Source organism: Melopsittacus undulatus, chromosome 7, assembly GCF_012275295.1.
Source record: "Melopsittacus undulatus isolate bMelUnd1 chromosome 7, bMelUnd1.mat.Z, whole genome shotgun sequence".
Lineage (NCBI taxonomy): Eukaryota > Metazoa > Chordata > Aves > Psittaciformes > Psittaculidae > Melopsittacus > Melopsittacus undulatus.
The window spans coordinates 9,974,100-10,118,278 of NC_047533.1; the positions used below are offsets into that span (position 1 = coordinate 9,974,100).

At 39.6% G+C, this 144,179-nt stretch overlaps 3 protein-coding genes across 3 annotated transcripts; 2 read left to right on the forward strand and 1 right to left on the reverse strand.

Moving 5' to 3' along the window:
* Positions 1-1,244: 1,244 nt before the first annotated feature.
* HGFAC (HGF activator) lies at positions 1,245-43,443 on the forward strand. The gene is made up of 14 exons (XM_005148571.3): positions 1,245-1,310; positions 2,830-2,884; positions 4,882-4,978; positions 11,498-11,571; positions 16,410-16,523; positions 17,655-17,786; positions 19,178-19,288; positions 30,883-31,057; positions 33,349-33,434; positions 34,360-34,600; positions 37,192-37,331; positions 39,434-39,574; positions 40,637-40,785; positions 42,972-43,443. Exons 1-14 carry the CDS (start codon positions 1,245-1,247, stop codon positions 43,140-43,142), a joined length of 1,752 nt encoding a protein of 583 aa, XP_005148628.2. The 3' UTR covers positions 43,143-43,443.
* A 3,228-nt stretch (positions 43,444-46,671) lies between these two features.
* DOK7 (docking protein 7) lies at positions 46,672-110,848 on the forward strand. The gene is made up of 12 exons (XM_005148513.3): positions 46,672-46,725; positions 46,875-46,920; positions 49,171-49,401; positions 53,175-53,375; positions 59,923-60,042; positions 67,748-67,855; positions 70,578-71,452; positions 93,807-93,849; positions 103,759-103,824; positions 104,873-104,944; positions 108,515-108,667; positions 110,354-110,848. Exons 1-12 carry the CDS (start codon positions 46,672-46,674, stop codon positions 110,488-110,490), a joined length of 2,106 nt encoding a protein of 701 aa, XP_005148570.2. The 3' UTR covers positions 110,491-110,848.
* An 11,957-nt stretch (positions 110,849-122,805) lies between these two features.
* On the reverse strand, positions 122,806-133,444 carry LRPAP1 (LDL receptor related protein associated protein 1). Its single transcript, XM_005148512.4, has 8 exons — positions 133,226-133,444; positions 128,056-128,200; positions 127,592-127,716; positions 126,141-126,261; positions 125,065-125,220; positions 124,455-124,537; positions 123,831-124,007; positions 122,806-123,518 (listed from the first exon to the last, which is right to left on the reverse strand). Exons 1-8 carry the CDS (start codon positions 133,403-133,405, stop codon positions 123,453-123,455), a joined length of 1,053 nt encoding a protein of 350 aa, XP_005148569.1. The 5' UTR covers positions 133,406-133,444; the 3' UTR covers positions 122,806-123,452.
* Positions 133,445-144,179: the final 10,735 nt, after the last annotated feature.

Here is a 144,179-nt window from a genome sequence, read left to right on the forward strand (position 1 = left end):
TTCTACACTTGCCTGGTTCCTGCTGTTCCAAACCTTGCTGACAGTAGGAAAGATTTGTCCATAAATCTATATATGCATAATTATAGTAACAAGAGCTGTTACTGTGACGACAGACTCAGCAGTGGGGTAACACAGCCAGTGGAAATCCCCTCCAACATTATAAAACATCATAGCAAAATCAGTGTTGGTGTAGCTCAACTGCACTTATGGACCCTACTGCCAAGGTCTTGTTGGGTTAAAAAGAAATAGAACAGAAATCAACAGCATCTGTTCCATAGCTGTGTTGGGTAAACTTCAAAGGGTAGAGCACAGCTTAAGCAAGGAGCATCGTATCCTTTCTGTTGTTGTGGCTCTGGGGATTGTGGGTGTGAAGAGGTGTGGTCCCTGATTGACAGGACATGGCTGGCAAAAGCCTCAAGCATAGACAGAGATGCACCAGCCAAACCCGCAGATTTTGGTTGTGGGGAAAGGTGGGGCTGAAACAGACTCCACTGGTGAAATCTCAGTTTTAACTATACCCTCCGCATCCCTATTAGAAATGCTTCTGCCATGCAGCTATCTCAGCCAGGCGCTTACAAGACAGAGGTGGCTTTGCTCAGGCAGCTGCAGAAGGGAGCTTTTTAGTACACAAAACATTTTGTCAGAGTAATGTCTGTTTTCTTTCCTTTTAGTTTTCCCAATCTGTTGCTGAGAGACTGCTGCTGTAAGTCACAGCTGGGCAGGTAACCATCTGTTAATGAGTAATTCTTGAGTCTGATATTGGCATTGATCTGGTTCGTGTTTTGCAATGTAATGTCATCTCCTGAGTGGGCTTGCTTGAAGTTTCTTGTTATTGCTATACCATGCTTTTAATTAGCTCCTGAAGGGAAAGAAGTGAGAAATGTCTGGATGGTAAATTGTCTGTGATTACGAGCAACATTGGATTGGCTCCTCTGGAGGTGTTCTTAAATGCTTACTGAATACATTGGTGATCATTTCCAAGGGTCAGGCACTTTGTAAACTCTTCACTCCCTGTGGTTTAGGAATATCTCGCTACATGGCATTCCCATCTACCCACAAAGACCCACAAAGACGTTAATAATTAACAACGATAACAGCTCTGCTTACTTTGAAAACTAAAATACCCTAAAGTCAAGTAAATCACAGTCTCTTGCAAAAGCTCATTGCTGATTCACCCTCCTGCCTCAGCCCAGCCTTGGAAGTTTCCCTCTGCCAGACAAAACCTTTGTGAGAGGACAGCAAAGATGAAAGTCTCTGCTCCTTTCACTGTTGTCTTGGCTCTGACTCTGAGCAGTGACTGTGCAAGGGTGGTAAGTCTGATTCTTCTGTTTTGGAGTGGTGGATCACTTACGTGCTGCCTGGCAAGGCAGTGTTGCCTTGGGGCTGGATGAGTGAAGCTGCTGACCAGACTGAAAGGAAGAATGCTTCAAATGAAAACCAAGGATTTGCTAGGTGAAGGCTCGCAGCAGTGCTGAGAGGGGAGCCTGTAGGAGAGCTGGTCCCATGCTTATCTGCAGTGAAAGAGGTAGCTTACATCCATGCCCTGCTAGGGAGGAAAAACTAGATGGGAGGAGGACCACAAAAATTGAAACACTTTGAAAAAGCATCTCAGAAGTGTGCTGACAGCAGCACATACCTGCAGTAGCATGGAAGGAGAGGTGCTACCCCACCACACTCTGCTTCTACCTGGTAACTGAAGATGCCAGCTTAGGTAAAAATCTCCTTCTTTCCAAACCTCTCTGTTTTCATGCCATGGCCTCCAGTGTTTCCATTGTGAGATTCGTGTCTCTTTTTGGGTATGTCTGTGAAGCACTGCTGAGCATGGCTGTGATGGTTTGGCTTTGCTAGCCTGCTTAAATGCCACCATGGCCTGGCATCCACTGTGGACTCTCAACGCAGTAATAGTCTGGACCGCCAGTTGTGTGGCTTTATGATTAGCTTTATTTCACTAGTTAGGTTGAAATTAGCTCACATATAATTAAATGATGTTATAATCCTAATCATCCCAGTGAAGTAAAGAAGTATCTCCTTCTATATTGTGGGTGGGAGCAGAGAGGAATATTCACAGTGCCTAGGAAGAGATCGGTCCTGGCTAAAACTGCTGCAGTCTGCTCAGTGCTGGCATAATCAGCAAAGAGTGCAAAACCCATTTCTTCCTCAGAACTGTTCAAGCCCTCCCTATATTTATTAGCAACAGATTTGTCTTACCCCTTACATGTTATGTCCCCAATTCAGTTCTAGGTTCACGATGTGCTGCTTCCTTGACTCTTTTTGTGATATTTCTATTTTGCTATGGCTCAGCTGTCAGCACCTTTGCTGGCAGCAGCACTTTGTATATATTACCATTTCTTATTATTTCCTGTGGTTTAAAATCAGCTCAGCCCAGTGCTCTGCGCTTGATGATCAGCAAACCCAAATAAAGCAGGGGTTGCTTTCTTAACTAATACCCTGGGGGTTACAGCTAAGTGGCAGGAAAAGTCAAATGCTGGGATGTAATTTGTAACTGTGAACTGGCTCCAGAATGCATGTAAGCTTCCTGCCGGGAGAAACAAGACGTGTCCCTCGGCAATAGGAAGAAGGAGAGCTTTGGCTTTTTTTTGTGCTGTGCTGGGTTTTACTGGTTTCACAGAGATGTTTCACAAGCCAGTGTTTATCTACGCTCTTTCACCAGACTGTGCCCCAGCGAAAATCACACACAAATAATGAGATTTATGGAACCATTGGGAGAAACACAATTTCAGGGCACCCTGGAAAGCATGTGTGTCCCTAGAGGATGGTTCCCAGAGTGAATTTGTGTTTACAATCCACATTCTCTTTTTCTCTTTGTAGCACTACAAATCTGGGGCAGGAAGAGGCTCAAAACATGAGTTCACTCACCCACAAGGTACAAAGTCAAATCCAATAGGTTTCATGACGGTAAGAATGATCTGCCTGTCTGTATCCATGCTGTGCAAGTCAGTAGTAAGCCTGTCTTTGTTTCAACATGAATAAGGATTATGGAATGGTTATGCCAATATTAATTTCTGTGTAGAGGGGAATTTGGGATTAGTTTAGGAATCTCAGGTAATTTTCCTTCAGGTACAGATTACTGGGAAGGTGCTGATGGGATTTAAATTTGTCTGAGCTGGCATGGTTTACAATCACTCATAACACGGTGTGGCTGTAGATGTGCAACTCCCTCTATTTTAATCAGAGCTGCATCTGCCCTGTGACTTTAAAGCACATAAACTCTGTACATGTAGGTTCAATTTCTACAACAGCTCTGATCTTTTGGTGAGAGAAGGTTTTGAGTCCTGTGCAATTTGCTGGGTTGCATCTGTTTTGATGGCACCAAACAATCAGGCATTCTGCCTGATTAAGCTGTATGTGGGCACTGCAGACTTCCAGTTTTAAAGCTTTTATTGTCCTGAGTTTTTGCTCTTAAAGATTACATGAATTGGGCTGCTAGTGGTGCCTTTATAACTTAGAACAATCTTTAATAGCCTTTGGGATGCAGTATGTTTTCTGGATGATGATGTATTTTCACAGCTCTCCTAACTCATTATAATGAGCAGTATTAGAGAAGGTAGATCTGAACCTTCACTTAATTAGTTCAGAGAATGAACACTAGGTTTGACAAACGGATAGCTGAGGGGCTGGCAGTAGCTGTTTCTCATTGACAGATAAGGGGATAGTTAGGGCAGATGGAGTGATCATATTTCCAACTGATTAGGAAGAGTTTGGATAAAGGAATAGGTTAATTTTTCCATAATGCTAATAGCTGTCTCAGAAGCTCTTTGAGATGATGAGTCTGATCTCATGAGGGTTAACAAATATCTCAAAGGTTTGCAGGAGACCCAGCCATCATGGAAGGGGTAAGCTCAGGACAAGGAGCAGTCATACATCATCACTGAGAAATGGAAATGCACTGTGCTGCCAGCTCACTTGTAAGCCCCATTTCTCTCCTGTGGCAGTGGTTGGCTTCCCATTCACACTCCTGGCTCTCAAAACTGATTGCTTTTAGTTTAACAGTTAAATAAGCTCTGACAGTTTTTCATTGTCTCTTTTATCTTCAGTCTGTCTCATTCTCCAGACTCATGTTGAGGGATTTTTTCCTGCTAGACTCCCACCACCCTTCCTTAGACTGCCATCACTGATGCAGTGAACATGAAACTTGTCCCTTTTGGACACTGGTCCCATTGATTTCTCACCAATTGTAAGGGATCACCTTATCCCAAAGGGCTGGAATGGGTTACCCAGGGAGGTTGTGAATGCTCCATCCCTGTCAGTGTTCAAGGCCAGGTTGGATGAATCCTTGGGTGATATGGTTTAGTGTGAGGTGTCCCTGTCCATGGCAGGGGGGTTGGAACTAGATGATCTTAGGGTCCTTTCCAACCCTAACTATTCTATGATTCTATGATTCTATGATCAAAACTCTCTGTCTTCACCCAGCCTTTAAACCCTTCTTTCTCCCTACTGTTCCTATTTCAGTTTGTACTGTCTGGTTCCTTAATTGTCTTAAACAGATGTTATATGGAGCCTGAAAGGATGCTACTTCAGAAATCGATTTAATATGCTGTTATGATACTACATAATTAGAAATGATAATTGCAATTAATGAATATAATTGGCATTTGCTGTACCAGCAATTGCAATATATTTTCAGCTGAATCGATCTGATATCTTTATTCTACTGCAGAGCACATTAATCTTTCTTGCTTCGGTCATTATGTGGGATTTTAAGCCTCTTCTTTTGCACTAGAAATTGCAGAGACAGGAGTCCAAAGTACAGCTGGAAAACATGAAGATTTCTAACTTCATAATTTGAAGTAATAACATGTAATGGATGTACCTGTGGGTTGGTGTTTGACTGCATGATGAGTTTTTATTCTTGTATTTCAGTGTTTACAGAGGATGGAAATTTATGCAAATTTCCTTTCCGGTACGGTGGAAGGTTTTATCACTCGTGTTTATCAAATCTACTTTCCCAAAAGAAATGGTGAGTTAACATTGTTCATAAATGAAGACAGCATTCAAAGGAAAATGTCATCCTTTTATTGCATTAATCTTGCTTTTAGAATAATTAACTTGAGCTTAATGTTGTGCCCAAGGAGAACTGTGCTGTTCTCTTGCTTATAGTCATGGCCTTCAGGTCAAGTTCATGCTCAGAGGGGAGGGAGCCCAGTGATGGGATCACCAGGGCCACAGAAAGCTCAAGAACCCTGGAAATGTTTCCTTCTTGGCCTTCATACTGGAATTGCAAATTACATGAGTGGGAAGAGCTTGTACAGAAAGGGCAGCACTGATGAAATGACCTGATAGAAGTTCTCTGCTGAAGGAGAGATACAGACATCTGTAAGAGATGAACTTGGTTAAGGAATTGTTTGATTTGTGAGGGTCATACTTGTACTGCAGCAGACACCATCTGATTTTTGAGGAAAGGTGTGGATTTTTTGAGCTCCGTGTCTCTAATTTCTATCCAGATTGGCACTAGGCCCCTTTTGGACAGTGCAGTACTAAGAACTAACTCCTGTTTGTTGGGTAATGATTTATTCTAGTAGTGTGTTTAAGGTCAGACCTCCTTACATTGGGCAAAGGTTATTCTTTTATGTACTCAGAAGTTGTTAAAAGCATTCATTATTCAGTTGGGGGTAGAGGTGTTCAAGTGTAAACCCTACTGAAGCAAGCACTGAATAAACAAGCCTAACTTTGCAGATTAATCTATCTAATGGGCATATATTAAGAGAATTCAAAGGCAACAAAGCAGGGAATATATAGGTACCAGTAATGTGAAAATATATGCACAGCTGAACTACGTGAAAGGCATATGATTGGATGTTTCCAGCGTGGAAATATTTTATAGGATTAATTTTACCTATCCATGCAGGGCAGAAATCTCATTTTTTTATACTGGGATATCTAATTTTTTCCTGATCTGTGTCATCTTTCTGATGGCGAATCTGTTTCAAGTTTAAGTGTTGGTGTAATGTTAACAACACAGCACATACCTTCTTACACAAATAGACATAGGGCTTCAGTCTAGGAGACCACTTCTGATTTTCCCCAACATCTATAGGTACAATCCAGACACGAAAACCCTCCAGGAAAGAACTCAAGAATATCTCAGCTAAGGGAAGAGAACAGGGATAATTTTACAGTGTGAATCCTGTCTTGGATGAACTGTAGTCACAGAGTTTGACTTTTGGATCCACTAAATTTCATGCAATGTTTAAGGTGATCTTGTTAATACATAATGCTGTGGATTTGTTTTTAGCCAGCTGGGTCACAAAAAATGTTAAAAGGAAGAGGAAAACCTGTGACTGGCTGGATCCAAGGTCAGAGTACATACATTTTAGAGCTGATCTTGGACAACTTGCTCCCATGCTTCCAGTTTTTTAAAAGCCATTTACAAGTGGAGATTTGAGGAGGAGAACAGCTGGAGCTGTTTGGTTTTGACAGACCACTTCACCCCATAGCCGACCTGCCCAGTGTTTACTCTTTCATAAACTAAAAGCAGCCCAAATGTGTGACTTCAGGCACAGAGATGCCAGGAAAAGAGCCCTGAATAGTGGTTGGGAAACTGCTCCATGCATTTTTGTGTGACTTGGAACTAGCCCGTGCTGGACTGATGCTGAATAACTGATCCCAGGGCACCTGGCAGGCAGCAGGCAGGGCAAAGCTTGTGTCCTTCCTGCTCCTGCCTACTACTAGCTGCTAGTAGGGATGGAGATGATGGAAGGGTGGTTGTAACCTTCCTCTTTGGGAGCAAATGAAAGGGGACCAGAGCAGAGTGCTAGATCCACTTAATGGGTCCATGTCCTTGGCCCTCAGGTTGTATTTTAAGACAAGGCTACAGTCAGGACTTTATAGTGTAAGCCTAAGCCTGCTCCAATAGCTTTCTTTCTTTCTTCCTTTCTTCCTTCCTTCCTTCCTTCCTTCCTTCCTTCCTTCCTTCCTTCCTTCCTTCCTTCCTTCCTTCCTTCCTTCCTTCCTTCCTTCCTTCCTTCCTTCCTTCCTTCCTTCCTTCCTTCCTTCCTTCCTTCCTTCCTTCCTTCCTTCCTTCCTTCCTTCCTTCCTTCCTTCCTTCCTTCCTTCCTTCCTTCCTTCCTTCCTTCCTTCCTTCCTTCCTTCCTTCCTCCCTCCCTCCCTCCCTCCCTCCCTCCCTCCCTCCCTCCCTCCCTCCCTCCCTCCCTCCCTCCCTCCCTCCCTCCCTCCCTCCCTCCCTCCCTCCCTCCCTCCCTCCCTCCCTCCCTCCCTCCCTCCCTCCCTCCCTCCCTCCCTCCCTCCCTCCCTCCCTCCCTCCCTCCCTTCCTTCCTTCCTTCCTTCCTTCCTTCCTTCCTTTTCTCCCTTCCCCTTCTTCCCCTTCATTTATGTATTTTATTTTCTTATATATTTTCTTATACTGCATATTACACTTATAGTGTGTGCTAGTCCATAATATTCAGTTCAATAAAAAGAGAGTCCTTCAGCAGAAAGCATATCAGGGCAGTGTCTGTCTTAATGCAAAGCTGGATAACATTAATGAAAGCCTCTCTGTTGATTCAAAAGGCTAAATGTGAAAGACAATCAGATGCGACCTTGTCTATTTGTAACATTAAATGTTTCAATATAAGTCTATTCTGACTGCAGAAACCTCTCCCTACTTTCTCTGAGAGCAATAAACAAGTTGTATATTTATAAATATTTTTGAAAATATAGGAAAGAAGAGTAAATAATTGCAGTATTCAAATAACAAACTTCCTTTAACAGCATCCTCTATTGCATTTCCCTGTAATTGCAATCTGTCTTCACAGATAAATTCCTATTTAGTGGCCTCTTAACAGGTAATAAAGATGTCATGTAAACTCACCTGTTGTGTTGAAGAGAAAAAATTAGCTGTAACAGTAGCTAAAGTTCAGGGTATCTCCAGAAACTCAAAGCAGCTTAGGGACAGACAAAATGGGAATGTGTTTAACACCAATGAGAGCAAATGGGGAGGATGGTCTGTGTTGCAGCCAAACAGTGGCTGAAGCAATGCTGCCAGTGCCCTGCCCCTGTGTCCTATGATGGGATGTGTTCCCTGAGATCCTGCACAAGAGGAATAGCGGGAGCAGACTTTGGCTCAGATTTTGGCTGTGAAGGTGTTGACTGACACCTTGGAGATGCTTTATCCTGCACTTGAGTGGATGTGAAGGTCCCTGTTGTGCCAGGCTGTTTTGAGTGGGCTTGGGTGTGTATGGGAATGGCATGATCTTACCATCTTCTCTAGGATTAAGAAGATTAGTTATTTTGGCACAGACTGAAAACAGTGCAAAGGAGAGCTTTTTGGCCAGCTGGATTACAAGATAGAAAGTTTATACAAGTCCTAGGAAGGAGAAGGACATGTGGGTTGAGCCAGGAGATACCAAGCATCAGGCTCTAGATTCTTCATGGTCATTGCTCTGGTGCTCTCAGACAAAGTCTGGTCATCTCCTGGTCAGGACAACAACTTAAAGGGATCTGAGGGAACCTCCAGAACTTGAGCACTGTGAGAGCACCAGGTATGATCTCGGAGCTCTTTCCTTCCACCAGTTTGCCTCTGGCCTGAGGCTTTGCTTGCTCTACCAGCTAGTCCTCATCTATAATATACCATTTATCTCTCAATTCTCATATTGTTTGTCATACATGGATTTAAAATGTTGTTTAAATCAATCCTTAGTAGTGGACTTCTATATCAGGAAGAAGTTCATCACTGTGAGGGAGGTGAGGCGCAGGAAGAGGTTGCCCAAAGAAGCTGTGGATACCCCATTCCAGGCAGTGTTCAAGGCCAGGTTGCATGGGGCTTTGAGCAACCTGGTCTAGAGGAAAGTGTTCCTTGGAACTGGATGAGCTTTTAGGTCATTTCCAACCTGAACTGGTCTGTGATTCTATGCCTTTTCTGGTGTCATAAATTCAGTGCCCATAAGTTCAAGTTTTCACTTCTTTATTAACAATTTTATGTAATGGACTGATGTAAAGACTTTTGTTATCTCATAAATTTAGAAAGTGGGCCCATTTACAAGTAACACAAAGAAATACTAAACCCATTTGGTTGATCTGGCTGCTGGGGGTAACCTCCCATGAAACTGAAATATCATCACGTTTCTGATAAGCCTTCCAGCAAAGAAGACATTTTAAAAAGAAGGGGAGGGAGACCAGAGAAGTAGCTTTGAGGATGTGCTGAGCTTTTCCCAGACAGTGAGAAATATGTATTGGAAAATGCAAAAGGATTATGTGAATATACAAGAAGGCTGGCACTGAGGAGGCAGTCTGGCATCACAGGGGAGGACCAATTCTTTATAGTCACTGCAAGACGAGGGGAAGAAGGGGACTGGTTGTGAAGAACCCTGGCGTAGGAGATCCAGTGGGTTGTGGAAAGCTAGTGGAAGAAGCCTTAGTCAGAATCTCTAACAGCAGAAAACATCTAAAAGGGGAAAAAATGACTTCTCCATTTGCTTAGAACTTGGCTGTTGCTGGAAAGACTCCAGAGAGTATTAATTTGCATATAAATAGTTTTTTAATCCCTAATGATCAGAGTTCGCTTGCATTCTTTAGGTATATACAAGACCTTTTTCATTTGCCTCTTCCATGCTGCCCAGTGTAACACTGCTTTTCCAGATCAATAATTACATCAACTAGAAAAGCTGGAAAAGTTTGGATTCTCCTTCCCCTTCATTGCTGACACAGATGAAGGGTTCAGTCAGAGAGCATTTTGGCACCAATGACACAGCAATGCTGAGTAAAGTACACTTTTAGTGTACTCCTCACCTTAATCCTTGTGCATAATAGATAGTCCTTTAAAAAAGCACAATCCACTTCCCAATGAAGGAACACAGAGAAATTTCCATCAACTCCTGAAAGAGTCATGAAGGCCTTAGTGCCTGTGAGAAAACAGCCTCTTTAAGTACATGCCAAGTTAATCTGCACTAGACAAACAAGCACCTTTCTTTTTCTGCACCGTCTATAATTGAGGTCACCAAACTTAATATATGTGGCCTATTCAGATGTTCCATTGTAATGAAAGCTTTTTTAATGCCACATAGCATCTAATTAAGAAGCAAAATAGGGCAGGTAAAATGGTAGACGTGCTCTGCAATAAAATTTCAATCTAGCTTGTGACATCCTAGGGGGAAAAAATATTTGATAACACAACTGTTCAATGTATGATAAAAACACACATAATGAGAATGGATTATCAGGCACATTAAATAAAGCAAACTCCCATTTCTTAAATGTCTTGTAGGTGATATTTATTATAGAACTATAGACTAGTTTGGGTTGAAAAGACCTTAAGATCACCCAGTTCCAAACCCCCTGCCATGGACAGGGACACCTCACACTAAACCATGTCACCCAAGGCTCTGTCCAATCTGGCCTTGAACACTGCCAGGGATGGAGCATTCATAGCTCCCCTGGGCAACCCATTCCAGTGCCTCACCACCCTTATGGTAAAGAACTTCCTTCTTATATCCAATCTAAACTTCCCCTGTTTAAGTTTGAATCCGTTACCCCTTGTCCTATCACTACAGTTCCTAATGAAGAGTCCCTCACCAGCATCCCTGTAGGCCCCCTTCAGATACTGGAAGGCTGCTATGAGGTTTCCACGCATCCTTCTCTTCTCCAGGCTGAGTTATTTTGCTGCATTAGAACTTTTTAGGGAGGATGTTTTGGTGGATAGCGCATTAAGACAGGATGTGGACCTCCAAGGTTCTGCCTTGGTTCACTCACACACTCCCTGTGTGGCCTCAGGGAAGCCTGTGAGTCTGCTTCTGCAAATGGAGAATTAAACTTAATGCTCCTTGGAGTCTTTGGAGCTTTGGAGATCACAGACCGATGAGGGCAAGGAATGTGCGCAGATAAAGAGTTGTCAAAGTTTGTCTCAGCAGGATTCCCATGGGCAGTGTGGTGTGCAGGATTCAGTTCACTGCTCTGCAAAAAGGAGAGGTTTTGTCTGTGTGTTTGGAAATCACCACAGTGTCAGTTATTTCCTCATTTCATCTGGCAAGTTAAAACATAGGAATACTTTAGAGGAACTGAGTGCAAAATATGTTTGTTGCTGAAAGCCACAGAAAAGTCTCTCTATGGACAGTCTCTTGCCTCCATAGATTATTAAAATAATAGACTGGCATCAAAAATAAGTTGGTTCCTGTTTTGCTTGTTTTCTAATGAATAAAGGAGACATAATTTATTTACTTTGGTTTTGTTTTTCATTTCTGTCTTTCATTTTCTAATTTTAGAAATGGGAAGAAGGTTGGGTTTTTCTGGAGGGTTCATTGGAGCTCTCAGATCCTGCTTCTACATCTCAATCTGTATTTAATTTGAGAGAAATGGGGCAGAGCATCTTTAACAAAAGGAACCTTATTTTCCCTCTGATATTAAAAGAGCTTTAATGAAATAGATGCTAATTAGAAAAAAAAAGTATGAGCTTCCAGGTTGCCAAAGTTTGAAGGCCATATAGTTTCAGAGCAAACATCCAGGTTGTTGAAAGCTGCACTAAACTGCACCTTTTCTTCTTTTCAGGTGTTCAACAACGCATAACTATGACCGGGACAGGAGATGGGGACACTGTGCTTTGTTGCCCAAAGACCATAGAGGTAAGGCAAGCCTTTGATGAGTTGCTCCAGGTACCTGGCTCCTCCTTTGCCACCTGCAGTAAACAGGGACAGGGGACAGTGCCTTCAGTGCTACTTTTATTTGGTGTACACAGAACAAGCCTTCACACTGAATGTTTCCAGGATCTCTCTGTGACTGCACATAACCATGACATGAGATTCTGAATACCACACGGTCTTAAATTCACTTTCTGTTGACTAGTATGAAATCATGGGGAGAAATTATGGTAACATCAACACAGAAATCTGAACTCTTGCTGGAGCTGAGCACAGAGGTGATCATCTTCTCCTTCACAGGTTGGATGTATGTATTAGTTTTCCCTTCATTTAATCAGCTGCATTTTCTGTCTGACCAGTTAGTTTTTTAGAAGGTATAGGAACACTTCACGGTTTGTATAGTCCACAGCCACCACTTCCAGCTATGCTTCCTTGAGATCTCATGCTAAAGAGCATACCTTCAAAACCAGACTTCCTTGGGCTTTGGGCTGTGTCAGAGAAGACAAGAGGACAGACACATTAATTGCAGGAGTAATGAGGGACCATGCAAGGGTTACTTTGCTGAACAGTGCTATAACTTCATGTGGTCACCACACTCCACTGCGACAATTACCTCATTGTGAAAGTCTGTCTAAAACAGGAAGCCAAGGTCTGTGGCAAGCTCTCTTTCTATGTGAGTCACTTTCATTGACACGCTGGGTGAAAGCACCATGTCCCAGGCAGTTCAGTGGGGATCATGCATCCGTTTCCTCAGGAGTGCCTTGATGGCTGGTCCTTGCTTGTCTCTGTCTCCCCAGCTCCATGTTTCATGAGCTGGATGCTGGGGAATCTCATTTTATAAAGAACATACGTATCTAACTCCTAGTTTATACAGTGACCGATCAGAAATGAAAAATCTGGTGTTGTACTGATCAGACTTCATGCCCCTGAGGTTTTTTTTTTGATCTTTGTCTAAATGCTGATCCTGTTCCTCTTTTCTTCACCTAACCACTTTCAAATGTGACCTATCTTCTCTCGTCTGTGGGATATAGAATCATAGAATAGTTAGAGTTGGAAAGGACCTTAAGATCATTTAGTTCCAACCCCCCTGCCATGGGCAGGGATATATGACTAGATATCCTTAGATGTTCACTTCCCACTTTCAAACGAAGGACATTTTCCAGCATCTGTTTGAAGGGAGTTTGCTGCCTGTCAGGAGTATCACCACCAAGCTGACTGTAATCTACTACGCTTGAAAAGCCAGCGTTAGCTGAATCATGCTGACAGTCTAAAATTAAGCAGTGCACAGCATCATTACTTTAAACTTAACAACTTCAAATTATTTTCCAGCTTGGCTTTAAAGCAGATTAACAGTAGATCAGAGACAAATGACCTAACCCCGAACCAAGCAGCAATGTATGTGCCTTTGTAACACAAGTATGTCAGACATAAACCTAGACTTTATAGACAGTTATGCTTGCAAGAGTCAGGCTCATGAATGCCCTCCCAGAGCTTAAAACGTTGGAAGCTTTAACTAATGTCTGCTTTAATCTTCCAATACAACACTGTCATGGTGGTGGCTAGCTTTTCCGTGAACTCTCCAAGCCTAGCGTTGCATTTCTGGGGTGCATTGTGTCACCTCTGTCCCTCAATCTGCCCATCACCATTGCACTGCCAGCCCCATGTGCAGCCACCTCCAGCCTTGCTTGCTGCCTCATTTTTGCCTATTACTCATCACAGTGTTGGATAGGGTGGCTTGCAACAAGAAAGGCACTGTGTCAGCCTGCCCCTTGCTGAGGCAAACAGTGTCAGTATGCTCTGTCAATACATTTTAATGTCAGCGAGTGTTACTGTTTTTTCTCCAGGAAAAAAAGGTTTTATGAGTTATACGAGTGAGAGAGGAAAGGAAAGAGAAAAAAGGATGGGGTAGCTGAAAGAGATCCCTGCTTGCTGATTCGGAAGCTTTAATAATTTTGTAAAATTAAATTAAAGTTCTTTAGCTGTTAATTTATTTAGAAGCAAAAGTCTGCTTATATTTTTAAGGAGCAAGTATGGTATTTGGTCTTGTAAAACGTTTAACAGATCACCATCCAAGAGAAAAGATTTACAGTGATGCTGAAAAGAAGGAACGGCATAACAGCTGAAGGGAATTTCAAGCAAATGGGAGGAAAGTTTGCCTGCTGGGGAAGATAGCTGGGAAAAAGAAGCAGTCAAACTGAATAATGCTGATCTTTAAAATGTGGATAATATATGATTTTGTTTTGTAAAATAGAAAATCTTTGGGGCAATCTCAATCACTTTAGAGATTCTTAAAAAACAAGAAAAAAATTAAATTTTGGGGGAGAGAGTATCCTTTGGTCATGAGAGATTGGTGAGGAGCATGTGAACTGGGGTGGGGAAGGAGCTGCTTGAATGCAAAGGTTGAAGCACAAATTCTCTCCAGGCCAAGAACACCATGTGTACGTGGGGAGTCAACTTGAAACTGTTGGATCTGCTTACAAATCAATGCTAGGCAAGTGTTGGAGGCATTGATCCAGAAAATGCATCTGCCAAATTCAAGAGAAAGTTTAACCAAAAAGCCTTTAGCTTCAGGATGAAGTGAAGTTCAGGTAGGAAGGCTTTGCTGGAAGGAGATCTTACTCTGCAGTCAGAACTTGCTGTATTGGCATTTGCAGCCCTTGTTCAACCCACACCTAAAATCAGTGGGAGTTTTATCACTGCCTTCAGGAGGTGTTTGTTTAGATTTCCAGCTGATCCTCCACTCCTGCCCAAGAGATGCCTGTGGAGACTGTGTAGTAGCTGCCCATGCACTAGCATGGACCAACTGGGCTGTGCATGTATGTACGTATATGTTTAAATGTGCAATGTTCCTATGTGTGGGACTTCCAGATTTTGGACACTCTGTTAGGATTACTGCTCTGAATGTCTGGAAATCTTGGACAAATGGCCAAAACCCCAGGGAGGCCCAGAGTGGGCAGGAAAGTGCCAGACAGTGGGTATTTTAAGAGACATTTGGACTCATATGGAAAGAAGAAGTAGAGCAGTGTGGGCTGCACAGGCAAGAGGAAGAGGCATCATCCCAGAAGGGGCTCTGGGGAAGAGCAGTCCTGGTTCTGGGGAGAAGAGTGGCAGAAACAGAAAGGTTTTGTGGGAATATAGGGGTAGGAAGGGGAGACAAGAGTAGTGCTCGTTCAGCATGGCCTCAGAGACGTGAAGCTGAAGTCAAGGTGATTGCTAGCAAGCATGGAGTGCTTCACTCATGCGGGTGGGGAGATAATGCTGGGTGGCTTTAGGCACTGGCAGAGCAGGCAGGGACTTGGCACTCCCCAGTTAATGGATAGTTACAAGTGCTTATAAGATGCTCCTGGACTTCAGGAAAGGTGGAAGAGATGCAGAGCTTCCCAGGGATGTCAGAGCAGAGAGGTGGGTGGGATGTAGTAGGGACCTGACTGGGAAAGAAATAGAGGACTAGAAGTGCTTTTTGCAGATTTAGCGGGGGTACAAAAAACTGCTAGAGCACCACTGTACCAGAATATAGTTTTGGAGACCAAGTCATGGTTTGCATGTGATGGGAATAGGAAATATAGGATTTTCCTTTGAGGAAACATTACACCGCTGAAAGTTTCATAACTATATAACAGCAGGAACAGCAGGAATGTCACTGCCTTTACTTGTTTACCCTTGATATTATCCCACAGTGAAACTACCAGTGAATACACCCAGACCTGCTATCAGATAACAATTACACCACTCTGTTCTGAAGTAAATATTTTGATCCATGCGGGGGAGCCTCACATTTACACCACTGCAGCAAACTTCAGGCTGTACCTTCCATGCTTTGTTTCAACCCCATATATGTGTGCCTGTTCCTCTATGTTGTATCCCATGCTTAAGTCCCACGCTCTACTAAAGGAGCACCTGGATTGAGTAACTCTAGAGTTGCCTTTGCAGAGTTTGACTAGCATTAAAAAAGCATTTGAATGCAGGCAAGCTGCTGGGCCAGCTCTGCAGCAGGTGTAAAACATGATGTTGGTTAACTTCAGGGCTGATCCATCCCTCAACACTGCCTGAAATCAGGAACATTGCCTGGCCAGCAAGACTCTTACGACTTTTACATTGCATCTTGCCAAGTAAAGCTTCTATCACAGGAGTTAGAGAGTTTCCTGGCACATCCCTTCCTCTCCCACTATATTTTCCCATGAGTTAGAAATCCCTTAGAAAACAGAGATATACTAGGCTGATCCAGTTTAATCTTGCTTGGCCTGATTTACTTGGACATGCCCTTGTCTTGCTTTATTTTATTTCCCTTTGTTCCAGCTGTCCATTAGTTTTGGCATAATCCAAAAATCCATAGCAAATTCTTCTGTCGAGGGTTGTCCTTTGTGTAATTTCAAAGGGAGTTGCATGGCCCTGGTCATTGATGTTGAAGCGAGAAGCATGCAGGGCAGTAATCCGGGCAGAGGCAGAGCTGCAGCCTTCCCTCCCCAGTGTAAAGACACAGCTCCATCTTGTGGGCATTTGTCCCATCTTCTTCCTCACCACGGTGGCAGCTCTGGCAACTTCGTGCGTGCCTCGACCTGCCACCTTCGGACAAGTTACTTTGAGGAGAAGGTTCAATTCAGTGATTTACTGCATGTTTTTTGAAAGCTGAATAAATACAGCTGCTATACAGCTGGAAACGAACCCATTGTGAGTTGGCTGGGTAAGCTTTGTTCTAAGTTAATGATATTAAACCCACTGCGCATTGAACCGAAATGGTTCATGGAACCAAGCTGATACCTCCTACAACACAGCATGGCTTATCTGGTGCCTCCTGAAAACAACTTCTTATGTGGCCTGTCTAGATCACTGTGCAAACAGCCCTTGCCAAAACGGAGGAACCTGCATTCCTGCACATGGCCATCGGAGGTACCACTGTACCTGTCCTGAGGAATTCACAGGAGTGGACTGTCAGATGAGTAAGTATCTTCTTCCGTGAGTGTTACGACACGAAATACAAGCAGTAAGTACTGCTTGTTAATGTTTGCTTAATGAAAAGGTAGTGCTGTTGTGATGGGAGAGACCACTGCAGCACGAATGTTTGTGTAGGTGGATTTCCAAATGGTTCTGACAGACAATCCCTTACTGACAGGACAGCTGAAAATAGCTTGATTATACAATCAAGAAAGACATTAAACTGTGGGAAACACAAAGAGCCTCTTCCTCACCCTTTGCTGGTTTTACGATTTAAATATCCCTAACATGCTTGGAAATTACTAACAATATCATCTAGTATGTAGGGCAGAGAAACATGAAAAAGCAGCAGAATTTCAGGTGATGCTTTTATCCTTTATGTATATGCACACATGGGTCGATCACGACTTTTCTTGTGATGTCAGCTTTGCACTTGGACAGCTTCAGGGTAGTTATTTTCAATGACAGTTAGGCCAAAAGGCTTTGTCTGGGTTATTTTTCCAGTTTTATGGTGATGCCATTCCCAATTTACTGTGTGTCAAGCAAGGAATTAGTCTTTTAAAACTGAGGAGTTTCAGCTGTGCTTGCTGTTGTTTATTGAATGCTTTTTATAAAATTGTTTAGGTTGGAAAAGGTCCTTCAGGTCATTGAGTCCAACTATTAATCTAACACAACCAAGTCCACTACTAAACCACATTCCCTGTAGCTCTAAACTTGTCTCCCAGTAATAAGCAATGAAGGCCTTTTCAGTCCTGGTGATCTACTGTCTGTAGAACAGCCCATGATCTCAGATGGTGCAGTAAAGTGGGACAGACACAGGTATATACCACTGATTTGAGCTTTTGTATTTGCTGAATGAACTTTCAGAAGGACTTAAGTAATGGTGATGCTGTCATGCTCGTAGCGCTTTAGGAGAAACCTACCTCTGCCTTAAGGTCCTGGAGCTGCTGCTACAATGTTTTAGCACCTTCACACTATGAAGGCTGGCTTTCTTAGCAGCCCTATCAACAAACATATATCTGCTCAACAGAAGAAAAAAGATTGAAGAATGAACAGGGAATGATAAGAGATTGTGGTGCCATTACTTGTAAGAAATAACCTCAGAATGCTTGTGTTGTTTTTAAACTGTGTTTCAGATAAATGTTTTGACAACAGTCTCTACGAGTTCTTTGATGTGGGCATGAGCTGGTCAAGAGTCCAACAAGGAGCTGTGGAGCAGTGCATGTGTGTGGATGGTCAGATCGAATGTATGAGTGCTGAACACAAAAGTAAGGCACTATTATCTGTTACAGCTATTGGCCTGCTTGGAGTGGGGATAAAGGACAAGAATACTGCTTTTGCAGTTCATGTACTCTCCCTGAAAGAGAATGTTTCAGCTTTTCTTTCCATGTGTGAGCAGTAATGCCAACCCAGGAAACCACTTCAGTGTGTCCATTTTTATTTGAGCAAGGAATTATATGCATTAATGCATTATATTTAGGGACATATGTCAGTGTTTTCTTTGAGAGGGATGCAATCCTGATCTGTCTTACGTAAAACTAGGCAATAGATTACATAGTTGAAGTGGTAAAATTTCTCCTCCAAACCTGTAACGTGCCTGGGAGGCACACCCTCCTCTACCCTTCCCTGCACACCTACAATTGCTTCATATTGCAGTTTCACCTCTGGGTTTTCTTCCCAATCCTATCCCACTCCAGAGTTGCCAGCATGTGAACTCTACCAGCCTCCAGGATCCCACGTGCCCTGCAACAGCCCCAGAGTTCCCATGAATTTTGTCCCAGCATCCCCATCACTGGCTGGGTGATGCTTATGTTGTGAAGCCTCCTCCTTGTTTTGGGGCTGTGAGGTGCCCAGCTTAGCTGGCCAGATAGCTGCAGGGCATGTGCTTTGGGTTGTCACTTTCCTGACGAAGCCAGCACAGCACCTCCCTTTTGGAAGGAGAGATTATGATAAGTAAACCACGTGTCTCACCTATATATGTGCTCTGGTATGGCTATTGTGCTGTTCAGTCTGGCTGACTGTTAACTTCTCAAGTAACTTACAGTACCAAGTAAGGTTCATAAAAGTCCTTTGAAATAGATAGATGCTTTTATTTCCACCTTACAGAACTGGAAATTAAAGCACGGAGAGCTGGTGGCTTTCTACAAGTCTTTACGAAGCTTTATTTTGGAGAGTACCTGGCTTTTTTAGGGAGTCCATGGGAGACTTGGGAAATCTAGTAGGACTTAATACGCCCCAGTCACAGATCCTAAATATTTAACTGAGCTCCCTACTAGATGCATTACTATGAATTTTAATGCAGCTCAATGGCAAAGTTGGAATTGGCAGAACCCTCTGTACAGAAAGAAGTGCTAATGCCATCACCATCACCACTAGTAATAATAATCACCACCCCCATTTTACCTATTGTTCATTGATAATATTTTTCAATAGCTAGGCTGACATTATCCAATAAGAGTGAAAACAATGAGACAGACCTCAGTGGGAAGAAATCAGCAGTTTCCTTTATTTTACATCAGGTATATGTCTGAGATGAGTAAAAAAGGAAAAACTTCCCCAAAATGCATGTCCATGGAGAAGGTGTACTAAAGTGAGTTAGAAGGGACTGATTCTCCTGAATAACTTGTACTTTGGTTTGACCTTTGGTTTCTGCTTGTAGGTTGCGTTCATGATCCTTGCCTGAATGGTGGAGAATGTAAAATGGTTATCCTCAGTGGGAAAACAGTATGTGATTGCAAAGGAAATTTTGCAGGAAAGTATTGTAATATTGGTAAGTATAACAACCCACTGTTGGGCAGAGAATGTGGAGGTTTCATCTGAGTGGGTTTGGCCTGTGTGTTGTATTCTGCCTTTGCAGACATTTCTTGTAGTAACTGAAGAGTCACACAGAACAAGTGATTAATGCAGTCCTCCAGTGTAAAACATAACACGCTCTTCACCACCAACACCCCGATTCTAAAAATACTTGTTCATATCCTTGGCTCCATGGAAAATTAAACACAGGATTCTTAATCCAATTACTCATGCCCATAAAATAAGCTCATAGTTCCATTTTGCAGTGTCAGTCTCAGAGCCGTACTCTACTGCAAACACTTCCCCACTCTATGCAACCCTTCACAAAGTAGGGATTTATACTCTGACAAAACCTGGCAGTTGACTATATTTGGTAGAACTAGATTATTGTGCAAAGTAGACTAAAAGTGTACCCCCTTTGTTTGAGTTATCTGCTGCTTTAAATTAACAGCATCTTTAGCCCAGTACAGTTTACCTAAATATTTTTAGTGGAACTGGTGGATCAAGGCAGAGAAATCTGGTTTTTGATGCCCACAGGTTAGTTCTGTGTTGTTTCTTGTTAGACGCAACATAGTTTTTGATATAGTTTTCCTCCAGAAGACTTAACATTTCTCACTGCAGAGGTTAAATCTGCTTGTAAAGCTTAATTGTATTCTAAATCCTCAAGTTATATCAGTGGCTGCTTTTCAAATACAGCAGGTTTTAGGCATAAATTACAATAAACTTTTAGTCATATCAGTCTTTGATCCTATCAACTTACTGGCAATGTCTTTCTGAGTGTATAAATCCCAGGGCTCAGCAAAATTGAAGACAAAGTTCCCAGTAGCTACGTGGTCACCTAGTTGTTCTGAGTGGATGGTGGGTTGAAAAATCATTGTAATGAACAATGGAATTGGCATCTGGTATTCTTTTTTCTTATTCTGATAGTTGACATGCTGTAGCCAGCTATTTAAACTGGGGATGGAAATTATTTGGAAGACCAGCAGTACACCTGGAATAACAAATAGCAGAACTGGCAAATTAAATGACATATGAACTGGTCTTGAACCTTCACTCACCAGGTATCAGATGAGTTGTGCAAAATGGGTTTGTGATTCTCGTAAGTCCTTTGTAAGGAGCAATATTGTAGTGATATCTGGATTTTTGTGCTCTAGTTGTCTTTGTCTCAGGCTTTGTGAATACTGCTGCATGGATGTGGGTGAGGGGCTGATCTCCCCAGACCTGGTGTCCTGGGGAGAACTGTGTGCTGCTCATCTTCACATGAAACTGCTTTTCCTACTCCTATTTCGTTATCAGCTTCCCATGCCCAAAATGTGCATAAACGTTCACCCAGCATGGCCTGGATTATAAATATCTGGATGACAGTGCTATAGCTGTAATACTGGTTTCTGTCTGACTAGCTGAGAACAAGAAATAAGCAGGTGCTCTTTGATTACTTGAAAATAATCAAGCACACATTTGATTTGCTAAACAAATGGCTCTAGATGCTTACAATCCATCTGCACTCAGCTGCCTAACACCCCCACACAAAACGGGAACTGGAGGATTGTGTGTATGTGTCAGGGCCTTGCAAATGAGTTTAAAAATGAAAAAAAGCCTCTTTGCCAGGATTTAGTAATTCTAAATTAACTCAAATGAATTGGTGCTGGAGCCTGTAGACATGATGGCATCTTCACACTAGGGCCATGGCTTTCTGGTGCAAGCATCCAGAACTTGTGCTCTGAGAGCACACAGAAATGATTTTTAAATATATATTGGATTAATTTTTTCTCCAAACCTTCAATCTGATGCTGTGAGCACAGCTGGCTTTTTTCTTTCTTTTCCTTTTTCACAGCCTTGTATAGTTTCCCTTGTCTAACAGGACTGAATTGTGAGGTTACCATTTAGTCTGAATAGTGTATGCTTATAGTGCTTAATACAGAGCAAGTTATAGTGCCTTCAAAATGTACTTTATTCTAAATTATTCATTTATGGAGGCAACCCAAATTGGGATGCAAAAAATGTCTTCTTTTCGGTTAAATAAAGAAAAAATCAATAAACAGTGAGTACCCTGAAATATTATTGGGCTGTGATATTTGAGGTCTCCCCAATGTCTCCTGCCCTTGACTTCTACAAAGAATAACCAGTATTCATGTGTTTCTATTGGAAAACTAGCTAATTTATCTTGATGTCACCCTCTCACCCCACCCCCAATATTAATAAATGAAGTGCCATCCTGGGTCAGTTCTAAGTATTATTGTGACTGGCACTGGCAAAGCAGAGGATGGCTTCTACTTTGTAGAGTCTACAGTAAGGTAACATAGTTAGCAGGAAATAACTAGGAAAACCTTTTCTGGGGTGAGAATTTTCTTAGCACGTGGCTGGACCATCCTATTTGATAGACCTTTACCTGTTTCCCATGAATTTGTATAAACTCTTTAGAACTCCTTCATACTTTTCCCTTTCACAGCATGCCATGTCAAGAAGTTCCAGAATTTAAATAGATGTGATGAGAAACAGTATTTTCTATTGTTAGCTGAAAACCTACTGCCTGATAATTTCATTTCCCCCCCTCTGAACAGTGAGTAACAGAGAATAATCATAACTTTTGTGATTTTACAGCTACCTATTTATCTGTCCATTGTTCCTTTTTTTTGGGCTACAGGGTCCCTGTCAGTACTCAAAAATCATCTTTTCAGTGATCTTCAAATTCTCTTGCAAACAATCATTATATATATATATATGTATATATATTGCCAAGCCATTATCATAATGGCCATGCAGCTACTGGCAAATGATGAGCTGACTTAAAAAAATATGGGAGGTGATAAAAGTAACATAGGAGATATCTATAAAAAGGAGATTGATATACAAAAGACAGTTTCTAATATAGATTTCTATTCTTTGTGGTAACACATTATTTTCTAGCCCTTAAAGAAGCAACCTTCAGTACTAAAGAAAGAACTGCCATTTTAAAAGTTCTAACACAGTTTATATGCATAAGATTTCAGTAAAGTACAGTTCCAAAGGAAATCAGATACACCACCAACAAATTTGTTCCCAAACAATGATATTTAAGATTGTTCAAAAATCCATTTCAAATTAAGTTTAATTCATAAAAATTGCCCTGAAATATACACTTATTTTCAGGAATAAGGATTTTTTATTAAGAGAGTAGTTGCATTGACTTCGGAGGCAGAGATCTTTCTGATTGACATCTGGATCCAGGCTTTAGGTGAAGATTGATCATTGATTATCCAATCATGAGTATCAATAGTGGTCTCATTGTACAGAGATGTTATAAAAATTGCCCAGACCCAGTCACTTCATCAGTGATAGATGTGGGGAAGAAGTGATACCTCAGAATGATGTGAGGGTGATATTTTATCTCTGGCACAAGCTGGTATAGGCAGGTGGAGTGAAGAGGGAATTTTCTGGGATATGTTTAACTTCAGAAGTATTTAGCTTCACTGGAGGTGATAACTTGTGAAAACCAGTTATAAACATGTAATTGTAAAATCACTCCAACATTTTATGTTTCATTGAATAGATAGGAGTCACGATAGAGATGCTGGGTGAATGTAGAGCACACACAGCTAAAGGAAGAGGAGGAGCTATTTGGCCAGAGGACAGATAATTCATTATAATATGAATTTATGGAGATGTTACAGGGAATTAGAGGGTGAAGGAAGGAGTTGTAGACTTTTTATTAAGGGATTGGTGCTTTAGGTTTCTGTGATTGAAACCCCAGCACTGCATCCACACTACTGGCCTTAGCTGATATGCAGGTAGAAGCAAATATATATTTTGCCCCATTTCCTGGGTAAAAGCACTTCCTTCTCCTTAACATTGCTTTGTTACAGGTTTTGTGTGTGGGGTAGCAGTAAATTTGGGAGTCTCATATATGTTTTTACGTTTATTCCTGATTTACTGAAGGGTATGTTAGTGGGGAATCTTCATTCTGTTTAATTATTTGCAAAGCTCTTCTGAAGTGTTTAGTCTCTGTAGGTGGCTTGGTTATGTTACTGTTGATCAGAGGAATAGTTTGTAGTCACATGTGGATAACTGAGGTGGGGTTTAACGCTACTTATTGCAATGGGTTTTTAACTTTCACCTGGGTTTTTAGGGTCTAGAATTACCTTAATCATTGAGTGGTACATTGTCTTTTATGGCTAGCTGGGATTTATTTCTGGCCCATTTGCTGTGTTAGGACTCAGCAACAGTTCAGGCTGTGTTCTTGTAGTACTATTTGTGAAAATAAGATAGCCATGTAATATTTTTTATATTACATGTGATATTTATTATATTTATTATATGAAATATTTAGGTAGCCATGTAACACACTAAATAAGTGGAATAGATGAGTTATGGCAAATTTTGATGCTTTGATGAATGAAAAGAAAGCGGTGCATGGAAAGCCTGTTTGGGTTTGTATCACTGTGGTTGTGCGTTCCAGTAAAGGATAGATTTGGGAGCATTGGGAGGACTACATGGAGGATAATATGTTTCTACTTTTCTTTGGATTAAAGTTTTGGTAACAATGATGTTTTTGCTAGTGTTTTGGTCATGATGAAGTCTGAAGTTGTTGAAGTAATTTTTAAAAGCTCTTTATGTTTTCTAGTGTTTGAATTAGAGGGGTACAATAGCTTTAAAGAAAGTATGAGTTGGAATGCTAATTGTGGAAGGCTTATGGTTACATAAGGAGATGTGGTGTTGTATGTCAGAAATAGGTTGAAGATTTTTAGAAAAGGAAGATGACAGAATAGCTGAATATATAACTACATACAGGGAAAAAACCCTCTAGGCCAAATCTTTGGGGGTTAAACTGGGGGAGTTTGAGGTAATAAAAGAAGAGAAAAAGACAGCAAACCCACTCTTTTAGTGGTTGTTTTACTGAAATAAGGTGTTTGCAGTTTTCTGCTAATGTAGGTACTTCAGTAAAGGAAATTCAGCTCTGGAGGCTGGAGGGAAAGCTTTAAGTTTTTTTCTTCTGAAGGAGACAAAAGAAGATAATGAGTCTTTGCTATTTGGTTTGTTTACCAAATTTATCTGTAATCTACTAGAATGCTTTTGGGTTAGTGTTTGATTCTTTATTTTCTAGGATCCCAGAGGAGAAAAAAAAGGAGAAACTGGGTGAGGTGTAATAACAAGGTCAGAGTCAGCAGGTAGAAAAACATCATTACACTTTGATGTGGCTTGGAGAGGTGATTATGTGTTTTGCTGGGGTAAAGTTTCACAGGTCCTCTGGGAGGTTGCATGAGGGGAGGGCAAGAGTTAATAAGGCAAAGATAATTTATAGAAGGCCTTGGGCACTGCTGCAGAAATAGTAGTGGTGGGTTGGATTTTCATCACACTTTGAATTATTTCGTAATAATTCAAATAGTGCTGAAGTTATATGGAGAAAAACTAGGTCTGGTAAACTATTGCCTACAATGATAAAAGGTAGGAGGGACTGGAAGATGAAGGAGTGAGGGAGCATGGCATTATCAACTAAGAACCCACCTCTGATTCATTGCACCAAGTGCCAATATAGCTGATGGTGAACAGGAAACTAGCAGTAAACGTGGCTTCACAAGAAGATAATTATAAGGTGTCATTTATGGAGGTGTGCAATAATGGAGAGGCTACTCTGATCCCCCAGGTTTCCTTATAGAGTTAGGATTCATAATAAAAACTTTGGCTGATACAAAGAAAAACGCAAACGTAGGAAGCACCATTTGAGTGGAGGATATGGATTAGTCATTTACATTTGATGTCTTGGCAAGTGTGGACTAGAGAAGAGAAAGCCACTGGGCTATACTGTTAGCAGTATGGCATAGAGCAAGGATTAGCTCTGTAAGGACTGAGTGACAAGGCAAATTCCAAGGAACTGTCAAAAATTTCTTTGGAAAGAGATAGCAGCAAGTGCAACACCAACAAAGGACTTCCTTATTTTTATAAGTAAATGTTTTTTCTTTCTAGATGTCTAGATGTTGGTGGACCCTAAGCTTTCTGTGTTGCCTTCTGTGTTTCTATAGTGGTGTGTTTTTTAGAAAACAAGTCTTTGTTTTAATCCTACTATAAACTAACACAATTAATATTAGCAGATACTCATATGAAGAAGCTGCTTAGTACTTACTGTAATGATAGAATGCCTGACTTGGCATCAGTGCTAGTCATTGGATGCTGGTTAATTCAAAACCATAAAAGTCTTTTTTTATTTGAGTCATGAAAGTGGTGTCAGTTAATTATATTTTATAGGGGGCACGTCACTTGAAATGTGAGGGCACTCACATCTCTTGATCCACACAACCCTAATCTGCTGTACAGTTGTCAGTTAGGAAGGTGGTTAAAAGTACAATGTGATAGAAATTGTTAAGCAGCTCACAGGCTTTTAGCTCACCCCTTGGATTAATGCTAAAGTCTCCATTACATTGTTTGTCTCTCCCATTGCCTTTCTCCCACCAGCCCATGCTGGGTGCTTCATGTGCTTCAGAGACTCTTCTCTTTACTGGCTCTCTATAGAGCAACTGCTCATCCTTCACCAAAATGAATTGCTATACAGCCTGTTTCTTTTCCTGTCTAGAGACTTATTGTGAGTCATACTCTTAACACATAAGGACCTACAAGTTTATTCAAAAGAACAAAAGCTTTCACTATGAATTACCCTGATACTCTTGGAATTCCTGTAAGGTAGTCCATGAAACAGGTTGTTTTTCTGTCAAAATAATATAGCACTGGGATTTGCTTGTTGCTGCCGGAATTTCTTTCTCCTACCAATTGGCAACTTATTTCCTAAATACATTACTCCTTTCAGCTCTATATACTTGCCTATTTGATTGCATATATGACTAGGCAATCATAACTATTGTGCAAGCATTGAAGATAATCAATAGAAAGATGAAATGGAAAAAGAGCCAGTTGTTCCTCTTATCTAAGATATTTCTTTTCTAAGATATAAGAAAATACTGGCGGATTTCATAGAGTTCCAGGTTTAAAACACTATATGGAGGAATTTAACTTACCCAAAAAGTAGATTTGTAGCTCAACTTTTGTAAGAAACATAAATCTCTTAATTTTTACCTCAGATGATTTAAGTACTTGCAAGAACAAGTGTAGAAAGTTACTTTGAAGAAGAAATATATTAAAAATATTCTAGTTTCAGTGAATGGAGTGTTCTATCCTTATATTAGGATGCAACTTAGGGAAAACTTTTGTGTTATATAAATCACTTTATTTTTACAGTCTGAAATCCAGTCATATTTTCTATGGCTAATTTCTATTAAATTTAATTCATTACAAATGGATCCCAATTTCTCCTCATTTCTGCCTGTTTTCTGTCTCTGACAGATTGTTTATGTGTTTCACAGTCAGGCCACAGTGTCAGCAGGGATTTGTTTCAGGGTTAGGTGCTGTCAGTCCAGAGGTTTAATTGTTATTCAAAAAACCAGGAGACAGCACAGCTATTTGAATAAATTATTTGTTGTAAATTAGTGACACACATTATCTCCTGTCGTAGTAAATCATAAGTCCAATCAGGAATATTGAAATCTAGATAAACATCACAGATGTATTACTGAATTATATAGAAACATAGGTAAATAGATCTATAGCCTCCTTTATTCTTCAGTTGTGGTTTATGTTCATTAATTTTCAGACCCTGAAAGCTAAGGTGCATGCCGTTATTCTTGCTTTCACAAACATGTATTAGTGTGTGAAAATTTGAAGGTATTTGTTTCAAGCCTGTAACAGTCCAGTCCTGGGGCTGCTGCCATGCAATCTCCTGGCTCTGCTCATTGAGACTACGTATTTCCATCATCAAAGACTGAAAGAGATGGCAACTGCTTTCTTCAGTGCGGTCAGTGCACACCTGGCCACCTTCCTAGATCTTTACAGAGATTTTCAGTGGCAAAGAGAGCCCATGAAAGTTAAATCAAATCTTCCTTGGGGTGCAGTGCTAGGTTAATGTGGATAGCCTTTAAAGCTCTCTGTGTGGTTCATTTCATTGTGCATAGGAATATTTACCTTATTGCTTTTGGAACACCTGTGTTTTTTTCAGTGTTTTATCTGATGGAGTGTGATGCCTGTAATAGCAATCTCTACGAATACTGGAGGGTACCTCTGTCATGCATTTATTGCCAGCTCAGACCAGTAGTTAGCTGCCCTTGCAGAAGAGGAAAGTGCATCGTTTTCTACAGAAAGGCTTCCAAAAGAAACTCCTAAAAATGTTCAAGTACATAACTACAGAACTTTGAAGCAAGATCTGCTGACAAAAAGTCTTGTGAAGTGTTCTCAGGAAGTTAGTAATTAGAACTGGTTGGATAACTGCTATTTCAGGTTGCTTTTAATTTTAAGACCTGAAACTGCTTTTTACTGAAAAATGAAAAAGGTAAAGAATTGGTGTGACATGCAGATAAAATATGCCATCCCAACACAACCAGAATGTTTTATGTGAACTATTTTAAACTTTTGGATTTAAAAATTATTTCCAGTTTTAAACATTTTTCTTTTTTTTTTTCTTTTTTGCCTGAGAAGAAATGTACAGTGGTGACAGTAACATAGGTCTGCAGATTAACTTGAATCTGTGTTTACATCAAAACTTCCATCACCTGAAAGTTTAGGTTATTTCTACTCAACATAGTGGTTGGCAGTACCAGAGGGAAGCGAATGAACAGGAAAAATGCTTATATTATGCTGTCCATTCCTTTCTTCCACATAGGAAAATAAATATGTTTCAGAGTTAGGAGAAGTTGCACAAGCTATAAAGGATTGGGAAAGAACAATTCCCAGTCAGAGCAATCCCTCAAGAACTGCTGAAAGCAGACCACCTACACATCATTTCTGACAAAGAAGGAAAAAGAGTTTTTTTTAGTGCTGCAGCAGAAAAGAGTATTAGAAGCAAAAGATCTGTATGGCTGAATTAGTTGCAGAGATTCTTTTGGAAAACTGTTTCTCCTGGTCTATAGGTGATTTTTTCAGCTTTGCACGTACTTCTCAATGGTCTTAGATGCATACAATGCCTTTTAATGAGTGGTGATGCGGGTACTGTGTTTTTACTGCAAACCAGTCAAATACAGCTTGCTGGAGTGGAGAACAGATCAATGGAAAGCTACTAATGAAACAACTGTGTTAACTTAGATGCTTCTCCACAAGATACGAGTTTAAGTCACTTTACTCCTGTGCCCCAAATTTTCCTTATAAAACTGTAAAGAAAAAAGAATTGTCTGAGAGATATTACCATTCCTCTCAACAAGGGCAACATGTAATCTAAACTTCTTAGTTACAGAAGGAGAACATGAGGGATGATTTAGAAAGTGGCCAAATTCTTCCAGCTAATATCTTTTGGCAGCTTTAGCAATGACTGGCAGACCTGATAAAGCAGAAATGTATTGGATTCTAAGCCTAACAAGGATGAGCACTTGTAAACACCATCTGCAAGATGTCCAAACCATGAGTATTGCGAAATATGGCCCTAGTTCTGCACCAAAACAGAATTTCTTGTTTCATCCTCATAAAAGTAGTCAACTCTAAATCATTTCTGAATGTAATAAATACAGTACAAATAAAAATAGCACCTGGCACTTTGAAGGATAATTGAAATAATTTAGCATACAGCATGATAATGGTATTTTTGTGACACTGTTTCAGGCAAACAAAGCAGCATAACTTGCAGCTTGCCCAAAAAATAAACGGTAGGGTTGCCAAGAAATGGTTACTATTGCTAGGGATACAAATGATAGACAATTTTCTGGGAGCTCCTAGGTTATGGTTGCTAAAATACGAGTTTGATTTAATGTTATATTCATAGTTACTGAAATAAAAAGAATTTGATTCCAGGTGCAAGTGGGAGAAAATGCTGTCTCATCATCTCGCAAGTGTCTGCCAGGACAAGCAAGAAAGCAAATTTTGCTATGTATTTGTATGCTAACTCACACGGAAGGACTTGCATCAAACTTCTTGACCTCTAGGTCCCAAATAGGACCTCCTCCTATGCTTTCTTGTGATTTTGAGGTCTGTTAATACACTAATAACTTCAAAAAATAATTGACATCAGCAATTCAGCACTGTGATTCACTATTTTAATGCTAGTTCTATGCCCAGTTCATGTGTCTCCTGTCAAAGTAAACAGATCTTTGGCAATAGCTGTCCACACTCTGTAGTGTGATAGATCATCCTCACAGAGTGTTTTTCAACAGTCAGGCAATATCATGATGTTATATATTTAAGCATGTTTATAAGTTTAGAAGAAGATTCCACCAGTCTTGCAGATGTCAAGGATAACTCACACTGACATGGCTGGGATAAGAAGCCCTCTGAAGCTCAAGTCACAATTAATCCTCTTTGCACATTAGATGGTTTTGTGTTTCCTTTGGGATACTTTGAGCTGTGTTTTGAGGTGTAGACTTTCTGCTTAGTGTAGCTATTGGTATAGAAATGCATCCTCATATGTTTTTCAGCCATAATGCTGGTATGTGCCATTGATAGACCTTGGCAGCTGGGTATACGGGTCATAGAATATGTATGTGTCAGACCTATTTGAAGAAATAACCCATGTGCAGGTAAAAAAATAAATGTGTTTTAAATAAGAAAATTCAATCTACTATTGAAGGGTTTTTTTACAAAATTGATGTATGTGCAATATGTAGTTACATGTATATAACATACATGGGCACAGTGTATATATATGTATGTATACGGGTATGTATGAGGCCATAAAAAGAAGTATTTTTCAAAATCAGGCTTTTTAAGCACTTGCTGGAAAGGCAGGATGATTTTAATTATTTTGCAACAGCTGGTGAGGGACTCTATTAGAGACTGTAGTGATAGGACAAGGGGTAATGGGTTCAAACTTAAACAGCAGAGGTTTAGATTGGATATAAGGAAGAAATTCTTTGCTGAAAGGCACTGGAATGGGTTGCCCAGGGAGGTTGTGAATGCTCTATACCTGGCAGTGTTCAAGGCCAGGTTGGATGAAGCCTTGGGTGACATGGTTTAGTGTGAGGTGTCCCTGCCCATGGCAGGGGGGTTGGAACTGGATGATCTTAAGGTCCTTTCCAGCCCTAACTATTCTATGATTCTATGACTCTATGTCTCTGAGCTAGTTGACTTAAGCTCCCTTTATTGTCAGTGGAGATTTCAGTCAATGTTCAAGACTGTATGGCACCATTCATCTCACCTTAAAAAAGTCACTTAAAGCAGGCTGGATCAGCTTGGTGCTAGAAATGCCTGTTTCTCTTAATTGACTAAAGAAGGAGTCTCCAGTGATGAGCTCAGTTGTGTCTAAAATTAGACAGGAGGAACCCCAGCCATATTGCTGACTGTGCTGCAGATTGCTGACTAAAATCTCCCATACGCAGTACAAATTTTAGGTTTAAATTTCTGCCTGTTGAATAGCTATTTGTGCATGTGTTAAACAAGGCTAACTCACTACCAGTTTTAAACAGGATTCTTTTTCAATTAAAAAAAAATGCTCATTTGTTGCATTCAGTTCCTGTGAAAGGTGAAAGGCACTGCAAAGAATTGGGCCCACTGGCTCTCATATGGGACTTCAGCTGTTAAATAATTATTTAACATGCAATTTGCATTGATTCCTGACGTCTTTTATTTTGCCAGTACCCAACCAGCGGTGCTATGTTGGCAATGGCACAGAGTACAGAGGTACAGCAAAGACAACCATTTCTGGACACAGCTGCTTGCCTTGGAATTCAGACTTGCTGTACCAAGAGCTTCATGTTGACAGTGTTGAGAAAGCAGTACAACTTGGCTTGGGGCCATTCTCTTATTGCAGGTGAGAAAAGTTCTTCTTTGCCCTGTGTTTGTAAATCAAGAGATGGATGCATTGTGGAAGAAAGAAGGGCAGGAATCCCAAAGCAGGTGTTATCCCTGTCTCAGAAAAGCTAGACTTAGCCTGACGCAAGGGATGCAATTGTACAGAATATAAGATCTGGTAGATAGGCTAAATCAAGGGTGTTTCAAGAGAAGCTCACATACAAAATAATGTTGGAAATTCCAGGTCTTTTATTTCTTTTTTCCCCTGGTATTTTTATTTTATTTTTCTCAAACAAGACCATAGTGCAAAACCTTTGAAATTGTTCATAAATGACTTTGCAAAAGGACAAGTAATGCGGTAGCCAAATTGAAACAGCTAACCTTTTATTTCTAATTCTGATATTGTGAAACAAGTAACATAAACGAAAACATTTTCAAAAGTTACAGTTATTTGAAAATGAAAAATCAAAGCACTTCATTTCAGTAATGTTGAAAGGGGATGTCAAAATTCTTTCCTGGTTTTCTTCCAAAACAAAACTATTGCCAAATAAGATTCGACAGTTTCAATTTTGATTGAACCACGTATCAATAAACTGCATTTCTGATGAAGTTTTCTGTTCAGCTGTAATGAAAATAGCTTGTGGTAGGTAGGTTTGTGCTTTCTCCTCAGTGACTTTATGTTCCCCCGTCTCTGAGGTCTTCAATGTGTATCCACAAATAAAGGAAATGCTCCAGTTTAGATAGAATCATGGACATGAGCAAATGCTGGGAACAGCAAACTTTGGATGATTCTCCTTAAATTACTGGTTCATGTCGATTTTGGTGTTGTGGGGTGGTATGTTTTTTTCTATTTATGTATTTTATTCTTTTTCCCCTGTTTTATTCTTTTTCCCCTGTGTGGAAGTTAGGCCAGTATTTCAGGAAAATCAGTACTGCACTTCCTAGTTTGTTTGATGAAAAAAAGCATGTATGCATGCTGAAAGTAGCTCTTCTACTCCTTCTAACACAAAATGAAAATAAGCAGTTCCTGCACCCTCCCTTAACCTAGGTCGGCTTCTTTTCCAAGGCTTGGTCCTGATCCAAGCACTTAGGCATGAGATTCATAGTGTCCCAGCACAGTATGGCAATTTACCAGGCACATATATTATGCTTTGATAAAACTTGATCCCTTTGATTTGCATCATTTAAGCACAATATTCACTTGCAGATTTGAAATGCAGAGAACAAAATGGTGTAGGAGCTGATGTGTTCATGTTCTGCAGAGCTGAGAAAAAAGCTTTTCACTTTTTTTGTCAGCTTGTTATAATTCCTGGGGATATCTCTGCTGCACTATATAATCCTGCAGATATCTTCTTCTTCAAACAGTCTAATTTAGAAACATTGTTGGCGGAAGATGACTCAACCTGTGGTGCTGCTTCAGTTCTGAGAATTTGAAAGGGCTTTAATCTTTTTCTGAAAAGCAGTTATATTAAAAAAAATATATATTGAAGAACCTTACAATAATAGACAGTGCTTCTGATAAATCCAGCTGAAATTAGAATTACTGTTTATCTGGAGCCCTGAAGCGCCTTGTCTATTTTTCTTGCTCCACTGAACATCTTTCTGCATCTTCAAAGTTTGCCTATATTCTTGGAGGAGTAAACTGGACAAATTTATGGTTACTTATACGGCATTGATAAAGACAATTAGGCTGTACCAGGGAGAAAGTATACTAAAATTAACCCAAAACTTGTTTAATACCAAGGCAACAAAGGGCTAAACTGATATTCCTTTTATTTCTTTTTCTTTTTGAGGAACACAATATTTTCATTTCCTCAGACTCTCCAGGGAATAGGAACCTGAGCTTCCCAAATTCGTTTGTGCTAGCTATTCTTGTGATAGATTTTCTATGAATCTACCTGTGTTGGAATTTCCTTGCTTAATAAAATCACCTAAAAAAGGAACCTCTCCCATGGGATTTAGTCCTGAAAATAGCTGAGCTGCTATCTGTTAAAACACTTCAGTGTGGGCTGTATTTAAACCATGTGAACATGTTCATGCATCCAAATACTTGTAGGCAAATTTTACAGGTGTTTAGTCATGTGTCTGTACTTCAGGTCCTAGAGAACTGTAGACTGGGTTGCCTGTAAGCATGATGAACTCTACTGAAAGGCTGCATCTGGGGGTTACCAGCTTCATCAGGTGGCTCAGAACCTGAGAGTCCTGTCAGTCCTCTGCATGGTGCAAGAGGAAAAAGCAGAAAGCCTCTGTGAAGCTTGGAACAATGCTGTGTTTAATGCTTGTAATTTACTTTCTCCCTGAATTAATTAGAAATCCAGATGATGATGAGAAGCCATGGTGCTACATCATGAAGGACAACAGTTTGTCTTGGGAGTATTGTGATATTCCATCTTGTGGTATGTAAAAGCTCTCTTAAAACCCATGCTATCAACGCATGAAGAAGGGTTAATTGGTACTAGAACAAGCTTCCACTGTATAATTTCGAACGTTCTACTGTTTCCAGGAGTGTTGAATATTTTATTGCTTGCATTAAATCAAATGGCAACAACAGGTTTCTTTCGCATTTTTTTGAGCTGTGATTTTTGTCCTGAAATAATGGTGGTGTCACACTATTGCCTTCAGTCACAATCATCACAGTATCACTAACCTTTCTGATAGAACATGCAAGACCACAGAAATAAATGATGCTTTGGTACAAATTGTCATCACTCAGGGAATTACAGGCCCAGAGAAGTTAATGGGCCTCTGTAAGAAAACTGAAGGACTGGAGCCTGAAGCCATAAAGAGGCATAGTGTTTAATTCCAAAACCTGAGGATTCTGCTCTTCCCTAAATTATTATTTAGTCATTGCTAATGTTGTAGCTGACTTTCAGAACATAGTTGTAATCTGAAACAGAAGTTTATAAAGTACATCCTTTTATTTTCCTTATTTGGTTCTAATGTATTCAGCAGATAATACTAACACAAGTGTCCTAGTCTTTGCTATTGCAATGGCAAAGCTCATTGCAGAATCGACAAATAAAGATGTGATGTACGATGCATTCTCTTGTGCCTCCTTGGGTAGTGAAGGTTGCATATCTACTGGTAAATGAAACAGTGTCTGGGAACATTCACAGCATTTGATTTACTCCAGTACATGCATAGCCAGTCTTGGGAATAGACATAGCTTTCAGTCTTGCAAGTTGCATGAATGAGATTCAGTTATATGTGAATGTTTAATGATAATTTAACAAACCTCCCATTTTAAGATGCTTATAGAATTTCCAGTCCTTAGAAATCACAAGGATTTATAGTCTGATGCCATATCCCTTTATATCTCAGCAAGCAGGGAAAGGAAGCCACTAGTTCCAGACAATGTAGATAGTTTTGCAGTTACCAGAAGACCATGCGGGAGAAGACACAAGAAAAGAAGTTTTGTGAGACCTAGGATTGTTGGAGGATCTTCTTCCCTGCCTGGATCTCATCCCTGGGCAGCAGCTATATATATTGGAGACAGTTTCTGCGGTGGAAGCCTTATTCAAACTTGCTGGGTTGTGTCAGCAGCACACTGCTTTGCTAACAGGTAAACTCACCCATTAGCACGACAGTAGGTCCTCTCCTCCTCAGGGTCTGCTTGTGACTCACAACAAACCCAAACAGAAACAAGTAAGAAAGAAGATGAGATTATAAAAGACCAATGCTTCAAAAAGAGTTTCTGACTATTTAGTTGCCATTTATGAGCTAGCAAATAGCTTGGAGTCCTATTATCTCATAAGCCCATGTCTTGCTCCTTAAGGAGTCTCAAAGTAACTAAATGACCTGGCTGATGGAACAAGGTAATGGAGAGCAGGACATAGAATTGGATCTTGCAAGTGCAGGAGTCTGCAGGGGAATATATCTAACTCTCTTCTCAGTTACTTTTTTGTGTCTTTATACCTGCTTTGAGATATAACAGAGATGACTGCTCACTGCTCTGGCTGTGATGGCCAAGCACTGATTTATTAGAGACAATAAATTACTGTTGGTTGACACAAATAGAGTGGGCTGAACTTTACAAAAAGCCAAAGGGAAGAACTGAACTGTTAAATCTTTGAGGCTGATTTCCTTGAGAGGCATTTTGTGGGGTTTTTTTTTTATTTATTTTCTCTTTGGTCTCATGTGAGACACTGGAGAGAGTATTGACCACAGGATGCTCTTACTTCGTTCTAAATATTGGACTTTATACAATTGCTGAACAGTTTTCCCGATTTCCGTATAATCACATAGATGAGAAAAAACATTACATCATTTCATACCCGTTGTTCCTTTGCATAGTAAAGAGCCAAGAGAAACAGAAAACCTTGTGCCAGAATTCATACGCTGATAGCTTGTAGAGCTAATAATACCATTGTGAATGCTGTACTGAAGCATTTGGATCTCGAGCCACAACGCATTTGTTTTTCAAATGTTGTGAAATAGCTACTAACTTTGGCAGCTATTCAGGACATTTCCACCCACTTCCAGCTGGTGGTTTGGTACATACAGATTTTCCATAATTGCTGCATTGTAATTTGCACTCTTTCTTACGTTTAGTACCTCTGTTAGCCACAGTTTCAACTGGTTTCCGCTAGGAGACAATAGATACCTGTGCAGATAACTTCTTTTTCGTTTTGTTTTGTTTCCTTTTCTGTACCCCCTCCTGTTTCATTTTTTATTTTCCCTGAATGAACCATCTGTAAGTCATAGTAGAAGCATTCAGTGCCTTGAAAATCTCTTCTAAGTAGTGTTCTGGGAAGCACTTCTACTCTGTTTTACAGGCCCCAAAATCTGATTTATGAGGGGGCTGGTTTGCCACTGCAAGAACACTGAGAAAATCCTGGCCTTTCATATAGACTGAAGAAAGTTTTATTGTCCTCTTGTTTTCCAGTTGTAAAATAATAAACTTTGTATTTTCCTTTTTTTTAAAGAATTATAGTGACTGTTGCAGGGTAGCTGGCAGCTGAATGTGCTGCAATTAGACAGAATCACTTTCCTCTAAGTACGTTATTGTTGACCATTGCTTTGTGCTCAGCACTGGAGGAAAGTCCACAGTTCTTTTGTACTTTTGTATCTGATGGACACTGCTGATGCACTGGAATACAACAAGGGCAGCTGCAATGATGTTAACCACTCTACATTTGTGTATGACGTATGACAGCAGGTATTTTCTACTCCTGCACTGGGGAACAAAACATATGAGAGCTCCAGTGTTCAAGACACTTGCCAACTAAATTCATTTCAGACTTATGCACACGCAAAGTAAATTCGTTCTAAAACAAGAGTGAAACTTTAATTCCGTTGCTTTCAAAGCTAGAGAATTTACTGTTTTCATCCTGATTATTCCCCAGTGTCCCTTGCTTCCCAACTGTTGTACTGGTTCTTACTAGTTTTCTGTCCTATGACACCAGATATGAAAGGACTGTGATCTTCTAAAGGTAAACAATCAATGGCTAAAAAAGATGGTGTGAATTGCAAAAACTGTATTCACCTTCAAGTGTGTTTTTCCTCATTAGATCAGTGTACTGTTGGAACCTTTATCCACCAAGATGAGTCTTATTCTAGACAGGAGATTTAACACAGATCAATCAAATCTCAGAGCAGAAGTGGTGATAGCTCTTAGGTGGAAGCTGCCCAGATATTCCTGAGTTGTCAGTTTGCAAGAGCTTTTGAAATCTTGACACATGCCTGTGATATTTTTAAGGGTTTGGTTTCCCAGAGGAATGAGGTATCCACCCTGCCTCATCTTCTGGTCCCCAATCCTTCCCCAGTAATTTTTGTACATATTGGCAATATCTGTCCAAAGTTGTCTCAGGAGGTTTCTAGAACAAGAAGTGTTTATAGCCCTCAAGGGTATTTTTTAGCCAGACAGCAGCTGACAGAACCTGTGATTGCTTTTTCCTTCTGTCATGAAGAAACAACCTTTAGTTAGGTTAATCTGGACCCACAGAGCTTGAGACTCACTGTAGCATTAGTCATCTTTTTCCTAGCCCCAACAGGTAGGAAGCCTGGGAAACAGGTCAAGGCATTATGAGAGGGCAAATACTGGATGTGATGGGGGACTGAGGTTATAACAGTTCAAGGGATATGCAGCCATTGGAAAATAGTTTTCATTTGTCTTGCTCATCACAGAACTGTTTCTTCTCTTTTCTATTACAGTCCACTAAAATCCACTATTACAGTAGTTCTGGGTCAGCATATATTTAATAAAACAACTGATGTAACACAAACATTTGAAATAGAGAAATACATCTTGCATCCTCAGTATTCTGTGTTCAACCCTACTGAACATGATATTGGTGAGTATTTTTGTCCCACAATTTTATTTTCTATTTACTTGACTTGTTTTAAGTTTAGTTGATTTGTCAAAAAACTGCCTTCACAGTGGAAAAATCATAGAATCATAGAGTAGTTTGGGTTGGAAGGGACCTTAAAGATCATTTAGTTCCAATCCCCACCCCCGGCTATGGGCAAGAACATATCATAGCTATTAGGAGAGGCTTTCAAGGGCAGGGGACTCTTAGTTCTACCAGAGTTATAACAGCATCTGGAAGCAAGACAAATTCAGATGAGAAATAAATTGCAATTTTTAACTAATTATGATAATTAGCTTTTGGAGCAATTTACCTAGATGCATGGCAGATTCATCATCACTTCAAGTCTTTGTGCGATTAGGCATTTTTTCAGCTGAACCAGAAACTGTGGGCTTGATGCAGGAATTACTTGGTAAAATTCTATTGTCTGTATTGTATAGAGGATCTGACTAGATGAATATAATAACCCCATCTGCTCTGAAAATCTGTGTTACTAAGAGTCATATTTTATACTGAGAGAGATTTAAACATCAGCTGTCTTATCAGTCAAAAGTTAAATGCCCTTCTGATTGACCTTATAATATTAGTCAGAATGAGAATAGATCAGCAACTTGCTTCTTATTTTCTGATCTGCTCTTGTGGAAGGTGGTACATCACCCCAGGGTGTCAAGCTGCGTGAGCACTTTGTCTATGAGACTATGGCATTGGGGATGTTTTAGGTGAAGCATGTACTGGCTTTTTTTGCTCCTGGGTGATGAATATTTTTTACTCTGTAGCAAAAAGGCATTCAGATTCTGTGTTGGTGGGAGCTCTGTCACAATGTACCACGAGGCGAACTGGATGTGAAGTATTACTCTGCTTGAGATCTCCTAACTTTTTAAATTACACTGAAATTTGGCATGCCTCACTAATGTGCAGTATCCACATCTAGGGTCAGCTGAATATGGAGTGCCTAAGATGAGCCCAATTGCAAAAACAAACAAGCCGGTAGAAAGTGGGGGAGTGTGAGTGGAAGATGTGGGGACATGTTCTGCCCTGTCAATGGTTTCTACTGATACAGCAGAAGAGTTATTTCCTGCTGAAAATGTTTTTCTAAAGGAAACAACTACCACATGAGTGTTTGCTGGGAATTTCAGGGAATTCGGGAGCAGGCAGAGTTGGTGGGGAAGAGGAGGTAGGTGAGGAAGAGAAAGCTATTGAGTATTTGAGCATGGTTTGTGTGGGCTTCTCAGCTTGTGAGATGCTCTTTACATGTTCCACAATGGCCAAAAATTGTAGTCAGTAGAGAAATAAGACTAATAGGTGTATTCATCTCATAGCTGTCCTCTTTCCCTAGTGTGCCTAAACCCAACATGCTGCTCTTGTTATACTAAATGCAATGACCCCTCTGTTGCTCTACAGCAAAACACGGGGAATTTGCTGCAGGGGAACCAACTTTTCTCCTATTTTTGATGTCTTTCAGTACCAAGCTCATGATGCTGCACAGCTCTGCATTTGCAGTTTTCAGCCCCATGGAGTGATAGTAAAAGTTGTGCAGGTTGCGTAACTCTTTGTAGCTTTCAGAAGCTTGGTTTTGAAATACCCTGATTTTTCTATTCCTTAATTTTCAAGAGGTTGAATTTTGCTGAACTTCTTGATAGCAGAGCATTAAACACACCAGCTCTTGCAGTAATTATTTTTCAAATCAAATCGGAATTAGGCAGGTGGCCAGACTTTTAGAAGCAGTGAGCACTTGCACATCCCACTTATTTCAGCTGAAAGTTGTGGATATGTCACTGTTATTTAACTTTAAGGTGGGAGGATACATATGTATTTTCTATCTTCTCTACAAAGGCAGTGAAGCAAAATCTGCTCAGTGAGCACAGCAGAAAATAAATATTCCCACAAGGGGAGTAGCTGAATCTTTCAGCCTTCAATTTGTGGTGAAATGAGGTGCTGTTGAGATGAGCCTGTCTGTCTTTGATTGAAATATCTTAATTAAGAGAGGCTTAGGGGATAATTAAAGTTGTAGCTGAGACCCATTGCTGCCAATCCCATTAAAGAAAGGGAACAATCACTTTATTCCTCCTATACTTTCTGTTCTGCAGCTTTGATTAAGCTTAAGAAGAATGGCCAACGTTGTGCTGTCAAGTCCCAGTTTGTTCAGCCCATCTGCTTGCCGGAAAGTAGCACTGTTTTCCCTGATCAGTTCAAATGTCAGATTTCTGGATGGGGACACAGGCATGAGAGTGAGTAAAATGAGAGTTGGTGTCTGTGTAAAAAAATCACAACTAAAAAATAATACTGAAGTATGCGTTATATAACTGATAGTTTTGTGAAATATTTTCCAAGAGACTTCTGGTGTGAATCTTCGTACATACCTTTAGATGTTTACAACATTTGCATTTGAAATAGTCATCCTGAACTTCCTTTGTAGTTCTTGGAATTTGGAGTGTGGTTCCCTCGACCAAATGTTTATGTCTATTTTAGGATGAGATGAGCTATGAGCTAGCTAGATCTCCATGGACTGGGAGGGGAGCAAGTGGCTTAGTTATAGGTCCAAAGATTTGACATGTTAGTTGAATGAATCGTACCTCTGGTTTCTCAAGGTAGATACCAAAACCTGCAAACCAAACACAATCAACATACTAGGTCTGTAATGGAGGAGGTCTTTACCTTCACTAGTAATGAACTTTGGAAACAAGAGAGGGACAGATAGACTTTGGACTAAGAAGTGCTTCCATTCAGCTTGAGAAAGGTGGAAAATTACATCCTATCCACCCAGGTGAGGAATTTCAGGATTATGAACCTCCTGCTTGGCTGTGTTGTTCGATGTGCAGATGGCAGAAACTGATGTAGACAGATGAGAAAGATGGGGGAGTTGGCTGCATAATTTTGGTTAGAGATTTAGTATGAGCAAATGTTGTCTTGATCTAAATGTGTACTGTAAAGGCAAAAAGAGGTAATGGAACTTTTAATAAGTTGATGATTTAATATCACATCTGGAAAGAGGAGAAGACAGGAGTTCTGGGAGGCTGTTCATGAGTCTCTAGAAAATGAGAGAACATGAAGTGGATTAATGACTTGACATGGAATACAGTTATTTTAAAGAGCATGGAGTCTGACTGAAGGAGCAGAAAGTGATCTGATCATTAGAAAAATAATTATCATTTAAAGAGATTCAACACACAATATAACTGGGATGTGCTAAGGGTGTTTATATGTTCTGTTGTGCAGTATGTTTCCATGTCATGCTCTTCACATTCACTGAAAAATGACTTTCTTTTCCTCTCTGGGTTATTTTTTTCAAGATGTATCAGGTTATTCAAATATCCTGCAAGAAACACTGATTCCAATTATTCCTGAGGAAAAGTGCAGAAGTCCTGAAATTTATGGAACAGAAATCAGTGAAAATATGTTCTGTGCTGGCTACTTTGATAGGAAATCTGATGCTTGTCAGGTAATGCTGTGATTTTTCTCTGCAGATAATAGAAATCTGTAGTATTGCCAGAAATGCTGCAGTGACACAGTGCTCACTTTTGACATTAAAGTGCTCCCAAAGAAAAGAAAGGTTCCTAAAGAAAAGATAACTTATGTGACTGCACCACCTTGCTTCTGTCTTTGGTTTGTAATCTGTTAAGTGTCAATTAAGTTCTACAGAAGGGCAAGACCTCCAGGGTGTTATATTCCTCCTACCTTCATAAAAGGTCATGGCTACACATTGGAGGGTGAGTTGCTTTAGCCCCTGGCTGAACTTGCAGTGTGATGGCAATGGTTTGCTGGCCAGCTGGCAGGGAAGTTGTGGCAGGCCAACCAGCATGAACCTGTGTGGAGCCAAATCCCTGAGCTGCTTCTGCCTCTTACCTGAACAGAAATAAGGGTACTTGGATAGGAGGTGGAGAGCAGTGGTGGGATTTGGAGAGGAAGGGGCTGAGGTTAGTACAGTGGGTGGGATGTAATGGTTTAGAGTATCAGTCAGTTGGAAACGGTGTTTCACAACTTTAGTCCTGCATGGAATGACCTCATGCTCTTACTGCTTTGCATGTCTTTTTGAATTATGTCACACCTTGGCTCTCAATAAAAGTTCAGAATTGTTGTGGTGATAGATGAAACTATTTTTAAATGAAGGATCAGATTAGTCCTTGCATAAACCTTAAGGTTTTACCTAGAGTTCATTTTGAAGGTTATTCTCTATTAAAATAAATGTGGGAACAGGCAGCACACAGCTGATAGATGGCAGTGAGATTATGTAAAGCAAAGAATACAATGTATGCTGCGTGCTGGAACCCCTATAGAGGTCATAAAAATGTCCAAAGAGATTTCAAGAGTGAAATAGCAGCAGCCAGCAGTGGCTCAAGGCTTCCAAACCAGAGCTGGGAATTGATTCTAGTTATTGGCTGCAAGTCTTCATATTCACCAGAGAACTAGAGGATACCTTCCTTGGCCAGTGTTCCTTGCCTTATTGAGAAAGTACATATACAAGATACAGCACTGTACCTGATTCTTACGCCCTGCCCTGGAAAAAACAGTTGATCAGGAGTGAGAGGCAAGAAAGAAGAGGGAAGGAGAGAGGAGCTGCACAAGAAAAGTAGTCTGGAGAGAGTTGTGAAGTCTGAGAAACAGTGATGAAGAGTCACTGATGTTGCTGAAGAACAGTGCTCATGATAAGAAATCATTATAAATGAATCAGTAATTCATTTTTTTTGATGACAAGTCTGTTGGCAGAATTTTAATGTGGTCTAAGGACAAATAGCATAAACCTCTAATGTCACAACAAACGTAGCTGACCTCTGAATTTTCTTAATGTATGCTTGGTAAATTAAATTATAAACCATCTGTTGTGTATTAGAATACTTCAAGACCAAGCAACAGCAAAAGGTTCATGTGTTCCGCTTGATTATTTTTAAATATTTTATTGGAAACTTTTTTGTTTAATCAGTGCACCAGATACCAAAGTTACCATCAATAGGATGATCTGTGGAGAAATAGCAAGTTCTGAGAAGTAAACTGATCTCAGATGCAAGATTTTGTTTGTTGTCCCTCATTTACCACAGAAATGCCCTAGTATAAAGGCAACATAATTTCCTTACCTACTGTGCTCCCAATGTGTTTTCTTTTTAAACAGGAAAAAATGTATGTCTCCTTAGCCTCAGGCAAGTAGGATGCTGGTTCCTTTCACCAGTACTGTTTACCAAGTCACATTTTTCTTCTCTTTTCCAAGACTTTCATTTCTGTAAAAGTCAACCTCAGAGCAGTGTGTCATCATTGATTTGGTCTTATTTTCCTTTCAGTTGATGGTTTTAATGACTAGGTAAATGCTCGATAGCATCACATTCAACAGATGCAAGAAACCCCATATGCCACATAAAATTATAGCATATTTCAGGTTTTTAAACAAAATCTGATATTTTGACACTTTCTTTCTATGTGGAATTAACACCACCACCCCCAACCCCCACCCCCTATTATATTAAAGGTATGTCTGAGGAAAACCCATTTTATAATGAAACTTCAGTAGACCACTACTTCCATATCTACTTTTAACATCTCACATTCAAACATTCTTAATTTAGGACTTTCCCAAACTGACCTTTCTCCTACTGCTTTTCACCACATTAGGTAATTTTTTATTCACTTTTAACACAGGGAGATTCTGGTGGACCTCTGGCCTGTGAGGAAAATGAAATCTCGTACCTCTATGGGATTATCAGCTGGGGAGACGGCTGTGGCAGAGTCAACAAGCCTGGAGTATACACACGAGTGACAAACTACGTAAAGTGGATTAACGAGAAAATAGCCCCTCGAAAAGCTAGTTGAATACATGAATGTTAACCTTTGAAGCAGGGTTTGGGGGTTTTATGGTTTCATTAAGGTGGCATAAATATTGTATTATAGGTTACTGTCATGGTAATTCTTAGCAATTCCAAACCAGTGCTAGAAATGAAATTCCCTCCCCTCAGAAGTGATCTCTTGAATTTCAGGTTGAGAGACACCAGTAGATCAAGGTGAAGGTGTTCCTCAGCTAGCTACAACAAACCAGTTCTGGGGAAAAAACGGGGGGTTTAGGTTTTGATTCAACCAAACATATAAACATATTTTTATGTTCCATGAGCATAAAATCAGGACCACGCTTCAGAGCTCTGCTGAATCTGATGTGCAATCTTCCAGCAAGGTTAATGCAATGCTTTCTGAGAGCACAAAGCTCGCTGAATAATGTTGGGAGCCAGAGCACCTGATTTCAGGCTGATAGCGTCAGGACCTTCTGCAGACTGTGAGCTGCTCCTTGCCCTGAGGACAGCAGTAGAAACACTTCACCTTCATGATAAATACCTAAATGTTTCTTCAATTTGACAGTGTTTTGAAGATGTCTTAGGTTTTGTACTAACAGGCTGTTCAACTGTTTAGATAATTCAGAAAGAAGGTTTCTCTTAAAAGATTTTTAAACTGGATGGCTGGGGGAGCAGCTCAGCATTTTCCTTGAGGATTTGGTGATCTCATAAACCTCAGGCTTTGCTGTCATGGTCTGTGGAATTGTTACGGGAACAATCAAAGAAACTAGTATAATATATAGCTACTGAGAGGCTGTGGATTCAGCTTTGTTAACAAAAAAAGACAGAAAATGATTCAATAAAAAAAAATCTCATTGTATAAAGAATGGAAAATTACAACTTTTAATTTTCATTATTATTAATACAGAGAACCTTTAGCCAGGTCAGATGTGTACATTTGGAAGTGTCGATGTGAAGTGTATTTCTTCTTAAAATGAATGTTTTGAATTCTCCAGTTGTTTCAAGCAAAGCTGTGTTTTAAGATAGATAATTTTGGTGCCTAGTTACTCAGAGATACGTTTTATTTTGTAGTACTGGCAGCATCTTCATGGGTTCCTTAGTTGTGATAAATGATTTCTGCAGCTAAAAGAAACTTTGTGAGGAAAAATAACCAAAACCTGAATTTGTTTAAGTACAAATGTATAACAAAGTTATCTAGATAAATGATGTAAACTGTTTAATAAAAGGCTTTACCCTCTGTTTCTTGGACGTAATCTGTTATGTATAAAGTTACAATCAGATCTTTGAATCCATCCGTAGGTTGTTCAACAGGTTGCAAGCTGGTAGAAGAATGACACTTTTCTGTGCTGGAAGGCATCAGAAAAGCTCTGCATAAAGGATCTGTTTCATGTGGTGGTCCTCCCAGTTTTATGCAAGTGTTGCACTAGTTTCCAGCAGGCAGCTATAAGTGCTTGGATGTGATTTTCAGTTGTGAATACCGCAAATGCTCAGATCAAAGTCTTCAGTTAATTTTTCTGAAGCACTAAACACTAGCTTGAGAAAATGAGATCCACTTCTGGGGTCTTGATTCCAAGACAAGCTGAAGACTTGTTGTCTGGCTTTGCCTTCCTGGCCGTTTGTAGTATGAGCCTGGTTTTCTTAACTCCATAAAATGAATGCTTCTGTGCAACCAGACTAGCAGTATCTGCTGCTGAAAGACAAGTATTAAACCACCATGAAGGAACTATTTACTCTTCTTTGGAAAGGATTCATTTGGAACAGGTTTCCACAGAAAGCTTATGCCATTATGGACATCCATATCTGCTCCGTGACTTCAGATTCACTTTGAAATTAATATGCATCCCTTGTAGATGCTTATAATCTGGTGTGTTAAACGTATTCTTTCAGTCTTCTTTTGCTATAAAGAAAGCAGCTGTTTGATAGGAAAGGTGTTAGACCCTTTCTGATATGTTGTGTAGAGCTTTTTAGCTGTCCCATTTTCAAAATCTATGGTGCTCATATCAGTATACAGCAACATCAATACAATCAATAACACTTACTTTTTAAAACATATTGAATGTTCATAAGGTGAGACAGTCAATTTTCTGCCCTCAAAGGTCTAAATGATAAATCTTCAGTCAATACTGTCATACTTTGAATGCATTAAAATGAATTTGTGGCATTGATTTGGTGGAACTAAAGTTCATCATTTAAGCATCTGCTGTACAGTGGCTAACACTGTATTAAGTCCATAAAGCCAGCCTAAGGGTGGCAAGTAAACATCTAGGTTAAGCAAGAGGTCCTTGCCTGACCTCTCACACCCCTGACATTGACCACATTCCTACAGGGCACTCCAGCACCTTCTGCCTCCTGGCTTTCTGTGGAGCATTACCCCATAGAAACTCGACCTCTGTATTTTTCTGTTCCCTTTGAGTGCTTATGGTTTTGGTTAAAATGAAAATCCAACTTAAATTTCCTAGTGAAATTTTATCTGGTATTTTTCCTAACACACTGAAATTGAATTTGAATGCAAAGCCAGTTGAACAAACAGCTCCCTAATTCATTATGAAACACACTTAAAAATGGTTTTATTAAATTATATGTTATTCCCTGCAAACTGACCGACTCAAAGGGAAGAAATAAATGCAAACATCTAAAAACCCCTTCTATTATGCTATTGAAAGAAAAATGTGCTGTATAAAAAAAAAGCTGAAGAAATAATTACCATCAAATAAGATGCAGGAGGAGTATTTTTAGAATAATGGACTCTAATTAGTCCATTGCTCGTTGAAATAAATCCGAGGACATCATTAACACATCTTATTCTATTAATTGTAGCTGCTCTGGGTTTGGTGTAAGTGGGTTGTTATCTTGTGACAGTTGCGTTGCAAAGAAAAGGGGGGGGAAAAGGGAGTATTTTTATCCGGGGTAGTTGGCTGCATGTCTCCTGGAAGGCGAGGGGAGCAGTAATTACGGGTTTTGAAAGAGGAATTTGGGCATTGTAAGGGGATTGGGGGGAAAGGGGTGTTTCGGCCCCTCGGCGCCAGGTCCCGCTCCGCGGAGGCAGAGGGAGCACAGATCCGGTCCGGGCTTTCCCACCGCCCCCAGCCGCCGGGCTGCTCAGCGGTCAGCGGCAAAGCCCGGAGTGGTGTTAGGGCGGAGGAGTGGGGTCGGGCTCCTGCCTGGGGTCGCACCCGAGGATATCGGCGGGGCGGCCGTCGAGGGGCTGTGGATCTCCGGGTGCGCCCCTTGTACTTCCCTCTACCGACACCCTACAGGAAAAATAGTCATGATTAATTAACCCCCAATATCGCAATACAATACACGAATAAAGAACAAGGGAAAAACTTCCCGGGACCCCCTCTCCCTTCATCCAGAAGCCTCCCCGTCCCCTGCCCACCCCACTGCCCGGTGGGGCCGGGGGCGCCGAGGAGGGCAGAGCCGCGCTGGCCGCTCGCCCGCGTCGCTCCCTGTGCCTATGCGGGGACCTAATAAAGCTATTTTGAAAGTGACCCCTGGTCCAGAGCGCGGGGAGGGAGCAGCGAGCCGGGCGCAGCTGTCCGGAATCATGACTGAAGATGACGGATTCCGTGCTGGTGGAGGGTCACGTCAAGTTGAGAGATGGAAAAAAGGTCCCTGCTCGCAGCGCCCCTTCGGCCCGGCCCCGCGGCGGGTTGGGGCCGGGGGTCCCCCACCGACAACCCCTTCCTCAGGAAGGGAGAGAGCCCGCTCTTCCCTCCTCCGGCCCTGGCTAACCCTTTCCTTTTGCCTCTCGTTACAGTGGAAGAGTAGGTGGCTGGTGCTGCGCAAGCCCTCCCCGGTGGCAGGTAAGAGGGGGCCCGTCCCGGGGGAGGGAAGGCAGGTGCCGGGGTGTCCTTCCTTCCCCCGCCCGCGGTTGGGGGCCCCGAGGGCAGGGAGCTCACAGGGCTCCCTTCGAGGTTCGCAGCCGCCGGAGATCACCCTCGACGGGGCTCCCCTCAAGCCGTAGCTGCTCTTTCCTCTTGTTTTTTGCCTTATTTAATCGGGGGAGCGGGCAGTAAATTATCTGGCAACGAACCAGGTGGACAAAAATAGGAGGCGGCTACTGCCGGAGCCCCCCGGAGCCACCGCGCCCAGCGCCCGGTGTAACGTTGTCCCTCGGGCAGCCAGTGGTGCCCGGGTGTCGGGTTTGAGTAGTTTAATACCAGGCGCCGACTAAAACCAGCGGGAAAGGTGGCTTCTCAAGGCACAGCTCTTTTGGTTTGGATCCCGTTTATTCTTCAGGGTGATTGGTGGCTGTAAAAAAAGCTGGCATTGTAAGCTCGGTAGGTATTTTTGATCGGTGTTTTGACATAAAATATCACTTAGATTTAAAAATAAAATGACATTTTGAATTTAAAAAAAAAAAAAACGAAAAAAAAGAAAAAGAAAAAAAATCGCTTCCCTGCTTCTGAAGGGGAAATTGAAAATGTTATTCAGAGCTGATGTTTTATTGCTGGAGAAGCAAAAGTAGGTCTCAGGTTTCCCTAACTGTTCCTAACAGAGAAAACGTTTGGGCTTGAAAGTGTATGTTTTCCACATAGCAAATGTGAATCTGCATTGCTGCAGAATGGATTAAGGCACCTTCTCTAGGTTGTTGCTGGTAGGCTAAAGATTTCTTAGTAATTGAAGGTCTTCAGACATAACTTGCTGTACTTGAGTCGTTACAGTTGCGTGTTAGTGTCTTAAATGTCTGTGTCTTAACTGGCTGTGTTAAACTTCCCCACATCTGTAGATCCTAGAGCTAGTATCTAGACATGTGAACACAGGCCTGGATTTCTAAGTAAGACAAGTTCGAAGGGGGAAAATGAGGGAATTTGCTTTGAAACCTTACTGGCTGCTCCTGTGGCTTATTCCTCAAGAACAGTATTTTATCCTAGCTAAATTAGCCAGGTTTACCAGAAAAGCTTCCAGTGATTTGCTTCTCTTGTCTGTAAACTGTAGCTGTTCTTTCTTCAGACACACAACTGTACTGCAGAATGCTTGAATCTTATCATTGCAGCTGTTTTTGCTAACAGGTGGATGAAAACAGTTGTTAGGCAATGCAGAGCTCTGCTTTAGCTAGCAGAGGGTTCAGTCTTTCAGTCATTTTTCACCTCTTTGGAGATACGCACATCCTTTGCCAGGCTGAGGGTGCAGGGCACCTCGCCAGGGCTTGGAGCACCACACCCCAGCATTCATCACATGGTGCACAGGAGGCCTTTTCCTTATGGTATGCAGGGGAGCTTAAGCTGGGGATGGAGCAGCTTTGATACTGGTCATTAATTGCACAACCAAGTGCTATGTGATAGGAAGGGGGAAGAGGAGAGCTTTAGTTAGAAGTGCAAAAGTTAGGGGAGGCCTCTCCCCTTTTTCTTGTCTTTTGGGGTTGCTTCTGAAATGTGCGTTTCCCATGGGACCATGGCGCTTGAATTGCTGCGTAGTTACAGCGTAATAAACACCTCTAGGAAGGGGTTAAACCCAAATGGTGACACAGGAAAATACTTTACTTTCAAAAAGGTGTGGCACATAATGGTTATTTAGCAATGGCTACTGTGTAGCATTAAAGTAGGAAACTTGAGCTGACACCAACAGTCTGGCAGCGCAGTCTGCTCGCCATTTAGTAGGTGAGTAATCTGTGAACTACTGTGAGAATTTCATTTGTGGTTCAGCATGTTCTGGTGGAAATACGGATGACACCAGCCTCTTGGTCTTTAGTGTTGGTAACGTGAACAGCTAGCGTAGTGTAACTTCTGGTGCTCAGAACTGAATGAGTCCCACACTCCAGACTGTCTGAGAAACCACTGGATTGTTGGAAAGTAAAACAGGGAAGGTATTTTACTTGCCTGCTTACATTTGAGCCTGCAGATTACCCTTGAAATATGCCTTGAATGTTTGCTCCCTAAAAGCAGGGACTGCAAACTACCTGAGGATGGGGTGGGAAAAGGAAATTGAGTTCTTGCACTGACAAGATTAGACTGACCCTGAGTTTGTAAGCCACCGTTGTATTGAAGAACACTGAGAAATGTGTTATGTTCTATATTCTGCCTCATCGTCTCTGACAGTTTTGCTTCTTTTAGACTGTTTGCTCATGCTTGTGTACAAGGATAAATCTGAACGAGCGAAAGGGCATAAGGAGAGGAGCAGCATGACCTTAGAAGACATCTGTGGCTTGGATCCTGGGCTCCCCTATGAGGGCTTGAATCACACGCTTGCAATCATCTGTCTCTCTCAAGTTGTGATGCTGGGATTTGAGAACAAGGAAACAATGTATGCATGGGATGTACGAATCCGCTACAGTCTGGGGGAAGGTAACCTTTGTCTTACTGTGCTTTGTTTTTATGTTCTGGGGGAAAAAAAAGGCAAACAAAAACATAGCTAAAATGCAAACAATGAAGTATAGTCAAGGAAAAGACTGTCTCTCATTTGAGAGTGAAGAGACTAGTCTTCCCTTTACATCTTAAAGCAAGCCTCCCTTATGGTAGGTTTTGGTACTAACAGCTAACTGTGGGAGCATTGAGGTTTTGATTTTGGCACTGAAAGTGTGTGGCTTTGAAGCAAAGTGATCAGACTTCTATTTCTGGTCCTGCAATTTGCTTAGGGATTTTGACAGCAGGTTTCAGAGGGAGACCAAATTAAGAAGAGGAGAGTCCTGAGTTGCACTTGGCTAGTTTAATCCTAGTTTTCTGAGCTGCCTGCTAGGTGTTGTATTTATAATGCTTATTACTGCTGGTGTCCCCTTTCAGGAAGAGGCATCTTGCAATAAGGACTGTCATCAAGCACAATCTTTCCTAGCTTCAATCTTATGCATCCTTTGATTTTATTTACTTGGTTAGCAGCTCTAAAATGTACAATGGTGAACAAAGACTGATAATGTTGGTAATCCGCAGTATATGTCTTATGTTTGTTTAGTCATAACTAGGGAAGGAGGGTAGGTGTAGGGAAGATGCACATTAGCCATCTTAATCATTTGTTACATATGCTTTGCCATCTGTTGCATTGCTGGACTCCTTCCTTTGCAGTACATACATAGAAAGATGGTGGGAATTTTTCAGTAATGAAATATAGAAGTATCGCAAGAGAGATGTATGGGTGAACCCCTTGGAGCTGTCAAATATGAAGCCTTGCATAAGGGGAAAGGTTAGAGATAGTTTCTGAACGAGTAGCTGGAGTAGTTGATACACTTTGATGGAGCTGTGTTGTGTTCTGGTTCTGTTTCTTTACTGAATTTAGGATCTAGTTACAGCATACACTTGTCCTAAAATCTGAAGAATTTGAATTAGAAAGGGCAGGTCTGGCTTTCATGATCTTGCACTGATGCAGTGGTGGGATGGAGAGAGTATTTAATCTGTCAGGTTGTGATAGGAGGAAGTGTAGCAGCAGCAAAGATGTTTGCTTTTTGTTTTTAAAGGAAGGTGAGGTGGCAATACAGTCTATGGGATGTTGATATGTGTAGCCATGAAGTAAAGATGTAGTGGAAGAGAACATGCATGGAGGTGAAGAAATGAAGAAAGAAACCAAGTATAATTGGTTGAATTGGCAATAATTTGTAGAACATCAATTTCAAAAAAACTTAGGGGAAGAAGGACAGAACAGAGTACAGAAATTTGTTTCAGGATTTCATCTCTGAGTGCAGGTTATGTTAGGAGAAAGAAGCCAAATTAAAGTGAGTCTGGTTTGAGTAGGAAGAAACAGAAAAGAATGGAATCTTAGATAAAGAGAGGATGGTGACTGGTGTTTTTTCTTGAAGCATAGTAAGGTTGCCTTTGCATGCCTTGGAAGTAAGGTTGCTGGATGATAAAAATAGACCATGGACAGATGACCTCAGAGTCTGGGAAGCAAAAAAAAAAAAGAGAGGGAAAGGAGTAAAGGAGTTGTTCCTGTTCTTGAATGAAGACCACAGAATGGAGGCATTTGCACTGGGGTTACTTGTGGTTTCCATCTGTTTTTAGCAGATGAGGTGGATGTTATTCCTGGAATAAAAGAACTAGTATTAGACAAAACACTGGGATTAAGCAAGTTGAGGTACAGGTCAGGTGTGAGAAGAGTGATTGAATCCAAACTCCTTCTGAGGAAGTTAGCATACTGCAGGTCAGTGATTAGCTGTGGTGAGCTAAAAGAAATTAGGAGCTTAAAAAGTACCTTTTATTCATGGTCATATTCAGCTTTTTATCTTATTCATTATTTTTTCAGAGGAGAAGTAGATGGCTGGAACTAACTGAAAAAAAATCCTGTTTACAAAGAAAGCAGCATATGGCAAAAGCTTCATGTCCAGATCTGGTTTTTTTTCTTGACTTTGGCTTTAGATTTGTATATGCAGTTTCTTTTAATGTTGGTATAGAATCTGAGCTGCAGCTCTTTGTTTTTAGCAGCTGTTGTAACTTGCAACTGATTGTGTGAAGAGTGTACTTCATTCCTCATTTATGAGGCAGAAAGAATACTGATGCTTCTGCTCCTGTGGTTTAATTGCCAGTGAAGTGCTGAGCAGAGGGGTTGGAAATTATATCAGATTCCTTACTGAATGTAAGCCATCATGATGGTTTTGATATCTTTTTCATAGTTTATGTTTAAGCAGGTTGTGTAACAACTGTGTGCCCAAAAGGGGACATCGTGTGACTACTGATTTGCTCCCTAGCAATACTACTGGCAAAGCTGTAAGTAGAGCTGTGGTTAGTTAGATCTATCTCTGTCTCCTTGCACATTTCACTCGAATGACTTTGCGGCTAATTCTGCTGGAGCCTTAGGGAACTTATCTAATGCACGTCATAGATGAGGAGTTGACTTACAGCTAAGATGGTAACTAAGAATGTAGCAAGTGTTTAGATGAGAAGCAAGACTCAGACCTAGCTGAAATTCATGATGCTGGAAGGCAAGAAAGAAGGAAGAGTGCTTGTAAGAAGTGAGACTACCTGGAAGTTTACCCTGTAGATTTCACAGGCAGGTAGCTGTTTGTATGATCTCTGAAGGATAACCAAAAGCTAAATCTTTGTCCTTCTTGATAAATGCTCCACTGAAAGCCTCTGAAAATGTAACAGTCCTCATGCTTCTCTGTAACAAGACATACTTTTGTTTTTCTCTTTATTGTTTAATTACAAGAGAAAAGAAACTAGAGGAGTAGGGGAGGCCAGAAGAGTTGTTTGAGAATTAAGTGCCTGCTCACTGAAATTGCTCCTTTTGAAACACTGTGATATTTGAGCCCTTGAAGTGTACCCAATAGCTTATAATTCAGAATGCAACAGCTCTGGAGGAGAAGGTGGGAGACCAGCCTAGAGCAGTTGTTACTTTAGGCAAAGACTCTTGCAATATTGAGGATATTGGAGTTGGGATTTGAATATGAATTTTGTAAACTTAGATGAGACGGGTATTTCCTTTTCTTCTCCAGTTTTTTGAAGTTTAGGCTGTGAAATACGAAGAATTAACTGACATCTAACAGTGCTTATTACCTATGAATCACCTACTTTCCCAGTAATTTTAAATGTCTGGGCATCTACCATTACCAACTCCCAAAAGATTCAAAGGTGGGAAAATGTAATTTTTCCCCATTTTATTGCTAGGAAGGAATGAAGCTGTTTATTACAGGCTGCAAATGAGTCAGTGACAGAGCTCTGGTTAGAACTTGCCTACTACTTTGAGCCTTGGCTTTTGGGCTTCTTGGGCACTGTGTTACATGTGTGTGTGCATGCACTTAGGAAAGGAGGGGCACGGGCTGTTTAGAGAAGGAGGCAGAAAGAAACCCATGTGGTGATGCAAGGATGGAAGAGGTAACTGAAGTGTGGGCTGGATAACTAACTAATTTGAGATGGGGAATAGCCTGAGTTAGGATAAATTAATACTTTTATGTATATATATATATATATAATTTGCTCTTTTCCAGTCCCAAACTGGCATAATAGAGAGTAATGAGTTTATAGCTACTCAGATGGGGCTGTCTGGGCTCTGCTTAGAATCTTTATGCTAGAGCCTCCTGGTGTGGGCAGGGGTTGGTCCACATACCACAGATGAATAGACTGACTTATATCACATAAGCCATGGTACCTTCCTTCTGTTTTCCATTGTAATATTCTTTTTCTTCCTTATCTGATAGTTCATAGATTTCAAGTTTTTGTAGCACCTGGCACTAAACTGGAGAGCGGGCCTGCTACCCTCCATTTCTGCAATGACATTCTCGTCCTTGTAAAAGATGTTCCTCCTAGTGTCATGGGGCAATGGAAGCTTTCAGATCTGCGTCGGTATGGAGCTGTCCCAAATGGATTCATCTTTGAAGGGGGTACCAGGTGCGGCTTCTGTAAGTACAAGTGGAACTTGTCTTCTAAAAGATGTTTGAATCTTCATGTAGAAATGTAAATGCTAGTCTCATTCCAAGTGGAGATTACAGAACCAGCTGTGCTGCTTTGACTTACAGGCAGCTTCTTACCAGAGAGTCTGTTGTACTGAGCAAGTTTCTGCAGGCTTCAACCCTGATGTTCAGTAAAAATGTGACTATGTGGAATCCTGACTGAACACTGCCTTGTGGCTCTTCAGGTGTTCAGCCACCTATTGCTCTTGAACACAGAGCAAAAATAAGGGAATGAAATGTTATGGCTTGTGTCATGCAAAACATAAAGAAAAATGGTTTAATGTTCATATCCTTAAATTGTGATCTATTATTTTGTTGTTTCCAGAGGGAAAATGATACAGAGTTTTGGGGTTACAGGCGGCATCAAGGCTCTCATTGTTAAAGGCAAATGTCTAAATCCCGTAGAGGACTTCTAGCTCTCAAAAGTTAGGAACTTCAGTCTGTTCCTTTCCCTGTTAGTAGGTTTGTCACTTTATGGGACCATGAGATTTATGGGGTCTAAATGAAAGCAAGCAAGCAAGCTGAAGCTAATTTCTGTACCCTAATAGCTAAGATATATATTTAGAGATGGAATAATTTCTTGCTCCAATGTCCGGTTTAGCTCGGGCTCTCACTTCAGATAAACACAAAGAATAATGCAAGAGTTGAAAAGGAAAGATAATTAGTGCCTTGGTATAAATCATATAAATCATTAGAAAACAAGGTTTTAACTTCAAAAGTCTGAAGCCAGGCTGAATTGATGAGCTCTGAGTTTTGAGTGGTTATGCAGATTGCCTGTGTAGATGTAAAATTGCTTGATTTACATACTGAAATGTGGAAATAATGAATTTCTTCAATTACCAAACTGAAAAAGTAAAAGGCCTAAGAATCCAAAGATATTTTGCTGTGGGACTTGTGGCCAAATTTAGGGAAGATGGTAATGAAATTTATTGTAAGGGTGGTGAGGTACTGGAAGGGGTTGCCCAGGGAGGTTGTGAATGCTCTGTCCCTGGCAGTGCTCAAGGCCAGGTTGGACAACTTAAACATCAGAGGCTTAGACTGGATTTAAGGAAGAAATTCTTTACTGTTAGGGTGGTGAGGTACTGGAATGGGTTGCCCAGGGAGGTTGTGAATGCTCCATCCCTGGCAGTGTTCAAGGACAGGTTGGATGAACCCTTGGGTGATGTGGTTTAGTGTGAGGTGTCCCTGCTCATGGCAGGGGGGTTGGAACTGGATGATCTTGAGGTCCTTTCCAACCCTAAGTATTCTGTGATTTTATGATTCTATGAAATTATTTTGACTGTTTTACCCTAGGGGGTTTTATTTTGTTGGGCAAAAATTACAGACCTGAGTTACAAAGATTGTAAGTATAGACTCAACTGTTATATCCTGATTCCTGATTTAAGACACTTGTTTTCAATGTGGAAGATTTGGGTTCAAATCTTTCCCTGCCTGATTCAGAGGTTAGAGTTAAAGAAGGGTTTCCACTATTTGAAGGAATGTGTTATAGCTTGTGAGAAAGCAAATCAGTTTTCTCTTAAAAAAGAAAAATGGATCTCCAGCTTGGCTTTGCATTTGTCATCATAACCCTTTCAGCCTGGCACTTCAGCCAGTCTTCAGTCCACTCCACTGTTCTCTTATCTGGTCTGTACTTGATCTGTCTGTCAACGAATATATTATAGGAGATGGTGCTGAATTCCTTGCCAAAGTCAGTGAACAATCTGCATCCACCAAACCAGTCATTTTATCAGACTGTCTGGCTGGTTAGGCATTATCTCCCTTTTGTAAATACATACTGGCCAGTCCTGTTCAGCACCTTGGAAATGGACACATATTTCTATTACTTTCTATTGGTGAAACTATATTTTTGCACACATTCTTCCTGTGAAACTCTGAACACGGAGGATTAGTAAAGTGGAGTTTTAAATGCCACTGTAATAAATACCATACTAAAAGGAACTGATAATCTTGTGGTTGGATTGCCTTTCCTCTCCATAAAAATACCCTGAAGCCCCAAACAGAAGCACAGCTTACTTGTGGATATTTCTGTGGTAGAAGTCATATCTTAACGGATATGAAATCTATTTTAGCTTTCTATTCCTTGCTTCTTCACTAGATTTTTCATAAGTATAAAATGCTTAATTATATTTATAATTAGCTGCTCAGTATAGGTTTTGTACCACTCCAAAAGGTTTGGTGCTCAATCCAGACAGAAGAAAACCATCTGAGATTATGCTGAGATTTCAAACATTAAACTAGGTGCATTTTCAAGACATTTAACACTAATTTACTCTTAAATAGGAAAAAGAGCATTTACATTTTGAGCTTGTCTTAACATCAAAATTGTACTGATAGAGATCAGAAAATACTTCTGCTCCTGACAGCTGCAAATTTGGCTCTCTCTGCCCCCACCTCCTCTAGCTGCAGCTCAGTCACACATACTATTTGCAAAAAAGCCTGGTACCTGAGCCTAGGAACTAATTGAGAGGTTTACTTAGAGGAATGGGCTGGAAAAAAGGAGCCTTTCACTTTCCTAAGTTGCTAGCTCAGTTGGAGTGCACTGCTCTCAATTACACAGACCAGTTGCCAGGAGAATCTTGACTTGGAGGTTAGTGTGAAAAAATTCAAGTAGGGTAATAAAAGGGCATGTTAACACTGTGAGAATTCAGGCTCGCTAATGTTCAAGTACTTCAGTATTAGCTTCCATTAGCAATTTGAAGCTGCCTCATATTTTCTAACAGCATCTCCTAGAAGAGAGGAACTTGGAGGACCCGTTGTGCCCTTTGAAGGAGCAAATGATGCTGCTGCTATTTGCAGGACAAGCAGGATTATTTCTGTGATTTTTTAAATTAAATTAGGTGCTTTCTGCTTTCTGAGACTTCTGCAAGTGGCTCTTAAAAGTCATTCTGAAATAGTGGAAGTGGTTAAAAGCATATCTGAAAGGGCCAAAGGAGGAGACAAGAAAACCTATAACGAATGGGAATTTATTTGAAAATAAGAAGCAGTCAAAGTGGTTGAACTGGAGCAATGTCTGAATTTATTGAAAGATTCTGGGCTGCATAGGTTAAAATTTCTCTTTATGTGCAGGTATTTTTCTTTATGTTACCTAGGCCTACTGCAAGCAGCAGATATTCTTATCTTCTTTTTAGTAGTCATGGCCACTAATAGGAACACCAGCTGTAATTTTAACCAGACAGAAGAGCTGCCCGAGATACCTTTTCAAGGGGGGTTGCATGAGGCCAGGATTGAGAGATTCTGGTTTGACAACATGATGATTATCATGAACTGAACTGCCATGGTTTGAACTTGTCCTGTAGCTAAAAGACTTCAAGCTTTAGCATTGCCTGGCACCTGTTAGGAGGAATAATTCATGGGAATGGACTGACTCTTTCTCCCTGCTTTCCCACACAGTACAGATTTTGAAGGAATTTTTGGTTATTGTGTCTTTTGACAATGTGTTTGCCTATGGGTTTGCTTTTTTAATATGATGAATTAAAACGAACCATTAACAAGTTTTAATAATACTTGAAAGTTTTATGAAATTGGCAACTTCTCTTGAATGTTTGTGAGACTGTACAATGCTTTACTGCTGACTGCCACAGAGGCTTAGTGTTTCAGCCTTATGCAAGTGGTTGCAGGCTGCTTTTCACCAAGTGTCTTATCCTATGATGAGAGTGAGTGAGTGAGATCTTTGGTCTAGTAAACAGCTGCATGGTATTACAGTGATGCATACCACATATTCCTTGGCTCCCAAATGCTTCTGCACCAAATCTGTTCCAGCACATGATTGATATGTCTAATTTCTAGTAAGAAAGCAGAAATGTAACTGATGGATTTTATATATGCTTTTAAAATATAGTTAAGCTTTACCTATTCATATGTATTTTACAAGGACCCTCAAGCTTCTTTCTCTTGCAACCTAGTTCTGCCTAGCAAAACAAGAATGAGGATGTTGCCTGTGAGTTGATCAGCAATTGTGGTGATCATGTGAATAATAAATCTACAAATAAATACTTTATGCATGTGTGTATATTGGATTTGTATCCATGTGCACATGTGCATTCACTGTTTGCACTAGTTTATAAACCCATCACTTTTCTTCTTGGGATTTCCAAATATATGATAGTTCTTTGCAGAAATCATCCCTTGAGTTAAGCAGCCATCTTGTATGTACACATTTACTTTTTTGTTTCCATTAAAGTCAAAAGCTTGTATAGCCCCTTAGGAGTTTAAGTAAGACTTTTGACAATAGTGATAAAAGAACAAAGTGGTCCAGATGTACTCTTTATGACAGAAATATGTAAGGAATGTTCTTTTCCTGAGTGTTCACATGGATATGTAGGATTCTGCTGAATTATCAAGCCACACAGCATATCACAGCCCTTGAGACACGAACGTCCTCTGTCATGTCGTCTCTATATCTTGCTTACTTATTGCACATGGAATGGGAAGGTCATATTCAGAGTCCATCAAAGCCATGTGCTGCCCTGTTGCCTCAAGGCAGGCATGGCTTCTGGCATCAGTGTGATTCATAGGGGAGGAGTCATACCATCTAGAATTAGGCAAACTGGTTTCCCTAGACTCCCTCTACTCTGTGAAGGGAGGAGAAGGCAGCTCAAAGGAAGAACTGAATTTCAAATCATTCCTGAATACATACTTTGCACTTAGCTTTTTCTAATTCAGTGTTCTCTGGTTCTTTGGCATCTCTTGGGCAGGTGAAATGGGACAAGACTGAGAGTGAGTCACCACCAGAAACATTCATACCTGTCAGACTGCTCGATTACTGTTGTAATCTCCTAGGTCTTTGATCCTGAAACCAGGGCATGTATATGCACCATGAGGAAAAGTGGGGCAAACTTGTTTTTAAAAGCAATACTGAGAAACAATGCCAGAGAAGTGCAGAGTTAACCAGGTTTTACTCCGGTTTACATTTCATGATCTTGTGTGTGCTCGTCTTTTCAACCGCCTAAACATACCTCAACAGTTTAATATTTGTCTATTCTGAGCTTCAAGTAATACATTTGAGACCTTGTTCTCTAGAAATGATTGGCAAGCCAGCCCTTAAGTGTAAATTTAACTTTTACCAGACTGCTAAATTTCCAGCAGTTCATCAAATGAAATAAACTGTTTCAAGAACAGGATTTCCATTTTTTCAGCTGAAGTTTTGTTCAGTAAGATCTGAAGAGGAATCCGATGTGGTGGAGTGAGAAATCAAGTTACTAAGATGCTCCTAACAATGTTGTCTTGAACAGATTTAAGCAGAGCAGACAAAGATGGGACATAAATTAAGAATGACAAAAAGACAGTTGATCAGACTATGCTTTTCCTAGAGTGGTCAGTTTGCAGCTTGCTGGTTATATCTAATTTACTAAAATAATTATTTTGGTTTGTGGTCTACTCTTTACTATCCCCTTTGTTTGAATCCATAGCCCTTCGTCAGGTAATCAAAAGTGGATCCATTGCTTAAGTAAAATATGAATATCCTGTTGGATACAACAGGGCATATGCATGGAAAACGATGGGGCTACAGGCATTCTGGTCAAGACCAGCTCTGCTCCTTGGACTAAAATTGGCAAGAAAGCATACACAACTCAGAATTAGATAGAGACATGCAGAAGAGAAATTTATGTCCAGATTAGTGGCCCAGTTCCCTAACAAAGTGATAAACAAAAGCCATCTGCAGATATGAGATTTGCTATTGTGGTTTTCTTGTGTGCATGGGTGGTCTTTTGCCTGATGTTTTAAGATTTACTTTTTAATTTCCTCATATGAGTAATATTTGGACTGGCAATTCTGAAACTGTTCTGTGGAACACTAGATTCTAGTCTTGTGTGTTGTCCATGTAGCCATATATCATGCAGCTCAGAACTTGTTTGTTTACTCAGTGATTCTCATTCTAATTTTGCTTGGGGCTATTCTTAATGAATGGAAAGCAAAATATCAGAATAGAGCAAAGGGTAAAGATCTGATGACAACCTGTGGGGTTGTGTTACATTCTGTTAATAATAGACACATAAGACTTAGTCTAGGAAAATTTATACTATAATCCAGCAATATAACCAAATCCTAATTCATTGGGATATAAAAAGCTGCTGTCCATTAAAACTGGGTAAAAGTAAAAATACCTTGGTTCATTTTGATCAACACACTTCAAGTACTCCTGACTATTGCATAACTAAGATTTGTTCTACAAAATTTTAAGGATATAGAAGAATAAAAGACTCAGATAGGTATTGAGAATATAGCTTGTATTTCAGCATTGCTGTAAGTGCCTGAATCTCAGAAAATTAGTGTAAAAGATTAGGTAGCTATTGAATTTAAGTGTATGTTTGTGATATAGTACATGTGTGCTGACCCGAGTTTCTTTTCTTTTTATATCTTTCCTTTGGATAATGTCTTGTTGATGTCTTTTCATGGCTTGCACTTAATACTGTGCTATATTGTAAATAGTATCATCTAAATATATTTCTAATGTGTCAAAGTGAAAAACACATATTTATGTTGTGCTTTCTTGCAGGGGCTGGTGTTTTTTTCCTTTCTTGTGCTGAAGGAGAGCAGATCAGCTTTCTGTTCGACTGTATCGTCCGTGGCATCTCCCCGACGAAGGGCCCTTTTGGTTTGCGTCCAGTCCTACCAGGTTAATATAGGAAGTATAGAGTAACTGAGCGAAGTAGGAACTTGCCATGTCTAGCACTTTATTGTTGTGATTGTAAGAACAGCTTGCAGACCCTAAGGGCGTAGAAAGTGCAAAGTGGTTTTCATTCCGAAATGTCGCAGTATAGATTTATCAGTTGAATGTACCCAGTCCCCCCCCAGTGCTCTGGCTCATTCATATTCCTGGTGATACTGTTAACTTTAGACTTCTCTTATTTAGCAGTACTAAAATGTGGCACTTTGGATTGAAAGGAGCACTAACCTCTAGTTTTAAATTTACATAGCTTAACTTGGATCCATGTCTGCATTACTATTTTGGTAGTTTAATGGAAAACTAATTTGTAGGACATTTTGAATTAATCTGAAACATTTAGAATAAAGTCTTGCCAACCTCAGAAACCTTTCAGGCCTCCACATCACATTTCAGTTTTGCAGCTTGAGTTTCTTTTCTGATGTGCAAGGACTAAATTCCTTTTCCTATTTCATGGTAAATGCTGCATGTACTGTAATGTCTAGAGGGGGAATCTGATGGCATCACAGTAAGCCCTGTTGCCTTTTGACTTTAGCAGATGAAGAAATACAGTATTGAGTCAGAATGACTGTGTCAAACAGGGCAAGAATGTCAAAATGAGAGTACAGAAAAATATCTGTGAATTGTCAGTGGATTATAGTGGGAATAGGCAGCAAGAATGGTGAAGGATGAGGTGGGATTTGTGGGAAATACTTATTTTTCGTATGTGTTAGATATTTAACAGGAGTTTGTCAGGGTTTTAATAATTTTATAAGATTAAGATCATTGCAGGAAGGAAACATGATGGGAAAAATTAGATCTGGATGCAAAGCCTGTAAAAATAATTATGAAAAGTTAGTTAAGCAAAATGCAAGGCTCAGTTCATTTCTTTCCCATACTTGTAACACCAAAGTAAATAAAGTAAGCATAGTAGTAGGCAATAAAACCTCATTCTTATATGATGAGCTGCGTTTGCATTCAAGTAAGTGGAGTAGTTAAAAAAGCAAACAACAAAAACCCAAGGACAGAAACCTAAAAGAGCAGCACAGATACTTAAAGCTCTGATATTGATCATGTTTTTCTGTGTATCTGAAAATGTATTACACATATACAACTTTTAAATTTTTCATTTAACAAAAATTTGCCTAGAAAAATTAAGCCTGCAAGTAACTATTCTGTTGTCTTTTATTATTATTTTTAAAATTTTAATTTTAGATGGCATGTTCTTTGAAAAATCTTTTTTCAGAGGCATGTAGAGATAAATGTGCTTTCATATCTTGGTTATCAACTCTGGCATTTGTGGGTTATTATACATAGCCACATACTACATCCCCTTTCCTCTTTACAATCTCTGACCTCACTGAAGTGCATCAAGTGGATTTGGAATATCCTGGGTGTGATTTGGTGGTTTTTGTAAGCAAAACCCTCTTTTCTGAAGTCTTTTTCATTTGTCTTCTGTGCTTGATGGACTTGCTCCTAAAATGAGGTGAAGATAGACTCAGCCACTTGATTTCACTTTGTTTCCCTGACAGGAAACACTTTGTTTTACTGGCAGGAGCAGTATTCTGTAGGGAACTGTGCTCACATTCTTACAGACTCCTTTTTCCAAACTACTTTGACCTCTGTAAGTTACATTTCCTTGTATCTTTACCTTGTCTCCCCTAGTTTGTCATTACCCCCCTGTATATATCCCTTCACAGAAAATTTGTATTTAAATTCTCCTTCATTTATTAATCCCATGCAGAAGCTTGCACAGAGCTGTTTAAGGCATATGCAAGTGTACAATAGTAGTGAATCATCCATAAAGTAATTTTCCTTACGAGTTATGCTATTACACAGAATGTAGTGTATTGCTTGAAAAGGTCAGGTCTCTACCAGCTACATACTGCATCTGGCAAGAGTATTGAAATTTGCCTAACCTTTTGAAAAGGTTAGTTATTAAATAGATTAATCATCTGCACACCTCTGGTAACTAGATCAAAACTCAGTGTTATTCACACTTACTGCAGAGCAGAATGCTACAGAACCTCAACTAGTCTTTAATACGTACAGTGTTCTGCTTTTGTGTAATTCAAAAGCTTTTGTAGGAAGCGGTCTTCTCTCCACAGTTTGCTGTTTGAATTTGGCTTCTTGTTGTTGCCTGTACCTTTCCAACTAAAACATGAAATATGCTTGAGTAGCTCGTAGGTATTTTCAGGAAAGGAAAAAAAAACCCAGCTGTACAGAGAAAATAATGTAATGTGGTGAAAAAATGTCACATTGATGGTGTCCTTGGACACCAGTGTACACAACACAGTTATAATCTAGTGAGGTTAGTCAACATCTGCTTACTCTGTCTTTGCAAGAAGGGTAATTAATTAACCCAGTGGCTTCATATACGAACGGCTCAACCATATAGTTAAATAGAGTGCTGAAATATTCAAGTGTTAGCATGAAATTAATAGGAAATGGTCAAGACAGGTTTGAAGCAAGACTAAAAAATGACCAGTTTTCTTACTTTTACTTGCCTAAGTGATTCTTTAAACAAATGCAAAATGCACAATATCCAAAAGGAGTTTGTAAACTGCAAGTGGAAGGGATGTTTACTCGGGTAAAATATTCATATCTTTTCTGGATTGTAGTTTTGAGAAATATACTTACTCCTGTAAAATTTGGTGTAACATAGATACATGAACACTGTATGTATTTCATTATGTAATGTATCAAATATGTAATGAAAATACTGTGCAGTGGAATTTAAACTTGACTGATTATTGAAAGCTATCAAAACCTGGTCTAATCTCTCATAGCTGACCTGCTTTAAGCAACGGTTTAGACTAGAGAACTCCTGACATCCCTTCCAACCTGAATTAGTCTTTTTCTTCTTGGGAATGGTATAAAATGATTATGAATATTCTCATGACAAAAAGATTTCTATTATGTGTACATCTAAAATAAAATGGAGAAGGAAAAGAACTTTAGATGTGTTACAATATACTACTGTGTGGTGCTTATTTGGGGAGTTCATTAATTCTGCCAAATTGTAATTATAATTCTGCCAAATTTCTGCCAAAATACTCCCATTGGGACCACCATTAGCAGGTTGGAGATTTTTGGTTGTTAAAGGCTGCATGATCAGGTCTCAAATTTAAGACATATGGCATTGAGTGGAAAATCAAAGGTAGTGTAGGTATCCATAGATGTTTTTAGGCAGTGTAGAGTTTTAAATAAAGGATTCCAATGAGTGGCAGGATGTGTTTGAATGGCTTGTTTTCCCCAGCTACTAGTTGGAAGATATTGGCTACTTGCCTAAGTCTCTTTTTCTTTTGAGAAGATATTTAGAAACCAGACCAGAGAATTTCATGTTCTTGTCTTGACAGAAGTCTAAGTATTGCCATAGTCATGAACACTGATTGCATAGTTTGCAATCTATACTGAATTTGCATGCGTGTTATCTGACAAATGTTTGTGTATCTGATGTGTGTTGAACTCCTTCTTTTTGTTAGCAAAATTCATCTTGAACACCAAACATGAACACAGCAAACACCCAGCAGGCAATCAGTGATATTTTTGATTAATGGCTAGAGCAGTGCTCTCTAAATCTAAGGCTATAGGACAGTCTAGTCCTGCAGGCTGGAAAAGACCCCAAGTGTAATCATGGTAGTCTGGATGCTCTTTCTTAATTCTGGAAGCTTTTTCAGGCTGCTTTGTGACCAACTGGAGTGTGCAGTGCTGCTTGCTGAGTATCTACCTGATGCGCTTTCTTTTTGTTGAAGCTTGATATACCTTTGGCCATTTCCAGACAGTTCTGTGGCTGCCTTCTGCAGTATCTGCACCAAGTGAATCCTCCTCAAGCTTTTAGGACATCTTTTTATTCCTACATCTCACAAAGTGTGGATATGTTAGCATGAAGGTGAGGGTCCAGGCCTGATTTGCAAATGTGCCTACAGTTACAAAGATAGAAAGAAAGGACAGATGTTCAACCTAGCTTATCTAACTTTGTTTAATGAAGTAATTAAGCAATGTTGCATTTTAAAGATGCATATAAAGAGTATCTTGGGTAGTTGCTGACTTAACTTGATGCAACACATTTTTTCCTGACAGGTGCTTACTAAACAACCCTGGTGCTTTGAATTACTGTGACACTTTACTTGTATGTTACCAAAGTATCCAAAATCTCCCACGATGAGCAGCTGATGTGGCTATAATGAATATCCACCAACGTAACATAAAAATAAAATCACCATCAAAAGCATTTTAGGTCCAGCCACACTTGATGTAATCCTTCCCCTTTGTCCCTAAAGCAGCAAATCCTTAAGAAGATTTCAGTGAATGTTTCAAATGAAAGATGTTTTTTCATAGCAAGGGATCTATTTTTCTTTAGAAAATGATAACACACTTTCTTAATTGAAAGACCTGAATCTTATTGTATAAATTCCATGGGAGTAAATCACATTATAGGATACGTTTGTGAAGAGTTTGGGAAATTAAGGTACTAATTACATCAGAGTTGGAGCTATTGCAGGATGTTGTGTAGGAAGAAGCTGTCTGAACTTCCTTGGACAGCTGTCTTGGTGCCGGTCACACTGCTTCTACCCTCCTGAGTTAGTAATATAGTGAATTACTATGCAGTTATTTAGAGGCTTTGTATTGTGCATGCAGAAGTTATGAGATGATGCCAACAAATCCAACTTTACCACTGAAAGCCTCCTCGCTTTTATGATTTTTTAGGCCATATTCCTACCCTCATGTGACAGGAGGTGTTAGGTTGTATACCCTCTAGTAAGGACTGGTCTTTAAAAAGTGGCTGCCCGTGACTTCAGTTCTTAGTCTGATCTTGTGTCAGAACCTTCTGATTAGTGCTTGGTAGTCTGTAACCAAAAATATTTGTATAAGAATATGATGCTTCTGGGAAATAGTACTGTGTGTTCTCCATAATAGGGGCCTTGCTTATTAGCAGAGAAGATTCAGGGCAAACCAAAGATTTTGGAAAGACTGATGGACAATTATTTTTAACATCTGCCTAAGATTTAAAGTCTATATGTGTTTGGCAGGTTTTGAAGCTGTTTCTCTAGGTATTTCCTAGTATTTGTTGAGAAAGGGTTTTTCTAATTGATATTGCACAAAACTGGGAAATGAGAGGTCAGCACACAACTAAGGACCTAATTTTATATCCACCATTTATACATAGACAGTCTTTAAGGGAAAGTTTGACTAGAAAAATTATCAGTCCTGTTGGACAGGCAGTATGCCTAGAGATTACATATTGTTGGGTGAAATGTCTTGTGTTCTGTAGCTGTGTAGCTAATAGGGAATGTGGCTTCTAGAAGCAATTAAATACGTGAAATACGAACTTACTGATTTGCTTCAACTTCCCTCCTACCTTCCCATCTTGTATTTTTGCAAGATCCGTTGTTTGACAAGGTCTTTTTAGACATATCTCTTGCTGTCTGTAAGATGGATATCAGTTACTAAAAACCCAATAGTTGTGTATGTGCCCTAGTAATGTTCCTAAAATCTATATTTATCAAATAATCATATTCTGAGGAAAGTGGAATGATCTTTCCTACTGACAGGTTTTGCTGTGGGAAGAGTTAGGGTCTGTTGCATCTTGGTTAGGCTAATTTGCTGATCTGTTGTGCCAACTTTCTATTCAAAGTGCTCATAGAACATCTTTGTTGAACCCTTCTGGACATAAAGGCATTTAACTTGATATAGCAGAGTAGCTGGAACAGAGGACATTAAAAAATAGATTCAAGCAGCAGCCTGTACTGCGGTATGCTACAGAGCAGATCCTTGCATGGACCTGTCTGGGTTGCACCATAGGTACTGGTGGCCAAGTCATGTATTTTTCTTTGGCAAAGGCCCATATAGAAACATTGGGGGTTTTGTTTGTGTAAGCTTAAACAGTTTTGTCAAGTAAGTTAAGTAAGTTATACAAGTTTCAACTAGTCAGTGTTTATTATGAATTGTATTGCAATGGAAATAAGAATGAAGATCTAACAACTTAAGCCATATCAAACAGTCCTCTTTTCTGTTCTTTAATTTTGGAAGGTATCAGACACTGAAATCAAGCACTGTTTGAGCTGGGACACACAGAGGTCACAGACTCTGTTTGTCACATGCATTGTTGCCTTGTCCCTGTTAGGCCATCTTTGATTTCCAACATATGCTGCTATAGGAGGACTGTTTGTGTGTATGGCTTGTCCTGCTCATCTTACCCAGATTGCTGACTGCTAAAGATGGAAACCCCCTTTACATGGGAAAGAAAGTTCAGCATTGTCACTTCTGTTCCTGTGACACACTTGGATCTGTCCAGGGCAGATCAGAAAGTGAAATACAGTTAGGGAGCAGAGTTGTGTCAGCTTGTTTCTCAGGTAGTTAATAATTTAGGGAGTCCCATGGAGCTTCAGCTCACCTGGTAGTGCTCCTTCCCCTGACTGTGAGGTTGATTTGACTGCTGTGTTGACATCAAACCCAAGTATTTTAAAACTGAAAGACCCAGAATGATTTTTTTTTTATCTTTCATAATTTCAGCTGTTTCTTGTCTTACTAACTCAACCACAGCAATGTATAGCCTTTTAATCCTTTTTCCCCCTCTTATTAAATGATTCAATAATTAAATGTTTTTGTGGTATGCTACTGCTACTCAGTTGATCAGATATACAAGAGCAGCAGTTGTGAGGAAGCTAACCTGTTTTATGTCATTAATTACTTTCTCTATGTAATTAAAAGAGCTACTGAAACTCCTGATGCTGAACAAGTTAGCAGACCATACCCTACATGACGCATGTCCCAGTGCTGTTTGAAGAAATCTGTAATCTCTTGGGATAATGGTTATTATTATTTCCAACATCTGGTTTTATTGTTGTATCTGGCTAGAAACAAAATGGTTTAGAGAAAACTGGCCTGTTTCACTGGTGGAAGTTCTTCCACATTCTGTTGAACTTTTGGTCTTTCTGTTAGAATACAATGAGCCTTCTTCAGTGAAGTAGTTTCAGCTGGAATGGCAAACTCACTGAAATGTATGGGAAAATCCCTTATAGTATGTTTTAGGAGTGTTTTTTGTATTCAACATGAAGACAAAGAACCACCAGGCTACTTATTTATTTCATCTCTGACTTCTGAACTTAATGACCTGAACATCAAACTTGAAAGCAATGTCATTGTAAATAAGTGATCTGGATTGGAAGGTATCAGATGGTTTAATCACTATGACTCTTGAGTTTATGATGTAGATTTGTAAATTTGTAGGATGAAAAATTTGGTCTTTCTTGATGATAAAATTCCCAAGGAGTTCAGTGAAGTCAGGACACATTTTACAGGTCACATACTAGTTTTCAGCTCCTTTAGACCTGCTGGTTGCTAATTTTCTCTGTAGCTGTTGCCTTTGGTGCTGTGATCTTCAGGGTTCTTTCTCTGGTGGTAACTCTTACAGACATTGGGCATAACCTCTGAAAGTGTCTTTGATACTTAAAATTATTACTTATTATGTAGCATTTCTCCAGGATGTGCTTGAAAGCAGATTGTCCCATACATTTTCCAATCAACATTTTCCCTTCCTCTGGTAGAAGATCAAACATGAGAACATAAGAATAGCATTCTTATCCAACATAAGTCTTCTTTTTTTCTTTCTTTCTTTTTATATATTTTCTATGTTTCTTGTCTTTTATTTACTTTTTTCTGTTTCCTTTTAAAGATCCAAGTCCAAATCCTGCCTATTCAGAAGAAAGATTGGCTCATGAAGCTTTGCAATTAGAAAAGCGCTTGAGCTTGCTGTCCCATACAAGTCGCCAGGGCAGCGGAGGTAAGCAATATCTTTAACTGAATAAAAATAAACGGTGTTCCTTCCTCCCCAGGTTTTAGAAATGACCACACGTATATAATTATAAAAAGCTGAGCTTAAAAGAAAAAATAATAGAAAATGGTCAAGATATTTGATTTGGCTGCTGTTGCTTGTGGGGTGGTTCTTTAACAGAATTGTCTGCAGTCCATTGATGTAGACTGGAGTTTTTCAACTGAGCAGAGTGAGTTTTGGATCACATGTTATTAAAACAGGAAAATCCATTAGTTTGCTGAATCTTACTGAATTTGTGCATGTGTAACTTTCAAAGAACTGTCTGTGTCAAGTTTGATACCTGCTTAAGTACTGGACTCACACTACCTTTTGAGATGGACTGACTTGTGTAGTTCAAACATCAGGCTTACAGCAGATTTCATTGTGAAACTTAGGACTCCCGTGCTTTGGCTATAAACGCTACTATTCTTGCTCTTTGTGGTGCTGTCTGTGCATATTCCTTTTGGAGTGGTTTATACATCAAAATAGAATTGGTGAAAGGGTGGATGCCCTGAATTGCTATTCGAATTGTTTAAAGCAGAAGTTAGATCCCCAAAGCATCTGCTTGCTCTTGGCTCTAAAGCCTATGAACATGAAAACAGCCCTGGAAAGATCCTCAGGCACTTACTGTGCCTCTGTACACATCCATGGCTACTTTACTCTTGACCCTGCTGTATAATGTGGTTTGTGACTAAATTACACTGAGACTTCCTGAGGTTTTTCTTGGTTAGCACATAACTACTAGACTTGACTCGATTAATGGAAAACAAATGAGACTTGATAGAGAAGTATGTTAGGCCGGTTGGTTGGTTCTGTTTGTTTTGTTTCTTTGTTTTTTGTTTTGTTTGGTGGTTTTGTTTTTTGTTGTTTTTTTGTTTGTTTGTTTGTTTTTAATTTGGTCATTCTGGTTAGAAAACATGGCCCAGTTTCAAATACACTCTCCTAAGAATGGTATAAGCCTCAGAGAATGAGGATCCTATAGTTTTTATACTCTGGTCTTTGAGTTTGCCATAGGAAAATGAAATAGTTGTGTTTGTGGGATATATCATAACACTGAGACTGTCCCTGTAGGTTTGGTAGGAAAACATTTGCCTGAATCTGAAGACAAAGACTCTGCCACTGTCTTGGGGAACATCTAGCTCTACAGAATTAGACAGAATTAGAGCATTTTCTTCAAGACTATGGGAGAGCATCCCTTCCAGAGCTCTGAAGTGTCTAAAATATTTTTCTAAGAGAAGTGAGATCAAATAAATTCAACAATCTTATTTTTTAAATGAAAAGAGATGGTTTTGTAAGCAAAATAACTTTAATTTAACAATTATATTTCTTTTTCTGGGGATGCTGCTGAGACCTGCACTAATATTTTTGTAACTTGCACCTTCTCTTTAGAGAGCTTTGTGATTTAATCTCAGAAGTTACATTCACACGAGGGTCACAAAGCAGTGTCATGCAATGGGCACTGGGGGAAAAGAAAGAATTAGATTTCATGGCATAAACATTGCTATTGTGTAACAGTGTATATCAAGAATGACTCTGTGAAGAGCAGGACGATTGTTCTAAACTTTTCCCTCAACAACTGAGAGTAGAAATAGCCTCATAACTCTAGGAGCTCAGGTCACAGTTTGTAGTGGAAACTTTTCCTTTCTACTCCATCTTGCAACTTACTGCCCAAGGTTCAAAATTAACAAAATGAATTAGAATTAGTACCTACAAAATGATCCTTCTATCAGCCCTTGTTTACACAAAGAAGGAAGGTTTAAGAAGGAAGAAAATAACATTGTTGACTGTGTCTGTTGTTAATAGAAGGTGGGTTTTTGTTTTGTCTCTGCATGGTTGTGTGATGCTTGGCTTTTGTCCTAAGGACCTTTCATGTGAATGTTTAACTCTTTTCGTTCATAGTCTGTCTTGGGTAGCAACAGTTATCTGTAGAAGTGCCCTCCTTGCAAATACCCAGTGAGAAAAAAAACCCAAACCCCTTGCAATGTATGCACAAATGCCTCATGGGCCATCCTTTTGTATGTAAAAAAAAAATAATAGTAGTATTTTCATTTTTGTTCATTACAGTGATGTGTACTTATGTTTTGGTATGGATATTATAGAGAAGTACAGTGCAGGAGAGCTCGGAGGAGAGAACAGGACAGTCTTAAGTTTGATTTTGTTTTTGGGTCTCTAGCATTCACTTTGTCATTCAGATAAGATTTAAATAGAGAAAATAAAGTACAAATGAGATAATAAATTAGTTGATATGGCTTAAATATAAACATGGAAATGTCTCATATGGATTTGCATTACAGTAACAAGGTTTTCTTCAGAGCATCCTCAGCTATTCTGAGCATGGGACATTGTGACTATTCCCTGTGATTTAAGATAGGAGTATCTAAAATAAAACCAACTTACTATCCAGAAACAAAATATGGTTGAAAAGGGAGAACTTTGTGCTTAAAAGCTAAAAGTTTAACCCTGAATGCATTATGTTCCACAATATGGTAGGGTTATGGCAAGATTACATACTATTGCATTTTATTTTTCCTTTGGGGATAGAAATCATTGCAGGAATTGTGTCTTTCTGACAGAAGTTCCCCTTACAAAAAGCAGATGGAATATCAGGGTCCTTTGCTGTTTGTCAGTGCTTGCAATGCTTTAATCTGCTGATTGTGTTTTAAAGTGAGATTGATGTGTTCTGCTTTTCTAGGAGATGAGAGAAGTCTTTCAAGCTCATCTTCAGATACCAGCCACTCGGATGTCAGTGTTGGGAGCAGATTGACAATTTGGCCTGAGCAGTCTTCAGCCAGCACTTCTCAAGAGAGTCATGGACTGGCAGCTGCAAAGGGCATTCACCTTGGGGAAGAAAAGACCCTTCCAGAAGGGGCACGTGGCATCACTAAACCACCTCCAAAGCCACTCCGATCCAGACAGCTACAGGAAATAGGTCGCCAGAGTTCTTCTGACAGTGGGATAGCTACTGGGAGTCACTCTTCTTATTCTGGAAGCTTCTCCTCCTATGCTGGGAGCTTGGACATTTGCCATGGTGATGAGTTTGGATCATTGCTAAGCTTGCCTTTGAACTTTCCTTCGGATCAGAGTTTATGTACTTGTCCTCACAGTGAGCCCCAGAGAGGTGCAGGGTCAGAGTATCAGGTTCCCAGCTCTCTAAGACACATTTATGACATACCCAGGAGTTTGTTACAGGCAGCTTCCAAAGATGTGCAACCGAAAAGCGCGGATTCCACGCTATCCAAGGACCAGGCTCTGTTGCCTCAAGGTGCTAGTGACCCAAAACTGCTACTACCACACTTGGAAGCACGGAGGATACCTGATCACAGCCAGGACAGAAGGAGGCCTCCATCCTTACTGGCGGAAAGCAGCAAGGACTTGAGTGATGAGACCTATGTGGATTTTTGCTCGAGGTGGTCAGACACAAAACCACAAGGACAGGGGTCAGACTCCAAAAGTAGTGAGCTGTCACCTCCTGGTGGGCCCTCAGCTGACCCCTGTGACACATGTAGCCCCCACCTCGGGATGACAAGAGCTCTTTTTTCAGCTTGTCCAATCTGTGGTGGACTAAAGGTAAATACCTAACACTGAGCAGATGCGAACGAGCATTAATATAGCATGATTAATTTAAAATGACTTAAGTTACAGGTCATAAATACTATTGCTTCCTTTATCATTTGAACAGGTAATAACTTTTGTGTTGTTTATGCTCAAGTTGAGAGGCTTAGCACACGGTTTCCTCAAAATCTGTGCCTGATCAAGAAAACACTGATCCATATAGGCCATCAATCACTGCTTTTAAATTGGCCGGTTTTGGCTTTGGGTTTGTGAAAGTGGCTTATAGTGACAGAGATAGAAGCTTTACAGGCACCGAGAGGGTTGAATTTGTCATGTAATAGTAATATAGCATGAAGGACATTGATCTGCCTTGCTGCTGGTATTTCAAAAGAAAAAGGGAGGTCAAATAGGGGTCGGAACTAGATGATCTTACGGTCCTTTCCAACCCTAACTATTCTATGATTCTATGTGCTGCTCTTAAGGTGACCACAGTGCATATTTTTTATATTATTGATGTTTTTGTTTCCTTTATCATTGTACTTTAAGCATGTCTTGCATGAAAAGCCAGATTAGCACAGCTTCTCTGTGGGGAAAGAGAAGATTGTCAAGTCAGCACAGCAATCCATAGCAGAACAACTAACCCAGTATTATAACCGGACAGTGACAGATACTTTAGAGGAGGATACAAAAACTGATTAGTGGTCTACTACTAGTGTAGTGTATTTGCAGGAAACACTATTTCCGATCACCAGTCACATAAAGACTTAAACACTAAAGTACTGAGATTCATACGCCTTTCTAAACACATTTGCTGGTATCTGTTACTATGACTTTGATATTCTCATAAATTATTCTTGAACCTTGCTAAATTCTTGGCTTTTTATGGCAGTAATTTTCATAAATTAATTATGCATTGCATGGGAAAAAAAAGTATCTGTTTTTACCCATTCTGGAGAAGACTTTTTTTTTCTGAATGTATTTGCTAAACCAGAAGGCAGCAAAGCTGCTTGTGTTGGTGAGCTGTTGAAAGGCTGGGAAGGTTAGAGGTAGTGCTTAAATTAGACAGTGGGTGAAACTGGGATTCAGTAAGAGAGACTTTTGGTTGAGCAATTAAATACTGCCATTGAAGTGCATACATCTCAGTTGAGCATGTGAGATTACATAAATCGATGACAAGGGCTTGAGTGTATAGTAAGTTATGTAAAAAATAAATTTATAAATTTGAGAGATTATTTTCTTCTAATGTGGTGTTTCACGCATTTTATCAACTGCCTTCCCACACATGTGTGAGAGGCCTTATAAGGTTTTGCTACACCATTAGGATGATCAGTTCCTTTCTAAGATCATCCTTGCCAGCCATCTGCTGGGCCTCTAGCCTAATTCAGCCTCCCATTTCTGCTCTCTGTGCAGTGCAGGCAGGGGTTGCATAGCAGTGTGTCTACTGATGGCTTCCTGTTTCTGCTGCCTGTAGTTAGAAAGAAGTTGGGAAAAATGCACAAGACTGATTCCTGGAAGGGCTCTGCTCTGGGTTCAGGAAGCTCCAAGATGGCTTTGTTATAAACAGCGAGGAAAGAATTAGTAAAGGTACAGTTAGCTCACACAGTCTAAATGTTTCAGAGTGATCTGAATTGTCAGTTTAGACATGACTTTATCAGAGTTTACCCTGATACCTGTGGCAGACAGGAAGCTGAAAGTGAGTATTCCATTGTGTATCTTCAAAAGACTAAATTATGCCACTTCTTCTTTAACTGACTGTTGACCCTAACAACATACACACCCAGATCTTTATTGCATAGTGCTGTCATGTTTCGTGGTGTTTCTAGTTGCCCTGACAGTATCAGTTGACAAGAATTTCAGGAATTGCCACTATTTAAATTTCATGTAACCCTCTTACTAACTCTTGTTTTAGCATGAGATATGCACATCTGCTGCTGCTTTTTTTTTTCCCCGTGCCCATTTGTAAGCAGTTGGGAAAGAAGTCTGGTGAAATAGAGTGATTCAGGGGTTGTTTTTACTTGTGACAGGAAAAAATAACCTTTTGATACCTTGTCCTGGATTCTTAATTTTCAAGAAGAATTATTTCGGTGGTATTTAATGGACACAGTCTTTGGCTCTTCTCATGATGAATACAGTGTAAGCACAAATCCATATGCTGTAACTAAAAAATAATTCTTATTTCTTGTGTTCTAAGCATAGTGTGTTTAAGATGTAGTTAGGGCCAGGAGGAGTTGATTTATGGATTAATGAAGGCTCCAGTTTTTTACATTTAGTCAAATTCATGTTCAGAAGGCTTTAGTGTTTGGAGTTCCTTTGCAATTTCAAGCTAAGCTGTTAATTAAATTATGTTGATGGTTTTTAAATGCCTGCTATTTAAAGAGAATTACCTGAGTTGGGGAAAGTCTGTGGCAGTGACAAAAGATATAAACATTGGCTTGTTTTTTGCCCTGTATGTACACTTTGGCAAATGAAGGTTAGATTTGGGCACGTTGTCTGTGTGTGTTGGAGTTCAGCATGGGAAGAGTTGGAGGCAGGTTGCAGGATGAAGACGTGCATATGGGGGAGGCATGGTGGCATTTGTCATTGGGATTGACCTGGTTAAAAACCACCTGCTCCACTTATAAGAAGAATGAGGATGAACATAGGTAGAACATACCCCAAGAAAGTGCCAAGGTTCAAACAGAAAACAGGGTAAGGAAGACTTTCTTTTTCACTCTGGATAAAGAATAGAACCAGCATGAAAAAAGTCACTAAATATTTATTATTTTATTTCTATATTGTATTTCACATTAGGCACTGGGCATGCAGGGTGTTTTGCTTTCTGTTGTACGTAATTGTAGTGTGCTCAAGATGTCCTTCTTTACTAACTAAACAAGGTGTGCCTTTCCTATGTAATTTTTTCCTAGGCAATTTCAGTGCTGTAGATGATTGGAGAGATGAAATCATTGTGTTTTGTAAGTATATTTTAAACTCAGAATGCTGGATTGTTATGGGAATTCTGAGTAAGCTGTAGAGATTTATTATTAGGCTTATTTCATTTTCAACTACTTATCTAATACTATTTTGATGAATAGAAATTCACTGTATGCTTGTTGCTCTGTAACTTCATTTGATGCTATAGTCTGAGAAATTCTGTGAATCTTTTTTATAGGGTGCTTTTTTTACACCACCATTGTTTGTAAATTTTCTTAGAAGTCTGAAAAATAAAATTATTTTCCAACTGGTTTTGTCCTTTTCGATCTCACAAATACTGCTTTTAGTTTTGCTTTGCTTTTTGTCCCCTGACCTTCATCTTCTTGCAATTAGAATTAATATGGAATGATTACGGCTGTCTCTTCACACTACTGAGTGTTATACTCAAATCACTTTTGACAGCTCAAAATGTGCTTATCAGTAGGAATGACTTTTATATATGTCTAGCTCACCCTAAACTCATATTTATGTCAGTGGGAGTTCTTCTGTATGTAGAAATACAGTCTTAATTACTGCTTTGGTAGTTAGTTTGCCATGATAAAGGAGAAAAGAAAGTCAGTTTGTGTGTGGCTGTTATCATCAGTCTTGAGCTTGTATTCAGCCACCTGCTTTAGTTGTGATTTAAAAATACCAAAACCTCCTTGGAGACAATGGACACAAATCCCCCTTGAGGTATTTGTGTAGTTCCTGCTGCCACAGTAACTGTATGCCTCAGTTTTTGATGAGAGATCAGTGCATCCGTATAAGCAGAAATACAGGAATGCTATGCTCAGGATGCCCAAGAGAGGTTAGGGTTTTGACAGGTAGCAGTGGTGGGTGGCTAAGAATTGCTCTCTATACAGTACAGGGAAATCTGGTACCTGCCTTGGGGGGATGTAAGATCTCTGTTTAATGAGGAGTTGCTTTCTTCAGCTGATAGGGAATTTACCTCTTTTAGTCTGTTCTGTAGAAACGGCTTTATTTTGCATTACAACTTTAAAGGAAGGCATGTGTGTACTGTGATCATTGGGCAGGGGCTTTACTTATTTTATTTAATAAGGCAGCACCATGTCACCACAGGGCTTAGTAATCACGTGCAGCCTTTTGTGAGTGCAGAGTCTCGGGGTAGATCTGGAGCTACTATGAATATCTGTGTTTCCATTGTGCACTGTAGACCAGGTAGAGACTGAGCCTTAGAGGGCAAGGCTGGTGCGTCCTCAGGCAGAGAAGGGGTTTGAGCTCTAAAGAACCTCTTGCACTGAGGTCTGTTTTGTGGTCTTGCCTGACTGATTTAACCGGGGTCATGAACAGCTTGTAACATGGTTGGGAATATAGCCTTGGTCTTCCAAATCCTGTACAAAACCCTTAACCCTGGCTTTAGATGGTGTGTCTTCTTTCATTATAGATGCTGCTTTTGAAAGTGGTAAAGAAGTCCTATAAGGTGTAAACTTGTGTAGTGACATTCAAGAAATAGAGGCTGCAAACTACATTGTTACATCCATGTAACTGGGAATGTTTGGGTTTTTTTAGCTTTTAATCAGGTACTTTTCTAATATAGTATTAAAATAGATACCAAAGAAACCACAATATATTGCTACATAAAACTTTAATGTAGCTATATTTTTCTGTTGAGCCATTACTTCTTTCCCCAGGAGACTGAAAGCTTTGTGTGTTTATCTCATAGCATGTTTATTTCCCTCCTTTCTCTGAAAGTGTAGGAACATGATTATCATAATTACATACCTTTTAAATCTCTTTTCAAAGGGTTTTTTTTTTGCAGTATTGATGTGCGATGCTGTAACATTTTATGCTTCCTCCCACCTTCAAAAAAGCTGCTGGCTATCTAAATCCTTAGTTGAGAGGATGCATTTGTCATCTTCTGCAGAATAGTTTCTACTTGTTTTTCTGCTCTAACCTCAGAGCTCTGGGCAGTTAGGTAACACACACACGCTGTTAAAACCGTAACAGGAACAGTTTGTGCTTCAGAGGAATCTAAAAAGTCAGTTGTCAGTATTATTGACCTGAATGACTGAGTTTGTGAGGCTCTCATATGCTTTGATCATTGATTCTGGATATTGCTGGCTTTTGGCATGAATTTGAGAACTTGAATTTGTGCTCTCTTCTTTTAAGATTGAATTCCAATTGCTTTTCTTTAAGTCCTGACTGTGATACATTAGCCTGCAGTGAGGTGCATCTTCTGTAGCAGTATCACCACTAAATGAGGTGACAGCACTGGAAAATGATTTGGCAATCTGGCATTTTTATTGTGTTACAGTTATTGTAAAAGGCTCTGAATATTTTTTACAATAATGTCCTTCTTTTGGCTTTTCACAGCCTCAAAGGCATCTTTAGGAACACCAATTTTCCCACAATATTTTTTTTTTTTTTTGAAATAGAAAAAGATCCATGATCACTGCTGTCCTTGACAATGGAACGCAGTCACTTCTGGAGCTGGTTGTGCTAACAAAAGTGCACAGCACCATGCAAACAAAAAACTGGAGCACCAGTATGCTCTCCAGTTGAAACTGGCAAGGAAAGGGGCATAAATCAGGTGGGTGTAGTGTCAGGCTTAGAGCTTGATTTGTTTTGTCTTCCTTTTTGTAGTTTTGGCCATGATCCCAAGGCTATCGCAGAATTAGCTTCCATCCTCTTACTAAGGTGCTGTTGGCTCTGCTCATGCACTGTGTTGAGATGTTGCTTATTGGAGGTTCATAGGCGAAGGAAGATCTTGTTTTCTCATTTTGCCACTCTTATTTTGTACAATATTATAATGCTTGGTAACAGGCTTCACTCCCAAGCAATCAAGTGAGTGAGACTCAGCTTCCTTTTACTTTGGTGTTGCTGGTAAGGGCTCATATAACTGATCTGGCTCTTCCAGTTTTCCAGGATTTGAGATATCACAGTAAAATACAAGACATGCCAACCCAACCAGAACTGTGCAGATCTCACTTGGTTTTTGGCCTTGTTGGAGGCTGCCTTAAAAGATAATACTGATATTCTCTGTGGAAGAATCCCCACAGCATTTCTGCCAAGAATAAAGGATTCTAATCTGAATTCAGAATAACAAGAATTAAGCTCTCAGCACTTCTTGGGATCAGGCACTAAATGGAACAGACTATGGTCTGTAGAGGGAAAAGATGTGCCTATCACAGAAGCACTGGTAAGTGAAGTGATAATAATGTCAAGAGAAGAGAGCATCTTTCCTGCAGGAGGAAATGTAGACAATGTAGCTCAGTAGGATTCATTCTTCTGTCCTAAACACAAGTGTTGCTGGATTGCTTTTCTGCCAGAGAGCCAGTGAAGATATCGATAAACCATGTTATTGACCTTCTATACACATCAGAATGAACAAATGAGAAGATCTACTTCCTCTCCTAAATATAATCAAACTGGATAATAGCTTTTATTATTACTGCAAATGATGGCTACTTCTTCTTCTTTAGAAGCAATAGCTTTTCAGAAGAGAGATAAATAAATGTTTTGAAGGAAGAGGAATCTGACAATAAAAGCTGGAAAAAATTGCTCTCTTTGGAATGATGGGTTTGTGGAGCTTTTATTTTTGATCCCGTTGTAAAGAGACTCATCAGATTGCTTGGAATGTGGCCAAGATGGGAAAATGGAAGGCTTTTTTTTTCTGCCTTTGTCTTCTTTTTTCTATATAAAAATCCATGTCCTGGAAAAATTCTACAGAATCCTATAAAGTGTTGGCAGACACATTCTACCTTCATTTTCTAGAAGGGAGAAAGTAAAATTCACCTGGAGAAAAAGAAACCACAAAAGGACAGTAGGAAATCATGAATTACATTGAGCAGGACTCAGCAGGAAGTAAATAACTCCAATACCAGCCCTGGATTAAGATTCCTAGGTTTGATTCCCCTGTGCTTCATCTCCTTGTGCAAGATCATAAACAAAGCTATTTTAAAAATCCTCAAATCCTTGACTTGCATTTCTGCAAAATGTTTGTCGTGGCTACCAACATGATAGTTTTAAGATGATGGACTAAAGGCTATGCGGAAAATATTCTGTTTTGATTAACAGTCACTGATATCAGAGTAATTGCACTGCTTGGAAGGAATTGGCGAGTGTCAGTAGGATAGCAATCACGCGGATGGGATGTCTGGAGAGTTGACAGCAGCTCACTGTGAGTAGATGAGAGGATTGAAAATGGGTGCTCAGTAGGGATGCAGCCTTTTCCACCAGCTCTTTTTGACAGAGCCACTTAAAACTGGAAGTATGCAAATTAGAAGGATGAAATGTGTTCCAACACAGTCATACAAACAATGCTTAAACTTGTCCACAGCCCATGGTAAGACATACAAGTGGAATTAGTTTTGGCAATTCAAGATGCCCAATATATTTATTACTTCAGGATATCTATTGATATACTAACTGTCTGGCTGACAATATCCCATATGGACTTGTACTAAGATTAGATCCTTAAGGTATTGACTGCGTAGAGGCTGTGATGTAGGCAAATTCTTACTGCTTCTAATATAACTGTGCAACCCTATACCAAGTTGTATGACTTTGTTCATAAACAGCAACTAGTTTTTTCCAAATATTGGCTTAGTGAAGTTTAATAGTATGACAACAACATCGTCATGTGGGTAATGTGGTTCTGGCATTTGTTAGTGAGAAAACTGCAAATGTGGCAACAAATCCACTGAATAGCAAAAAGGATACATTGAAACCAATTTGAGAAATGAATCACTTAAAAATATCTAAATGCTCAGAACAGAATGAATACTTCCCATGGGCTGTAGAGTTAGAAAACGTGGATATTCTGTTCTGGTATAGAACTGCCTGCCAAACAGTTTTCAGGATGAACTGTTTTAAAGTTGCCGTGCGATTTTATGTATTGCTCTACTATGCATAGTTATGAAGCTTCTGTTGAAATGCTAGGGACTTGTCTAGAAATAAAAGAAAGGGAATTCTTTAAAAGTCCATGTAGTAGACAGGACAACCAAATTTACCTCTCATGCAGTTGTGCAGTCCTCACCAAAATGTCCCACTGAGATCAGCAAAAGCCTTGTTGCAGATTTAGTAGGCTTTCCTCTGGCACTCTTAAAAGCCACTGAAATAGGCATAATTAAAATGTTTGATTCATAAGAGAATTGGGCTGCATGTGTGTTAAAAGAAATAAGATGAATCTCTGACATCTGAGAGACAGATTTCAGTCCCTGTCCCAGAGTGGGATTGATTGCTCTGGACCTCAGGAAATAGAGAAGGAATCTGTACTAAACTTTGCTGTTCTTGCCCTGCCTGGCTTAGCATTGGATGCATTTTGCAAACCTGGGTGCTGTGTTATAAAGTTGGTTGTCCACTTCTGGTGGGAATCTGGAAAGTGCTGATGATGGTGTTTTGGGCACTGTCTCACTCCAAATAGGTGGGGAATTCCAGGGTATGCAAGAGAGCTAAGAAGCTTGAAATTTGGACTGATTTAGGAATTTTGAGTTATGGCTTGATTATTGAGGCTCTGACCAGCTTACCTCAGTCTACCTAGCTTTATAATGTCTGCGTCTTTATAATGTTTACTTCCTAAGGCTGTTGCCAGGATTGATGGGATGGTGTTTCTGCAGTACTTTGGGTGCAGACAATTCTATCCAAGTGCTGAAGATTATAGTAAACATGTTGTTTTCCAAACTGCCGTGAGAGACAATATGTTGTTTGGCTTTTGCGTGAACTCTGGACAGAAAAGGAACACATTAGTAAGAGAGCTAAGGAAGAAAATCAACCTGCCAGAATGGAGCAGCTGCTTTATAATTTTTTTTTCTTAAATGCTTGGAATTTTATCGGTAATTTTTATAACCTAACAATCTGTTCAAAGCCATTTTCCATTTAATGAAAGTTCACAGAACAATGGCACTGAATACGTTCTTCCAACAGAATTCTTCTGTGTGAAGCTGAACTCAAAGAATGGTGTCTTTCAAGAACTGCAGTTACTGGAAAGAAGCTGTTAATGCAAAAACCTGTGCACTCAGTGGATTCAGAAAGTCTACAACTGATGACATGGCAGTTGAAAATCTGTTCTTTCTAAGCATGGGGATTAGCCTTGGGGTTAAGCCATTCTTCAGCATTTAGAAAGGAGCAAGATATCAAGAACTTGCTCGAGGATATGACTGAAATTCAAGCCAAGATGTAACAACAGCAGAGGAAGAATGAAAAGCATAATTGTATTACTTTATCTTTGTGTATTCTTTTCTTGAATCCTTATGAACAGGTATGTTGCATCAAATCCAGTTTTGCAAATTATTTTGATGCAATAATTTTTAACTTTCTTTTGTAGGTCAAAAGCTGGTTTTGATGAAGTTTGATACATCAGTGTGTCTGTAACAACTCATAACTTCTGTGTGTGTAAAAGGCTGAGCTTCCTTGGGTGGGATGGGAATGTTAAGATTAAAACAAGCAACTGTTAACATGATCCATGTGATAGAGGACAGCCAGGATGGAGCAAGTGAATACCAGAGTCTTACACACAGATTCTAGGCTGCAGTAAAGCACCTTTACTGCATACAAGCTCTGCTTTTATTTCTTCCTTGGTGTTATCTTTTCTATATTTCCATGTTCCCTTTCCTAAAGCAGTGTAGATGAAAGAAACCAGTCCTTAAGACTTTCTCTGGAGCAGCTCAATCCCACACAGGTCCAAAGGGCAGATGGAAAAGGGGCTTTAAAATTGGCTTTATGCTTCTGAGTCTTGTCACATGAGGATATTGGGCTAAACTGCAGCAGCCAGCTGCCAATCAACTGAAATGACTGCTTCAACAGCTGGGAATCAGTGGGGCATGAACTCTGGCTGTATTCCCTCTCCCCTAACCACATCCTCTGCAGTAGTCTGGATTCTGTGGAATCCTCTGCTAATTCAATGCTGATTGGAAGCAATTTTGAATGTACAAGAAATTTGAGCCTGGAAAATATTAAGGAAATATAAACCTTTTCCAGATCTGGTTTACTACAAGGACAGAGAAGTGCTAAGTGGGCTATATCGAGGCTAGCAACTGTATACTTGTATCCTCTGTAGCACGAGGAAGATGTTTCCAGTTGAACTTTGCCAATTCATCTCATTCCTTAAGACATAAAGTCAAGTAGAACACATGTGCTATGGAGATAACGACTATAGAAAGCTTTGGAAAACTACAGAAATAATTATACCTAATAATATATAGCAGTGCTCTCTGATACAGGAGAAGCCTGTGAGCAGCCCCCATGCATAGTTAAGTATCTGTATCCTTTAAGTTGTGCAGCTTAATTATAGTGTCATTACCTTTGACAAACCATAATTTCAGTGATGGGCTGGGGATAAAGGAAAACACTTGTCTTAATTTTACTATTTTGAGCTTTCTCTCCCTTATTTGTCCTTCTCTTTCCACCCATTTCTTTCTACTTATGCTCATTGATTATCTCGTTAACAATTTTTTTCTGGGAAAAGTTGACTAACCTTATCCATAAATGTGAAGTTGAAAAAGAAGGAAAATGAATGAGAAAATCATATTGCAAGGCTTTGATTTTTATTCATCCTAGGTTCATAATTTAGTCCACTATAGTTCTCACTGTGTGGAGCAGGATGCACAGGTTATAACAAGGATCCTTTTCTTCATGTCTTTATGTGGAATGGGCTGGAAGGAAGGAATCAAATAACTAGTCTAATGTAAATTGGCATAGCTCCATTGGCTACAAAACAGGCCCAAGTGTATTTTTAGTGCAAGCAGACATTCAGCTCACATTGTGGAACAATGTTCCTTGGGGGAAGTAGAAGAAGGGAAAGACTTTTCTTAGGGAAGTCCATAAGTGAATATTTCAAAATGGCAATTACAACTTAACATAAACCTTCCCCATCTCTAAGAATCTGTAGAGGTAGGTTTAATTTGTCTCTAACAGCTGAGATTTCACTTTACAAGCTTCTGAAATATTTTCACATTTGAGCCATTCTCCATTTGCTGCTTGTCACTATAGCCGTAGTTAAGCTATTTGAAGAAAAGAATCCCTTCACGTTCTGAACAGATGACTTGGACTTTAAATCTTGTTGCAGACAGAAAACTGGAGTAAAAGGTATACCTTATGCACTTTTGTATACTTGGTGTAATTAATTTTCTGTTAATCAGAAACTTTTTTACAAGAACAGCTGTGAGGTTGGTATACTTGTCAGTACAGTGGCATAAGAACTGTTTTACACAAAAAAGTTGTAAAATACCTTTTATGTGCGTTGGTCAAAGCTCATCCCTTTTCCTCATCAGAGAATGAATGTCTCAATGTCAGGAAGTGAAAAGTTTATTGGGCTTTTTGTCTTACACATCTCTTCTGGTGTAAATTCGCCTTAAATAGCTCCTTTGCTAACCAAGAGAGCAAGGCTACCCTAATCCCTTTGAGAACATGTGTGCATATGTGTCTCTGTTAATGATTGTCCTTTTCATTTATATTTAGTCCCTCCAATCTTCATGCTAAACAGGACTCCTGTATTGACTTCTAAAATCCTGAAATATGCTAATGTTCCTACTGCAGCAGAACTCTTGTTTCTATTGGGATGCACTGTTCTAAGAGGACGTAGAAAAACCCTTCCCATGTGTAAAGTCCTCCTAATTTCACAAGTATTTCTGCAGTACTGAGATGCTCAGTGGGGGCACAGTTAGTCTTGTGAACTTTAAAATAGAAAAGAAATAGATCATGTGAGGTGTTGCAATCAGTCTACATGCACCTTGTCATTCTTGTTTCCTCTATGTGCTGAGCAAGAAGAATGAGATGAAAACACCACAGTGCTTGTTATCCCTATGGTAGAATCAAGTCTGGAATGCTCATACCTGTTTGGGCCCCTTTTAAGCCTTATTTTCAATGGTATGGTAGTTTTGCAGGAGTTTCTTCCTTCAGTGTTTTTTGCTTGGTGCAGAATGAGTGGAAATTAGCAGATCTATTGTACAAAGAAGCTCAGACTGGCAAATGTGGGGAAACTGAGTGTATTTTAAATATCAAATGTTCTTGTAGAAGTGTAATGCTACCCCCTGTTGGAAATTGGAATATATGAAATATAAGCCAGAATACATGGAATTGAAGCCTCTTTGACTTTGTGTACATTGCTTTTTTTTTTCCATCGTCCAATAGGACATTAGAAGTGCCAGTCTCTATTAAAAAAAGAAGAAAGGAAAAGATTTTTTGGCGTAAATAGGAAAGATGTTTTTGTTCCAGTTATCAGAACTGAATTCAGTTAAAAATAGTCTTCATGTTAAAATACAGCTGTTGCCACAGAAGCCTGCAGCTTCACTATCTTTCTGTAAGAATACAAATATATAACTTATTATAGTTAATGTTGATTTTTATTGTTCATAAACATCTCTACCTGGTAAAGAGAAACATCCATCTTTTTGCATGGCTAAAGCCATGTACATACTATTAGTCAGCTGCACTCTGAAAAATAGCACTCCTGTGCACCTGTGAAAATGTGAATCACAGAATCCTAGGGTGGTTAAACAATGCTGTGTGTGCACTGCTGAACCTTCAGCAGTCAGGACAAATGTGTGTTTGAACTCTCATGCTTAAGCATTACAGCAGGGGGTTCTATATATACCTTAGGAGTATGTATACTCCTTAACTAAAAGGCGAGTAATATAATGTTGCTATGAAAATATCTCTAAAAAGTTGACAACACAATCTTGAATCAGAAAATTTGATGGGTGTCATGCTTAAATTAAAAATTGTTCCTTTTAATAAAATTTCAGAATGTATCTTCCACTACTGTAAATTACAACAGCTCAGCTGAGGAGTAAGAGGGAACAATGTACCTGATTCTTATTACCTGGAGAAATTAGCCATCTTTGTTTTCGCCCCAAGAATATATGATATGTTGAACTTTAGGTTATATCAGTGTTATCTGCCTTGGATCTCAGACTTCACAATGGAGAAAGAGAAGTTATCATTTCTAAGCTGAGTGTATTTGATGGTTTAGTATAATGGCAATTGTGTAAAGAGTCTTTCATGTCCTGAATGGGAGAATTATTGTTATGAGATGATTGGATTGTGATCTGGTGAGAGATAAGGCAGTGAAGGCTCATCTTTGTACATTTCATTATCTATTTAGCATCAGTTCATAGTTGTATTTGTTCAGTGTTCTGCATTCTGAAACCAGGAGATGCTGTGCCCCAATTGTCAAGTTTGACGAATATACCCTATGACGTTTGCATATGGTGTTTTTATTTTCCGTGAAGAATTGTTTTTAGTTCCTGCCTTCTAACTCTTGCATGATTCTGGCTATGTTTATCTAATAAATTGAATTAAAATTGGTCTCGAAGGCAATTTGCTATGTCTGGCATAGCCGTTTCTTCTGGCTGGCTGAATTCCTCTGCCTAGTCCTGGCTCTTGCTATGAAAGCCCTCCTGTATTATGAACTGGGAGTGAAATGTGTTCTGATCATGCACCAGCATCTTTGTGCTTTGAGGTCTGTCAGGAAGCTTAGATGATATTATCATTAGTGTCCCCCTTTTCATTTGAGTTGCTTATACAGATCTATTTAGAGGGTTTGCTACTGCATTATTTCTCTCTGCAGCTTGTCACTGCATCTGTCCTAACAAAAACTCCTTGAAATGATGAAGTGCTACCTGTGTAGAAACCAGCACTTCTGACTTTTACCTGTGGTTAAGTAAGACAGACTCTCAAATTCACAGGAGCATTCGGTAATTTTATTTGACCTGGGATCATCAGACTGATTTTTTTTTTAACCATGAGAAACACAAACAGTGTGAAATTAATTAAATTCACAAAAAAAAAGTAAGACAACCTCCAAATCTGTGTTTGATGGAGGTGACAGTGTGTCCTTATTGTATTTATAAGTTGCTGTGGTTTGCAGCATTTCCTTTTAATCGAGAGCTGTCTGGCTGACACTGGTGTTAGAACAGTTTGTGGTGGTTTGGTGTTGTGTGCCTTCAGATTTTGCTATCAGCTTGCAGTGAGTGTTATTGCTCTGGGCCAGCTGGACAGGCTCTTGACTTTGTTTTTTGTCTAACAGGTATGCAAGCTTGACTTGTAGTAGTGCCTGGAAATGGACACAAACATCACTGGTGTGTTCACACCAGGTATTTTATGTGCACTGGGGGGTATTGTATAGCTGCTTCCTCTAGAATTCTATCTAAATACTTTTGTACATAAGGAGATGTGTATGTGATGTTAAAAGGATGTTATTTAGGTTGAAAAGTTAAGCCCCTTGCTGTTAAGGAATTGACAGATTTACAGTTGCTCATGCCATCTTGATTTTACCCACACATGTGTCCCTCTTGTCCAGTGAATGAGGCAGATGTCCTGTGGAAAAAGATGATATGTGACCATGTAATTGCATTACAGCCCAGTTGTTCAGCATAATCCTAGTGTGACTCTGGTATGCAGTAATTCTACATCTGTTTTTGAAAAGCAAAAGACAAGAGCAAATCATGTGCCCTGTTGCTGTGTCAGCTTCCCCATGCCCGTATATTATCAGTAGCAGAGCTTGAAATCTGAGCCTGTAGCATTGCAACCAAGGCTCCTACCATCTGAATTTCAGGGCTGGCAGCTGGAGATGGCTTTTATCTCAGGCTGGAGGCTGGGAAGCTGAGTCTGGGTACTGGCTTTTGTGCTACCTGTGACAGAGGACTCAGCCCAGCTTTTCTTTCTGTCCCTCAAGCAGACAGAGTATGCTGAAGGCAAGGCATGTTGTTTTTGGAGCTAATGGTCGTACTCTGGATTGGGTGCCAAATGGCTCATGACTGTGGGCAACTGGGAAGCCCACAGCAAGGAGCAGAAGGTTCCTCTCAAAAGACGCATATTAGAATCACAACTGAAGAGTTTGTAAAAACAAGAAAGACAAGATGGGTACACAAATCTAGAACTAAATTATTTGGTTCTTTCTTATCTCTTGTTGTTTAAACAACACCTGTAACTTGTAGATGAGTTGTGATTACCCCACAGGTTTTAGAAGTTGCATTTTAATGTGACACTAACCGTGGCTTGCCAGTGCCACTGAAATCACCAGCTTCGTGCTTCAGAAAATAGCTGATTGTTGGGGCTTGGCTGAGCAAACTGAGATGTTTCTGAACTGACTTCAGCAATCTTCCTCTAAGCCGACAGTTGGCTTGCGACACATGAAGCTGAGTAATCACAAGTTTGTGGCTGAAACTGGAGTCCTGCACCTGAGGCATGCCATGGACAGGGGGTTGTTTCATTTGGAGTTGTTATGAAAGGTTGTAGAGTCTAATAATTTCATATCTTTCATTCAGAACCTGATGAACTGCTAGGTGTTGTAAAGCATCCTGTCAAAGCAGATGACCTCTAAAGGTTGCTCTGCGTGTCTGTATTTACCAGTCTTTCCTGGGAACTTCTTTATTTCCCTGTGGCAGCTTGAGAATTCCAGCTTTAAACTTTTCTGACGATTTGCTCCAAGAATAACTCATAATCTTTAATCCTCGTGAGGAAAGCACCTTACCCATCAGTTTCATTAGAGACTGTTTTCTTCTTGCTGAGATGCCTGAGCTTTGCAGAACTTCAGACATGGTCGAGATTTTTCCATTTTCTAAAAACAGATCCTTCAATTTTTGTGATCCTGATTTCAAAATCTTCAGTCAGGATTTCTCATTGAGTCCTTTGCTCCTTTATGAATGTACTGGCAGTTCAAGGTACTGTTTTCATAAGCCATACAATGTAATCATAATCTGCTACCTCCCTGTGTGTACAAATTACATGAAGCATTCTGAGGGATTGTCAGGAAGGGCCACCATCTACATGTGGCAGGCATGACAGTGCTCATTCCTGAAGTCTGCTTCACAGTTTCTCCTTTTCAGGGACTGTCCTCTGGACTTTGAGTCATAATTTTGATGGTTTTCTCTTGAAAAACTGGATGTTTTGCATGGCTCTGATACAGAACAATAGCTTTAGAATAAACAAGGAGAGAGCAAAAATCTAGATTATATTCTCTACGCAAATTAAGCAGCTGACCATTGTTGCAATCCATCCTCTGTTTATGAGTTCATTTTTATACATGCTGAATAAAAATCCCACTGTGCAAATAGTTGCTTCTATTTTTGAGTATGAATTCCTCTTTCATAACAAGAAGAGTCACTTATTTATGTTTGGCTTTTCTTGTTCCAATCTGAGGACCCAGAATGGGGCAAAATTTTATATGTGAGCTTAGACTAAAGCAAATGACATAGAAAAATCATAGAATGATAGAAATGTTTGGGTTGAAAGGGACTTTTAAATGTCATCTAACCCACCCCTCCTGCCATGAGCAGGGATATCTTCAACTAGATCAGATTCCTCAAGGCTGTGTCCAACAGGGCTTTGAACACTGCCAGGGATGGGGCATCTACCACCTCTCTGGGCAACTTGTGCCAGTGCCTCACCACCCTTGTTGTTAAAAAAAGTAAATTTCTTATATTGAGTCTGAATCTCCCTTCTTTTAGTTTAAATCATTACCCCTTGTACTATTGCTACAAGACCTGCTGAAAAAGTCTGTTCCCATCTTTCTGTCTTTCTCATAGGCCCCTTTTGAGTGTTGAAAGGCTGCAATAAGATCTTCCTGGAGTCTTCTCCAGGCTGAGCAAGCCCATCTCTCTTTGCCTGTGCTCAGAGGTATTGCATCCCTTTGGTTTTTGTGGCCCTCCTCTGGTCCCATTCCAGCAGGTCCATGCTTTTCCTGTAGTGAGAACTCCAGTTCTTACTAGGTTCAGAAAAATGGAGCTATAAAAAGCTGCCAAACTTAGATGAACTGAAAGAAAGCTTTATTTCTAAAGATACACAAAGAGAATTACATCAGCTGTGACTGATGAGGTGTGTCTGAAATGTTGACAGTTACCAGGCAAATGGCATCTCATTCCTCTTGCCAGTGATGGTGGAGCCCAGCTCAGCATTACAATCTACAGGAGCTGATCTACTTTTTCTTGGAAGTGTGGTTTCCTCCTTTTTAGGAGAAAAAATATGAAACAAAAGTGGTTTTGTTCCTTGAAAATACATGCTTTATCTGGATCAATTTTCTATCAGCTCATACCCTTAGGGCAAATAATGGGAGGGATTAGATTTAAGATAATATTTTCTTTCTTTCTTTTCTTTCATCTGACTCACAAGCTCCTGACTCCTTCTTACTGCATGGAAGTAACCTTACAAAGCAGTTTTTAAGGCTTCTTCCCACTATGAATCTGGCAAAAATAGGAAATTGCACTGTACAGTATATTTGATCCTCACCGTGGAGCTTATACTGGGACTCTGGGACTAATCTTGTGTCCAAAGACTTAAACTCCTGTTAGCAGCTGTGGAACAGGATTGGGTTTGCAGTCCTTGGAAAGTGGTTTGAGTATACAGAAAAAGGTAGGCATACTGCATTTAATATCCCTTTATATGGGACAACATTTGTGTCTGGTAATGTTCTAAAAAAAGAACTGATCTGGTAAATCCTATATTTCATGAAATATAACATGAATGTAACTTTGAAATACAATGAAACTTTAAAAGAAAAAAAAATGGACAGAAAGAAAAAGATTTACTAAATATACACAGAGAAATAGAAAATCCCATTTTGATTATGAATAGGATTATGCACTATGACGGTTGTTTGCACACACAGAAGTAAATGTCAAGGCTTAGGTTCTGTTTAGCTGTTTTGGACAACAGAGCTAAACTATGAATAATCATCCAGCATATCAAACTAGTGGGTTCCCCTAATATCTATCATTGGACCATACCTAAGGTATTTGGAAGCAGAACATAATGAATGTCATCTGGCAGCAGCCTGATCATTACCAGAGTTAAAATAGCCCTGGACATGTAGTTCATGATGTGTGATACACAAGAGGTACATATCCTTTTACTGTGGGTGTTGTAGTGATGAGATTGAACTAACAGCCATGCATCACATACTTCAGCACTCAGCTCTTGCATCACAGATAAAAGAATCTACATTAAAAGATATTTAACTTAACAGAGTTAACAATGTAATATTATGAGATATGCAGGATTTAGATACTCGCTTTTTTTAGTTATTGTCAGAATATCATAGCAGACATAACAAAAGTGTATCATTTGAGTGAGGTCACTTACCCCTTTTCTTTTTTGGTATAATCGTATGGTAGGTTGAGATATGTATTATATTAGAATTTGAAAAACATGCATTTGTATTTGTACATGATGCCATAGTAATTTAAAAAGTTTCTCCTATAGACAAAAGCATGTTTTGTCTGAGTTTTCTGGAATTAAAAAAGATACCATTCTCTCTACTGAGTTGTCTTACTGGTAGCTACTGTAAGTTGGTGAAGTTTCTGCCTTAGAGGATTGCAGCAGGAGGCCTGCAGAAATAATAGAATATGATATATTGAAATGGAAATGAAGACAACAATCTTGTAGGCTGGAAAAGCCAAGTTATAACAAAAGACTGGGTTTATTTTTGTCATTAACTAAGACTCAGGTTTTTAATCACATCTGATTCTTTCATTGTTTTCTTTCGCCATTCCCCATAATTTCAATGATCTTTTATCAGTCCCACATCTGATGTAACTTCACATATCTGACTTGTTTGCCTTCTTTCATCTCTGTCAAGTATAATCTAATGTTGCAATAATAATTTTATAGTATATTTATTTGATGTTATATCTAGCCTTTATAAATTTTCTCATCTTACCTATTTTTGCACATTTTTATGAAAAACTTTTTAGAATTTATTTTGTAGAAGTGACGTGTTCCAGGCACGAAATAAGACTCAATTTTTGAACAAACTGTACCTACGTTAACAAAATCATTACCCTTTAATTTCCAGTTATTTCCATGTCATATAGTATGCGCAGAAAAAAAGACAAGTGATGGCTCGAATTCTCATGCACAGGACAGAATGTCCCACTGATTCATTTTAACTTGCATTAAGTAGCACATCACAAAAAAAATGTCTCTGCAACTGAAATGTTTCTAGCAGTTTGGCATTGCTGACTTTTTAATCCTCGTTCTTGCAGAACTGCTGTACTTGTGCAACACTGAGGGAAGGGCAAACCAGCAAAACTCAATTTGCAAGTAAATTGAATAGTTGAATTGAGAGGGGGAGCTGAGCTGTTCAGCAAGTAGGAACTATTTTGCAAATAGCAACTTTGCTATATGGTGAGAAGAACACTAATCATAAAAATATTCAGTTTATTCTTTGTTTCTTTGTGCTATTGTTGCTCATAACATCTGTGGTGATGAAAGAGGACTTGTCTCTGGCAGATTATGTATAAATAAAGAACCAAAATGCTATTCTTTCTTCAGAAAACTTTCAATCTCCTTTCAGGTTTTCAGCTTTCTATCCTTTATTTCTATCCAAGTCTTTGCCATAATTTGGGGTCTTCTGAATTGTTGATGCATTTATGGAAAGAAGGTTAAAAATATTTTTCCAGCTTGCTATCTAGTTTCATGCATCAGGCCCATGCCCTGAATGACAGCAGGGCTGTGCAGACTAATGAATTTAGAGGCAAAGGTGAGGAAGATAATATTTTCCCTTTGCAAAACAATTTTTTATTAAGTTTCTGAACTAAGTAAGAAACAGTTCCCCCCCAAACTCCACGAGTTACTCCCCCAAAGAAATGATTTGTGTATAAAGGCAATAAAAAAATGCCAGAAAGTTATAAGATCCCTTCTTACTAGCAAGATTTGATCTTCATGCATTTCAATGCGGCAAGTCTGCCCCTTCCTACTCCATTAAGTAAGTTAGCAGCTGTCACCTTCATAATCTACTTTACATCCACAGACATAACCAAAGTCAGGGAAGTAATTTTTTAGTATGCTGTATTAGTAAACCCCTGATATGTTACTGGTGACAGGAAAAAAAAAAGAAGACATTTTAAAGTCTATTATAAATAACAACAACAACAAAAAAAGTATCATAATACTATTTAAAGGGAAAAACATTTTTAGCTAAATATGCAAAATTGTGCTTGTAGTGGACTCTAAAGTCTTCTGTCTTCGCAGATACTTCCACATCTTCCCCAGTCAAAGCAGTTACTTCTGTGGTTGCACACAGTAACTAGAGAAATAAATACTGATTTGGAGGAAACTCCAGGAACAAACTTGCCAACAAAGTTTTCAAGCTGACAAGCAGGTATTCTTTATTGCGGCACTGGGAGACATGGGGGATAGCTCCTCCTAACGTGTGTCTCTCTATTGCTACAGAAGCCATCCTTCTATAGTCCCTGGGCATACATACATATTCATGAGGCTACGTATGGATTATGTTATTTTCCAGAAAGCTCCCCGCATGCGTACAAAAATGTGGTGGTGGTCTCTGAGGGTTGTGTACTTCTTCCAACAATCTTCATCACTTCTGGCAGCCTTTGAAGCATGCCCAATAGATGCTTATACCGGTTTAATTGGTTCGTTAGCACCAGAGACATAATAATCCTCCTATCCTCCTACTTATCAGTTAAGCTGTAGCCCATCCTGGACCCCTGCCATTCCCAGATACTCCTTATCTCTGGGTCTTGTTCTTCTAGACTGTTTTTCTTAAAACTACATCAACTGTAACAATTTATCTTGTGCCAGTATGTTCTCTAGCCGTACTCTATTTTTTTCTATGTACCATGCACCTCAGTAATTTTCCATTGCTACTGTTACAAAGCTATCAAACTCAACATTGCTTAAAACTAATTCTAAAGGTTTATATAGTCCATGTGATTTTGTGTTCCCCTTGTTTCAATACCATCCACTATGGTTAAATTAATGAAATGCTCTTTTTTGAAATGCTGTGGGATGTTTTTCCTCTTTCAGAAATGAAATCTTGGCCATGATTCTGATTTCCTTCCCCTCTCTTAACTTTGACTTAAACAGTTGCTTAAATTCAATGTCTCATATTAAAGTATGGCGCTAACATAAAAGCTCAAGTAAATACTGAAACTACAGATTCCATGTTTACAATGGGATCAGGCAGAAACTTCTTGTCTATTGTGTGTTATTCCATTGCTGAAAGATGTTCTGTGTTGTGGATTTCAAAACTGTATTTACAAAAAAGAAACAACCTTATCTCTCCCCAGCTGATCCAAGTGAGCTCTTTCAATGAATATTCTATTGGCTGAAACGGAATCAGTGCAATCTTTTCTAATATTTTTTTCTGGTATATTGCAAGGCATATCAGAACCAAAGAAAGTGTTTCCACTTTACCTGAAGCTGAATCTAGTTGCTAACTGACAGGTTTTTGTGATGGTTGCATATAAGGAGCTTTACATCTTAAAACGTTATTCTCAAGAAAATGTTCGGGAATTAGTATAGTTTGCAATCCTGCATGCATAATAAATAAGTGATCTATTTTGCTTGCTATTGAGAAATTTTGGGAAGTCATGCAATGCCTGTATAGGAGGAAAACATATGTAATGCATATGTAAAGTTTTATGAGTATCTGAAAAGCCACCACTTTGTAAGAACGCAAAGGAAACAGAGTTATCACAGGTCACAAGTCTGTGTATTTAGGTGAAGAAAATTGCTGTCCGTTGTCAGTAGAAAATGTACTTTGGTTGCTCTGGAATTGAGCAGTGTTACTGTTCAGCTCCAACAGATATATAATATTTTCCACCTCAAAGCCCCAAAGACACATTTATTTGTCAGAGGATGTATCATGATGACAAACTCTTTTCACCCAGATTGAAGAAATAAAAGAGATTTCTTTGGCAGAGTGATAGATACCTTTGGCAGACCAGACTGACCCTACAGCCCACCTTAATGTTGCAGTGCAAGAGCAGCCTTGATACCATCTGGAGATGGAAATGCCAGAGTATCCTCTAGATCAGCTTTGAATGACATAGATAGTATAGCTGGGGAGAATCCTGGCCTGCAAGAATGTTTTGGAACTTACTCTTAAGTGTGAATGGACACTGGTACACTGTGCATGACCGCTTTGATGAACCCCAGCTGCCGTTGTATGACCATGCTACAAACAATGTGAAACATCTGAGATAGCAAGAAGCTTTTCTAGAAGAAGACTCTCATGTCACAGGTGGGATCTGTAGGCAGCGTGAAGTCAATTTAACCTTTATGTTGGTTTTATGGAGCTGAGTCGGAAGTACACCAGGACTCAATCTGCCTACAGCACCTACCATTTTAGGCAAATATAGACATGGCCTTAATATACATCTGTTAATCCTGTTACTCCAACTTGATATCAAATCCTTCTGAATATTGAATTTTCTTACTTTTTCTGTTTAATTCAGAACTGATTTAATAATGTTAACCTTCCCCCTGCCTGCTACAGTGTTTGCAATGCATCCAAATCCAAGTTAGTTAACTTTTGCTGAAGTACATGAAGGGTTGGTAACTTGTCCATGTTTCAAATACCTTCAGGTCTGAGCAGCTTTTTGTCTGCTTTGGATTTTAAAACCAACTTGTTAAGCTTTTGTGATGGTGAAGTGATTTCTCTGCCATTCTTATATTTCTTGAGAAGACTTTTCATTCTAAAATTTTCTGTTTTCTTTAGGGAACAGCAATATTGCAGTCTGGAGTCTTACCAGCTACACCAGGTAGGAGCCATTTAGTTGTTTGCTTTGTTAAAGAATAATGTTTTAGACTCAAATTGTGATGAGAGAAACAGATTTATGGAAGCAGAACTAAAAACTATATTGAGAGGCATCCTGGTTGTGGTTGGTTTTACTCCCACAGTTCATGACTGACAAGTTTGAAATACATTGTAATCTGTAGTCATTTTTGTTTCAAAGATTAATGTGTTTATTTTTCCCTTCCTTTTGTAATCTAGAGCTTCAACGCTGTTTAGAGCTTTTTCTACTTACAAAGTCCAAAAATGTCAAGAAAGTTTTCTTTTTAGGCTATATTAGCACCAAGGGGGAGCACGATTTGAATGTTCAGTGTGCCTACCCAGTTTTCTAAATAACACAAACCCACAGGAGTAGATCCTTACAAGGGGCAACATGGAGATGCCTCTCTCATGTCGGTAGAACTGCTGTTTAATGAACAAAGTCAGTAAAGGGAGGAAGCTGAGCATCTGGCCTGGAAAGATTATTTAGGAAAAGGTAACATGCTTAATACCTTTCATTGTAACTTGCCTATCAGTAGAATGTGTTGGTCATCTGGAGTCTAATGTCACTGAACTGGTCTGGCACCTTTTGTATCATAATTTTATTTTAAAGATAAAATTTCATAACAACTTGCTTTTGTTTGCTGTCTCTGCCTTAGACCTTGGAGAGATCCGAGCAAAGAAGTTGTTTAGTATCTTAAATGTTTTTATATTCCTTAAGCTGCTTAATTGATAATTCATCAGATCCATTAAATTTCTCAAGTTGCCTGCTCCAAATAGACAAGAAAGAGCTCTTTGGGCTTGAGTTTCTTTATTTCTTTTAAAAACCTGTGCAAATATGTGAAGAAGTAAAGCAGATTGATACTTGTGTGAACAAATCCAGTGAGATACCTAGGATCAGGAGGTGTCTCTGGAGAAGGTTATAAGTAACTCTATTACTTTGTCTGTCTCAGAAGCATTTAGCAGATCTTGTTCCTAGTTATTCCATTTGAGTCAGAGGAATTACTTTTGATTGATAGAGGTGTAAGTAGAAGCACATATTGGATCATTAATTTTATTCTTCCTTCTGTTACTCAGATTTCTATTCCTCTAATCAATCCAAGGCAACCAGAGCACTTATGATTAAAGTGTGTGTAAATACAGGGGGTCTTGGGTCTATAGCTGCAAGTGGCGGGCACAAACTTATTTCTACATTAAATTCAGTGACAAATTAGTTGTGGCTTCAAACAATATCTGACAAAAGCTTAGTATCAGGCTATTCATGCAGATAAAAAAGCTGTTTTGATAAAGCCTATCAGTAAGCAAATTGAAAATGTAGAAATTCAGGAGAGATTTTAAGATTAATGGAAAAGGAAGATACAAGACTGAAGAAATTCTAGTGGGTGGGTTTTCATGTCTGGTACATTGGGGAAATATTGTTTAAGAAAAGAATTGAATACTTCCCTTAGGCAAATGCAGCATCCAAAGCCAGTGACTAAGTCAGAGCTATTTTTGTGGGGTTTTCATCCCCAAATGTTCTCATATACCTGTAGGAATTTATTCTTCAATACTACACTATTTTTTCAGAACACAAACCCATGTTTTCTCTGCCTCCTTGTAATTGTATTATCCTTTGGTATTTTATTTTGAAGTATTGTCTTTTGTATATGTGACCATTTCAAGTATAATTAAACTTGGCATTGCAAAGCTTTCACAATAATACTATATGCTTTGCATGTTTTGCTTCCACCATCTTTAATCCAAGCCACTAATTGAAGGTCACTGGGTGCAGCTCTGTTGGATTAAAGGAACAGCATTAAAACTTCCCTACATTTCTCTATTATGATCTTTTAATCCATTGTTGAGGAAACACAAGCTCATGCTAAGTTGAAGTAACTGCATTTGAAACCTGTCTTGAGCATGTATGTGGCAAGGTATCACTAGTCATGAATAATTGTACAATGACCCAATACACAGTTATAATATTTTCTAGTGTAGCAGTCCACTTAGTGATAAACACATTTCTTTTTTGTCACAGAAAATACTGTATTGTATTTTCATTCAAATACACTGTATGAATGCAAGCTCACTTCTTCAGTGCTGTAAGTGCCTACATGTTCTGTACATGTTTTTCATTTCAAATGCCTGAGTTCTGTAGCAAGAAATGGAGATAAAGAGTCAGGATGAATTGGTTAAATATTTTTCAGTTTGTTGGTAGTGAATGTGGGTGATGATATTCTATTTCTACTGTTAGTTATATATGCTGAGGAACAGACTCAGCAACTTCAGAGAAATGTGTCTAATTCTAATGGCAGGCTGAAAAGTGTTCATAAATGCAGCAACAATTCTGAATTGTATTACTAGATGGAAAAAACCTAAGTTGTGGTGAATCATTTAATTCTGGTTAAAATAATTTGGTTGCCTTTGTTATAAATAACTTTGTAAAATTGATTAGAGAGACTGAATTAGATTGCTTGCACTTGTAGGAGGAAAGTATTCCCACTGTTACAGTTTTGTACTACAGATCAAGGTAATGGATTCTTTGGGGTTTTATGATGTGGAAATGCCTGCTCTTAAATATAATAGACTGCATTTATGGTTATTATGGACTTTAAAATATCATGACAAGAGAGAGTTTCAAAATTGCTATTCACATTTCCTGATTTCTGAGACTGATGTATTCTGGAGACACCTAGGTTTAGTACATTTGGTCTAAGAAGTTCTCATGGGACATATACAGAGTTTCTCATGAATGCTTAAGATATTCTACAGCATGATCTGCGTGATGCAGTTTCAGATATATGTACATAGGTCCTTTTCTCACAAGTTGCTTATGTGTTTTGAATTAAGGGATTGTGAATGAGATGTACATTCAGTGTTGAGAAGTGCAGCCAAAAGCCAGCACATTCCTTCACAGAATCATGAACTTGTCATTATCTTTCTGGTACTATAAATCAAAGTACTGTAGGGAAAAACAGGCTGGGGGGGGGGGAGGCGGCTGGCTAGCTTAAGCCTCTGACCTGAGCTTGGACAAACTTGTGTGTATGTGTGGCAGGTGATTGTTTAGCATGTTCTGCAATAAAAATCATTAATCAAAACTTTGAATCATCCAAAGTGCTTTACTATTCTCACATTTAGAATGTATTTCGTAACAATTGTGGTGTTTTTCACTGTGATTTATGTCTGTTATATAAATCTTGTGCTCTTTTTAGTTCATTGCAACAGCTTAGATAGAAATCTCCAGCTCTTACTTATCATGGCAGGGACGTTGGCACTAGATGGTCTTCAGGTCCTTTCCAACCCTAACTATTCTATGATTAAGTCTTCATGCTGTCCTTCAAAATATTTGTGTTTTCTCCATTGAGTAGAACTCTGTTACAGCTCTCCTGGTTTATGAATGATGTTTAGGCCATGAGGTTATTTTGTGAAGGGGTAAAAATGCCACTATTTCTGTCCTTAGTTGCCAACCCTTCCAAGTGAGCTAACTATCTGAATCCCAAGACTTCCTATTTGGAGGAGCTAAGTTGAGAGCAGGAACGGGCACTTAGGATTGCTCAGAGACACTGCAATCCATGGAGAAGGCATTTCATGCAGCCTCTATGTGCCATATGTGAGAACCTTTTGTCCCTTCCTGTTAGATACAGGGAAGCTGGGTGCCTAGGAGTTCCCAGGACCCAGACCCAAATCTGGCACTTCAACATTCAGATTAAACTTCTGTAGTGGTAGGTCTGATCTCCTTGTACTTCTGTGGTGCAGGCTCTGGCATTACAAAAATCACTGGCTGGATGGGAAAACAAGTCAATAAATATCCTCTCATGGAAGCAGTTTACTTTAATATTAAATAAATGTGTTAAATTTATGTTAATTTTATGACTCTTAGATTCCTATTTCTTCTATTCTGTGTGTGTGTGTGTGTGTCCAGTTCCATTTTTTCATATTCCAGAGGAGTAAATTCATTAGGATTGCAACAGACACTCTTGCAATCTGACAGCCCCTTTACTTGTAATACCAAACCTACACAATCACAGAATCCTACAATAATTTCTGTTGGAAGGGATCTTAAAGCTCATCCAGTTCCAGGGCAGGAACACCTTCCACTAGAAAAGGTTGCTTCAAGCTCCTGTGTCCCACCTGGCCTTGAACACTGCCAGGGATGGGGCAGCCACAGCTTCTCTGGGCACCCTGTGCCAGCACCTCAGCACCCTCACAGTGAAGAGCTTCTGCCTAATATCTAATTTAAATTTACCTTCTTTCAGTTTAAAGCCATTATCCCTTGTCCTATCACTACATGCCCTTGTATGCCCTTGCTGAAATGTCAAGTGAATGCTGATTATGAACACAGTGTCTCTATTAATTTTTTCTTAGGTAGATAGGGAGTCAAAGTAGGGAGGTATGAAATTAAGTATATAACAGGTGATGGGTGCTGCAAATGAACTCAGCTGCCTGAAAGCTTAGCTTCTGTGATGTAAAAATAGGCTTTCATGCATTTTAAAAATATTTATTGCAAACCTATGCAGCCCGATACCTCTGTTTCATGCTAAGGAGTAAGCTTTCAAGGAATTACTTGAGAGCGGTGAGAAAGCAGAATCTGGGCCATGCTGTGTTTGTTGCTGTTGCTTAGGTTGAAAATAATTTATAATTCATATTTTTCTTGCAGGAAATGTGCTGTCAACTCTTCAGATGTAGGAATACAAAGTACACTGTGATTGAGCCAGGAAAGGACTATGTGCTGGACATTGTCCATCATAAATATGTCATGCGTCATAGGGCTAAGCACTGTAATAGAAGAGCATTATTATAATGAGAAACTGATTACTAGAACCCTGCTACAATATGACATGCTTTTTCTTGATTGTGCTTTATTTCATAAGTGCACTCAAAATAATTCTATAGGGAAGAAAAATAGGAGCTCAGAAAAGGGAAGCTGGTGAAAATACCTATTGCATTTACAAGGTAAACCTTGGCCTTAGTGGGTATCTGAATTACCAAGGCCCCAACAGGAGGGGGAAAAATAAAGTCACTGTGGTGAAACCAGTTGCTAGTGAATGATTCAAATGTTGCTGCCTCATCCTCGGGGCTGCGTAGATCCAGCAGGTTTCTGTTGCATGGCAGGTGGGGAGGCTGCAGTCTCACTAACCCTAATGGCTGCCGCCATGCTCCCCGTGCACTTGTCCACTGTTTTATTCGCTTTCAGTGGACAGGGGGAGCTGCTTGGGGGAGGAAGGGGTTTGTCAGAGCAATCCCAGGCACAGCTACAGGTTGGGCTGAGAAGAGATTCAGAGCAACCCAGAGGAGGACTTGGGGGTGTTGGTCAATGAGAAAATGAACATGAGCCGGCTTCAGTGTGCACTCACAGCCCAGAAAGCAACCGTATGCTGGGCTGCATTAAAAGGAGCATGACCAGCAGGTCAAAGGAGGTGATCCTGCCCCTCTACTCTGCTCTTGTGAGACCTCACTTGCAGTATTGTGTGCAGTTCTGGTGTCCTCAACATAAAAAGGACATGGAACTGTTGGAACAAGTCCAGAGGAGGCCACGAGGATGATCAGGGGACTGGAGCACCTCCTGTATGAAGACAGGCTGAGAAAGTTGGGGCTGTTCAGCCTGGAGAAGAGAAGGCTGCATGGAGACCTCAGAGCAGCCTTCCAGTATCTGAAGGGGACCTATCGGGATGCTGGGGAGGGACTCTTCATTAGGTACTATTCATTAGGGATAGCACAAGGGGTAATGGGTTAAAACTTAAACAGGGGAAGTTTAGATTAGATATAAGGAAGTTCATTATAGTGAGGGTGGTGAGGCACTGGAATGGGTTGCCCAGGGAGGTTGTGGATGCTCCATCTCTGGCAGTGTTCAAGACCAAGTTGCACAGAGCCTTGGTGGCATGGTTTTAGTGGAAGGTGTCCCTGCCCATGGCAGAGAGGTTGGAACTAGATGATCTTAAGGCACTTTCCAACCATAACTATTCTATGATTCTACGATTCTACATTCTGGAGTGGCAGACAGTGGTAAGTCCATGCCATAGTGACTATGGCACAGGACTAGAAGTCCTATCTTTTCTGTATTCCTGATTTGCTTCTCCATTCTTTTTCTGGCACTGAAATCTCAGGAAATTACATACACCAGCTTTATAGAACACGAAGTGAGGAACCTTATTTGCAAACATAGTGATTATTTCAGATTTGGTTTTCTTTGTTTTTGTTTCTATTAAGGAAACACATTATGTGACCTTCATTCTTGGCCAGTGCAGATCCCAAGCTTCAGATTCATGTTCATGAAGATTTTTGGAGTAAATGTATGTAAAGCATCTTTAGGTATATTTTTCAAATAACAGACACTAGTTTAGTGGTACAGGAAAATGGCACTGTTTCTAGCTTAATACTTCAGCATTTTTAAAGATGGAAGCCTGGGTTGGAGTGGCCCTACCGCATGGAAAGATGAATAATAGCTAGAGGTAGTTAGATCCTCTGTGATTCTTTCAGGCACACTAAACACCTCTTTGTAGAGCAATGTTTGAACAGTGAGTGTTTTTGCACCTATTTCTAGTTTTGAGTGATTCCGCTACTTCTGAAACTGGCTGTTAGACAGGATGCATTTCTGAATATAGTGAAATCTGTAGAGCAAGTAAGCATTTTTTAAGCATCTCCTCCGGCATTTATGTCTTGCAGATAATGCCATTTGTATAGAAGCAAAATATGTTAAATCACTTTGAAAACTGAAGCATAACAAACTTGGAGAAGTTTTACAGGGCAATTATACAGCACCAAGAAGTCTTTAACTACATTTACATGAAAATACCTCTGTACTTGCAGTGTTTCTCCCATCAACCAGTAGCTCTAGGCTTTGGGTGCCCTTTAAAGCAAGGTATCTACTTTGAAAAGAGGACATGGAAACGTTGCTTGGCTAAGCTGATCAAAGTACTTCATAATAAAGTTAGCTTTAATTCGACAATACTTTATTGCAGAATATAGTGGGTTTTTTTCTGTCCTGACTCCTTGTCAGCACATTTAGTAGCCCAGACCTGCAGAGTTTGTGACTACTGTGTGAAGTCAGAGGCTGAGCAGTAAGATCTAAAGGCAACGTAGCATTGTATGTGTCTAGGTGACCGTATTTGAAAATGTAAACTGTCTGGGATCAGTTCATAATATTCCAGGTTCCCTCTCATTTTTTTAGGTTTTTGGTGGCTCTTTCTTGTAGCATATGTGCTGTAAGCTGTGCTTATTTTTGATGTGTGGGCATAAAGAAATAACTAAGGAGTTAGAAAAATGTTTCAAATAGTGCTTGTCTTCATTGAGCTACATCAGACATTTGAGTCTAATCATATGTAGGAATGCAAAACATTCTGCAGCTTATTTTCACTTTGTCACATTTTGAATATCTTCTTCCTCTTACACATTGAGGAAAGAAGAACAGAAATAACTCTCTTGATGAGCTACTCAGTTTTAACAAAGACTTGAGCGAGTCAGCCACACAGAGCTGGATGGCAGGGGAAACTGAAAGAAATTACTCTTAACAATCCCTTGTAAGATGAAAAGAATGATGGAAAGGAGCATCTGTCTCTTGCTGGATACTTGATGTGTCCTAAAATCTATCTTGCTAACTTGCTTTTTCCATATCTGCAAGTTTTATCCTAGGATTCATAAATGAGAAGTGAACCAGTTTATATGGTAGCTGTAAAGATGAAAGAAGAAAGTATCTAGGTTGATCTCTGTTGGCATGTGTTTATACAATGCAAATCAAAGCTTAAAAAAATTCCATGAGAGATTTGACTATATAAATATTTTTTAGTTACCAGATTTGAAAATGAGGAAAATGCAACAGGTCAAATCCTGAATCATTAACACAGTTCTTTCAAATGAGCTCCAAATGGGAAAACTTCAGCTTGACCATAAATGGATTGGAATAACTTGCTGGTTTAAATCTCCTTTCCTGTCCTCTGTGCTTTACACAAATCCTCAAAATGTTGCTTAGATAGTCATATTTCCTCTGGAATGATTTGTGCTGGATTACATCAGGCTTTTGAGGAAGAAAAAACCCCACAAACCACCCCACACTAGTTCTGTGATGAAGCTGCAATTAGCATAAAGCTTCAGTCTTTCTTCAAGTAAGTTAAGGCTTTCAGTTGCATAAAGTGCATTCTCATATTCCTAATGATGCAGAGACAGGATGCTATGATGTAAGAAAAAGGAAAACCTGTCACAGTGAAAATATAAGTAAATCAGCCAGGCCAGGACTGTCCTATTTTTGCATTTATTTTTATCAGCTGTCAGTTTTTAGAGGTGAACTACTCACCATACTATGTGAAGGTTGGACATTCTGATCCCATGTGTTAAAATACAAAATCAGTTTCTCAGTATGATATGCTTGAAAAGTGTTTGTGTAGCCTTGGATTGCCCTATATATGCTTTTATTTTGTATATGCAAGCCCTACAAACCAAAGGTTTTAGTTCAGTTGTGTACTTTGAAATAGGTGTTTGTTATTTTTCTTTAATTCATTGTCCTTAGTGAAATATTCTGTGGGGTTTATTTAGGTTTACTTCATACAAGTTTAGGAATAGTTTCATAAGCTTTTAAATTATTAGATTTAGGGGGAAATAAGTATGAATGCATCCTTTATACACTGGAAAAAAGTCAGAAATCACCATTTTCTTTAGCTTCCTAGGCCATGCCGTTCTCTTGGTTATTTGAGATTTCTATTTCTCTTATAGAATTTCTTCACGTTGCATAAGAATTATGGCAATTTTTGGACACTATTTTAGAAACAATTTACAGAGAAGTGTTTCACGTGCTCAGAGACTATTCATCAGTTTAGGAGAGAGTGTTAATTTTATACCTGATCCCCCAACACTCAGCAGCATATGGCACAGCTGCCCTGTCACCAGTGGCATGGTTACTCATACTTACAGCCTCCTACCTTATTTCTGTTAAGTACCACTTACTTGCACAAGAAGTTCCCTCAAAATTGTTATTGTGAGGAAGTAAATGTCACTCACCTTGATTAAGGTGCTCACAATGACAACAGTAGAGAGAAGACATTCATGACTGGATAGGGGTATTGCTAACTGAACAGGTAGGTATAATGCTGATTACTTTCTGGTTAGATAAAGAAGGGATGTGCATATGTAGACAAACCACACTAGATGTGTACCACTCTATAGGCTTCTGAATAGCTAGTTCTTGTTTCCTCAGACTGTGTCTCCTACTATACCTGGGACAGCTTCCCGCAGATCTGAATAGGGCTGGGAAAAGGAAACTGACTGTGCCACCTCAAAGGAGACTGACATGCCCTCAGTAAAGCTTTAATGGCTGTAACACTTGGAATGGTATTTCACAAGAACCAGCTATGACCTAGAGTCAAATCCCATGGAAGCAAGATCCTTTGCCTACCCTGCACCCTGCCCCAGTTCATGCAGGTCTAAAACTGGACAGTGGACTGCTGAAGTGTGGTATAGTCCTTCCCATGAACGTTATCAGGTTTTGAATCCAGTGTGATGAGATTTTAGTGAATATTTTAAACACTGTGGCTGCTGAAGTTATGTTATGGTTTGGAAAGGCAAATCCTCACTCAGTTTACTTCTCAGTTGAAGATGACTACCTCTGTGAGTAAGGCAGTACTCACCAAAACCAGGGAAGCCAATATCCTGATGTTTTATAGGTACTATCCTGTCTTTCTAAAGAAAGAAAACAACATCAGATTATAATATCACAATCTCAGGATAAAGAATTTAGGGGAAAATATTGCTTAAGTGAATCATAGAACCACAGAATAGCTAGGGTTGGAAAGGAAGACCAATGACTTGTAATTCTTATTGAAAATTTTCTTGATGTTTCAGAAACACCTGCTAAAAATGATGATGTGCAGCAGTTACCTAATAATAGCATCAGGTATTTAGATATAATGTGAATATCTCTCTCTGAAAACAGGTGGTGCTTCTGTCATGGCAGCTTCTGGGTCTTTGAAAGTGCATAGAGGGCACAGCCTCCAAGCTGGTAAGTATGAGTGGTTATGAAGTATGTGTGTGCATGTAAATTTAAGCTAAATTAAACTTAAATTATTTTAAACTTCAGAAATTGTTAAAGGTAATGTGTGACTTGATTCCCTATTGTAAGACTTGCATATTTCTTTGGGTTTTTTTGCTTTGCAGGGTTTTTGTTAGAAAGGCATTGACAGATGGGATAAGTTTAGAAGAGGCAGTGACAGATGAGATAAGTGTCAGAGCATAGGCAGTAATCTTATTCACAGAAGTTGAATGCTGCCAGCTCTTCAACAAAGGACACCCACCAGAAAAATCTCACCTCAGGCCATGAGAAATCCTGTACCCTAGCAATGACATGGTGGGAAAAAACCACCACATTTAAAGATGCTTCTTGTGACAATGGAGAAAAACTCAACACCAGCAGATAAATTTATGAATGCTTATAATTCAAAATAAATCCAAATATGTTCATTCTGTGGATGTAGTATTTTTGCTTGCCTTGTTTGAACTTGGGTGGAGACTGAGATCTTGAGAGGACCATGGGCATCTATTTTCAGCTTAGTACTCTGGAAGGACTAATGTGCAGTCTGGCCTCTTGCAAAGTGCCGATTCGCACTTGGAAATCAAAGTAATCTTTGGAAGGGCTAGTTTAATCGTTTTCTACAGAGCTTTGTCAGAAATCAAGAAATTATCTATCATGCTGGAGGTGGAATTTTAACGAGAGTCTTCCAGATGCTCCTGAGATCACCCACTCACTTCTCCCTGATTCATGCATTCAAGACAGCTTTGCTCCCAGTTTGATGTACAGCAAAACACACTGTTGACTTCAGTGGCCTTCAGTGTGAATACGTGTATAAGTGACCTAATGTTTCTTTCCTTATGTTACACTCATTAGAAAATGCTGGCATCACCACTACAGAAAAGTCAACACTAGCCATTCTTCATACTTTCTAAGATTATTCAGATTAGAAGGTTACAAGTCAAAACTAGAAAATCATATGCTTGTTTACATCTTGCAAATTCCTAAGTCCAAAACTATTGACAGTGTTCCTGCATTCTAGGTCCTAAAGGTGGCTATGAGATGCTAACACTTCCTTCAGAACCTGGAACTCCTACTAGCCTTGAGGAACTGGGTGAGTACAAATCTTTGCAGCCAGTTGCATCAGGGGACACTGTTGCTTTTTCCTTTCCCTTTTTTGTTGTGATCTCTTCTAAACGTTTATTTTTGAAGTGTTGCCCTTTGAATATGTCAGCTTTACAGGCGTGCTCACACAGGCATACACACGCATACTAAACTTGGAGCTCTGCTATGGCATTGGCTTTCTTCTTGCATTATTTATTGCACATTTCTGAGGATGGTGTCTACATAGGGTAGAAAATATGAATAGCTAATAGTTGTTGAAAGAAAGGCTGAAACACCAGTTTCAAAATTAATTTACTTCTTTCCTCCCATATTATACTATCTTTTCCTTTCTTTTCCCTCTGATTTCAGTGCCATTGCATTTTCTTTTTTACTCTTCTCCTGTGACTTGTTTAACTATCTTTTTTTCTTCCTACCTTTTATCTCTTTCTGTTTAAGCAATCCTGATATTCTACCAGTTCTTTCAGAATGTTGTAAACATGCATTTGGTCTGTTTTTCTCTCAAATTCTTCATCTCTAATGATCTCAAATACTGGTCCTCTGATCCCTCTTGTAAACATCTTCTACCTGTGTCCACCCAGACGAGGCTGCTGAAAGCACTTTGTCTATGGAACTCGGCGTGACTTGATTTCTTAGTAGGAGCTTTTGACTGTCTTGTGCTTTTCAAATAAACCTTTATCTTCAAACAAATAGAAGCCATTTTTTTTTGTGTCTAATGACATTGGTGGATTTGTGTGTGTGTGTGTGTTGGTTTTTTTTAGTGAAGGAAAAAATGAAAATCCGAGTATTTCTATGTTCACAAAGAAAGCACATTTTCTATTAAGGCAGTACTGACTACACACAAAAGAAGACTTTTCCTTTCCTTCCATTCCAGCTTGCCCAACTTCTTAGTTTGTTGGTTTTAGTGGCTGGGGTTTCTTTTTCCTTTGCTTGCTTGTTTTCCTTTGAGGGATTTTTGTTCCGTGTGTTTCTTGTGCTTTTCTTGCACAAAGCTCTAACAATTAATATGTTACTCTCCATGTATGGTTTTTTAGTTCTTAGGAGCATCACTTGGCTTGTCTGCATCAGGTATGACATCCAGCTTCCTGAAACCTTTCAACTAGTTAGCTCTATAGAGAAGTTTGCTAGTTTTCACGCTAGCTAGCATTGAGGACACTTCACTTAACTCCTGCTGTATCACTTTAACAGCATATAGAAAGACTTCAAAAATTACCTTTTCTTCATGACTGTTCATGACTCTGTATCAGTCCTTAAGATTGTAATTTATCATAGAATCATAGAATAATTAGGGTTGGAAAGGACCTTAAGATCATCTCGTTCCAACCTCACTGCCATGGGCAGGGACACCTCACACTAAACCATATCACGCAAGGAATTTGCTTACAACTTTAACAGAGCACTGGAACAGGTTGCCCAGGGGGGTTGTGGAGTCTCCTTCGTTGGAGATATTCAAGGCCTGCCTGGACAAGTTCCTGTGTGTGATGTACTCTAGGTTACCCTGCTCTTGCAGGGGGGTTGGACTAGATGATCTTTTGAGGTCCCTTCCAACCCTTGGGATTCTGTTATTCTGTAATTGCTGGGGAGGGACTCTTCATTAGGGACTGTAGTGATAGCACAAGGGGTAACGGGTTAAAACTTAAACAGGGGAAGTTTAGATTGGATATAAGAAGTTCTTTACTGCAAGGGTGGTGAGACACTGGAATGGGTTGCTCAGAGAAGTTGTGAATACTCCATCCCTGGTGGTGTTCAAGGCCAGGTTGGACAGGGCCCTGGGTGATATGGTTTAGTGTGAGTTGTCTCTGCCCATGGCATGGGGGTTGGAACTGGATGACGTTAAAGTTCCTTTCCAACCCTAACTATTCTCTGATTCTAATTTAGGATGCAGGTTTTCAATGCTGTGGTTCTGCTGAATCCCTTTTGGCACAGTCAGGCCAAATTCCTTTGAAATACATTAGACAGAATAATTGAGAACTTGTTCTGAGAATTATGTTTGATGACAATACAGACATTTCTTCTGTGTTGTCTCCCCCCCCCCCTTTTTTTTTTCCCCCTTTTCATTCTGTTCTCAACATCTGGCTTTGAAACAACAACTCAAAGCCTGATTGTCAAATGATTGGTTACTTCATGGATGTTCCTATGTTTTCTTTATGAAAATCTGTCAGAAAATTTGCCAACTTTCTATGCTTTTAAAATTTTGTCTGCATAGTAGAATCCTTTGATTTAAAAAGCTTAAGTCTGGAGAGATTCTTTTATCCTGGAAACTGCTGTAGCCTCTGACAACTCTTCTTGTTGCCCAATCTTGTACAAGCTATCTATCTCTGCTATTCATAATACAGTCCAAGAAGAAGAAAAAATTCCCTTTAATAATTATTCACATCTGCTGTTGGTTGGATATCAGAAGGCATTCTTTCCTGTGCTGAAATTGATGCAATTTTTCCTCTACACTCTTCTGTCCCAAATTAATTTAACAGCAGAAAGTGTTTTCAGATTAATAACTTCCATTGAACTGGACAGGCACATGATTAAGAGCCTGCTGAGTAGGACAATGAGAATGTGACTCAAAGCCTTGTCCAAGCCCAGAAGGAATACAGGTTTGTATTTGGTCTCCTGTAGCCTGGGTAATTCCGGGAAGTCCCTTGGACTGAAAAACTGCATGTAAGTCCCTGATATCCAAAAAGGATTGAAAGCTGGAATGCTTGTTTGGTCAGTGAATGGAGCATTAACCTTCTATCTCCTCTCTTAGTTTCACATTTGTTGAGATTACAATAATTGAAAGAAGGGCTAGAAGAAGTCTTGAGAATTCATCCAGTGCACAAAAAAGTTGTGTTTAAGTCAGAATCACTTTATAGAGACCTGTTTCTTGTTTCATGTTTCCTGGTAGGTGTTAATTTCTATTTTGAAATTTCTAGAAATACTTCAGCCTCTGAGGGATTTCCTCTTGCATTCTTGTGACCCTTACTGCTAGAAAGATTTTTCCACTCAGATCTACCTTATTCCTGTAATTAAACTCTTTTATTACTTGGTGTGTCTCCGCAGGCATCATTCCTACCTTTTTTAGCTCAGTGCAGGGGATCTGTCCATGTTGTCTCCTCAAGCTTGCCTTCCCCTTCCTTGCAACAGTTCTTCAGTCCCTGTTTTCAGGGCACACTTTCCGAACTTCTGATTTTGGTTGCTCTCTTGCAGATGATACAATAGGTTACATTCTTTCCAGAAGAGATTGCTTCATATAAGGCTTTACTAACCTGAATTAGAGTTGAAAGCCCTGTGGAGTTGTGTACATGGCTCCTGTATAGTTTACTTTCTGTCATAACATAATGACAACAGTGGCTGTGGTCTGTGGTCTTCTGCGTAGATCCTGACTTGATCAGTCTCTCAGGATCTTTTTAGGTAGAAACCTTAGTCTTCTATGTGTCCTATTTATGACAGAAATGTACTGTTTGGCAAGCTGAGTTTTTGCTGCTGAATGATAGCTTTCAGAACATTTGATGGAACAGTGTGTTTTTATGAAATGGATCATTGGTCATTGCAAACAGTGGCTATAATAACATGTTACTTGTTTTAGAAGGGGCAGTAGGTTATTCAGCTGATGTCCCTACATCAGATCGACCCCACAGCGAGGCAGCCACCTATGTTAATATTCCTGTCAGCCCTACTTCCAAAAAACAGCTTCATTACATGGAACTGGAACTTCAAGAACACAGCACAAGCATAAGAGGTAAGGAAATCTATAATACTATATAAACAGCAAAGGATGCAGTAATGCAGAATATATAGGATATGAGGAATCTGAATTTCTCATCTACCCATAGGCTCTTGCTAACAGAGGAGTTGAATCCTGATATGATTCTGAGGCAGTTCTTGTAATTGCCAACTCTTGGAAAAGTTTTTTAAGCTGTGAGGTTCTATAAGACGATGTATCCCTCTGACAGATGCATTGTATATACACTCCTTCTGAAGCGAACATTTCTGTGTCTGTGCAGCTTGACAGACAGTAATTTGCTTCGTGTTCTCAAGTTTTTCATTGCACATATTAGAACTACACTTAATTTTTTTCCTGATTGGCTTCAGAAACAGGGCTGTGGGTGTAGGTGCACAGGGCTTGCTCCTGAAGATACTGCCTCTGGAGCCATGCAGCAAATGCTTAACAAAAGAACACAGTGTTCTTCTATCTGCTCTCCATGAGGATGTGTGAAAGTGCTACAGAGAAGCAGCCAGCTATTAGTCTGTGTCTAGGTATTTTACTTCTAATGCTTAACTTGGACAATTAGCACATAGACAGGCAATATAGCTACCATGTGCTGTCACTTAGAGATGCATGGCTCCTTCCAGAAGGCTTGTCTGGTTTCATCAAAGTTCATTCTTTGTTGGGGTGATGATCAGAGGCAAGCCAGGGTCAGTAGCTGGTAAATTGAAGACATCTAGCTGGTGAGCTATAAAAGCATTATATAGTAAGCAACAGCATGCATCTGAATTCATTGGCTGTTTTCCCCCAAAATTAAATCCCCTTGAGGTACAAGGGGACTTTCTCATCTTCCCACATTACCCACCAAGTATATCCAGGTCCCTGAGCAAAAGCAATCCCACAAATGGGCCTTTACTTGAAGCAGGAATAACCCAGACTGTCTTTCCCAGCAAATTCCTTATGTGCACCACAGGAACTTTATCCCCCCCTACAGTATGTAAAAGGATCTGACATTTACTTGCTCACCTTTTATATTGAAGAGTTTCTATGCATAGTTTTTAGCTATTGAGATGTTAATTGTTATACTTTTAATTTTAGCAATTTTATTAGCTTTTAAATGCAGCACTTTTCCCATATCTTTTGTGTTTATATGGTTTTAGTTAAGTAATTCTAAGCTTTTCCCAAAATTCAGTGTACCTCTCTGTACAACATCCTGTTGAGTTATAAAAATTATGTTTTATCTTCAAAGACAGAGAACCAAGGCATTAAGAATGAAGAGGCAAAATCCATAAATTGACATAAACTTTCCTAAATGACAACTACTCTCCTAAGCTCAACTTGTATCACTTCAAAGGTGCCTTTAATGACCACAGATACTTTATATTTTCATACTAAAGTTTTTCCAGCCTCTGGAGTTGTGTGTCTGTGCCTATGTAGAATTGTTTTACTCCTGAACAGACTAAGCAGCTTTTATTTCCCTTATTGCCAGTTATTGAACTAAACTGTCATTCTGTCTGAAGTGGAAGATAGTTGATCTTAGACACTCACATGCCTAATCCAGACAAAGAAGAATCATTGCCAACTGCCCTACCAAAAGTGTTTTCTAATACTAGGAGTTCATTTATGGACTGCTATCTGGCTGGTGAAGGCTCTGGGTCAGTTCTACCCAGGAATATGTGAGGGGTATCATGTTTTACAGGTTTTCATTTGGTATTTCAGGGAGTGGATCATCCCGATACGCACAGATTGACATTGCAGCCACCGAGACAGCCCACAAGGTGGGAACACAGCATGCTCAGTGCCGGGAGGAACGCTTGCAGGAACTAGAGCAGAAGAAGAAAGGGGCTCAGCAGTGACTGTCCAGGAAAGGACTTTTTGCTCACCCTAAACTGGTACTAATTTATCTTCCAAAAGATTCACATTTATTGTAAAAAATACTTGTACAAAATGCTGCCATTGCTTATCACATTTATACCAGATTCATTCCAATCTCTTGGTTCCTAATTGGAAAGCTGGTAGCATGAAGCAGGTGTGTGCTCTTTCTTTTTGTTTTAATTTGGTTGCAAAGTCCAGATTTTTTCTTTTTTTTTTTCATATGCAGTGACAGATGTAAATTACCTTTTTCTATAATTCTGAAGTCCTGGAGAATCTGGAACCAATTCCAGTGTTCATTAAATGGTGGCATTTTCTTTAAAAGTAAAGGACTTGAATGTGTGCAGATAAGGGAATGTGAGTGTGTGTGTGGTAAGTGTACACATATGTTTTCATGTATGCATATGTATGTATGTAAGCACACATTACTGATAAAATATATGTATATATTTGAGTGTATAAAATATGTAAAACCTCTATTAATATATTAATGGACTCTTACAAAAGCAAGACAACTCAGTGCCTGATTTTTTGCAGGCACAGTTTTGTTCAATTTATATGCTATTTATGGACATGCTTAACTTTACCTATTGGTAATTCAGTTTTATACCTCACCAAGAGTTCTGAGCATTGACTAAAGTTGCTCACATTTAAAAGCTGCTGTGACAGGGATGCATATGTGTATGCATACAGACAAGAGCACACACAAACAAGTTATTTAATTTAATTATGTTTATAAACCAAAGAAATATGAAGGGATATTTTGTGTGCTTCTGTTCTTAAAATACTGTGTCAAAACATAGGCTTTGACTTCATAGTTGCTGAGTATCTACAATTCTAGGCAATTTTCCTGGAGCTGAAGGTGTGTATTGCTTTGAAAATCAGGTCTCATGTTTCTCACACAGACAATCTCAAAATGAAGGTATTAATTTGGAAAACAGAGTTCTTTATTTGTATCTCTAAACCTATCCCAATGTAAGCCATCATCAAAAGCAAATAATCCACCTTGAATGTAAAACTTCCACTGAATCATTCTCTGCTGTCCCTAAATAACATAAAATCAGTTCTGTGCAAGAGGACGGTGTCTTCAGAGATGCTACAGAACTGAGGCACAGCAGGATGTTATGTTGTAATATAGATTTATCCACAACTCTGTGACATCTTGCTTTTGTACAGTGAAATTATACGATTAAAAACTTGGCTTAGTTTCTTGTGTTGCATTGTCTCTGTAGTTCTTGTGTTCTACTTATTTGTCCTGATACAAGATGTTATTTAAATAAAATGCTATGGCAGAGACATTAGACTAACAAGGCAGTGTACTTATGAAGAAAGCAAAATTTTGGCCTGCAATAACATATCAGCTTTGGCTTCCAGAAGTTATGAGGTATCTTGGGTATTATGATTTGTTGACTGTGTCCTCTTAAGATACAATACCACAGCCCAAGTTTGGTTTTGAGATATATGTTATAATTTGACAAGTTTTGTGCCAGTGAGGGTTTCGCTAAATGATTTAGAATGAGAGTGAGGCAGAATTCAACCTAGAAATTTATTTGAATGTAGCCTCAATAGCAATGTAAAATACCAGAAATCTCTCAAAGAAATAAAATGTGTTCCAGAGCTGACAATTGCCATTTTCATCTGTCCTGTGCTAAGATGTACTTTTCTGTTTATCAGCCTACTATATTTCTGAAGGGAAAATAAATACTTCTTATGAGGTTCCCACTTTAAAAGAGTTTTCTGATTTGGCAAATGGACAGTGGTGATCTGCTTTGTAAACACATATTCAGTGCAACTAGAATGCCATGGACTCATAGCTCTTTGGGACCAGGTTTGTCAAACTGAACTGTTATGCAATTAAGGATCCTCCACAAGAGGACTTGCAGGGTTAAATCTCTTGCTTTGTGCCTATTTAATATTTAAAATGAACACAGCTTGCCTGATGCACTGAAATGCATTTTCCATTGTGATACATATGCTACATATAATACTTGCAGTTACATGAAGCTGCAATATTTCTATTGTAATAACATCTATTTACCAGCAAAACCCAGGTTCTCTACAAAGGCTGTCTTCCTGTATGTTTCTCAAAGCTACACTGAATCACGGACTTGCAGCACAGGTAAAGATTTGACACAACAGTAAAAGTCTTCAGATTGCTGCTCACCTTACACGAGAAGCCCCAGCTTTAAAAATATGTTTTTTCCAGGTTGAACTGGTGTCCTGGTTTGAGCAGTAGCAGTCATTTTTCTTCTTCTTGGTAGCTGGTGCAGTGCTGTGTTTTGACTTCTGGCTGAGAACGGTTGCTGATAGCAAGTATGTTTTGAATTACTGCTCAAATGTTTGGTTTGTCCAAGGCCTTTTCTGAGCTCATGCTCTGCCAGGGAGGAGGGGAGGCTGGGAGGAAGCAGAGACAGGACACCTGACCCAGGCTAGCCAAAGAGGTATTCCATACCATAGCACGTCATACCCAGGATGTAACCGGCAGAGAACCCGGAAGGGCTGGAGCTCTGGGGGGATGGAGAAGGTATCAGTCAATGCTCGGTTGGGCAGGGTGGGGTGAGTTATGGGTCGGTGGCTGGTGAGGTGTTGTATTCTCTTCACTTGTTATTGGCTTTATCATTATTATTTGTAGTAGTAGTAGCAGTAGTGATTTATGTTATGCCATAGCCATTAAACTGTGCTTATCTCAACCCGTGGGGGCTACATACTTTGGATTCTCCTTCCTAACTCTCTGGGAGTCAGGGGAGCAAGGGGGGGAGTGAGTGAATGAACTGTGTGGATTTGGTTTAAACCACGACAACTGGGCTGTGAATCTGCGCATGCACACAGTTCTCTGTGCACATGCATTTCTGTATGTCATAGTAGCTTCAGCTGGGATCAGCTACATGGATAATGTAGCTATAATTATATAATAATGTAGCTATAAATTGGTATTTATAGCCTGTTTAATGTCAGCATGATTATCATAATGTCAACATAATTGTTTTGCCTTTATTACTTCACTTGAATAGAACAAATATGTGAAATTACTTTCACTTACTTTTCAAATTCACTTCATATTCTCATGCACTAAATTGTATTCAGGAGGCTGAAGCAGAGGGACCAAACCCTGTTGTTGCACCTTCTAAATGCACTGATTGTTGGTTTTGTAGTACCTTAGAGGCCTCCCCATCAAATTATAGGCCTGGTATTTCTGTTGAAGAAACCAAAGTTTTCTCATTTGAACAACAGGAGCTCACAGCAAAACTTTCCTAAACAAACAAAATAATGTGTCTCCAGCTTCCAGCAGCGACCCTGGGAAAATGGAATTCAAACCATAACCTTATAAGCAGGCTTGTGCTAACTGTGTAGCTTCCATGGGTTAACTCTAGTACTGCTGTTAGTTTACAGATAGTTACAGGTTTATCCCCAAGTCTGGCATAAAACTTGCACATAAATGGTCTAAAATAAAGTTTGTGATTGCTACAGGATGATTCCAGATTCAGAGATCTGAACTTCCCCCCAGAAAAGAAAGATCTCTCCCACTTTTGGAGCTAAACGTATCTTGTAACTTCTGCTGGCAAAAAAAGAGGCTTTGCCATCTAAAGATAGCATTCTACTCGTCAGATCTCCTTTTGCCCTTGAGGAACTAATTACCAGAAGAACAAAACAATGTGATGTGCCTGATACTTCTGTAAGATGTTCTTGAAGTACTTTAACATGGCAGAATTGCCAGTTTGGGGTTGGTGCTCTCAAGGTTAAGAAAGCACACTGTTAGCAAGTGCATAAACACTACAATGTTGTCTACATCCTCTTTCTTTCTGATAGTCCTACTCAGTAGGTTACTGCCAAAAGTTACTGCTACTTCAGTGGGTTTTATGGTGTTGCTCATAAGCTCTTATGAGACATTTTTATATGCAAGTGTTTGGGTGATGGAATTTCTCCAAGTTAACATGTGCTGCAGGATGGAGGGCTGGAGTTTGGAGGCATTTAATTGCCCAAAAATACAAATAGTTGTCTGGGTTTTAATAGCACTCTGGCGTGTAATGGTGGAAAATTCCAGTAGGTGTCTTTAGGTATCTGAATGTATGCGAAAATCTGTCCCAGGAGCTGTTTTTAGCAAATGACTTGGAAATATTCCTCATTTTCCTCTGTGCTGTAAAAAAAAAGGGGGATGTTAATTAGTGTAGCTTGGAAAACTATATTCGAATTTGAATTATGAGTGATTACATTTTTGATGAGGTGCTGAAACATGCAGTCTTTGGTAAGTACCTTTTGTAGTCTGTCTGGGATTACACACATACTGTTGCTAAAACAACCACAGGAATAAGACACAATGAGTTACTAGTCACCCATTTCTGTTAAAATCATGCATTTTTTGTCAGATGAAATTGCTGTTATGTTTTTATGTCACCTTTTATCTGGGAAAAACCTCGGCTCTCATTCAGCCAATCATGTAAACGTTATTTTGCAATCTAGATTGAAAGGAAATCTTAATTTATCATCATACATCAATAAGGACAAACAAACGGGGGAGTAGGGATGGATGAATTAGAAGTTAATAAAATTTGTGAGGGGTAGCGCTGCAAATGTGTCTTTCAGTGTAGCTATATTCAGTGCTGGTGAGACTTCACCTCGAGTACTGCGTGCAGCTCTGGGCACTGTAGCTGTATAAGGATGTGGAGGTCCCTGAACATGTCCAGAGGAGAGATGGAAGATATGTTCTGTGATTAGCAGCTGAGGGCCTGGGTTTGTCTGGTTTTGTCTGGTTAGAGAGAAGAAGGCTGCTCTCTACAGCTTACTGAGGAGGGGAGGTGGAGAGAGAGGTGCTGATCTCTTTTCCCTCTGATCCAGACTCAGGATGCCTGGGAATGACTCAAAGCTGTGTCAGGGAAGCTTAGACACGACTTTTGGAAGCATTTCTTTACCAAGAGGGTGTCAAACCCTGGAGGAGGCTTCTAAGAGAGGTGGTCAGTGCCCCAAGCCTGTCAGAGTTTAAGAGGCATTTGAACAATGCCCTTAACAACGTGCAGTAGCTTTTGGTCAGCCCTGTCATGGTCAGGCAGTTGGCCCAGATAATTGTTATAGTGCCCTTTCAACTGAAAATACTCTATTCTACGCTATTCTAAAGATTACAGGCTTCAGGGTAGCCTCAGGACAACGATGCTCAGTTGGTGACAGATTAGAAACAACTCTCTTAAGGACTTTTCTTTGAAATGCTGGAATGTAAGAGAGAGAAAAATACAGGTAGTTAATGTCCTAGATTTTGATACAGTAAAGAGCTTTATGAGACACTGGACAGGTTTAGGGAAGTGCAGTTGCCAAGTAAACTTTGAGCTTAGTGAAAACTTCAGGGTGAATGAAAGTTAACTTTAAAACTTGCTTTCAAGCATCTGTCTGTATCAGAGCATCTAGAAATAATTCAAATTTATTATCCCACTGTGTACACAGAGGCGTATGTAACATCACTGTTTCACTGAAATAATAAGTGTCAACTTATCTGAGGAATGTGCAGTGGGGGGGTGGGATCAGAAAGCAGATTTAGCATGACAGTAATTTGTCTCTACATTACATTATACTGTTGTGAAATCCCTAAAAATAAATAATTAAAAAAAGCCCCAGCATCTGCTATTGTATAAGTTAAATTTTACTCATTTGTGGGCTGAGCTGGGAATTTATGGATAGGTCCTATACAGAAAATAGAGCAGATTGCATGCTAGGGAAGGAACCTGGCCTTCAATTACCAAAGTTTTATTATGTAATTATAATATATACATCATTTATTATACATATTATGCTCAGATTCGTCACATATCCATGTCTCTGCTACACTTGGAAGATGCACACCATGGCCTGCCTTTGGTCACTGTAACAGTTTGTCCTGTTACTACTAACAGTCAGCAGTACTGGACATATTGGGAAGCACAAGAAAAATTCGTATTGGGAATTTGATGGAGAAGTAGGTAGGTGTCAGTAGAGAGCTGGAAAGCAACAGTTGTCCTCTGCTGTTGTACTGACAGAAGAGTGGCAGGGTGGCAGAAGAGTGTATGAGTCTGTAAGATGTAGTTTGGGCCAGAGCTGGAGGCTTCCCGGCTGATGTGTTGCTTCTTGTACAAAGTGTGGTTGTAACAAGGAAATGCAGTTTCCTGGAACAGGCTGAGGTTGCAGTTGTGTCCTTGGTTACAAATCTGTGCTGGCACTGTCTCTACCAGGAATGGGGTTAAAAAATGCGGGATGGTTAAACAGCAGTTAGTACTTAAGATTGAATGAAGGATGATAGGAGCTGGGCCCTGCTATGAAACAGAGCACCCTAACTTGGCATGAAGATGTACCCAATTCTGTGTTCAGCTATGTAGTCTTAGATACAATAGCTGGGAGATTTGCTACAGATGAATCAGGTCTACTGAAAGCCAGGAACTGATCTTAGGTGATTTTTTTCCATCTCTTGCTTCTTACACTGAATGCATGACACTGATGGCCATAACTGACAGCTGTGAAAATGCATTTCCTGTACTGACTGGACTTCAAGTCCCAGGTGGGCTGTGTTGGACCTTAGCTGACCCTACTCTTTTCTAGTGTCAAGCCCTCCTTTCTAGTGCCAAGCCTTCCTTTACGCTTACAACACTGAACATGTTTAGACCCTCTCAGTGCTGTCCATCTGCTCAAGGAACTGTCAAGGTGCAAGTCAGAGCCTGCAGTTGGCTACATCTTTAGTTTGGACTGTGCCAGGACCACTGCTTGCTGATACAGCACAGACTTCTGACTGTCCTATTTGGTTACAGTGGTTGCTTTTTTCCTTTGAAAAATTCTGGCATGGCTGTTTATATAGATGGTAATCAAATGAGAAGGAAAACAATTCCTAAGAACGCCTCTGGAAAATCATGTTCTTATCCCGAATCAATAACAAATAATTAGTGAAAACTTTGTTTTGCAGTTCTGCAGAGCTCATTCCTCTGCACAGGAATGTGGGTCAGGTTGCACAAGGCTTGCAACAGCCATCAGGTTACCCTGCTCTTGCAGGGGGGTTGGACTAGATGATCTTTTGAGGTCCCTTCCAAACCTTGGGATTCTGTGATTCTGTGATCAGTGGTAAGGGTTTAGCAGCACCAGCAAACTGATGCCAATGCAAGCGTTGTCTCAGACATGTGTATCCCACACAGATCATGGTTATTAGCTGCTTGAAGATGGGCTTGGAGACAGGTAGGTCTAGTGTTACTTGTGTGGAAAGTGTCCAGACTGTTGGAATGTGGGTTTTGTGTAAGAATCTGTGTCAGTTTGATGCACATTAGGAAGAAGATGTAACCTGAAATATTTCATAGAAAAATGGAGAGAACGTTACTCCATTTCCCAGCTGTGGTCTGCTGTTGAACTGAAACATACAGTAACCCCTGATTCCTAAGCTCTTGCCATGAAAGGCTCTCCTTTTGGAGATGTCACTTTTTGCACACAGTTCTTCCCACCCCTCTTTTGTTTTCTTAAACTTTAAAATGACGCAAATACTACATCATCAGTGTAGTACTACATCATCATACCACAGGCACTGGTAAGTTTGAATGAGGACTCTTTACACTGTGACTGGGCACATTTGAAACTGTAAATGAAAGTCCTAGAACTTGAATCAGAGTTGAGGACAGAATGGATTCTTTCCCCATTGAAAGACCATCTAGTTAATGATTCTGGTTCAGCTCTCTTTTTGAACTGGAAACTGAGATTTGAATTTTGAAGTTAGGCTCCCAGATCCAATGACAAGCATTGCAAATTGCTGGGATTCACACACAAGTTTCCAGTTCTCTGTTTCTTCCTAAAATAATATAACTCACTTTCCTTTCGAAAGTGAGTTCCCTGGAAAATTATAACTGCAGAACATTAGATAGCATTTAGTAGGAGGCTTATTTCAAAGTTGTTTGGCACTCACTTTGCCCTATAGAAATCACCAGGTTTAAGATACAGTAAAACAGTTATTGACAGGTGACCTTTGGGACTGAAAACAACTAGTTTTGTTAAAATGGATATGTAAACACATCAGTGAAGGAACAAATGTTATATTGATGTATCCATTGTTTTTATGTTCACATGCTAAGCATTAATACCTGCTTGTTGTTTTCTTTTTGATTTGGGAGATTGCTCTTTTGCTGAGTGGTGGGATAACACGCATGAAGGTTTGGACACGAAAGTGCCGTAAGGACTATTGATAAAAGCATTTGGGTGACAATTGCTGCTGTACCAGGTATGATTCAACTTGAAATATTTACTTAGGATGTAAGTTTATAGATTTATTTTGGCTGAACTGGACAGATTTTATGAAGACTTCCATTTTATGACTGTGGATACCAGTACAAGAAATCGTAATGTCTTTTTTTCCTGCTGATTAACAACATACTTCCCAATAGGTGTCATGTGAATTGTCTGAAATGCATGCTAGCTGTGCGTTGTATTCGGGAATGTTGATTCTGGTGTTTAGAAGCTGTCTGTTAGATAACATAATGTATACGGAAAACGTGGTCTTTATCTTGCACAGCTCCCCGTTCTCTGTCACAAAAATAGGTCTGTTTTGAAAGCAACAGTCTATTCTATTTATTGACATTTATTTACTGACTTTTATTTCATGACTTTTGTTATTTTTTAGTCTCATTAAATGATATGGGAAGAAAAATATATTTAAAAAATTATTTTAGAACTGCCTGTGTACTACTTACAGCTAGATTTTTGTATGTGTAATGGCACATTTTTAAACAAACCAACCAACCCCAAATCTCAATACCTCTCTGAAGCAGTGCCAGATGTTGACAGGGAAGGTCTGGGGATTGTGACCCAAGCATGTGAACTGTGTGTCACCTCTGCCTGGGTTAGTCCTGAGCTGAACACTGTACTCGGGTGTTTGACCCGTGTCCCTGGGGTCCTATGTTATTTCACAGTGTAACTGACCGCACTAATTCATCAAATACTGAACTGAAATCTGGTGAGTTAGGATCCTGCCAGTGCCCTTTGGGGTCAGTGGAGCAAGATGCCTGCAGAAGCAGAGCTGCTGACCCTGCATGCTGGGATCTATGTAGCATACACACAGGTATGCTTCATGTTCTTGTGCTGGGAGACTGGGAGCTCTCATTCAGGGCTTGAAGGCCTTCCGAATGCTCAGCTAAGATCAGGCTTTGAGACAGGCTCATCCTAGAAGCTTCTTTTCTGGACCATCTGTGCAGAGGCCCCATTACTCTGGCTAGGTGGAGGCTGAAGCACACAGCAAGCAGGAGAGCCCTGCCATGAATCCTGCTTCCATTAGCACCAAGTCATACCAGCAGGGCCCAGGTCACTACTGCAAGGTGGGGCTGAAAAGTCAGATGGCACCTCAGCATACAAAACATAAATGGTGTCTACTTGATGAATTTAAATACTCTGCCTATTACCTGATCTGTTGAGCATCAGAATCTCTTGGGAGGGGAGAGGGGAAATCATTGCAGCAAAACATCTACTGTAGTGGCTGTTCCTTACTTGACTTGGTAGAATGATGTGATCTTAGCTCCTCCACCAGCAAGTAGGACATAGTGTTATTTTTGTTGTATTTAATGCCTTGTGTATTTATTTCCCTCCCATTTCCACCCCCAACCTGTTTAATAAATAGAATTTGCTCTATGTGAAATCACTGACATGTTTATTTAAATTGAAGTTCTTTTTCAGGGCAGAATTTGACAGCCCTTATAAAACATGACATAAAATAGCCTGATCTTTCCTTTTTTTCCCCCCTAAGAAATGCAGCTCTCTCCTCTTCCTTCTGCTCCCGATTTTATATTTCAAATTGTTTCTCAGAGTGGTCTGAAAAACTTGGTAATCTGAATACTTACACAAGGATCAGATAACATGCCTATTAAGGAAGAGGTGAAGGTTCAACCCATTTAAAAGCTGTTAGCTCTTCCCTATTCAGCTGTCTCTTCCATGCAGTCTCATCTACGAATTTTGTTACTTTTCACTAGATACAGAGCTGTGGGCATATTTCATTTATACCTTTTATCTTGATTTTTTATTGCTATTTACACAAACACAAGATCAGTGACTCAAGGTATTTTTTAATCTTCAGTGTCTACAAAGCTACTTGCTCTTATAATTTTGGCCATATAATCTGAGACTTAAATATGCAATTAACTGACCTGTACATATATTGATGTGTGAGGTGCCGACTACAGGAACAAGAGTGAAATCAAGAGTTTACAACTCACTAGCCTGTGCATTATACCCTGACTTCAAGAAGTAGGGAAAGCCCTAAAAAGCTTTTGGAATGGGTATGGAGACTATTCCTAATGTCTTCTCTATGCTGTTGCAGACTACCTAACTCAGTTACAGACTACTTCAGGGGAAAGCTGGATTGAGGGGCAGCAAACACTGTTGTTTAGTATTTTCTCCTCTAGGTTTGTGTGAACAATCTTGTTAATGATTCATTAGCAGCTGTGTTAAATAACTACAGTGCTGGCCCCCAGCCTCCAGCCTTTGCCAGTGATGATCTGTGACTCATGCCGAATTTTAAATTACTGTAACTATTTTGTCAGCCTCTTGTACTTTGAAGCGCTTGCCAAGCATTATCTCTGCTGAAGCCTACCTAGCCTTTGAACCTAACTACTGTCAGGCCATGGGGGTAGACACAGTACAGCCACCATCTCTGTTGACAGCCTGTGTGGAAGCTGCTCTGCACTTGGAGACAACCATCATCTCTGCTAATCTGACCTTGGTTATGTCTTTTCACGAATCCCACAGCATGTGCTATTCCAAAATTCTCCAAAACCTCTTCAGTAAGCATATTTATTTCAGTTACACACTGAAGACAAAACCCAGCTTTCTGCTATGCCCCTGAGCAGAGCATACTCTGCCCACCTCTATTGGAGGCTGAGATACATTGCTTTCTCTTGCAACAGATTTCTCCCAGCAGCAGTATTTGAACATTCTCAGGAAAAGCTTTTCCGTTCTTGTATAAGCCATCCAGGATTGCTGAGCAGCAGCTGCTGATGCTTTGCTTAGTTCCTTTCCTCTGTCCCTGCCCATGGCAGGGGGGTTGGAACTAGATGATCTTAAGGTCGTTTCCAACCCTAACTATTCTATGATTCTATGATTTAGTGCATGTGTTCAATGTGTTCAAACTCTTCACTCAGGAGCCAGTAATGCAGGCCTCTCCACATCCAAGCTACAGCCACCAAACTAACATGTGGTACATGGACTTATTTCCTACTCTACCAAAGGATGTAGAGACTTCTGCACCTTCCACAGAGAATACAGAATGCATTTCTGTTCTGCATTCACCACCAAAAATGAAAAAAAAATTGATATAGATAAACCTGTAAGACTATGTAGCTATTGATGTGCTATAGAAGGCTGAAGAGCACTGACACAATCGTCTGGGGAAGAAATGGTGTGTAGCATCTAAGAAAAAAAAACAAACCAGTTTTCTCATAAATGGCTTTTAGCTATTGCTGGGTTTGCTTTTTTTAGCTTATCAACCAAAGGGAACATGCCCCATAAACTGCATGAACTGAACCATCTCTAAGGTGACTCCTAATATTAACAGTAGCCTGCGTTTCCCTCAATGGATAATGATTCTCTGGAATATAAATAACTGTTAGCTTACATTAAAATTAAAAAGAAAAAAAAAGAAAAGAAAGAAAAGCTGATCAAAGTTATGAGTCAGAATCTCAAGGTAAGACTGCTACCACAGTTTGTTTTGGTTCAGATTACTTGCATGTTATGAAATAGTTTTTATGTATAGAACTATGCAACTTTTAACAGACCATGGACCCAGGTACTGCATAATATACAGTGCGGCTGATTTTGACTGACTGTAACTCTTCACTATTTCTTATGGAATAGGCATGGCAAGTGAGGCTCAAGAACAGCCTCCTCATGCAGCACACTACAGCACTGTAGTCTGTGAGCAATGGCTCCTTAACCAAGCAGCTGTAATAATTCACCTACACTGGACCTTTGCCTTGACCTTGTTCCTGGAACAGTTTCATGTGAAATGCCTGAGAAAGAAAAGTGTCAGCATTATGACTATAGAAAATATCAACCTAGATGACATATAACAGAAAAATCTGGTCCTGAAAGGGGAAGTTATAATAATCTTTACTGGTACTGGAATATGTGATCAGAGAGAAGCTGGTTTAGAGAACCTCTACCTATTCAGAACACAGAAACACATTTTTGTGGTGCAAAGCTACCCTTCCTGTCTTAAAAACTAATGTGTGAGTGAACTTTAGATTAAAGGAATAAGCATCATGCTCAAAAAAATAGGTGTGGTTACTTCTCACTAAATGGGAGGGAAGAAAAAATAAAAGCCTCACCAGTATCTTGTTTTGACTTTTTTTAATGACTAAGTGTTACAAAACCAAGCAACCATGAACAAGATAATTGTACACATACATTCAGTAACTTCAGATACGTTAGCCTGTAACTAAGTTGTGTGATTTGACCTCAATACTTGTTCCCTCCTTACTTCTCCTCCCCCTCTCATGTGAAGGAGTCATAATCAGTGCAGCTCTGAGCTCCTGCTCAAAGTCAGTAGGAATATTTTTGTTACCTTCAGTAGAAAATGTAATAGGACACTGAAAGAAAAGACTTTTCTGGCCTCTCTTTTAACTTCCTGTACCTCAGTGTTTGCTTTCACTGATTAGAACACCTTTCCTAACTATCAGGTTAGTGTTCACATATTTTTCCTTTTGACACAACAGCTTATTTCAAAGGCTGTTACTTGATTCAGACCTAAGATATATATGATCCAAGATGTGCAACTTACATTTATAATCTAATAATTTGATAGTGCAAATAGAAAACTAGCAATTAAGTGGACAAAAAAAAAATTTCTTCCAGGACAACTCTGTTCAATCCTCACTATTTCAGAGGGACTCCTTGGTAAAACCTGTTGAAAAAACACATTATCTGTTGTGTGTTATTCCTTAAGCATGTAATTGATCCCATGAAGGGGAACCAGTTTTTATAATTCATTGTGTTGAAGACCTTGAGAGATCCTGCTGGATAAGTCTTGCAAGTGCTTCTTTACCTGGCAGAAAAACAAAACACATCACACAAGTTTTAGTAAGACCAGGAATTATCAGTATCATATATTCATACTTTTCTGTCAGTACATGTGACAATAGCAAAGAGCAGAGACCAGGGAGATTCCAGGCATTTTAGAACGAGGCCTATAAAAGACGATCATGCATGTCCTGTATAAACATGGAGCACAGGCATGTCTTGAACAACTCCTATGGAAGTTACTCAACTTGCATCAAAAATCAGCATTGGGTAATCTACATACCCTCTACTGCCACATTAAACTTCCAACATGTATGTACACTGGATTTATACAGACCTTATATCCTAGTTCTTTTGTCTTTTCTTCCAGCATGGCATATTTCTCTTTGTTTCTGTTAAGATGATCCTTATCTCCAGTTCCCTCTATGTGCTTCAGTTTCTGGTGTGAAATCTCCAACTGTTTCTGATAATGATGGTGTTTTTCAATTTTTGCTTCGAAGTGTTTCAGTTCCTCCTAGAACAAATAAACACAGTTTCATAGGATTTTCTTTCCTTTCTCTTTTCTTGCCAAGACTACTTTACTAAGTTAAGCACAGAAAGCTTTTTCAGTTCCCTGCTTCTTACAAAGATGTGGACAATATATTATCATCACCACCCAGACACCTAATTTTGAAAGCAGGTGCCGAAAACCTCCAACTGTAGAGTGCTCAAACAGACTGCTGATGGCCATAAGATGCTAGAAGATGACAGCAGTGAATGCCAAATAAAAGTTTACATATAAGAATATTGGACTGGAGGGAGGAAGGCAGACAATGTTTTAAAGAAGCCTCTTTTCAAAATCTGATCTTAAATCTGCTGTTTTCTGCTCAGACTTACATTCTGTACTCAAAGTTAACATTGAGTTAACATCTTTAGTGGAAAAATATCTTTGCGTGAGAGATCTAACTGCAATTCTACTTACCCGAAAAGATTCAAGTTCTTTCTCTGTGAAATTGGCCGATTTGGCCATGTCCCACAAATCAATCACTCTTGGTTCTTCAAATTCTAAACAAACAACGACTAAATGAAAATGTGGACACAATGCTCTCATGCTCAACTTCTATGAAAGAAGAGCATGCCTTCTGACATACATACACACACAAACACATAAATATATTAAGCACTGCATTACTTGTATGCCTATTTAGATGAAATAGGAGAAAATCCAAGTACTTAAAACTACAGTATTGCTGTAGCAGGCATTTTTTAAAAAGCAAAGAAATCCCTAGGAACTGAGTAACACCACTGCTTGCCCTGCATGTTGTCTCACTTACCTACCCTTCTGGGGTTGAGGGCATAATATCCCTAGTCATGTGGGCATGGAAGACACAACTATCCTCTTTACAGGTTGTCCTACTGTCCTTCAGTAGGCTTTTAGTATTGGCTTCTGAATAGAACAGGGTGGCTGTATCTCTTCTGTCTACTGTGGTCAGATCATGTACTGCGATTACATCTTATTCCTTGCCCACTGATTTAAAAATTTTTAAAATTCAAATTGATCCCAAACAAGCAGAAAACCCACTGTATCATACCACTGGTTGCGTCATATCCCTGGTGACTGACTTTACGCAAACGCTCAAACCCCTGATTGATGCTTCTTAGCTTGTCTTTGAGCTCCCTGTGTTTGTTGTGCAAGATTTCCTCTTTCACCGGGTTCTCTTCAGGGTTAATAACATTTTTGTGGATATCTGTTGAAGAAGAAGTGTGACTGTGAACCAAGTCCTCATATGTCAAGAGCTCCAGAAACACCCCCAAATCTGAGGTCAATAAATGATTGTAAGTTCTAAGCATTTGAGCTGTGTGTAAATAAAGCATCAACACCACACTTTAAGAAGCAGTAATTCCTTTTACGTTATTATTACATATATTAGGATCAATACCCCTTAAGTGCTGTGGAGGGTAATATTATAGAAATGCCTTTTAATTCCTACTGACCATCAGCTAAGATTTTAGTAAAGAAATGTTATTTCCTAGGTTAGAAATATCCCAAGGAAATAGGATAGGGATGGTTTATGAGTCCTGAGCCTACTTGTGTGGCCATTTCATGAACCAGCAGGCCATCAGATGTTGAAATGCCTCCCAGCAGCTTCCAGCTTGGATTCTACAATGCAAACATCAAACTGCATATAAGCTCTAGAATACTCTGGCTCTAACAATTTTAGCTGGCATTAGCAGAGCAAGCTGGATTCAGATTCTTAATGTTTTAATATACCATGAGGTGCATAAGATATTCAGGTATATCCTCTTGGGCTCTCAGCTGGTGATATAAAACATGCATGTTCTGCAGACTTTAGGACATTTTGCAGCAGTGTGATCTATGCTTGCTGCATGATTTCCAGAAAACTATGCCATCATTGCTAATCTGATGGTATTGTCCCTAGCTGAAATGCAGGCAGAATCAGAGAACTGGAATAATTTTCATTAGCAGGCAAAATTTTTGGCAGCTAATGCAGAACTGAACCCAGGAAGTATCTGGAAATGTCAGCATCTGCACACAGTTCTGACAGAAATGTTAGACTTCAGGAGTTTCAAAGGAACTTGGAAACAATGGAGTCAATGGGCACAGAAAACAGTTGTACTGATTTCTGTCTAAATAAAGTTTAGGCACCTTCTGTTCTGCTCACAGTCTCCAGTAGAATATTGTATTCATGGATCTTTTCTTTGTGATGCTTAAATTCTCGCCAAAGCTTATCCAACTCTTCATCAGAGAACTTCCCAGAGGACTTGGCCTGAAAGAAACATGAGCTCATTATGCCTTCCAGGCCAAGCGCTTTTAAGCACACTCAAACAGCCAAAACTTTTTCCCAACACACTTAGAATAATATTAAATCCAGCTTTTCCTTAAGATCTTTTGTTTTAAATCCCTTTATATTAGTATGAGGTCAGGATTTAGACATCAATGGATATGGTGGCTTTAATCATGTCAAGAGGAAGTTTCCTTCAGACTTATAAAGCTAGACTTGCTATGGGCTATCAGTGAAAAGTGTCTGTCATTTCTATGCCACAGGAAACAATTTAATACAGAAATAAAAGCCACTGAGCTTCACATGCAACTGTAAGGGCACTGTTTGCATGATGGATGCAGCTTGATATTAAGTACAGTCTTTAATCTTACTCTGTTGGTAAGGGAAGATTTTATCAGTGCTGTGCATTTGCTCTGCATTGATTTGCTCCTCACTAGAGTACTTTTGGCAATTAGGAAAGTACTGGTCAGACAGCAGGAGCACTACCCACAAATCTTGTGACTTATCTGCTGCAACAAATGATAGAAGGTGAATGTTACTGATACTTGTTCAGCCCCAGCCCCCTTTTTTTTCTGTTTAGGGAATATTTCCATCTAATGCACTTTACTGTTCCCTAAACCACATGACATCATGTCCCTTGCCAGAGCTATATCTAGTTACAGCAACATTGTAAACCCCAGCAATTATTTTTCTGCTTTGCTACCACTGCAGTAAACTGGTGTAAGAATTGTTTGCTTTACCTGACTTCCTATTTCTTAAAACTTAGATTATTTCATTCTCAAAGAGTATGACTCTTGTCAGTTTTAATTGCCTAGACTGACAGTTTAGTTTTTGTATGCATTAATGCAAATCCTGGAAATTTTCACTTGAATACCAGGTTGGGAAAGTTCTTATGTAACATCCCCCACTATACATTTCCCTTTTAATCAGTCTATGAAATGGTTCTATTTTAAATACATTTTTTAAAAAAAAAAAGCCCAGAAACAAGAAAACCAGGAAAACCAGCATGAAGTGTACTACCACACAGTGTAACAGTTCCACAAAGCAAAATTGTGCGTTCAGTGAAATTGAAGGAAAAACTGTTTGTCTCCAATGGATTCAAGATTTTATCCTCCATGCAGACTGATGCAAGAGTTTTCTTTGGTAAAGAGAACCTGCCATGCCTGGTGACCTGGATGCAGATGGCATGCCCTGAGAGCACAGCTTGGCCAGTACTTAAAAGCAGAGTACTAAAGCTATTCAAGTCAGGCAGCTCCCAGAATACACAAATAGTAATTCAAAGAAACACTCTCCAGTTCCTAGAAACCTTACTCACCTTGCTCCATAATTTTTCCAGTCTTGGATCATCCAGTGTATCACTTTCTGTACCATCTTTAATGTAGTTGGTATCAACTAGTTGAGAGTCCTTCTTTCCATTCATTCCGTATTTAGTCATAATGACTGCAAGGGAATAGAAGATACAGAAACATTAAAACCAACTACAGATGTATGGAAGATGAGAGATTGATGACATCCTTTCTTGCAGAGCTCTAGTTTGCAGCTCACACTGAAAAACCTAACAGAGGACACAGAGGTCTGGATTTAATGACCTCTTCTGAAAACATCAGGAGCAAAGGAGTCTCTTAGCCTCCTGCAGTTCCTTACTGACCTCCAACGAACTCACGTGTGCTCAGTGTCTGGAAGGACAACCTGTTATTTCAGGGTTCAAACATAACCACAGGTGTCTAACCATGAATGTGTCTGAGTCAAAGTTTAAACTTCTGCAAAGATATGCCTTACCATTTAAGTTTCGTCTAAGTTTGGCTTCTTTCTCTCCATCTTCATCTAGCCCTTCAGCCTTCAGTTTTTTCCAGCTTAGCTCATCCTTTTCTTGTATTTTTAGATCACTGTGCAGCTCTGCCAGTTTCACAGCAGAGAGCTGAAGCTAACAAGAACAGAGAAAGGTTTGTATTCAGTTATATGGAGTCATCTCCTGCAGCAGTGTTACCTCAGAAGCCAGTATAGATGCACAGCCACTATTGCACAGCTTTTTTTTTAAATGCTATGTATCCATCTGAATTTAAGGGCATTAAGGTATGAGTCCATGCATACATAACACCTCTTGCTTACAAACATGGTTATGCCCCTGCATAGCAATGTTAACAGAGCCATCACGTTAATGATGTTCTATGATTCTATGAGTCTATGATCATCATGTGGCCTTCTCTCTCAGCTCTTCAGCTACTTGGATGACAGCGGAATTAAGTAAAGTTTAAAAATTTGTGTATTTCTTTGGCATTCTTTCAAGTAATTTAAATAGGATTTTCCTTCCACTTTTAACAGGACTGCCTTCTAAAAATCATTCTTCCTTAAAAATATCCAGTAGCAATAACAAAGAATGTAAAAAAAAGGCAAAAAACCCCAAAATATTGATTAAATCAATTCAGTTTCACTAATTCACAAAAGCAGAATTGATCCAATTTCTCCAACAAGATGCTATTACTGCCATGTGTGCAACCAGGATACTTGTGGACCACCTCCTAAACCTATAGATACAGTGAGCTGGTAAATTTTGTGACCATGGTTTTGCAGGACTCTGAGGATGGTCCTGCAGGTCAAAGAGCCACTTCACCAGCAATTTTTACTATGATCAAAGAGCAAAAATTGCTAAGATCACTTCTTAACATGGTTCATGTACATTAAAAACATACAAAACCTACAGGCATTCCTGTCCCATGTAAAAGAACAGAAAGATAAGACATTGAAGCTGAAGCTATAAAAAAAAAATTTCAATGAATGGTAGAGGTCAGCACGAAATTTTGCGAAATACAGAGAAAACAGGAATAGAGATAATGACTAATAGAATGTTGGCTAAGCAGCACTGCTTTAAATTGAGACTGACTTCTGAACTTCTGTATTTTAGACAGTTTATCTCTTCAGTTTAAAACAAAGGAATATAACAAATCATATTAATGCTTCAGAACTTCTTTTTTATGTGTGCATGTTAATTACAAGAAGGTGAGGTAAGGAAAAGCCCAGAGAAGAACAGAGATCCAAAACCATGAGCAGTGTGACTTCCAACACAGCTCTGTCTGAGCTGAGTCCTTCAACTTCTGACTACTAAGCAGCCAGCTCCTAGCAGCTCAGATCCAGCTCTGAACCAGCTGGGCTCATCTGTCCAAGGGCAAGCTTATGCGGGTTGCCATTAAAATCAGATTACAGATTATGAAAATTCTCATTTTCAGAGAGGAAGTAACAGATTATGAAAATTCTCATTTTCAGAGAGGAAGTAGTATGTTTAATAAACACAGACTCAGAACTCAGTATTATTTTTAAACATTAGGCTGATACTGAAAAGATTTAGCCATCCACTTGAGTTTCAGCAGGTTACTTGATTATTTTCAGCTAATGCACTAAACTCCTACTGACAGGAATTCAGAAACCTATGCACATTATTGCTTCTGATTTCGGCTCAGGCTGTCCAATTAGTTAGTCTTGTGCTACTGAATATAATTATTTCACTAAGTTGTTTTATTTTTCTGTATCTTGCACTTGGCTTACTGAAATAATTTTCTAAAATCTAGAGTAGTTAGAATCATGGGCAAATATGAAATTTATAGAACACATGAAAACTTCTGATCCCTCTAATACTAAAGCAAAGAAGTATTTCTATTTTCTTTACCATCTGCTTTTGAGGAACTGCTTGACAGAAACTAAGCACTTAGAAGGAACCGTTTTATTTATGATTTTTAGTATGTGCTAAAGTAAAAAAACCCCAAACCTTAATCATGAATTTATTTGCTTTTTTGGAACAGGACAGACAGAATGTCACTGCTGCAGTGGCACCAAGTAACAATGTTTTGCTCAGCAAAACACTGCGCTCTGAGCTGTCAGGAGAAAGACTGGGTGAAAAGTTTGCTCAAAGTTGTGAAGGAAATGACCAACCATCTCAGCAGTTCTGTGCTCTAACGTCAGCATCCAGCTGGTGTGGATTTAATATGTAGATAGGCTGAGCAGATCCAGTATAAAACCCACCATCAATAACTTGTATAACAATTAATTCAGCTCCTAACTACTTCAAAAATAGGAAAATACTACTTTAAATGTATGACTTCACATCAAAGACACACTATGCATAAAAGATTACACAATGCAGTTTAACTCTCCACAGTCAGTTCAATCTCAAAACAAATACCATTTTCCGTTTTCTAAAAGTTCCAGACAAGAATATCAGAAATTCTAAACATAAAGTTTGGAGACATCATCAATCAAACATTTTAAAATCTTAATAAAAACTAAGTAAATACATTAAGTCCACTGGTCCTTACGAGAAAAAAAGAAAGTATAGTCAAATTCCTCCCAATTCCAATAATGTTTTTCTGATTCTCATTATAATTTACTGCAAAACTCAGCTAACTGTCCTTTTAAACATTATACATCCTTTAAAACCAGTTGGAAGACTTTTGCTTGTCCCATTTATGTAATGCAGAAGTGAATACACAAGCTAATTTAAAGTATATATCTCAAGCACTGTTTCCTTCAAGATCATCTCATGTAAGACCTTGAATGATGTCATATAAAAAACGTCAACAGGTAAGACTCCACATTACTAACATCAGTCATATATTCGAATAACTAGAAGCAGAGGTGAAAAGCCAAGTTTAATGATTAAATAACAAAGCACCAAGTTCCTTACACTCATTCCTTATTCCTTATGCTGCCCGTATATTAACATCTGGGAATGAGCACTGGAAATCAAGTTGTTTGCTGTTCACCTGGCTACAGACATTACGTGCATTATCATTACCTATGCCCTCTCTTCTGAGAAGAAAGAGTTCTTTCATTTTCTAGGAGCAACATGTCCTCATTTCTGGAGCCTGGGATGGCCAGGAAGCTGGAAGCCCTGATAACAAACGATGCTAGAACTACATCAGTAGCAACAATCAGAACAGTGGATTGCTAGAAACCAGTGGGCCAAACCATGTACTTTGTGAAACCTGTGTAATATTTGTCATTGGTTCAAATAACTAGATTTAGTGTCTGACTAAGAAGAACTCTTGTATTTAAATCACTTTTTAAAGAGTCTATATAAAATATCTATGAAGAGACTCTGGAGGAAGATCAAAACCTCCCTCCTTCAGGGAAACGGGCAGGAATTCCAGCTTGCCAGCTCCTGGTTCCCACTAAGTAAGGTTTTGGGGCTTTCTGAAGGACTGCTCATTCAGTTGTGTGTAGCAACACTGAACTGCAATATCTATCTTTTCTGTCGAAACAAAGAAGTTCTTCATTTTCAGTACTATTCTCCATCATTAACAAAATGAAATGTTCAACATTGGTACTCAAAAATATTTCCAAGCAAATCTAACACACAGGTATAGCTTTCCCCTTTTTTCAGACCTTGTCCAGACTAAAAAATAACTTTTTCTAAAACACAGACCGGGTGTCAATTGTATTGAAAAGTGAAATTTAGATGGTCACAAATTTAGTTCAAATAGTTGTTGCTTCTATAAAATCTGTCCCTCACCTGTAAGAATTTACTAAAGCTTAGTTCTTCACTCGGCAGTTAACTTCAGTTTACATTTTAGCATCTTAGGTGATGTAAAGCACCTCTGATGTGAATTTCAGAAGATCCAGGTGTGAAAATAAAAAAAAGACTAATTGGAAAAATAAGAGGAAACTAACAATACTATGACCGCAGTTTACTTCTAGTATTCATGGTGTTTCTTCTTCAGCTGTCAGGTCACAGCTGGAGTTTCATTATCACACACTGCCCTATGATCTCTTATCTCATCCTTCTCCCTTTGAGGGAACAAGTATTTTTGATACCTTTTTGGCATGCTGGGAGGCAACACTATCACAGGAGTTCTATTTTTATACTAAACCCAGGCATGTCCTGCCTCTAATTCAATAGCTCAGGCTGGGGAATGTCCATCTAGGATACAGTAAATCCAAAATATTAACTATATTCCTTTGCCTGAGAGAACTGACCCTTTACCAGCTATGACCTTCCTAGGGAGCTTCCACGCTCCACAATATTCACGGGATGAATATGGGTGTGCAGTGTGCTCCTCCCCTCCTGTAGGAGCTGTTCTGCTTAGCTGTAATTAAGTATTTCCACTGTAATTGAATACTTTTACTGTATTTTAATGTTAATTAAGTATTTTTTTTAGCTCAGAGTGAGAGAAATTCAAGTAGCATTGCCAGAAGTAAGGCTAGCATCTGGGAATGGGGATACCCATTTGCTGGTCCTCCTGCATGTGTGACTACATCACTTGGTATAAAGGAAAGTGACATAACCATCAAACTAGAGGGGGTTTTACTCTACTGTGCAGTGAGCTCCTGACCTGTGCAAAGCAGGAATTAAGGCCTCAGGAGATACGAGAGCATCATGCCCCCTAGCAGAAGGGCTAAAACATTAAATCAGCAGGTGCAGAAGCCAGATCCTCCATGGTACCAGAGGGGTTTCTCTCTTTTCCACTTTCTGGGCATGTGGTATCATTGCTAGATTTAAACATGGGAAGATAAACACTTCCCATGACACACACATATCTAGCAGGAGAGGGGAAGGAGATTCCCCCTGAGAGAAGACCTTATCCAACCCCGAAGTTCCCAGCCTCCTGGGACAGCCGCCCGGGAACTGGGCTGTGTGGGGTGTGGGATGTGAGCTGCCCATCAGGGCCACCCAGACCTCAAACACAAAACCAAACCCAAGCCACCACAGCCCGGAGGCCCACCACCAAGCCGGGGCCTGTGGAGGCGATGCCTGGCTGGACAGCCTCGGTTTCTCCTCACACACAAGTTCCCAGCTCCAACCGCAGTCCACGCCGCTTCTCCCTCCGTCCCCATCTCCCGAAGCGGCTAACAGGGAATGAGTGTCGGCATCAGCCAAACCCGACCCTGGGTCCCCCCCGGAGCGCTGCCAAAGCAGCCCCTCGGAGCGCCGCCATCGTCCCCGCTCCGCCTCACTCACCCGCTGCGCCTTCTCCCAGACCTGGTTCAGCCTCACCACACGGAACTCCCCGGCTTCCCTCCGCTTGGAGCCGGCGGCCGCCAACCCCTCGTTGGCCTCCCGGGAGTACTTGCCGGCCTGGGAGGCAGCGGCCAGAAGGAGCGCGGCGGAGAGAACCACCAGAGCCCGCGGCGCCGCCATGTCGTGCTGGGCGGGGAACTACAACTCCCGAGCAGCCGTGCGGCTTCCTCACCTCAAAGCACCGGGCGGTGCTGCTGGGGTGCGGGTTCAACGCTCTCCTCGGCGGGGGAAAAGGTGTTTGTATAGGGAAACAGGCTGAAAATCCAGTTTAGGTCGGAAATTTAGTGTCTAGTTTGGAGTCTGGATAGCGTGTGAGGAATTAGGTTTGCGCTGTTTCTTTTCAGCCGGCTTCGTGTCATTCGCTTGAGTGTTTGCTTCATGAAGTGTGGAAATATGCTGACTGTGGCACTTTCTGTGAGTGGTTTGGTTGGGTGGTTTTTTCTGCTACAGCGAACACTTTCCTGCATCCTGTGTCCCGTCAGCTGTGTGAGGAAAGGAGGACGTGATGGGTTTAAACATCACCCCTCTGATCAAATGAAGTTGTCAGATATTAACTCAATGTTCAGGAGTATGCAGGAAATTAAAAGGCAGCTGAGGAAGCAGGAAAGGCAAGAATGGGGACCAGCACCCCAGTACTCCCTATGAGGGGAAGAAGGTCTTTGTCCTCTCTTGGAGGTGGCAGTGGAGGACACCACAGCCCAGGATAAGACATAGGTTTGGTGATGTGGGGAGAATGAGGACTTTGAGAAATGTAATAACAAGTGGATGGGGTTATTATTGAGAGGTGATCTGTGGGAATGCCGCTGAGGTTGGTGCTGTGTGGTGAGTGCAGCTCTTGAGCAAGAGGCAACCTCCTTTTGCAGTGCTTCCTCCTCAAGTAGGCAGCCAAAAAGTGCAGTAGACAATGGGAAATCTTTGGAAGAAGTCAAGCTGCATTAAGAAAAAAAACCCATAATACTGTGAAAATGACCAGTATTTAGTCCAGGGGTGGTATATATCTGCCCCAGTTTAAAAAAAAAAAAAATCTGCTAAAATTGAGTTCTGCTATGGAAGAGGTGCAGGAGAGGCAGAGAGGATTCCCTCTGTTTCTGAAGGGAAGGCAGTGGAGAAAGCTGTTTCTTCTCCTGTCTTCTTACCATAAAATCACAGAATAGTTTGAGTTGGAAAGGACCTTAAGATTGTCTAGTTTCAACCCCCTGCCATGGGCAGGGACACCTCACACTAGACCATGTCACCCAAAGCTCTGTGCAACCTGGCCCAGAACACTGCCAGGGATGGAGCATTCACAACCTCCCTGGGCAACCCATTCCAGTACCTCACCACCCTTACAGTAAAGAACTTCTTCCTTCTATCTAACTTGAACTTCCTGTTTAAGTTTTAACCCGTTACCCCTTGTCCTATTGCTACAGTCCCTGATGAAGAGTCCCTTTCTAGCATCCTTGATGAATCCTCTTCTGCATACTGCAAAACTTGTGTTTTATGGGGTCTTTGGTGTAGTAGGGCATTTCTGTATTGAGTTCGTTTAGCAGGGTAGTGGTGGGGTTACTTTCCTGAGCCGAGCTGGTGGTAGACACAAAAGTTCACTTCATAAATTCACCTCAGATCTCATGTGTGACCTTGAGCAAATTCCAGCATAACTCTGTAGTACTGTCAGCACTAATCCTTCATGACTTATAAATCAGTCCTAAGAAAACAAATAGATTGCCTAAACTATAATGAGATTTCTGAAAACAATGCCCAAAGGAGGATTTTTACTGGACTCTCATTTTTGCCTTGTAAGCTCTATAAACAGCTAATTTTTTTCTCTTCCATGTTTTCCTAAATCTTTGCAGAGATTCTCAATCATATGAACCTAGAAGCTGTTACTGTATGACTAAATTGCAGAAGTGAGCAAAAGTGTTGCAGCGTACTTTGCATTGAAGAGCAATTAAAATGAACATTGAATTATACATTGAAGTATAGTGAATTGATGGTGGGAAAAGAAGGCCCATCAGCCTTACCCAAATCTTGCAGGGGTCTCCACATTGATTTTTAGGATTTAGATCTTATTTTGGTCTCATTACAGTGTATATATATGTATTGTAGAGTATATATGTATTGTAGACGGTTGTGTATATATGTATTGTAGACGGTTTCATCTTGTCTGTCATTTGAAGTATTGATTGAGTTTTCAGGCTCTCTGCAAATAAATCCAACCTGCTATATAAATTCTTACAGTTCCCACTCTTTTTCTTGTCTTAAATGTAGTTGTGCATAGCTTTATGCATTTGTTTGCTTGCATTTTTGAGCTACACTGGGAAAAAAGTTTAGAAATTGGTAAGGGATACTTAGGGTGGCTTGCTGGATCTCATTCTCCAGGGCTCTTTACATCTGTGTCAAGTGACCACTGCTTGGTAGTGTTCTGTATGTCCTGGCCCAAGTGCTTCACTCACAGATGTAAAAAGCCAAAATAACTGTATGGAGTTCTGTGTATAGACTTTGGATTTATGTTGGTGTTGATGAGACCAAACTCATAAGAATGTGCCTTAATGTAAACAAGAAATATGCAATGGGAGGCAATGGGAAATCAGCTCCATTGTTTCCCTTTCCTTTGCTCTTTTTTTGTCAAATGACAGGCTAGGAAAATGTTGGCTTTTCAGCCTGGAGAAGAGAAACTGCATGGAGACCTCATAGCAGCCTTCCAGTGTCTGAAGAAGGCCTACAAGGATGCTGGAGAAGGACTTTTCGTTAGGGACTGTGTGATTGGAGAAGGGTTAATGGGTTCAAACTTAAACAGGGCAAATTGAGGTTATATACAAATATATTTACTATGAGAGTAGTGAGGCACTGGAACAGATTGCCCAAGGAAATTGTGAGTACTCCATCCCCGGCGGTGTTCAAGGTCAGGCTGGTTGGGGCCTTGAGTGACAGGGTGTAGTGGAAGGTGTCCCTGCCCTTGGCAGGGGGATTGGAACTAGATGATCTTTAAGGTCCCTACCAGTCCAAACCGTTCCATGATTCTATTAGATTCTCCCTTCATTTTAGCTTAGCAAGGCTGAAAAGCAGCTCAGCTGGATCCTGAAGATTGTGCCAAAAGTGATATAAACAATGGAAGTGTTAAGCTATTTTGGACTCTTGTTTGCATTGGTTCAGACAGCCGTAGCTGTGTTGAGGGACAATCACTTTGTGTGTATTCATTATCCTTATTAAAAAAGAAGCACTAAGAAAACATGATGTAGAGCACATTCATAGGTCTCTTTCTGCCCTTTGCTCACTTGAAAAACAAAATTAGAGAAATTTGGAATGAGGATGACATTACAAAGCAGCAAAAAGATCAGAGAAAATCTTAGAAGAAAGATGGAAGTCTAATGGCATTTATGGAACAGTGCATGGTAGAATACAGTGATAGAATAAAAGACAGAAGCTAATGTTCAGAGGCTTGAATGTGATTTAAACTACTTTCTGAGCAAGGTGTCAGGAAATCTTTTCCTTTAAGAGACAATTTAAGAGCTGGACCAACTGCTTCTGGCTTCCATTTTACCAGAATTAGTTCACCATTGAATTTGCACTTTTACATACTATATATACATCTACTTTTTTTGTTTTTTTTTTTTCTTTTTCAAGTGATAGAAGCTGGCCAGCATTTCAAATACTGGGTTTCAGGGCTCTGGAAATGAGAGCAGTTGTGGCCTTCTCATCTCCATCTTCTAACCCAGAAATGTGGTCTGCAGGCTGAGCCTAGCAGCTTCTGACCGACCTTCATTGAGGTAATATAATAAATAGATCCTTAGAGTTTATCTAAATTGAACAAGTGTGTCCAGACTATAAAAGCAATAGTAGTTGTTTCTTGGCTATAATATAGATGTGTATTTATATTCGTATTTAGAAAGAAATACTGCATAACTCAGGAGTTTTGAGAATGACAAGCAATTACAAATCCTAAATTTCTTTATTAAGATTAGCTGTCAGGCACCTATTATATCTGTGCTAAAACTATGCTTTTCCTCATTTAAAAAAAAAGATTAATCAAGATCCAGCACTATTTAGTGCTTTAATAAATTAACCACGTAGAATCATAGAATCATAGAATAGTTAGGGTTGGAAAGGACCTCAAGATCCTCTAGTTCCAACCCCCCTGCCATGGGCAGGGACACCTCGCACTAAACCATATGACCCAAGGCTTCATCCAACCTGGCTTTGAACACTGCCAGGGATGGAGTATTCACAACCGCCCTGGGCAACCCATTCCAGTGCCTCACCACCCTCAAAGTAAAGAATTTCTTCCTTGTATCCAATCTAAACCTCTGCTGTTTAAGTTTGAACCCATTACCCCTTGTCCTATCACTACAGTCCCTAATGAATAGTCCCTCACCAGTATCCCTGTAGGCCCCCTTCAAATACTGGAAGGCTACTATGAGGTCTCCAGGTAGCCTTCTCTTCTCCAGGCTGAACAGCCCCAACTTTCTCAGCCTGTCTTCATGTGGGAGGTGCTCCAGTCCCCTGATCATCCTCGTGGCCTTCCAAGACTTGGGTGCTGCGGTCAGAGCCTTTGCCAGTGATGACCGAGGCAAAGAAGTCATTCAGAACCTCAGGCTTCTCCAAATCCTGTGTAGCCAGTTCTCCCGAAAGCTTCCAGAGGGAGCCTGCATTGTCCCTAGTCTGTTTTTTAGCCGCTACATACCTATAAAATCCCTTCCTATTATCTTTAACATCCCTAGCCAAGTTTAGCTCCAATTGGGCCTTAGCTTTCCTAACCCAATCCCTAACTTCCTGGACAACATCCCTGTATTCATCCCAGGACACCTGTCCTTGCTTCCACCTTTTTTATAAGCCTCTTTTTTCCTGTGAATTTTTCTCAGGAGATCCTTATCCATCCAAGGAGGTCTCCTGGCCCTCCTGCTGCACTTCCTTCTAGATGGGATGCAACACTCCTGAGCTTGTAGCAGGTGATCCTTGAAGTCCTGGATGCAGTGATCACGAGATGGTCGTATTCGACGTCCTCAGGATAGTGAGAAGAGCGTGCAGCAAGCTCACTGCCCTGGACTTCAAGAGAGCAGACTTTGGCCTCTTCAGGAACCTGCTTTGCAAGGTTCCATGGGATATAGCTGTAGAGGGAAGGGGGACCCAAGACTCTTGGTTAATATTCAAGGATATATCTGTATCTATTATATCTATAACAACCTCACAACTATGTGATTATTAAATATTACAGAATAAAAATAGAATAATATATAAACATGTCTCCAAATAGTAAAGTTTTGCCAGTATCTTCTCTGATACCACAGTACTTTTGCATACCAATATCAGTCCTGGTACATTGCCTATTTTTGACAGCAGGTAAATAATACTGTTTTGGTGGTAACCACTCTAGATTTCATCCTCCTGAACATCTTGACTTTTTCTCTTGTTTTGGTGTTCTCAATAATAGAATTTAGTCAAGGCTGATCTAAGTTAACTGGTGATTCTCCATCCATGTGTTAAATCAGCTGTCTTGCTCTGCAAGAGTATACATGCCCTCTAAATGAAAGATTCAGTCCCAAGGAAGTGTAAGAAATGTGGCAGGAAGGTTAAACTGGCGTGAAAGAATCTCTATCCTGTTTTAATGGTGGCAGAAACCCAAAGCTTCCTGTGATATGTATCAGAGCACTTAGCTACAGCCTGATCTTGTGAAGAGCCGTAAAGGTACCTTACCTTTGTGTATAATCTTACTACTTCTACTTGCATCTGCATGATTTCATTTATATTTTTGATTAGGTCTTAATAATTTAAAATCTTTTTGGCCCTATACAAGACCATGCTGGTAAAACACTCTTGGGTTAATGTCAGGAATTAATAGCACAGGAGCCTTCCAAATAAAGATGGCTTTGGAAGTGCATGATGGTCTTGCTTGGTTGGTGACAGAAAGCATTCTCTGTGTCGAGTGTCTCTCATTATGGTTTTGCAAACATAGAGGGATCCTATTTCTTCTTTTACCTTCTTTTGCTAGCAGAAGAGACAGCATCACTCTGCATCTTATACATTCATTTTCACAGAGATATATAGTTCCTTCTACTCTAATCTCTAATTTGCTTTAAAGAGTATTTATTTAGGTGTGCTTTAGGTTTTCCAGGACAGCACAGTTAGAGATATGTATCAGTCAGAGATGTGTATGAGATCTCTCATCCAAGACACAATTCTGCTTCTCAAGGGATTAAGCCTATTCCTGCACTGTAAGCTGTTCTGTAAATCTCAGACCAAGGTCAGACTCAGCTTTTAGACGTCAGTTTTGACTACTTAAGTAGGGTAACAGGACCTGGATTGCTTTGATATTCCCTTAAGGAGTCTTTAAGAGCTCACTGTGATGGAAAGTTGCAGTTGTCTTAAAAGCACTTTATGCACGTATTCATTCCTCAGGCAGCCCAGTGACTTACAGCTGTAGCTGAAACATCATCATTGTAAACCTTCCTGCTCTGTGCAAACTCCATTTTCAGGTCAGAGAAGCAATCTTTCTCACAACATCTGTCTCCAGGATTCTCTACATGGGTGACTTTAAGTTCCCTGTCCAAGGAAACCTATATAATGTGTCCTTTTCCAGCATCAGAAGTTTTAAGCTCTGTTTTGTTCCAAGTCTGAATCATAGGAAAAATAACTCTGTGTTGGTTTTGTCGGTTTTTGTTTTGTTTTGGTTTGGATTTTTTTATAATAATTTTGACCATTTGAATTACATTAAGCTGTGTAACTGTTTTCCTGAGTAGCTTCTTTATATTATTTGGATATAATTCTGTGCATTCAGGCAGAAAGTTAAACAATGCCAAAGTGAAGAACATGAATTGCATAATGTGCCGAAAAGATAAACTGGCAAAATGTTTGTTACTCCATTAAATTCTCTTTAATAGGAATTACTGGAATGTCAAAGAAAACTATACAGACTGGAATTTATTTTGAAACATGTATTTTCATAAAGTGGAACCTTTTTTCTGTGCACTTAATTTTACTGAAAAAAAAAGCAAGTGTTGGTACAATATTATTGTAAAACATATGTATAACATAATGAACAGCTTTCTGTTGCTGTCGTCTTACTGAAATAACTTCCTTAGCTAAACTGTTTAGGGTTGGTGCTAAAGAGAAGAGCATGAAAACCAGCTCAGGAATTCTTCCCTTCTAGAAATTATCTTTGTGACTGATTAAAGGGAACTTTGATTTGTTTGGGGAAGAAACAAAATACTCGCTGTCATTCTTAGCCGTGTAGTCAGTGCTCCTGACTATAGCTCTAGATGACTTCTGGCTGCAGTGGTAATTCCATCTTTCTTTTTCATCACAGGTTTTTATAGGCTCACTTTTTTTTCATAAATGCAGTGGGGATAATTTAGATTGGATAGAAAGAAGTTCTTTACTGTAAGTGTGGTGAGGCACTGGAATGGGTTGCCCATGGAAGTTGTGAATGCTCCATCTCTGGTGGTCAAGGCCAAGTTGGACAGAGCCTTGTGTGACATGGTTTAGTGTGAGATGTCCCTGCCCTTGGCAGGGGGTTAGAACTAGATGGTCTTAAGGTCCTTTGCAACCCTAACTATTCTGTGATCCTACAATAAAGCTTTTCTAGGTGGAATCTTGAATGGTTTCAATGACAGAGAGTTTACAAACTAAATAAACTCAAGATTTGAAGTGAAAGATAGTTTCTCAAGAGCTCAGAATCCAGAAACCATGTCTTTGTTTTATAATCCTGATACCATCATGGACTTTATTGTTGTAAGAATACTTGCATTTTTAATATTAGGTATATATGTATTTTAGTAGAATCTGGGCTTTAAATTATTAGTATAAAATATACAAGTAAAATGAAATAAGCAATCAAGTTGCTAACAGGTATCTTAACCTGCCAGTGAAATGCAGCTTCCCTCTGAGATGAAGCCCATCCATGCAACTCATGTCTGGTTATGGCTCAATAAAAAGTGCAGAAGCAGTTTAATGAAACAATATGAAATAATAAGGATTCTGAAAAAAATGCCAAGTGCCATGCCCTTGAATACAATATTTAAGTACTAATTTTTTTCTCTTATAAAACTATTACAAATAATTAATTGTATCTGTGTTCCTCCTGAATGATCTTTTCTGGCATTCATCAATACAGTGTGGAAACAAACCTGACAGATACTCTCCTTTACATCAATTTTCTGTCAGAGTTATGTCCTTTTTTTTTTTTGTCAGGAATTTAGTTAAGGACTACTTAAAGATGTTGTTGCAATGTAACTTGATCCCTGTTTCTCCCACAGAAATATAGTACAGCAATCCTGATTGCTTCTAGGCTGCTGATTTTCACTGTGAGATGTGACAACAGGAAGTCTTCAGTATTGAGCAAGTGTGTGTGTGTGTTCATATTTGGCTGTGCAGCCACCTTGAATCATTTCTGCTCTTGCTTCTCTGCCTCTTGTACTTTATCCTCTTCCTATCTAGCTTTGTCTGTGTCATTCTTTGTTTACATACCTTCATGATCTTCCTTCATTTTTAGTGTTCACATCACAACTTTCTAAGTTTACCTGCATAATACATGCTTACACCCCTTTGTTTTCCTTCCATTGTGTATATAACTTTCAAACTACCAAGCAATAGCTATACCTTTCAAAATTTATTGAAACTTCTGTCACTCCGTTCCTAGATGTGCAAGAAGATTTGTATGTCACAGTTCTGTGTTATTCCAGTGTGGTGCAGTATCTTTTTTATATCTGTTGAGACATAGAGAAAACATTTTATCTTCTGGTTTATTTGTTATCAGAGCTCTTGAAAAGAAGCAGCAATGTTTTTCAGGTTACTGTTATATGGGAGATTAAATGTTTGGTGAGCACCCCTCAGAGATGGTTTTGTGTTTTAGAGTATTACACGCTCAGGCATGAATACTTGAGAATATAAAGGAGTAGTTCTCATTCTCAGTGCTGTTCCTGAAATTTCAGCTGTTTAGGCAGAAAAACTGTCATAGGAGTTGTGGAAAACTGAGCCAAATAAACAGATGGGATCTTCTAGTCCAGCTGGAAGAACTACTCTTCTGTGCCAGGTTCAAATAGAGGATTTCAGAGACAGAAAAAATCTACAGAGAAATTCCTCAAGAAGGAAGAGTCTGCAGTTGAGTTAGGGTTTCACCAGCCAAACACTGGTTTCAGGGTATTTTGTCATCCTTATTGGCTATGAGGCATTCAAATATAACAGTTAAGGAGCAGTGGCTGAACATCTGCTCAGGGGGAATGAACTCAAAAGGACAGTCATTGTAGTGGGAGATAAGGCCACACCAGTCTCAAGAACGAAAGCAATTCTCATCATTTTCTTAGCTTTCAGTTGTATGACAGCCTGAAAAATAACTTCTTAGTCAGAAGACTTGCTTCTTGCCAGATATACATACTATCCAAGTAGAGACGTGCTGTGAAAAAGAGTTATACAACAGAGGAAGAAGTACTGAGCTTATAAGATAAATGGTGAGTGTGAGCTATGGGTGGTATGATACTTTCTTTTCTATAGTCTGGATCAAAAAGCGAGAACACATCTGCACTAGATGTGGCATCCTGCTGTTGTACCTGGTTGTTGCAGTTGGATTCTGTTGCTTCTGCAAGGTTGACTACCAACAAGAAAAGAAATCAGTGTAATTTTCAAGAAAATTGTTTTCTGGGGAATAGTGGTTAAATGAAAATATTCTGTATAATGTTAAATTTAACATAACTAATATTGAGCATTAGAGATGACAAATCTACCAGCCAAAAATATAAATAAATGAAATTCTAAATGCAAGCCACTTAATCATTTCGATTTGTTTTTCCTATATAGCATCCAAAAAAACTCAAACAACCTCGATCAGAAAAGATGTAAAAATAAAGTGAACAATCAGAAATCTGCTGCACTTGGGAGTGAGTAGCAAGATCCATATGTGCCTGTTTGCTGACACAGGGTTAGGAAGAAGGTACACAAGAGGAAATGGAGGATGTCTTCAGGGTTCCCAGAAGAAATCCAAATTATCTATACCTACCTATCTATCTATCTATCTACTACCTATCTTCACTTATGCTAAAGGACATGTTGCTGAAATATGTAGCCAGTTAACATTCTTGCTGAAGACAGCAATGGAGCTTTAGTGGGAAAAAGGCTGTTGTTTTTATACTTCCATTTAAAAGACACTGGTCATCTGCTCAATTAAATTATAGCAAGCCTAATTTCTTTAGTGTTGTCCTAACTGGCAAGTATCTATAAACATTTATTACACACAATTAATGAACAAGTGAGCAGTATTTTTTGTCATGTTGTTGACAAAACCTTTTCAAATATTCTCCTTCCTTCCAGGCTGCAGTTCTATATGCTTGGTCTGCACAAAATGTTCTTGGAAAGGAAGCTTAGGAAAAAAATCCTTTTCAGATATTTTCAGGAGAATGAGAATTATGCATTACCCTGACTGCCTTCTATATGTACCCAGGGTATGTAGCCCTCACTTTGCATCACATTCTATAGACTCTTCTGGAACCTAGTGCTAGGCAGGTGCTGTTTCTCTTGAGATAATCATTAAAGTTCATTGATCAGAAGGAAATATTGTGCAACAAGGAAAATTTGCTGTCAATACTTATCTGAAAGTGAAGTTGATTTTATTTTAATCAGAAAAAAAACATATTATGGAGTGTGCATTTAATGCATCCCAGTGCATTGAAAAAATGTGGCTATGGCTGAGTAAGTTAGCTGTGGCCCAGGATTCCTGTTCATCCTCTGTTTTGGGATGTATGTTTTCCAGAAACAGTTTAAAATGCTTTTGAGTAGATGCATTCCTTAATGTTCTCTGTCTGTGTGGATTATTTGCAAGTGGTTTCTCCAACTTGAATGGATAATATAGAAATTCTGGCATAGGAAATACAGAAATGCGTATTAATTGAAGTCAAACTCGATTAAAGCTACATGTTATCTTGGATTTGAT

What these genes read in the sequence shown, in the direction of transcription:
- HGFAC (XM_005148571.3), top strand. Translation starts at nt 1,245, where the DNA reads ATGAAAGTCTCTGCTCCTTTCACTGTTGTCTTGGCTCTGACTCTGAGC. An exon ending in TGAGTTCACTCACCCACAAG is followed by an intron (nt 2,885 to 4,881) that starts GTACAAAGTCAA and finishes CTTGTATTTCAG; the next exon opens with TGTTTACAGAGGATGGAAAT. An exon ending in GGGCCATTCTCTTATTGCAG is followed by an intron (nt 31,058 to 33,348) that starts GTGAGAAAAGTT and finishes TGAATTAATTAG; the next exon opens with AAATCCAGATGATGATGAGA.
- DOK7 (XM_005148513.3), top strand. Translation starts at nt 46,672, where the DNA reads ATGACGGATTCCGTGCTGGTGGAGGGTCACGTCAAGTTGAGAGATGGA. An exon ending in AGTTGAGAGATGGAAAAAAG is followed by an intron (nt 46,726 to 46,874) that starts GTCCCTGCTCGC and finishes CTCTCGTTACAG; the next exon opens with TGGAAGAGTAGGTGGCTGGT. An exon ending in TACTAGCCTTGAGGAACTGG is followed by an intron (nt 104,945 to 108,514) that starts GTGAGTACAAAT and finishes TACTTGTTTTAG; the next exon opens with AAGGGGCAGTAGGTTATTCA.
- LRPAP1 (XM_005148512.4), bottom strand. Translation starts at nt 133,405, where the DNA reads ATGGCGGCGCCGCGGGCTCTGGTGGTTCTCTCCGCCGCGCTCCTTCTG. An exon ending in TGGAAAAATTATGGAGCAAG is followed by an intron (nt 126,262 to 127,591) that starts GTGAGTAAGGTT and finishes TGTTTCTTTCAG; the next exon opens with GCCAAGTCCTCTGGGAAGTT. An exon ending in CAAAAGAACTAGGATATAAG is followed by an intron (nt 123,519 to 123,830) that starts GTCTGTATAAAT and finishes TTTTTCTGCCAG; the next exon opens with GTAAAGAAGCACTTGCAAGA.